The sequence below is a fragment of the Zootoca vivipara genome, chromosome 14 (genome assembly GCF_965207765.1).
Source record: "Zootoca vivipara chromosome 14, rZooViv2.hap1.1, whole genome shotgun sequence".
Classification (NCBI taxonomy): domain Eukaryota; kingdom Metazoa; phylum Chordata; class Lepidosauria; order Squamata; family Lacertidae; genus Zootoca; species Zootoca vivipara.
Genome location: NC_142597.1, coordinates 24,775,851 through 24,920,029, shown reverse-complemented (window position 1 = coordinate 24,920,029; position 144,179 = coordinate 24,775,851). Strand labels below are relative to the sequence as shown.

The 144,179-nt window shown below is 43.8% G+C and overlaps 1 protein-coding gene across 1 annotated transcript; it reads right to left on the bottom strand.

Annotated features, from left to right (window-relative positions):
- Nucleotides 1–36,063: 36,063 nt before the first annotated feature.
- LOC148683536 (non-histone chromosomal protein HMG-14A-like) lies at nt 36,064–36,387 on the bottom strand. Its single transcript, XM_088658134.1, has one exon. The coding sequence runs from the start codon at nt 36,385–36,387 to the stop codon at nt 36,064–36,066; it is 324 nt and encodes a 107-aa protein (XP_088514260.1).
- Between the last annotated feature and the right edge of the window lie 107,792 nt (nt 36,388–144,179).

The following is a 144,179-nucleotide window of genomic DNA, read 5'->3' as shown; positions in this document are numbered from 1 at the left end:
TGTGTGTCACACACAAAACCTTCCTCCCTGAACTTTGGCATTCTGAACATATAGTCCCACTTAGTAATTGTTCCTTTCTATTTAATTAGCTAGCTTGCTGGTTTCTTTTATGATTATGCCAATGTTGCACATGTAACTTGTGGCCACTTTTGATTCTTGCTTGGGAAAAATCAATACCAGCAATACATGGTGGCAGTTAGTATAATATGAGTTGCAAGTGAGGTGAAAAGGTAAAGCTAATACTCCCCCCCCCACATATATGCAGAATATCTAACCAGCTGGACATCAAATCCAGTGTTGAAAAGATAATTCATTTCTCTAACGATAGAGGGGCAGAGTTACTCAGTTTGTAAAATTAAAAACAACAACACAGAGAATAGAGAGGGAATTTCATTATAGATTAAACTGAAATCTGTTGCGTGTAAAAAAGGTAAAGGGACCCCTGACCATTAGGTCCAGTCATGACCGACTCTGGGGTTGCATGCTCATCTCGCATTATTGGCCGAGGGAGCCGGCGTATAGCTTCCAGGTCATGTGGCCAGCATGACAAAGCCGCTTCTGGCAAACCAGAGCAGCACATGGAAACGCCGTTTACCTTCCCGCTGTAGTGGTTCCTATTTATCTACTTGCATTTTTGACGTGCTTTCAAACTGCTAGGTTGGCAGGAGCTGGGACCGAGCAACGGGAGCTCACCCCGTCACAGGGATTCGAACTGCCGACCTTCTGATTAGCAAGTGGTTTAACCACAGCGCCACCTGGGTCTGTTGCGTGTAGAGGTCCCCAAAACACGCCCCCCCCCAATAATTCACACTTCACACAGAAATTTAAGTTTAAGGTTTTTGGCATAATTTTGGCCACAACTTTATTTAAAATACAAAATGTGAGTGGTTGCTTAGGCATTGGTTATGACTATCTGACTTCCACCCGCCTGCGGAAGTCACGGTGAGGAAAACAAATTGAGGAGAGAATGGAGACGGGAGTCTGAGACTCTACTCTCCTCAACTGCTCCCAGGGGCTCTTCCGTGGCCCTAGACCCTTCTAGGGGGTACGGACGAAAGCATGGCGAGCCCCTGAATTCCTTTAATGGAATTCCCCACAGCAGCAGCATTGTACGGTCAGGTACGGCCAACCATTTCCCTTACAGCAACCATTGGAGGGTCAGGCACAGCCAATCCTGACCCCTCCACCAACCAATTTATTTAACCAATGCCTAACCGCAACCTTACAAGTTGTGACGAATTGCTACGCAGTAGGCGAAAACCAAGTGGCACCAGCCAATCAGCCAAGTGGAAAAATTCCTACCAGGCCCCTGCCCCAAAAGCAGATGACCCCATGACAGGCATAGCAAGGTCAAACACAACAGCCTAAATAAAGGCTAAATAAAGGGAGGGTGATCCGAAGCTCGCAGTGAAAGAAAAAGCCCACTCTGCGAGCCTTTTATATAAAGCCAGTAGGCTGTCAATCAAAACTTGCAACATAGAAATCTCCCCAACAACCCAAATTCTCCAATCACAGTTGTGGCCAACCAAACGATCCCGCCCAACAGCAAGAGGAGGGTGTTTTGTCAGCCCCCCACCACAACACATGGCTCTCCATGAGGGAGAACACGCTTTGTACATTTACTTGAAAGTCCAAGTGAATACAAAGTGTTTCCTTCTGAGTAAATGTAGAGAGGCTCAGGCTGCATGCAAGCCAGTATTTGGACTTTAGGACAGGGGTGGAGAACTTCATGCCCAGGAACTGAATGTGGCCCCATACCTCTTTATTTGCCCTCAGGACGCTCCCCAAGTAATGCCCCTTACCAGTCCTGCTCAGCACACTTCTTGAGTGCTTTTGCCTGACTGGAATAGGCCCTTGTTTTGTGATAATGGCTCTCGCTTGTGTGAGTAGAAACCTCTGGCTTTCTGCATGTGTGGAATGTAGCCTACTGTACAGAAGTAAGACTCCTCTCTTCTGCTCCAGTCACATTTTCTTCTTGCCCTGCCCACCACTGGCCTGTGGCCATAGAAGGCAGCCTAAGGTGGAAGGCAGCCCTTGGACTGGAAAAGTTCCCCCAATCCTGCTTAACATGCGGGAACTACAACAAAACGTTGCAGTGCAGGGTGGCTCAAGTTCAAGGTGTGGCTGGTCATGTTCTCTTCAAGGCTATTCCATTCCATTCATCCCTGTGTTTTTCTGCTCGCACCCACAAAGAGGTACTCAGCATTCTGTGGTGAATCCACTCATTTCTCATTAATTTGTTCTGGTTGTACTTCATTCCTGGGGATCCCCACACCCCCGCAAATATTTGTTGCTTGTTATTTTATTAACACTTATTTATAATGCCCCGTCAATGCGTATGGCACCCTGCAAATCAAAATAAGAATTCTATCCCAAAGGGCGTACAATCTAAAACAACAGAAATAAACAATGCAATAAAAATCAATAGTTAAAAACGCACAATTACATCAGGTAAACAAAAACATATATATATATATATATATATATATATATATATATATCTGCAAAGGTTGGGTTTGTTGAGCCTGCCAACACATCCCACTTTCTCCACAGTGATCCAATTTTGGCTACATTCCTCTCATCCATCATCAGCTGACTCCGCTATTAGAGGAAGTGATCACTATTCAAACTCCTGGTACAAGCAAACACCATATTTACCGTTAAGAATTTATAGTGTATTGGACAGGTAAGACCTTCCCTCTGTCTCCTTGGTTAACATATTGTTCAGCTATTGCATTTAAAAGGTAGAATACCTGTTTGGGTCAACTCTGGCATATGTTCATGGTGTGACATGCAATATTGGGGCATGTACATGAACTGTGACAATTTGACAGGTAGAATCCCAATTTCTTTCTTTCATTTTTTTTAAACCTGATCATCCATATTTGTTCATTCATTTTCACCTTTGAAATGATGGCATTGCATTTGGGAGCTAGATTTAGGGGAGCAGTGGGGAGCAGGGAAATGACACCCCTAAGGCCACTTCATGCAGCTGCCATGGAGGAAAAGATTGGGAAAGAGGTAGGAGGAGGAGAGAGAGAAAAGGGCAAAGTTAAGTTTCATACCACTAGAAGACATCCACTGATGCTGAACGTTGGAAGATTTCGGAGAGATAAAAGAAAGTCTTTCTTCACACAGCACACAGTTAAACTATGGCACTTGCTCTTACCATAGCTGCCAAGTCTCCCGCTGAAAAATGTGGGATCAGCAGCAGCGCGGCACCGGAAGTCGCTTCTACGCATGTCTGGACATGCGTAGAAGCAACTTCCAGTGCCGCTCTGCCTGATTTCCGGTGCCCAGACATGGGCAGAGCGGCACCCGAAATGGAGCCTCCCTGGCAGGTAGGAAATCCAGGGGATTTCCAGGTTTTTTTTCCATTTGGGATAACAGCGGGAAACGGATTAAAAATCCAGGGTTTCCCGCGAAAAACGGGAGACTTGGCAGCTATGGCTCTTACAGGAGGCAGTGATAGCCACCAACTTGGATGACTTTAAAATAGGATAAAGTGGGACAGACAGAGACCCTGTTTTGTAGTGATTCATCATGGATTTCTGCTAGTGAATCCCCCCCTTCCCCTTCCTTCAAAATCTGTTTCTGACAAGCTCCCAAGCTGGGTGGTCTTTGTTAATTTATTTGCTGTACAGCATGTAGCAAATGGGACGCGGGTGGCACTGTGGTCTATACCACTGAGCCTAGTGCTTGCAGATCTGAAGGTCGGTGGTTTGAATCCCTGTGATGGGGTGAGCTCTCGTTGCTCAGTCCCAGCTCCTGCCAACTTAGCAGTTCAAAAGCACGTCAAAGTGCAAGTAGATAAATAGGTACCACTCCAGCGGGAAGGTAAACAGCGTTTCCATGCGCTGCTCTGGTTTCGCCAGAAGTGGCTTAGTCATGTGGACAAACGTCAGCTCCCTCAGCCAGTAAAACGAGATGAGTGCCGCAACCCCAGAGTGGTTCATGACTGGACTTGACTGTTGGGGTCCTTTACCTTTATCTTTATGTAGCAAAGTGAAGTGTGTCGATGGTGTACTGTTCTTTTAAGGAGAAATATTGTGATTGACTGCTAACACAGGTGAAAGTATTTAATGCTTGGAAGTCCTGTTCTTATAGTTCAGGTCGAGGAGCCCTTTGATTCAGCTCAAATTTAAAGGTAAACATCCCTCATTTGTGATACACATAAACCAAAACAAAGCCATCTTTCAAAATTTGCTTATCTGAGTTTTGTGATGTAGCTCTCTGGCAAATTAATGTACATATAAATGCATATGTTGGTGTCACATAAATATATCTAATGTTACATCCCACCTCAATCTCTGAGTAGTGAGAGACTCAAGGGGTTCCAAACACTTACCCAGGGTTCATTTTGCTTGGAATGAAGGTCAAAAGAGATTGTGGGATATAAAGTTTTATTTACACATATATTTAACATGAGCATAGGATGGAGGGGCTCACAGCATAAGCACCCCTATAGATCTTGTTTTCCCATTAGGATTCCAAGAAAGCCCCAAAGTTCAGCACAGAGCAAGACATGTCCCTGTGTCTCCAGCTTGCAGCCTGTCCCCCCCCCCAAACTCACTCATCCACAACTCTGGCTACTGTTCTTCAGCCAGTCAAAGTCATCGCCTAAATAAAGGAAATAGTTTAGCTGATTTCTCTCCTATAGAGTCTAACCCTCACCCATCCAGGATCATAGGTTTGGGTATCATCCAGATTGGTGCCCCCCCCCCAGCTCATAACACAGAGGTTTTCAACCTTTTTGAGTCCATGGCTCCCTTAACCATCTACATTCTTTCTGCGGCACCTTTGTGGTGCCCAGTAGTCCAGTTATGTCACCCCTTGCCCGCAGAGCTGGCAACCTCCCGTCCTTTGACGAACACCCTCCCTTGTGGGGTGTTCCCTCAGCCTCCTCTCCTCTCCCCTCTCCTAGGGAGTCCTCTGGGCAGCTGCTGCTGCCGTCCTGGGTCTCTGAGTTGCCCCTTTGCCCCAAAGAGAGGTCCCTCCCAGAGGCACCATTCGCCTGTGGAGCTTGTAGCCAGGACTGCTGCAAAAAAACAGCTGTGCAAGCCTTGGGGAGGCAGAAACATGAGAGGGCATCAGAGGAGGGAGGGAAGAAGAGCAGAGGCCAGTGTTGCCTGTGGCACCCCTGGCCATTCAAGGCACCTCAGGGTGCCAAGGCACACTGGTTGAAAGCCACTGTCATAAGAATATATTAGTGAAAAGAAAATACAAAAAGGCTTTATTTTAGGGAGAACCGCTTTGCAAATACGAGTGTGCAAAGTGTAGGCAAAATGTGTGTTTTTTTTTCTGCCCTAGAACCTTTTTGTAACATGTAGGAGGAAGTGAAGATTCAGACAGCAGCCACCAGTTGTAGAAGGGCTGGAGATGTATGGGTTGCACAAAGCTTTGGGCAGGAGCAGTCTACCTGAGCAGCCAGATCTAGGAATTTCAGCACCAATGTCCTTACATGGCCATCATAATTCTTAACTTAGCCCACTGCTTATGGAGGGAGAGGTATAAAATTGAGAGCTAGGTTTTGGCACTGTGGCTTCAAGCAAAGAGACTCAGACATGCTTAATTCTGTGCAGGATTGCAGCCTTCCATTCCTGTTCAGACAGAGGCCAGGGAGGGCAGCCTGCTGCTCCTTTTAAGAGGGTAGCAGAGATGCTCTGACAACTTTTTATTACAAGCTCCACAATTTTAGCATTCACAAAGCTCCTAAGATCAAGGCCTTGCAATAAAAACCAATCATTGCAGCTACCCCAGCATACAGTTCTTCAGTTACAGAGTATGTTTGGTCTGTTATTTCACCAGTCAAGATAACAGAGTTTTAGGGCAGAGCTGAAGTTTGGAGATGGGAGCAGAAGTTAGTTCAAGATGAGATTATGACCTCACATAATTTATCTCCTGCCAGCACCAGTCAGACATCTTTTATTAAAGAGATCATAACTTTACATATCTAGAGCCTTATCTGCTTCATTCAGACGGGAGCAAGATTGCTTTCAACTTTTTTAGACACCTTGAGTCAATAAAGGTGAAAAAAGTTCCTCCTTTCAGAAAGAACAGAGGCTCCTGGGGAAGATCCGAAATCTCATGAAAATCACTGCAAAGAATGTCATGAATGTTTAGGTCAGATCCCTGGTTTCCTCACTGGAGAACCAGATCTTGTCTCTTAGTTCTTTCTGGGACAGTCAATTCACAAGAGTTAAGAAGTCATATTCTAGATCAGCATACCTTCCAAAAATCCACAGATGTAAATACTTAGGGTTAAGTTTGTGATCAGGATTAAAAGAAGAAGACTAGTCCACTTACATTCTGTAAACAGTCTCTTAATTAGCAGAACACTGTTGAAACTTTTAATGGTATGGGATGAGTATTTAAAAAAAGGTAAAGGACCCCTGACAGTCAAGTCCAGTCACGAACGACTCTGGGGTTGCGCCGCTCATCTCACTTTAATGGCCGAGGGAGCCGACGTTTGTCCGCAGACAGTTTTTCCGGGTCATGTGGCCAGCATGACTAAGCCACTTCTGGCAAAACCAGAGCAGTGCACGGAAACACCGTTTATCTTCCCGCCGGAGAGGTACCTATTAATCTACTTGCACTTTTTGGGGTGCTTTCGAACTGCTAGGTTGGCTGGAGTTGGGACCGAGAACGGGAGCTCACCCCATCGTGGGGATTTGAACTGCCAACCTTCCGACCGGCAAGCCCTAGGCTCAGTGGTTTAGACCACAGCACCACCCGTGTCCCCTATGGGATGAGTATTAGCTAGGCTTTTATTGACAAAACAAAAACTGACAAATCACCAGTTTGGACGACATCCTCCTGAGGGATCCCAAAGGCCTCAGCTGTGAAATTGCTGATCTTCTAACAAATGTATGTACTTGTTCCTAAGATCAGCCTCTGTAATTGATGGAAAACTGATGGAAAGTATTGTTAAAGGTAAAATAGCCAAGCATTTAGAAGAACAAGGCTTGCTGAAGTAGAATCAGCATGTTCTTATGGAAAGGTAAGATCTGTCTTACAAACCCATTAGAGCCCCTTGACCACAAGAATCTTGATGTAGGTGATCCAGATGACATAACGGACTTTCAAAAAATATTTTGACAAAGTACCTCACGAAAGTGAACTTAGCAGTCATGGAATAAAAGGGCCGCTTATGGATGAGGAATTGGTTAAGTAACAGTAAGTGGAGAGCAGGAATAAATGGACAGTTCTTCCGATAGAAGGGTATAGAAAGTAGAGTCCCCCAAGGATTGATACTGTTGTACATCAGAACCAGCACCTCAATTAAAAATGATGCCAGCTATGTAAGCTTCATTTAAACAGGTTTCTTTTTCATGGCTAGGGTGACATTTGCAGCATTTAAAATGTGGTGAGTCACTCTGTAAAAATATTGGGCCAGGTGGATCAATAGTGTGACTAATATGCTCCTAACAAGGTAACTTTGACATACTGAAAGTTGCACAGCCTATCCAAATAGTGCCAGCGTTTTCTCTTTAGTTTTTAAAGTGGAGCTACCGACTCCTGTTACTTCCTGGGATGGGGAGAGAGGTGGACAGAGAGTCAACATCTTGTCAGGCTTCCAGACATGAACATATTTCTCAACGAGTTGCAGAAGATTTGCCCTTTGGTTATATTAAAGATTAAACTGGGAAAAGGCTGCATATTTTACAAGCATTTCTTGGTTATATTTTTATACTTCATAGCAATTTTATCACAGGCAAAACAGCTACTTAGTTTTAAGCACAGAGATTGTATATCCCTTTGCCACAGGAGCACAAGCAATCTGTCCTTATAGATATTTCCTCAGAATTAAGTACCTTGAAGTTCTGTGCATTCTGGGCATAAGGCCCAGGAGGCTGCAGCCATAATGGTTTAAAGTAGTGCTGTTCCAAAACCTGTCATCCACTTTCTTAAAACTTTCTTCCCTTCTAAAAAAAGGGGGCATCTGTCTTTCTGCTACATTCACAGTGTGCTTTAGAGCTACTTTATAAATTGGTGGGTGTAAGGCAAGGATGGGGCGCAAACTTCATTCTGTTAGCATTTAATTGGCACTTTTTATTGAGAATATTTCAACTAAACAAAATAAAAGAGAAGGAAAAAACAAACAAGAAATATGTAAATTGAAATACTGTCAGCCTTCAAAATCCGCACACCCGAATTTTGCAAGCCAAGTCATGTGTCCAAAAATGCATATGATTCACAGTAAGTCTGGCATGGGCTATACTTGACGCAACCAAACCTCATTTGCCACTGGTGCTGTTTCACTGTTTATAGAAACCTGATCCTGGACAGACTTATAAACATGATACTGCAACACACACACACACACACACACACACACACACACACACACACACACACCATAGCACAACAATAATATCTGTTTTAGAGTCTGTTTCCCCTATTCCATTTTTTTTAAGCAATTCTGCAAAATTTAACGTTAAGGGCAGGGGGGAGTATTTAGGGGCACCTTGTAACCTGAGGTCCTGGAACAGGGGTCGGCAACCTAAGGCCCATGGACCACAAGCGGCCCATGGGGGTTGTTTAACCAGCCCACGAGCCGCCCCCTCGGCGAGCCCCCATGCACTGCGCTAAACCAGTGCAGCGCAGAGCAGAGACTTGCTTCTGTGTCACCGAAAATCACATCTGCGCAGACGCAGACACCGGAAATCATGGGTGTGCGCTCTCACTCCGCTGGAGTGAACTGGCCCAGGCAAGGTAAACCTTGCCAACCCCTGTCCTAGAATGTAGCCCACTTAGCTTGTGCATAAATAAATCCATTGTGAATTTATATAGTGAAGCTGTTAAAGACACGCAAATCTTCCCAGAAAAATACTGCTAGTTCTAGATTCACAAGATGCTTCCCTGCCCCCAGCACTGGCTGTGTATACACTATACCTTTAAACAACACACATCCCCCCCCACCACAAAGATTTCTGGGCACTATAGTTTATTAAGGGTTGCTGGGAATTGTAAATCTGTGATGAATAAACGACAGTGCCCAAAATTCTTTGAGGGAAAGAATATGCTTCAGCCATATAGTGTGTACACAACTTACGTTCATGACCATCCATTATCTTCTTTCATCCAATGAAGCTGGGTGAAATTATTTAGGACAGATTATTTAGGGCAGATAAAACAAACTCTTCCTTTACACAGCACATAGTTAAACTACGGAACTTGCTCCTGTGTCCGTGTTTTACTCTTAAAATAAGATGTCAACTGGTGCATAGGTTAACTGTATAAAGGTCTAGGCGCTTAAACGGAAACATGTTCCCACAATAAGTCCAGGACAGCAATTCCACTGAAGGAACATTTCATCGCTGGGCAAATCAGTTCTTCAGCTTAATGGAGAAGCATTGCCTCCTTCACATTTTGTTTTAGAAACACTTCACTGACACCATTGCTATTAAATAGTCACTGCTGCGTTCATGCTTTGAGGAAATGTAAATAAATGATCAAGTTGCCATCTGTCACTGCTTTTTATATAGTCCAATGTCACACTGTGTTGTTTGCTGATTTGCCTTTTCAATGTATGGGACATATGCAGCGAGATGCTCTGCAGGCTTCATCAAACATGTTCTCTTTTGTTAAAAACAAAATCCCTTGAGAATTGTACCATGCTTGGGTACACCAGATGGCAGGATGTGACCCAGTTAGTTTGGCATGCTTCCATTTTTCACACCTATTTTGTGAGGTAGTCAACTGGCAGCCCAACAGAGGTGAGTGAAGCATTTCATGGGATTAACGTCTAAGTAAGGGATGAAATACACTTTATACGAGATGTGCAGGAGCAGCTCTACATCTTTTAAATATTTTGTTCCAGGGTTGCCAACTTTTCTTCAGGCGAGGCTCCTGCACCTTTAGCTGCTCATTGGCAAGCAGAAGCAGGAATAGGAGGAAGGCAGGGCCACTTCATTGAGAGATGGGCTCGGTACCAGCAATTGGCCAGGTTAGGCACCAGCTGAGGGTCCCATTTACAACCCTCCCTGCTGAGCCCTCAGATGCTTTTCAGTGGTGAGTGACAGCAGTGGTTCTTTTGAATGGCCAAGCTCAGCTTCCACCTATGGTGGCTGGTTGCATTTTACGTTACCTAAACTGCAATGCCCCAGATTGTAGAACTATGAAATGAACTGATGGCAAATACCCATAGTCCAGGTAGGACTATACCTGCCACGGTTGGTTGTGTGCTTGGGCACCAAGGGCCCCCTGAAATCTGGTGCAAATCCTGCTGAGTGACCAGCAACTTTTGGCTCCTTCTCTCCTTGTAAATCTCCACCCAACCTGCTTATTAAAAAGAACTCTTACCCAAGTTTGCTCCCTAAGTCCCTTTCAACCCCTTTTCTTTTTGTGCTGGGACTGTTTAGCTTGTAGGCCTTGGACAGGGATTGTCTTGTTTGTAGTTATCTGGGAGCCCTTTAAGGCTAAAAGGCATATTTCTCTTCCCCTCTCTCATGAATAAATGAACACAGGGCTTCTTTTCCTAGCCAGAACTCGGCACCTCTCAGGTGGGCGCCATTGCCATTCTAAGAGAATGAGGGAGGTGTTAATGGTGCGTTATGGCCCCTCTTTTTCCAGAAGAATAGCACTGAGGAAACACAGGCACTGTAGCTTTTCCCATCCTCCTGCTGGAAAGCCAGTTTGGTACAATGTTCTTTATCCACCTTTTCTTTCTTTCAAATGCACGGCATACAGCTGAATACATTTCTTCCCCTATTTCAGTTTGCCTCCATCTTCCACTTATCCCCTCTCTCTAATGTCTCTTAGGGCTTATACATGCTTACCTTTCGTTCCACTCTTTCCAGGCACTGGTCTATGCTTTAAAGCTCTGTGTCAGAGTACCCATTTTTTAACTCTGAACCTTTCCCAATGAAAACCCACTCTTTAGCACTCAATAGGAACAAACATCAATTAGGGCTGGAAAACTGGACAGAAGCACTAGCATTAGAAGAAGGGAAACTAACACAATATTCCCCATGCTTAAATACACACCTAGGCCTACTCTTTCCAAAATATAAAATTTATTTTAATAGAAATCATGGTTCAGAAGTTGGAAAAGAATTAAGAAGTGGGGGCAGTGGGGGGGAACTTAGCTGATCAGCTGATGATTGATCTCGCCATTCTATTGATCTGCTTCCCCATCTCTGTTTGATAAAAAGTGGCAGCAGACCTTCCCAGAGGTCTGTTTTTCATGTACTCTGCTAATGGCAGAAGCGGGTCCTATGCACAGATCTGTCAAGCATTTGTCTATTTGCAGCAACCATAAAAATATATTTATTGGCAGGTTCCCACCATTAAAGCCTAGCACACTTAAATTCAAATTGCAGTACACAGGCTTTGATAAACCCCAGAGCCCCATTAGCCTGGGCGGGTCCATTGGTCTTGCCAGAGACACCCTGCTGGCTTGTATGGTGCTTATCTTTGCCGTTAAATTAATGCCCTTGCAAATCTATCCTCAGTTAACCAGGGAACTAGCTGGTGCCTTAGAAGGGGGGGGGGAAGAGGGCCTAGAATTAATAATAGCAGAGGGAGGCCTTGAACAACAGATCAAAAGCAAAGTATAGCTATGCATTCAATCGAACAAGTGAGGAGCAGCAGGTAATTTACATGACTCCTCAGATAGCAAAAAAAACAGGGATACAATTTGGTGTAACTGTCACCCCCTTGCTACACATCGATCTCTCATTTTTAAATTATTACCTACCTTTTTGCAAGGCTCGCTCAAAAGTGCCTAGGAAGGCCACACACACACACACTGCAATTGGATGTATCTTACTGGAAATTCAGGTGCTATACGTGGGCCATCAGAGAACCAATATGGATATGGGGATAGATAGATAGAGAGTTTGCAAGCCTCTGGCATCAATGGCGTTTTCTCAAAATTGCAAATGTGTCCACTGGCTTCAACGGTTGCTGACACTTGTTCTACTGTAACTAAGAGGTGGAACACACATTGGGGATGATGAAGAGGTGGATTTGTGTTGATGAAGGTTGGCAAAAAGCGAGTTAGCTACAGTCTGGGAAATTCTGACAGTCCCTGAGCTTACCACACCCCATCCTCAATGCTGAGGTCACCAGGAAAAGATAATCTCCAGCCCCCCAATGGGCATGATGCAGCCAGAAAAACTGGAATATAATTTATAGGGACCCAAACAGAGCCCAAATAATACAGATCATAGCCAACTGATGTCTACTCAGAGTAGACCCACTGAAATTAATGGATGGTAAGAGCTGTTTGGCAGTAGAATGGACTACCTCAGAAGGTGGTGGATTCACCTTTACTGGAAGTTTTTGAACACAGGTTGGACTTCAGGGGTTCTTTAGCTGTGATTCCTGCATTGCCGGGGGTTAGATTAGATGCACTTGAAGTCCCTTTCAACCCTACAATTTTATGATTCTAAGTAAGCCAGGTCTGTTAATTTTAATGAGTCTACTCTGAGCAGGACTAGCATTGGATACAACCCATACAGTTCACATGTGTCAGCCCCATCTCCAATTAAACCCATTTTAGAGGAATGCTGGACATGGGCTAGCAGTGCTGCATGAATTTGCACACCCAGTTAACTGTGTCCATTTCAATATGTTTACATGCTCAAGAAGATTCATCTGAGGTTGAAGAAAATTGAAAGGCAGAGAATCTGATTAAGGGCTCTTGGCTTGCTTCAGTTGCAAGTCAATGGCCATGACTCAACAGCTGTCGTTATTTTAGAAGCAAGACCAGAATTCAACACTAAACACTTTTAATTCAAGTGAATAAACCGGTCTTCCCTTAGGACTCACTACTTGTCTAAATTATGGGTTACTGATTTACGAAAGTAACCAACAGCAAGAGAGAAATCTGGTACCAGCCGCTTTGTAGCAATGGCCAAAATTCAGTATTTGGTTTGTTACTGCCCAGATTTATGCTTAAAGTTTCTAGTCCTGTGCAGCAAAACACAACTCATCCATTCCGTTGCTCAAAATGTAGTCCAGCTACTAAAACCACTGTACTAAAACCTGCTCTTATAGCCTCTTTGCACCCAACGCTAAAGCAGCGCACATTCCCCAAAGGTAAACAGATTTAAACACCATATAAACTGCTAGTACAGTAACAACAGCAACCTCCACCCCTCACCTAGTAAAAGCTACCAGACCACACTAGCTGGTCACACCTTGGAATGATGTTATATACACCCAGGTGGTTACAGACTTCCTCAGAGATTTCTGAATATTAGTGCCTCTGCATAGGTTTTCTGTTACAACAGCCCTCTCTAACCAGGTGCACTCCAGGTGCTATGGAGTACAACTCCCAGAATTCCTGACCATGTCATACACGCCAACATTTCTCTGATGAAAATAGTGACATCTTTAATAATAATAATTATTATTATTTATTTGTATCCCGCCCATCTGGCTGAGTCTCCCTAGCCACTTTGGGCAGCTCCCAATAGAATATTAAAACAATACAGCATTAAATATTAAAAACTTCCCTAAACAGGGCCGCCTTCAGATATCTTTTAAAAATAGGATAGCTGCTTATTTCCTTGACATCTGTTGGAAGGGCGTTCCACAGGGCAGGTGCCACTACCGAGAAGGCCCTCTGTCTGGTTCGATGTAACCTCACTTCTTGCAATGAGGGAACCGCCAGAAGGCCCTCGGCACTGGATCTCTAATAACAGCAGCAGCAGCAGCAGCAGCAGCAGCAACAACAACAACAACAACAACAACAACAACAACAACAACAACTCTGGGCAGCTTCCAACATATATAAAAACATAACAAAACATTAAACATTAAAAAAAACCCTTCCCTATACAGGGCTGCCTTCAGATGGTTCAGGGGTCAGATAATTCCATACTCTCCCACATTTCTTTGATGAAAAGAGGTACGTCCTAGGGGAAAGCGGGACATTCCGGGATCAAATCAGAAACTGGGACAGCTTCTGTAAATTTGGGACTGTCCACGGAAAATAGGGACCTTGGGAGGTCTGTCATGCTGGCTAGGACTGCTGGGAATTGTAGTATAAAACATCTGGTAGGCATGAGGTTGGGGGAGTTTGATTTACAGCTTTGTTTCCTCTTGCACTGACTGAAAGGGATCCACTGTTGCATCCGGTTCCCTTTGGGGGTAAGCTTGATCTTGGATTTTCTCTAGCAGTCAGGTTGCAGGGAGCCTTAGGAATGATTTGAGGCGTGTGATGCAGTTGTACTGCTAGAGCTTAGCAGATCCAGGCCTCTGAAGCTGCCTGGCTAGAAAAATGCCAGGGAACCATATTTAAGCTGCTCTGAGCATCTCAGAGGAGAATGAGGACTCCCAACTGCTAAAGCAGGCATGTCAAACTTGCGGCCCTCCAGATGTTTTGGACTACAATTCCCATCTTCCCCAACCACTGGTCCTGCTAGCTAGGGATCATGGGAGTTGTAGGCCAAAACATCTGGAGGGCCGCAGGTTTGACATGCCTGTGCTAAAGAATGTTTCAGTGAAATGTGGAGATATATCTCCATGGCAGGGAACAGATAGGTTTATGGAAAGGTGGGCAGGTGAATAGCAGAGAACGCTTTCCCTGGAGGAAGTCCCAGGCACAATGCTGGCATCTTCAGCACTGGCGGATGAAGGGGTGCAGTGGGTGCGGATCGCCCCGTGTGCCATCAACGAGGGGGGTGACAAAGCAGGGTTGAGTTGCATCCTGACGCGTTTCCTTCCCAGAGATCCGCCAGGCTCTCCCTGCCCGTCCCATCCATGTCCCGTCCTTGGGGTGACCCGGCCTTGCCTCGTGAGCAGCAGCACAGCTTTGAGCGCGGCCACATGGACACACACACTGGGGGTGTGTGACATTTGGTGCGCCGCCCACCCGCGACTCCCAAGCCTACCCCGAGCTGTCGGGAGAAGGCGGGGAGCTGTGTCGCTTTGCCAGCGGCATTTCCCCCCTTCCCCCTTCATTTTGACTGCTCGGGGGAGGCTTGGGAGTTGCAGACGGGCTCACACAGTTGCCCCCCATGCTCCCGGGCTGCTGGAGGAGAGCAGGGCACGGCTTTCTTTGACGGGGAGAGGGAGGAAGGGGGAGAAGGCGGGATCTACATCAGATAGCTGCCTGTGCGGCTTTCTTTGATGGGGGTGGAGGGAGGGAGGGGGAATTTCAATGTGTTTCAAGGAGTTAAATAGGGATTTGGGGAGGACACTTTCAATTGGACCTAGATTCTTCTATTTCGCCGACTTCATTCAGCTGGGAGGCTTTGTTTAGAGTGGTGTTGTTTATTTGAGGCAGAGTGGGGTGGAGGGCACTCTTTGTCAGGCTTTGGTCTGCAGCAGTCTTTGGAGGTGCCTTTATTCTTAACATGCACCCAGGGGTGAATGCTGAACTGGCAGTGCCACAGTGTACATGCCAAGACTTAAGTTTTGTTATATTTCGATAAATATAACCTTTCTCCAGGAAGAACTTTCTGACAGTAAGAGCTGTTCCACAGTGGAACGGACTCCCTTGGGAGGTTGTGGACTGTCCCTCCGGTTTTTTTAAGCAGAGATTGGATGGACACCTGTCATGGATGCTTTTGTTGAGATTCCTGCATTGCAGGGCATTGGACTAGATGACCCTCAGGGTCTCTATGATTCTCCAAATTGCTGGTGTATGAGTCTTTTTCTAGGTGTGTTGGCAACAGGCCCAGCTCTAGGGGTAGTCCTGGTGGCGCGGGGTGCCAGGGCGCCGGGACCGACAGGGGGGCGCTGCGCACTGCGCCCGCCCACCAGGGCGGGGGCGTCGAAGCGATCTCCGCGCCATGGCGCCCGGGCGCCTGACCTGCTTGAGACAGCCCTGGTTGGTAATGAGGGACACGGTTTTCATCATTTGTGGTGGGAATGTTCATTAGCTTGAAATTAACAGAGGAAGGATTGCTATTTAAATTATTTTATGACACTTGGATCCATTACTATTTCCTTTGACATATATTGATAATAAAATACATGATTGAGATAAGGCATTTTTCTTCTATATGGTCACCAATGTAATAATCTCATACACTAAATATTGGAGACAAATGAAAATATCAATGGGTAATGAATGATTAGATAAAACATGGGACGGTGCCTTAATGATGAAGATAACTAATTATGTTCATATTAAAGGGGGGAGGGAAATTGGATGGATTTCTTAATAATGGAACGGCTTTTATTAATTTCTGCAGTGCCAAACATCTACAGAAAGTTCTACAGGCTTGTTTCAAAATGTTGTGATTTAATATGTATCAACCTCAATATGTCATGCTATAAATATTAATTAAAAAGAAAGAAGAACAAGGTACAAGTGAAATAAACAGTTTTGTTGAGTGCTGCTTTCACTTGTTCTGCATTTCTCCTATTGGGCTGTCATGCTCAGGTTCTGCTTTTGAGGTTCCCACATAGTGTGGCCACTATGATAATATTCAGGCTTCTGGCCTGATTGAGCTGGGCTCTTCTTTTTTTATGAAAATCTTTATTGGTTTCAAAAGAGGAACAATAACGTACAAATGATTAAAAAATATACAACAATAATACAGATGTCCTGTGATTATTCTTCCCCCCCCCAGCCCTCCCAACTTTCCCCCCTCCTATCCCTCCCTACCCCTCGTCCCTCGAGACTTCCCATCCTGTACTGGGCTTCTCCCTAATTTCCATATAAAAGATCACACACACTACCATTCATGTTACACAAACTATCGATGACATATAGATGAAAATCGTTTACAGTTATAGTTACCGGTATGATAGAACCTTTAGATATCCAAGATCAGGTTTGGGTTTTCCATTTTGTCTTTTATGTAATTAATAAATGGTTTCCAAATTTTTATTGTTGTTTCTGAATCTGTTCCTTTGAGTTCTTCATATCTCGTCGCTAATCTATAATATTGTAGTACCTTGATTTGCCATTCCTCTCTACTGGGAATTTCTGAGGTTTTCCAATTTTTTGCAACTAGCAGCCTAGCGGCTGCAACTGCATAACTTATTATGCACCTATCATTCGGTTTAACATCCTCCAGTAACATTCCCAAAAGAAACATTTCCGGACTTTTATTAATGGAGTATTTCAATATTTTTTTAAATTCTTTATATAACATTTCCCAAAACCCCTTGATTATGCTGCAGTTCCACCACATATGGATAAATGAACCAATTTCCTTGTTGCACCTCCAGCATAGATTACTAACCCCTGGATAGATTTTTGACAGTTTTAATGGCGTCAAGTGCCATCTGTTTAGCATTTTTAGGATATTTTCTTTCAGGTCGTAGTTAGCTGTGAAATTTGAGTCACGTTTCCATAAGTTCTCCCATTTTTGTATTGGGATTGATTTTCCCAAATCTTGGCCCCACTTAATCATATAATCTTTGGTCATCTCCTCTTCTGTCTTCCATTTTAGCATAATTTGATACAAATTTTTTATATATTTATCTTTATTTACCAATAAAATCTCTTCCAATTTTGATATTTTATTTTCAAATCCTATTTTTTTATCTAATTGCAATCTTTGATTTATTTGAAAATATTGTAACCAAGAGGTCAAATAATTTTTTAATTCCGAATAGTCCTTTAACTTTATTGTTCCTTCTTTTTCTTCCAATATTATTTTGTAAGTGGGCCAGATATTTTCCATATTTGTTCTTCTAACTGCGTAGGCTCAAAATATCTAGGTATAGGGATTTCCTAATTAGATTGAACATGAAAATATTCCTATTGCTTATCTTGTCTTTCATTAAGTAAAAATGCCACCCAAATGGCAACCCTTGGCCTTCCAAATCCAAGAGGTCCGAGTTCTTAAGCTCTATCCAGTCTTTGATCCAGGTGATGGCCGCAGCGTCATGATAGGTTTCGAGGTCCGGTAAACCGAAACCTCCCCTGTTTCTATGGTCAATCATAATTGTATATTTCACCCTCGGTCTTTTCCCATTCCAGATGAACCTTACCACATCTTTTCTCCATTCTTTGAAAAAAAATTCTTTTCCTAAAATCGGAAGATTTTGAAATAAATAGTTCATTTTAGAGATCACACACATTTTGATCAGTGAAATTCGTCCCATAATTGATAATTTCAATTTACTCCATACTTCAAAAATTTTCTTTATTTTTTTCCAAGTTTCTTTATAATTTTCTTGCACCAAATCTATCCCTTTAATTGTTGTGTGGATGCCTAGAAATTTTAATCTTTTATCAATTTTTAGGCCTGTTTTTTCTTGGAGTTCCTGCATCTCTTTATTTTCCAAATTTTTCACCAACATTTTGGTTTTCTCATAATTTATTTTCAAACCTACTAGCTTCCCATATTCCTTAATTTTTTCTATTGCCACAGGGATACTTTGAATTGGATCTTCAGTGGTTATTTATTTATTTATTATTACGGTCGAGGACCAGTTCATAGAAAAATATAAAATACAGATAAAAATATAAATAAAATACCGTGAGTCCCATTTAAAAGAACAGTTTCAGGGAGCATAACATATATATGACGCTTTGTGGAACATTTAAAATACATTGTTAATTATATATACAATGCTGAAGGTTTAACCCTTAAAATAGAAGCTGCAGAAAACTGAGCCTAACTCGCTCGGGTACCATATGTTGGGAAATTCAGACGGACTCGGGAGAAAGTCTGTGTCTGCATAGTTGGGCACAGAATCTGGTGACCGCCCTGGTTATCTCCTGGTCTTTGCCTAGCAGGAGCATGTTGTATAATTGCTTTTCCGGGAGGCTTGCTAGCCTCACCAGTATGGGATCCAGGATCTCCCTTCGAGCTTCTTCATAGAGGGGGCATCTGAAGAGGAAGTGCTCTGGGCTTCCTATTTCCCCTAGAGGGCATACGCAGAGTCTTTGGACGTATGGGATTTTTTTGTAAAGCCCCTCCAGCACAGGCGTGGGCAATGCCGCACTTCTGGCAAGTGTAAAAGCCCTTCTTGCGTTTTTTGACAGGAGAAAGGAGAAATAAGGTGCTGGGGCGGCTATGTATCTCTCAATTTCTCCAGATCTATATTCAGGACAACTTGGGCAGTCCTGTTGTCTTTCAATATCAATGAGTCGTTGTCTGACCATTGCTTTGGCTTGTCTTAGATCCAATCTTAGGAGGGCTTGGGGGGCAAGGCCCATATTCTGGAGAGAGTTCAGAACCGCTAGCTGCCAAACGGACTGGAACTGGTCGCATAGGATCAAATGTGCAATTCCTCGGGGTTTCAGATTTAGAGCCAGCCATTTATAGATTGATGATAGGCAGATTAAGGCCTCCACTCTCATTGTTCCCGTTTCAAGTCTAACCCATGCGTTAGATACGCATCTGGGGACTTGTAGGAGGGCTCTGAGGAATTTGGATTGTACGCGCTCCAAGGCAGTGGTTATTATAATATCTGCGAAAGCCTTTACTTTAAACTTTTTTCCCCAATTACTATTCCTTTAATATTTTCTTCCTCTCTCAATTTTTAAAATAAGATTTCCAGTGTTAATATAAAAGGAATAGGCGACATAGGGCAACCTTGTCTAGTGCCTCTCTCTATATTTATTTTCTTAGTTGGTCTTCCATTTATTAAAATACTGGCTTTCTGAGTCTTATATATTGCTTTTATTGCACCTTCTAGATATTCTCCCAATTTTAGTTTTTCTACTGTTTTTATCATAAATATCCAGGAAACTCTATCAAAAGCCTTCTCCGCATCAATGGCCAAGAGGGCTGCTCCTTTGTCTCTCCGATTTTCAAGGCATTCCAAAATGTTCACTATGTTCCTAATGTTGTCTTTGGCAAATCTTCCTTTTACAAATCCGGCCTGATCTTTGTGTATTAATTCTTCCAATATAATATTTAATCTATTAGCTATAATTTTGGTAAAGATTTTATAATCACTATTTAATAGTGAGATTGGTCTATAATTATCTGGCAAATCCATATCTTTTTTTGATTTGGGTATTAATATGATTTGAGCTTCTGTCCATGTTTTGGGGGTAATTCCTTTTATTAATATATTATTCATTAGGTCTTTAAGTGGGGCGAGTAAGGTTTCTTGAAATATTTTGTAATATTCTATTGGGAATCCGTCCGGTCCCAGGGCTTTTCCTTTTTTCATAGATTTTATTACCTCTCCTATTTCGAGGGGGGTTATTTCTCTGTTCAAAGTTCTTATTTTTTCTGGTGGGATTTGCGGCAGTTGGTATTTTTTTACAAAACTCATCAATTTCTTGATGATTTATCTCTTCTTTTTGATATAATGATTCGTAAAATTTGTGAAATACTTTCATGATTTCTTCTGTTTTATTAAAAAAATTGTCTCCTGATTTGATCCGAGCTGGGCTCTTCTTAATGTTCTCAAATCTGCTTCCACTCACCCATCCAGTTTACAAGACAAAAGCATGGGGCAAGTTGGCATTCCATTGTTTGAGGATAGTGATGCATATGTGTCAAAAAGTAATCCCTGATCAAACACCATGGGCAGAGCTTTGACATCACACAGCAATGTTATCTCTGACACAATGTTTTGCAGCAGTGGGGGCAAGTTTCATTAGGGATGGGGAACCTATGGTCCTCCAGATTTTTGTTGGACTCCACATTCCATCAGTCCCAGCCAGCATGGTTATTGGTCAAGGAAGATAGGAGTTGAAGTCTAACACAGCTGTAGGACCACATGTTTGTTTGATTCTATTTCTATGCTGCTTGTTATTCAAATAAATCCCAAAGCAGCTTACAAACAAAAGATAAAAATACGGTATACACAATGGAACACCATGAATGCAGCATAGATCGTGTAGAATACTTAGCAAATAATCAGTAAACCAATCAGAAATCAGAAATGAAGCAATTACCACCTATGTAACACTGTTACCAAAACATCTAAAAAATAAGCTAAACATAAAAACTGTTCCCCATCCCCAGTTTACACTCAGCTTTCCTTAAGCTGGTGCGACTCCATATGTCGCTGGACTCCAACACTCATCATTCTTGACCATTGGCCATGGTGACTGTGGTTGCTAGGGAGGGCACCAGCAGGTTAGCAAAGGCTGGTTTACACAGGAATCCCAATTCTAGGCATGTCTACTCAGAAGCAAATCCTACTGGGTTCTACTGGAATTACTCTCAGGTAAGTGTGTATAGGATGCACTCGTCTGCACACTTACCTGGGAGAAATCCCATTTAAGATATGGGACTCACTTTTGAGTAACAATACATAAGACTATACTGTCGGGTGCCAAGTATGTCGCTTAATGGGCTATTAATGTATTGATTACTGAAATCAATGGAATTGTACTTGGCGTAGGGACTGGATTTAAGATTCCCTGTATTTCTCATTTTTCTGATCTTCAGTTCTTCACATTTCCACATCAGTTTACATTATTATTATTATTTTTTAAAAAAGTCATCTAGAAAATTTGACAGAAGTTACAGTATGGTAAGTGCCACAAAAAAAAGAGAGGTGCCAGTACTGCGCACCCTTGGATAGAAGGTTGGCCTATCCTGACGGCTAAATAGAACTTCCGGATTGCAGAGGCAATATAACTTTAAAGACCAGGCACTGGGGAATAAACAGTGGGCGAAGACTGTGGCTGTCATGTCCTGATTGTAGTCTTTCCAGGGGCAGCTGAGAAGCCAAAGGGGCCTGCAGGTGCTGAATTATTATTGGGTGGTATCTGACTAAGTCATACTCTGAATAGGGTCATTGAATTCCATGTTATTTATGGCTACGAATGGGGAAGAAATTTGATTCTGTTCAAATTCAAAGGCAGGATTCTGAACTAGATGTACCTTTTGGCTGACCCAACAGGGCATTTCTTACATTCACCTTCCTACCTATCAAGGGCCCTCAACATAATATTTCCAATAAGTCTGATAACACATTTGGTCTAGAAATTCTTCTCCTTGGACCTGTGGATCCCCAGGCTTTGACCTGAAAGTAAAATGAAAGGTCAGTCTTGAGAACACAGGGTAGAGGCTTGCTTTCTCTATCGGATGTTTTTGACATTCCAGGCACCAGTGACAAAGTGGGTTGATTTCAAGGGTATTCCTTTCCTGTCTGCCTGGCTGCTTGCTATTTACAACATAATTGCAGGCTCAGGACTTCTCCTGTGTAACCCATCCTGAAGAAATAATTTTAGTTCATCTGAGAAATGTAAATGAGCAATTGGAAATGGCAATCGGAGATAGGCCTTGAGATATTTTGTTGACTGTGCTCCCAATGATACTTAATTTGCTTCTTGATTTGATTATGTGTGAAATACTCCACGGATTTGGGAGTGTGGAGAATTCAGCGGAGAGGAAGTGATATCATCTCAACAAAAAAACATTGCTTACATCTCTTAACCGGAGAAGAGCTTGAGGGAGACTTTGTGGCCTCCCTCAAAATAACTGTAGCGTCAAGTAATTGGCAATTGAAGAATTGACAAGTCTTTAGCTGGTCTGTGTCATATGCGGCCGCATTCTAAAATAACTAGAGATGGTCTTGTAATTGCTTGGGAAACGGTGCTCTAGAGAGCAATTGCAAACGTTTTTCACGATATTCCTAACATGTTTGCAGTGATATGAAGCATTACTTACTTGCACAGGTTTTAATCTGATAGGGGAATATAACTCTTCCTGCTGCACTGATTATAAATGAGCCCCTTTTGACTAATTAAGAACAGTTTATTTCTCGCACACCCCTCCCCCATCCATCACAAATTATGGCATTATTTGAGAAGGGATGTATCTCAGTGGAAGAGCACAAGATTTGATATGTTTGCCGAAGAGCCATGGTTCAGTCCCTAGATAGGACTGGGGAAGACCCCTGAGGATCCTTGGTGTAAGCAATGACATTTAGACAGATCCAGTGAGTGCTTTATTTCTAATAAAATGTTTAGGGGTACTCTCATTTTCCTACTCATATTGAAATACTGCTCCTCAATGAGGTCAAAGTTAGATTCACAAAATGTTTAGCGGTATGCACCCCCCTGAGCCCCCCAACCCAGAAAAAAAGCACTGGATAGATCCATGTTCTGACTGGGTATAAAGGAGTCGGCAGACCATCCAAGTGTCCCTATTTTCCTGGGAGGGTCCCAGATTTACAGAAGTCATCCCTGTTTCCGATTTAATCCTGGAATGTTCCGCGTTTCCTTAGGACATCCCTCTTTTCATTGCTAGAAATGTTGGAAGGTATGTGTTTGATGTTCCGTCCAGTCCTATACATCTTTACTCACAAGAACGTCACATCAAGTTCTATGGCACAAACACCCAATGTGGGCTAGTCATACTGTTGTAGCCTTAATTTCACAGGCATCTGTCTTGTAGCTCATGACAGAATGACTCCCCATTACAGCCAAGATCTCAAGTCCTAGGTCTTAAGATACATATTAGCCTTCAAGACACTCACAAAACCACGGTCTATAAATAGTTGTTATTTAAACAATTTATATATCGGTTAGAATAATACTAAAATAAAAATCCATTCAAACTACAGTCATATCTCATATTACGTCTGCTTCAGGATGTGTCTTTTCGGGATACGGACGCGCCAAACCGGGAAGTCCCGGAATGGGTTACTTCCGGGTTCGGTGCTTCTGTGACCTGCACACATGCTCACGCTTTGCACATGCGCAGAAGCGACGAATTATGTCATGCGTCATGCAGTCGCGGCGCTCAGGAAGAGACCTTTTCAGGTTGCGGGCGGGTCTCCAGAACGGATCCCATTTGAAACCAGAGGTACCACTGAATAAAGTTTTTATTCTGTGAACTGCCCTGAGATCATATGATGAATGGTGGTATATAAATCTAATAAATAGAATAAAATAAGTCAAACTTCAATTAAATTGCCTGCTGGAATATATAAAAAAATATTGTTCAATAGCCACTGGAAGTTCAGTAGAGGGGAGGGGGCAAAGACATTGCTCAGCAGCAGCTCTGCCCTGTAGCATTTGATGGGAGGGATTAGATGCATAGCCTGGACTTCTGCTGCTGACCCTGAAGGAAGCAGAGCAGGAAGAACTTCCCCATCTCTTTTCTTTTAGGTAAAGTGAGGCAGTTGCCTCAATGCTGAGAAGTATGGGAGCTCCTCCTATCTTTTCCATTTCTCCTGAGGCTCCCCAACATGGATAGATCAAGCTCCACAAATAATTCCTCACAGGTAAATGCAGCAAAAAGGGAGAGATAAATCATGCAAAAACCCATTGGGCATGCTGTGCTTTAAAGCAGCGCCGGTGCTAGGGCTTTTTGCGTCCAAGGCTAAATCACCTTCTGGCGCCTCCCCCAGCACATGCGTCATGACGCGTGTGTCGTGCGTCATGACATGTGCACAACGCCGCTGACGCTGCTGCATCCCCTCCATAGGCAGGAGGGCGCTGAGCTCTCATTTTGGCTTGCGTGCCTCCCACCTATGGAGGGGACGCTGTGAGCTTTTCAGCGGCGGCGGCAGCGAGCGGGCGGTGGCAGCAACAGTGCCCATAGCTGAAGGCTTCAGCTACGGGCGCTGCCGCCGCCACCGCTCTCTCGTTATTCCCGGCGCTGGCGGCAGCGCAGGCAGGTGGTGGGCAGGCTCGCCAGCGCCCCCTCCATTTCAGGGGCAGAGCCGAGGAGCCGAGCAGCCGCCCGCCAGGCTCCGGCAATGCGTGTGGAGGTGCGGGCAGGCGGCGGGCAGCGGGCAGGCTCGACAGCGCCCCCTACATTTCGGCGCCCTAGGCCATGGCCTAGTTTGCCTAAATGGAGGCGCCGGCCCCGCTTTAAAACAAGTATTGGGTTCTGGCCTTGCCTTTGGAGGATCATATCTTTGGCCATGTAAGAAGAGGCAGGCAGCATAGCAGCATATCTTATGTCTCGCTTACCTATGGATCTGAAGGAAAAGCTTATTTCAAGTCAATTCTGTGCATGCAGGCCCAGAGTACTAAACACCTTGACTGTGGATGGACTACCTCAGGCAGTAAATTGTTTTCTGCTGGCAAGATAAACAACTCAGAAATACAAAATTGCTATTCTGCTGCGGTAAAGGATGTTTGAGCCTATTATACTTAGAAACAAATGTATAGTATGCAAGTTTCTTTGTGCCATTGGGTATCAGTGAAATGTGCGAGTACACATGGCACCTGCAACAAAATGTTGCAGTATAAAGTGCTCTTGTTTTGGCTTTCTCACCCCATTCTATATTTTCTCCACTCCAATAGTGAGCAAGGCCACGTTGCTCATTGACCAGGAGCAGCATTCACTTATTTTCAAATAAATAAAATATTGTTCACAGTTCACACAATGTGCCAGCCTAAGGCTAACAGGAAAAAAGAATACTGGTGGGTTGCAATTATAAAATGCCATTTTATTGACAGTAAGTGTTAAAAAATTTGCCAGACAAAAATGAAATCATTCTGCCACACATTAGAAAGAAAGAAAGATCTTAATGGGGATCATTTTCCGTAGCCATTCATTAGAACAATATCCACTATCATATATTTTTATTGGATATTTATGATAAGACAGCTATGGATCGACTAAGCTTAAGAGCCCTATTATTATGCCAATCGTACATAGTCTCATTATTTAATAAAATAGGACCATCATAAATTTAAGAGGTTTCTGATGAATGGTAGGTTTTCTGGAACTCTCCAACGCCACTAGCATAGCAGGCCAAGCTTAGATGATATTTCAGTACTGTCCTAGAATATCAGTTGTGTGGCACTGGCTAAGTCATCAGTCCCTTTGAATTATGGAGATATTTAGAGGAATTCCCCATCAGTATGTCATCCTTTATTGTGCATGGAGGTCACTTCAAGTTTCTCTTTAGCAGATGACATGCCCCATACCTCAACACCTACAGAAGTGTAGCTGAGGAATCTTCTTCTGCAGTTCCTACTTCAGCCTGTTCAGGAACTTCACCAGTGACAGGTGGAAGGAGAAGTTGGTTTTCTTCTTCAGGGCTCACTTCTTGTTCTCCTGGTTCAGGTTCAGGAGGTGCTTCCATGTGAACTTCAAGCTGACCTGCTCTTTCACCTCTTTCTGGTGCAACAGATATCAGAGGGTCTGGATCTGAGTTTTCACCTGGAAGCTCTGTAGTAGGCTTCAGTTTTCCTTTGGTCTTGGGACCCTCTGCCCTGGCTTCAGGAAGTTCTTCAGCTTTCTGTAGAAGTGGTTTGTCCAAACTCACAGTATATTTTTGCTTGCTTCCCTTGCTTCCCATCTTGGCGTTGTTACAGCAGGAACTTAGCAGGACAAGGAACAAGTTCAATCCAAGGAACTGGTTTGAAAGAAGTAGTCTGTAAGAAAATGCTACAGTGAAATGCTAAACCTTTGAGATCACCCCAAGCAAAGGTGTGCTAAAAGACGTTCCTACTAAGTTGAAGTCTCAACACTTCCAAGTGAGGACCAAAGATTAAACAAAGCACATGATGGCGTGAACATGCTCAGTTAGAACTAATTGGAGTTAACTGCAGTAGAATGGTGATAGCTCAGTAGTAGAGCCTCTGCTTGCAGAAAGTCCCGGGTTCAATCCCCAGCATCTCCAGGTAGGCCTGGAAGAGAATCCTACCTGGAACCCTGGAGAGCCACTGCCAGTCATTGTAGACAATACAGAACTAGATGGGCCAATAGCCTGACTCAGTATAAGGCAACTTCCTATGAACCACCATGCTCAAGTTAGGTGCTAGAAGTTGTTGAACCTTTTGCGACCCCCTAACTTTCATGTAGTTACAGTGTTAACATTAACAAGTTGTTCGCAAGGTATAAAAAGAAAAGCCATAGAGTATATATATGCTTTGAAAGCTCAAGGTCAATCTTAGCACAATCCATATGTTGAATGTTAAGGTTCTTTGTTTCAGAAACGTGACTGCCAGGTAGTCAACCAATGGAGTTTTTCCTTCCCCTGGGTTTCCATTCCTCACTTGCCTCACTCAGAATGTCTTCCAATACCCATACTGCTAGTAGACCACACAGTTCCTACTACCTACTTCCTACTTGAAAGATCTACATTGGCTCCCAGTACGTTTCGGAGCACAATTCAAAGTGTTGGTGCTGACCTTTAAAGCCCTAAATGGCCTCAGTCCAGTATACCTGAAGGAGCGTCTCCACCTCCATCATTCTGCCCAGACACTGAGGTCCAGTACCGAGGGCCTTCTGGCGGTTCCCTCGTTGCAAGAAGCCAAGTTGCAGGGAACTAGGCAGAGGGCCTTCTCGGTGGTGGCGCCTGCCCTGTGGAACACCCTCCCAACAGATGTCAAAGAGGAAAACAACTACCAGACTTTTAGAAGACATCTGAAGGCAGCCCTGTTCAGGGAGGCTTTTAATGTTTCATAGATTACTGTGTTTATTTTTCTGTTGGAAGCCGCCCAGAGTGGCTGGGGAAACCCAGCCAGATGGGTGGGGTATAAATAATAAATTATTATTACCATGCATTGGGAAGAGAACAAGGGAAGATGGAGATATTCTACTTAAATGCCCTCCCCATTCTACAAGGAGGGAAAGATCAAGGTTCACATCCAACAGAGGTCCTACTGCCTTTGTCCTCTAACCTCAGCTGTGCCTGGGCTAGTTGGCCAAGAGCAAGAACAACCCCCTACTTTAAAGGTTCCAGAGTTGAGCTTTGGTCTAGTGAATCATGTTGAAACTTTGGTTAAGTCAACATCAGTTGGCAGCAAATGACTGCACTATAACTTGCATTACAGGACAGTCTAAACCCCCAATCCACTGTGATAAGGGGGACTGTTTAGATGGTGTCCTGCCTGCCTGCTTCTGCCAGCCTCCACTGGCAGGGAAGCTCTGCCTGGAGCCGGCATAAACCCCTCAAATGGGGCATGACAACAGGCCTGTTCCAGGCCTTTTTGCTGTGTCAGTCTACCTGATGGTTCAGCAAAGACACTTTATTTTCTTACTCCCCTCCCACTTTTCTCTCTGTACAGGGCTTTAAATCTGGCATTAGCTGTGCTAGAATGGAATCTTAATCTTGTTGCCAGCCACACCGTTTCAGATTTGGTGAGAAGGAAGGCAGTTTTTCAGCAAGCCTTAGAGCTTTGCTTTTGCATGTGCTTTAGACTATGCTGCAAATGCATGCATTCTAAGAGTTGCAATGACTTCCTACACTTTCCAGCAATGCAGGTGATGCTGTTGCTCCTTTTAAGCAAAAAAAATGCTTTGTGGCAAGGATGAATACCTGGAAACACTAGAGTTTTTGGAGATAAGAACCTCTAAGATCACAATCCTATGCAAGTCCCATAGAATTCCATTGGACTTACTCCCAAGTAGAAAAGCTTAGACTTGCACTGCCAGCAAGTGGGACAAAAATATGGATGCTCTCAAGGAATATCTACTGAAATGCAGAGGGAGGAAATGTTGATTCCAACCTCTCTTGACAGTGTGCCAGCTTGGGGTGTATCATCAGCGTTAATTACACCCTATTAACAGCAATTAAACCCAGGTGGCGCTGTGGTTAAACCACTAAGCCTAGGGCTTGCCGATCAGAAGGTCGGCGGTTCAAATCCCTGTGACGGGGTGAGCTCCCGTTGCTTGGTCCCAGCTCCTGCCAACCTAGCAGTTTGAAAGCACGTCAAAATGCAAGTAGATAAATAGGAACCGCTACAGCGGGAAGGTAAACGGCGTTTCCATGTGCCAGAAGCGGCTTTGTCATGCTGGCCACATGACCTGGAAGCTATACGCCGGCTCCCTCGGCCAATAATGCGAGATGAGCGCGCAACACCAGAGTCAGTCACGACTGGACCCAATGGTCAGGGGTCCCTTTACCCTTTACCTTTAACAGCAATAGCCTCATAGGCCAAGCCCAAACACAACAGCACCAAGTCAGGTCACAGCTGCTTTGGGGTGTCTACAAGCAGTATTATAAAACACTTACCACTGATTCACAAGTTAACAATATAATGTACATACCATAAAGCTATGAAGAGTCAAGTCTATTGATAGCTCTACACCAGCTGAAATCAATATATATTGAGAAGGCGATATAATCACCATCCCATCATATTAGGCTGCTTATCAGGTGTGCTGGCTCTCTCCTTTAATGCAGAACAGTAACAGTGCCGTTCCCACCCAATACAGCCCTTTAACAGACACGCAACCAGCACAAAAATTGCACCACATACTAATAGTTTCCCCCAAGAAGCAGCATTTCATTTCCCATCACTAGCTGGATCCTTATATAGTGTTGGAGGTTGGACTAGATGACCCTCAAGGACCTTCCAGTTCTACAATTATATGAATTAAGAAGTGGGTCCCAAACTGCATGTTTGGGTTCAATGTGGGTTTTGGTTCTGAACAAATTACTAGTGATCTTGAATCATAAGGCTGTTCTAATCCTTTGCTTACATTGCATACCCTATAAAGCCATAAGCACATGAAGAGCCCATAGCTGCCAAGTTTTCCCTTTTCTCGCGAGGAAGCCTATTCAGCATAAGGGAAAAACCCTTTAAAAAAGGGATAACTTGGCAGCTATGAGAGCCTAACTCTGTGTATGCTTCCTTGGACGCAAGTCCCTTTGTATTAAATAGCCCTTACTCACAGGTAAGACTACAGATATCTGCAACCTGACTACGGAGTAAGAATAATGTGTGTGGGTGTGAGTTTTGGATTGTACCACTTCAGACTGCAGGTGGGAGACAACATCCAATAAAGTAGTTCTGGTAGCGTAAGGATTTCTGCTTCTGTGATAGAACTTTCTCTCTCCCTGTTGTTTCAAGGAATAAACAGGTATAAAATGAGAATTCCAAGTTTGGGTGGGGCAATGCAGCAAAGTTAATCATGGAAATATAGACTGTTAGACCTTTAACATATGCTATTGTGAGTTCCAATATGTCTTTGTGAGATCCAAAGTTTCCCTCTTCCCCAGTATACAGAAAGGCCACACGTTTGGTAATTTAAAAATGGATTACTTACAAACTCCCCAAAGGTCAGATTCATGCACTTTTTCATACAGCATTCAAATAAAGTTGCACAGGAAGTAAAACCTGGCTAAGTTACAGTGGTGAAAGTTCCAAACTTATTGGTACAGGAACTCGAGAGAGGCTTAGTAAGAGCCACGCGGTCTGAACTGCAGCAACCAGCTCAAACTTCCTCACAAGTTGAACTTCTCAGGTAGATTGGAGGTTGAACAATCGCGTTTGTTACCTAGTTGTTCCCAAGGTGAGCTAAGCCTGGCAGGACAGCTTACTCTATGGTCTTAACTCCTTCATGCATTAATTAGTCTTAAACATGTTAGTTATAGGAGGCTACTTATTGCACAGACCCCACACCCCTCTGGCACCCTCTACAAATCTGCTCTGTACGGTTGGTGGAAACTCCAGCACAGACTAAGTGGTAGTGGGTCATGCAGGAAGAAGAGAGGGGTGGGAAGTTCTGTTTCACAGCGAAAAATCCTAGTGCTGATGGAATTACTTTGCTGGATATCACTCACTATTTCTGAACACCTCTCTCTCTCTCTCTCTCTCTCTCTCTCTCTCTCTCTCTCTCATGTGTGTGTGTGTGTGTGTGTGTGTGCTGAAACCTGAACAACAAAGCTCGCTGAAATGTAGCAAAAGGCAAGAACTAGCACTTTAAGGCAATAGCTGTGCTGGACTTTCTTCATTTTATCCTAGTTTACCACATGGATAAATTTAAACACACACACACACACAGAGAGAGAGAGAGAGAGAGAGAGAGAGAGAGAGAGAGAGAGAGAGAGAGAGAGAGAGATTTTAAAATGTTATTCCTCCATTTACCATTTCAAGTGGTGTAGTCGGTAAGTCTCCAATTTCGCTGTAAAACTGGCTCCTCTGATCAAATCAGAGGAGATAATTTTATGGAAGTTCCTTCCAGCTGAGGTCACACACACACCCTCCCTGCTGAACTCTAGGACTTACTTAACCCATCTTTCTTTCTTTCTTTTTTGGGGGGGGGGTCTGGCAGGCATTTTAATTGATGATTGATTTCATAGTGTCAACAAATGTTTATTCTTTGCATTGTTTCTTGTCAACAGTTCAGAGACTACAGCAGTTAAGCAGTATATAAATCATTCAAAGAAATAAAGCATGCATAGTATATATTTGGAATGTTGTTCTATCCACCACTCACTGAATAGCAGATTTAGGCTCTGTGGTGTGAATATATTTCAGTTTTATTCCACCTGGGCTCACACACCAAGGCTAGGGAAGTGTTAAATGCCAAAAAGAATTTCCCTGTAGACAGATGCTTCAAATATGTACAAAACTGCCTTGGTATATCTGCCTCAATTTTAGCATGTTGTTCAATCTCAGAGCCACGAGCAACCAATGAGCAGTGCAGACGCAGGGCGGTTGTTTTTGCTGGAAGCAATTATTTGCACTGAGCATCAAACCGGGTTTGCTCTTTTCAAGGAGGAATCAGGGAACAAGTCAACATGAAGGAGCCAGCAGAATACCTTGAACTTCAGACTGCCTTAAATCGGCTACTGGTCCCCACCTGCCCCCAGCCAGAGAATAGATATCACTGAGCAGCCAGCACCACAGCCAGTCTTTTTCCTACCTCCCAACAGACCCTTTTCAATTGCAGACTGTTTCTGTGGGATTTTTGGTGGACTCAGATAAGGAGCTGCCTATGCAAATTGCTTCTAACAATGCATGGTTACCTCAGTGACAGCAATGGGGTTTGCTTGCTGACTTTTTCCATGCTTTTGTTCCAAATTCCCCCTCCTCCACCTATTTGCACGCAAGGTTAAGTGCATTGGTAATGATACAAAGCACACTCTCATTGTACAGGAAAGATGTTGTTTTCGGCAGGAGAGATGAGTGGCAGGAGGGATTGCAGAATTTAAAATATTTTAAGGTGGGGTTGTTGTTGTTTTACAACTGCTGGGCATCTGGGAAAGCAGCTGCCCTATACTGAGCCAGCCAATGACATTGTTATTCCATCCACCCAGACCTCCTAACATCACACTGCCCCTTGGAATTAAGGCCATGGAAAAGTGGCAACAGCACCACTCCAGTAACACAAGTTGGTAGGTGATAGGAGCAGGATACTGAAAGGACTACAGTACCTCCTCCTGTGCAAACTGCCCATCTGCAAGTAAGTTTCCATTTCGCCTGTAAACAAGCAGAAGGTTCCTGATGTTTGGGTTATTCCTTCAGAGAAGCTGATACAGGGTCCTCTTATCTCTTTCATTCAAGGTCATACTGACTATAAGGACAGAACTGAAGGAGCCTGGCTTTCACTTTCTGTCTCTCTTTTCTTCTTCTTCTTTCTCTCTACTTAGTTCCTGTGTGGTATGTTTAAGTGCTAAGGTTTTAGTCTCATTGTAAGTTTAAGCCAAGTTTTTACTGGGTTTTTCCTAAGAGACTATGCCAATCCTGAAGAGTTGGATTTGTCACTGTTGTGCTCATTTGCCTTCAGTAAATAATTACTGCTTAAAGTTGATTGTTTCTGAGTTATTTTTTGGAACCTTGCATTGTGTTTATTCTGCTATGTGCTATGAATTGCTCTGGATCATTATGGTGCTAAACCACAACAGGTACAAACACCCAGGATGTGGATCCTGTTTTCTGCTAGTCTCCTCCTATGGGCTGGAGAAGTCCTTCACGTTTCAGTTTGACCTCAAAGTGGCTATTTTTGCACTGTGCTGTGTACAGTTTTGTCGATTCCTGCTGTTTTATTCTTTCGAGCTTTTCTATTATTGTTTTGACCTGATGAGAGCTGCCTTGAATGCTCCATGCCCAGAGTTAAGAGCTGAGATATAAATACTACAGAATCAACCTTCAGCTCCATGCAAAGGACTGGAGCTGTCCATTGAGGTTGCAGTTAATCCAGATCTGCAACTGTTTCTCAGAGTGTAAACCATTGCTGAATGTGTGCACCTGCAAGTTGACTGAAGTGCAGGTTTGCTAGTGGGTGTGGGAGTTGCATGGGTATTGAGTGTGTGGAATCCTATTTTATGAATTTTGAAGTTTATAAACTTTTATATGCTGCATTTCTTTTTGTTTGATTTCCTTGCAAACTTTTTGTGTGTGCACGTGTGTTTAGAGGGTGGGATAGATAGATAGATAGATAGATAGATAGATAGATAGATAGATAGATAGATATAGATACATGAGGGATAGGGTTTTTTTAAGAGAGATATTTGAAGAACTGCAACTCCCACCAGAATGATTGCCACTTCCTTCCTTCCCCTTTAACAGCAGCCAGTGATACTGACATTCTGTGGGATTACTTTTCTCTGCCACTTTTATCTATGACAGGGAGAGCTTTACCTGGAGAATGCCTGCCTCTGTGTCAGGCTTCAGTTCAAGAAACAGGGTGAGTAAAAATGGTGTAGCACACAACTGTCTCTGGAAGCAGACCTCCTATGTTCAGTAGGCTGAACAGGGATTGAGCTCCCTGCACTCGAGCTCATATTTCATCCATATATTCATTTCCTTTTGCCCTCGAGGCAACTTTCAGCAATGAAAATATCCATGAAAACAATGCCACCGTTAAAAACAGATAGAATAGCAGACCTGGTTTCAAATGTCCAAGAATGGTGATAATGCTGCTTGGCTTGTTCTGTACCTGCTTACCTGGAAGGAACTTATTCCTGAATAGGTGTGCATAGGACCAGGCTAAATATTTCTTAACATCTTAATTTTCAAGCAGCAAAGTTCTGAATAGTTTCTGTGGGAGCTTTTCTCATACAGTTCATTAATTCCAGGCAAATGTCTGGCTAGTGTTGCAGCAACTCTTTATTTGTTGGAGAAAAGCTGAGCTTGTTTGTCTGAATTGGTCCAAGTTCATGCCCAATGGACTGATGAACATTCTGGAACAGGGCAGAGATCCAAGCTCTGTTTTCAAGGGCCAGGATCTCTCAGTTTGCATGTCAGGACTGTCCAGGTCCAGGACTGTCAGTGGCTGTAGAGATGGCTTGCCATAGGACTCCACAATGGATGCAGTTGTGAAGACTGGGCAGGGATACAGACTCTGCCCCCCCCATCACATTCTTGTGACCAAATGGCCTGAATAAATGACTGTCTTTGTGAGCATAGGTCAACCAATAATAGCATCCCAGAACTGAGCAGTTGGAAAGGACATCAAGGGTCATCTAGGCCAACCTCATGCAATGCAGGAATATCAGCTAAAGCAGCCATGATACGTGGCCATCAACATTTCCAGGCAGCTCATTCCACTCTCAAACTGCTTTTATTGTCAGAAAGTTCTTCCTAATGTTTAGTTGGAATCTCCTGTCTTGTACTTTGAATCCATTGGTTTGGGTCCTGCACTGTGGAGCAGCAGAAAACAAACTCCCTCCGTCTTCCATGTGACACCCCTTCAGGTAGTTGAAGATGGCTGTCATATCACCTTTTCATTCTTATTTTCCCCAGACTAAACATACCCAGCTCCCTCAGCTGTTCCTCATAAGGCTTGGCTTCCAGACTGTTTATCATCTTGGTTGTCCTCCTCTGCACCAGCTTGTCAATATCCTTTCTAAACTATGGTGCCCAGAACTGGACACAATACTTCAGGTATGGTCTGACCAAGACAGAATAGAGTGGTACTATTACAGTCATACCTCCGTTTACGTAACCCTCTGATTACGTAAGCTTCAGGGTGCGTATGTGGCAAACCCGGAGGTTTTTTACCGGGTTTTGCCACACGTGCGTGCACAGAAGCGGTCCTCTGGGTTGAGAAAACCTTGGGATCTGGCCGCACCTCCAGAATGGATCCCGGCCGCAACCGGAGGTACCACTGTAATTCCATTAATCGGAACACTACACTTCTGTTGATGCAGTCGAGAATTGCTTTTTTCTGTTGCATCACAGCAGCCATATTAAACTGAGTCAGACACTGGTAAGTTTACTCCACATACAACCACCATACTTCTCTTGGGTGGAGTCATGGGGAAGCTGATGCTACTTCAGTGACATAAGGAAAGTGGAGGGGGAAATGACCTGGAAAGTGTTGTGTAACACTTGCACCATCATTTACCTTCCCTACAAAGAAATCGGACTGAATTGAATGCTCATTAAAACCATCAACATTGTTTAATATCCCTGCAAACAAATATGGATGGTGACTCAATAAACAGGACGTTTGGAAGCACCCTGGGAAGGAAGCCAGTGTTTTATGTGACAAAATCTAAACCTATGATGGATGGCAAAATAAAACCAAGTGCATGATGCAGTGCCCTTACTGGAAATAAGCAGCTGTGGTCAATGCTTGGAGGGAAGACCAGTTGGGAATCCCATGCATGTCCCCTTGTGCACCCTAATGGGCAAGCAGGACATACAAGTTATATGAATATGGAATAGGTAAAAAGTAAAGGTAGGGACCCAGGTGGCGCTGTGGTTAAACCACTGAGCCTAGGGCTTGCTGATCAGAAGGTCGGCGGTTCGAATCCCTGTGACGGGGTGAGCTCCCGTTGCTTGGTCCCAGCTTCTGCCAACCTAGCAGTCCGAAAGCACGTCAAAATGCAAGTAGATAAATAGGAACCGCTACAGCGGGAAGGTAAACGGCGTTTCCATGTGCTGCTCTGGTTTGCCAGAAGTGGCTTTGTCATGCTGGCCACATGACCTGGAAGCTATACGCCGGCTCCCTCGGCCAATAATGCGAGATGAGCGCGCAACCCCAGAGTCGGTCACGACTGGACCTAATGGTCAGGGGTCCCTTTACCTTTACCTAAAAAGTAAAGGTAAAGGACCCCTGGGCAGTTAAGTTCAGTCAAAAGGCGACTATGAGGTGTGGTGCTCATCTCGCTTCAGGCTGAGGGAGCCGACGTACTCTCATGTTGTATATAACAGAGTCTTGTTTATGGAAATTGACAAGAGGCTCATCTTTTGCCAGAGTGATGTGGTAGTGTGGCTACCCCTGACCCAGTAATATCTTGGCTGATGGTCAGATTAAACAAAAGGTCATGGCAGGGCAATAATTACAGCTAGCAAAACAAAACGGGTGATAGAATAAGAGGATCTTAATCACTGTCAAGTGCATGGTTGGCATCACAGCGTGGAGGGTTTTTTAATTAGAGACGAGAATGTAATTATCAAGATGCAGTTACCCTTTCTCAGCTGAAAATTGAGGGAAAAGTGGACCCCTTGCTGTTGGTCAGCCTACTTGGGTGATGTCCAATGAGCCTGAATGATAGAGGCAGGAGTGAGACTCTCTCCTGGGTTTCAAGCAAACCACACCCATGTACAGAATAACTGGGGATAACCATTTAAATTTGCTACTTCGACTTGGCTTTTTTGTCGTCGGACACTTCAGCATCTGGTGCCTCATTAGTATTAGTATCTCTCTTCTCAGGGTGGTTTTCTTCTTTAGCACCTTCTTGCTTGGTTCCACCTTTTCCTTTCAGTCCTTTCCATCCTTTTGCTACCTTTCTGTCCTCTTTCTTACCAATTGCTCCTTTTTCTTTCTTTGGTGCTGCTTTTAGGGGCTTTGGCTCTGGTTGAGGTTGGGCAGGGAGGGGGGCAGATTTAGCAGCTAATCTAGCCAATCGTCTCAGTGGCTCCTTTAACTCAACTTTGGTTGCAACCTTTCTTTTAGGCATAGTTGAATTATAATAGTGTGCACCACACCTCTCATGGTACATTGATGGCTAGGGCATGGATGGTCACACTTAACTTCTGGCTTACACTATCCTTTGACCCACGTGACCTTGCCCCCCCCCCAATTATAAAGGACGACTTTCAAATGACATGAAAACAAGCAGTGGTAGACAAAATGCTAACTCTAGGTCTTACCCCACAGTTTTTACTTGGCATGAACAGACCAAAGAAACAATAAAGCAGTGTATGATTGATATAGAATGTCAGTCAGATCTAGCCATGTCCCCAAAATTCATCATGAGTGAAATCAGTAGGTACATCACCTCCCCAATGGCATATTTAACTAATCTTGAAATATCAAAACATCAAAGAGCTTTTACTCTGGCTCATTGCCAGGCTCTCCTTTCAGCCATCCAGGAAGGCCATTTCAGGAAGACACCTTATGAGGAGAGAAAATGGCCCTGTGGCTCTGGAACAACTGAACATGTTTTTCTCCACTGCCGGTATTACACAAACATACGTGCTAGGTTTATGCTGCCAATAATACACAAATTTCCAGGACACGCAGGGCAAATTGTATATCACTTTACTGCTCCAAGATATAAATCCTGATATAACATATTCAGTTGCCAGTTATTGTGCTGCGATGATTGAGGATACGTTTGAGGGTGTTATGTGCCACACAGCAGGTCTAAAGCTGAAGGTTTGATTTACATGTTTTTATCTTATGCTGGTCTACTGTAATTGAGAGAATGAGTATGTGTACCCTCTACTTCTGCAGTTGCCTTATTGTCTATCTAACTTGTTTCATTTATAAGCTTTTAGCTTATACTGGTCTATGACCATAATAAAGATTTGGATTGGAATTATGAGTAGCACAAAGAGCATTATGAGTAGCACAAGGGGTCTGACTAATCCGTTCAAAAAGTCCTTATCTGACCATTAAACTGTCAGCTTCTAACTTAAGACTCTGCCTCTCTGTCTCCTGATTGGCTGATGGTCTCTCAATCTCTCACTGCTTGGTGGGTCACCAGGAGGCAGACCAAGAGCCTGTCTTTTGTAAGTAAGCCTTCTTTATGGAAGCTGGCAAAAGATATGTCCTAGCCAGAGTGAAAATAAAGAATAGGTATCAGGTGAGAAATGTAGATATCACTGGAGCAAAATCTCAGCTGATGACCAGATTAAAGAAAGGTCACTGAAAAGCAATCATTAAAATTGCCAAAATAAAAGATTACAGACTAAAGGTTTCTTAATCATTGCCAAGTGCTTTGCTGGCATTACAGAACGGAGGGGGTTTATAATTAGATGTGAGAATGCAATTATAAAGAAGTGGGCATCCCTTCCTAGTTGAGAACAGAAGGAAAAAAATAGATCCCATGCTGTTGGCCAACCTCCAAATGTGATATCTGATGTGTAGAATCTAAATTGAGAGAGGGTGGAATGGGACAATTGTCTGGTTTGCATGATACCACAGGTGTAGTTCTATAAATTTCAATGTATCTAGGATGACTATCATTTCCAACTTTTGCACACACATATCATTCACATGGCATGGAATCCTCCTTTCATTCATCAGCCTCTATTGATAAAGCAACATGAAATGTGAGGCTTATGCCATGGACTGGCTAGATGCAGAAGAGTGGTGGGAGCCACCAGCTGGGGAACCTCCAAGCAATGAATGTAATATTTTATACTTTTTACAGTAAGCTAATTTCTGCACACACACACACACACACACACACACACACACACACACACACACACAGACACCTCAGTATTCTCAACCCAGTCAAGCAAGAGACATTTCAAAACAGGGGAAACAAATCCCAAGGGGTGTGCGGCCTGGGAAGAATCCCTAAGGCCGGATAAGACGGGCCGGGAGGGTCACATGCAGCCCCAAGGCCTAAGGCTCCCCAGCATAGCTGCCAAGTCTCCAGTTTTGTTGCGGGAAGCCCCCGTATTTTAAACTGTTTCCTGCTGGCAGCCCTGATTGGAAAAAATCCCGTAAATCTCCCAGATTTCCTACCTGCCAGGGAAGCTCCATTTTGGGTCCTGGCACCCCCCGATTTCCAGTGCCCAGACATGGGTAGCGCAGTACCAGAAGTCGCTTCTACGCGTGACTTCCGGTGCTGCGCTACCCATGTATGGGCACCGGAAATTGGGCGGTGCCGGCACCGGAAGTTGCAGACATGCGTAGAAGTGACTTCCGGTGCCGCGCTGCTGCTGATCCCACATTTTTCAGCGGGAGACTTGGCAGCTATGCTCCCCAGCCATGCTGTAAATGAACCAATAATACAGAAAATGCTGTGAACTTCTACCATTCCTTTCCCATAAGCAAGGTGCAATGGTTTGTTTGTTTTTTAATTAAAAAAAACACACAACAACAACAGGCTGCCTTTGAAATGCCTTCCACTCAGGGAGGTGGGGAGTATGGAACAATACTTTTCTCTGCACTTTTTGTTCATTCAAAGTGGTGCACAGATGATCGAGGTGGCATTAATTCATTTGCATGCTGCACGCCATTCTTTCTAGGATATGTTGTGTGAAAGTAGAAGTAATTTCAAACATTTCCTTCCCCCGCCTGCTTTGTTGCCAGAGTGCGATATAAAATATGGCAATCTGACGACATCATAACCTTGAGATATTACCTCTTTCCCTCGCAAGGCAATTGGCAGTTGTTAGTGGAAGCCAATAAATTAGTACAGTTCCAGACCCAGGAACCAGCTCTCTTCTTGCATTTCTTTTTGCAAACATCTGGCTGTATTCAAGACGCAGGCCCACATGGTGGCACCTGTCCATGAGCTGTGATTAAGCTGACTATATGCCTTGGGTCTGAAAGGCTTCTAATAAGTATAATGCCACGAGCATCCTGAGTAGCTGACCCAAAACAAGAGATCCATATTGAGTGCTGATGTAATTTTGCAGATGAGAGCAGGCAGCTTCCTCAAAATTCACATTGCACAAAACTGGAAAATTTAGAAAATAGGGTGGATAATATCACTCAGTTCCAGTTTGGAATGTATCTGGCAGAAAAACATCAGAAGGACATTCTGTGTTTACACTCAACCCCACTCAGTGCATTCTAGATTTAGTTTAACCTCAAATATTCTGAGGCCTCTAGAACAGGCGTTGGCAACCTTTTCTGCCCGTGGGCCAGAGGATTCCCACGGACTATCGTCTGTGGGCCGGACATGGGCCACACAGGCGCAGAAGCGATTTCCGGTGGCGCTCCAGACATTTTGGAAATGGGCAGCCAGCACTGGAAATCGCTTATGCACAGCTGTGGACATGCGCAGAAGTGATTTCTGGTGCTGCAGACATTTGGGAAATGGGCAGCGCAGCACCAGAAATCACTTCTGTGCATGTCTGCGGCTGCGCAGAAGCTACTTCTGGTGCTGGCTGCCCATTTCCAAAATGTCCGCAGTGACAGAAATCGCTTCTGCGGCTGCGTAGACACAATTTCCGGTGCTGCCGATGCCTGCTCTAGAATCACAGGAGGAGGGGGGCAGGGCTGTTGGGCTCAGGTTCTGCTTGTGAACTTCCTGTGAGTATCTGGTGAGAGCAGGATGCAGGACTAGATGGGCCATTGACCTGATCCAGCAGAGGTGGTTTTTTAAATGAAAAACCAGACCCATTTTGACCCCATTTTGACCTATTTTAGACATATGGACATTTCATTCAGATGTAAAAAGGAGTTCCCAAAATGGATCTTCCATCAAATGTGCTATCTGAATTTCACCAGTTTATAGCTACAAGGATATACTGTAGCTTCCTTTGTTTGTGGTTGTATGTTGCTACTGTTTGTAGAGGTTGCATGGTCGTGCTTCTCAGAGTACGGGTTCTGAAAGGAGGGAGTGTGGAGTAAGGATGGGGGAGAACTGGGATTCAGTTCACATTGAAAGATGAATCTCCCTAATTTACACACGGCCATTCTTCAAAATGTGCACTTCTTCTAATTATGCAGGGCAGTTCTCCAGCCAAGTAATATGTACAAATATGCATGTACTAGGGGCAAGTGTGCATAAATGTGTATATTTAGTGAAAATAATAGACAAAAATGCAGCATACCACGGGAAATTGCTTGCAGAAATGTATATATATTAGACAAATTTGCATAAAAAATGCACTAGGAGGAGAAACACTAAACTGCTCATGAATTTTCATGACAACTTTTTTTAAAAAATACAAAGTGATGTGGTCATGTAGGAAATTGAACTTAAGGGTCTCCTTGCATGCTGGTTGCATATTTTCATGAACTGAGTATATGGATCTAGTGTGTCCATGCGGTGGATGAACGTCCCAATGTAACATTTACTTTTAGCTACATTTCAGTTAGTATTGTTTCAATGATTATAATTAGTTGTAGTTTTATTAATCTTTGATTATAATTTGTGCTTAGGAATGCAGGAGAAATTTGGTTCAGTTCACTTTTAAAGGAAAATCTGCACTTATGCAAACTATATGCAGAGAGAGCCATCCTTTAAAATTAACACTTTCCTGAATTTTTCAATGCAGTTCTTCAGCCAGCCAATGTGCAACTCCCCCATAAAGGTAAAGGGGAAAGGGACCCCTGACCATTAGGTCCAGTCGTGACCGACTCTGGGGTTGCGCGCTCATCTCGCATTATTGGCCGAGGGAGCCGGCGTATAGTTTCCAGGTCATGTGGCCAGCATGACAAAGCCGCTTCTGGCATACCAGAGCAGCACATGGAAACGCCGTTTACCTTCCCGCTGTAGCGGTTCCTATTTATCTACTTGCATTTTGACGTGCTTTCGAACTGCTAGGTTGGCAACTCCCCCATATATTAGTGAAAATAACATTAAAATGCATAATATGAGGTGAAGCTGATTAAAAAAATATATGTATTTCAGAAAACTGCACAGAGAAATGTGCTTGTTAGAAATTTGCACGAAAACACTAAAGAATGTTCATAAGGTATTTCTTTTGAAAAAAATCACAGATTGCTTCAGAGTGTGGAGTGAATTTAAGACTGGAAGAATTAGAAACTGAGAGAAATGAAAAAAAGATGGATTCATTCATCCCTACTTATGCTTTAACTGTGTTGTTAAATGCTTGAAAGCCATTTTACGATTCATTTGATTAGAAAGTGGCACAGAGATACAACTGATCAGCAGCAAACATGGAGGATATTGTGAAAAAAATGGTGCCATAGTCATGATTGTTCCTCATCTCATAGTTTCTAGGTTTGCATTTGGGGGGGGGCAGTTGTGGACTAGGGACTTCCAGTTGCTGTCTCCTAAAAGCGGAATGCAAGGGAAAGGGGTCATGGAAACTAAGCTCCTATAACGTTTGTAGTCCAATTTCTGTGAGGAAAAGGGATAATGTCATTTCGTTGAGGTGAACCACTATATAGAGCAAGGGTGGGTTGTACTGTGGCCCTCCAATTTTCCTAGAGTACAACTCCCTTCTGTCTCAGCCACCATGGGGAAATGGTTTGGGATGATAGGAATTGTAGTTTCTTAGCATATGGAGGACCACAACCTAGTCATTTCCACCCCCAAAGAACATAAAAGGGCAGCGGGTGATTGGAAGGCTGGAGGTCCTGTGCTACGTAAACTGTGAGGCTACGATTGCTAGGTCTACATTTAAGATCCTAGCAGAGCTGTTGTGGCTTGTACATTGGACCCAAGGGAAATTTTGCTAGTGGCATCCATTGTCACTGCAGCATTGTGACCTAGAATAATAATAATAATAATAATAATAATAATAATAATAATAATAATAAAATTTATTATTTATACCCCGCCCATCTGGCTGGGCTTCCCCTGCCACTCTGGGCGGCTTCCAACAAACATTAAAATACATCAAATATCACAGATTAAAAACTTCCCTAAACAGGGCTGCCTTTAGGTATTTTCCAAATGTCAGGTAGTTGTTTATCTGAATGTGGGCTGACTTGTACACATGTATTCGATCTAGCCAGATAAATTTTTGGCAATACCAGCCTCTTTTCCGCTTGCACAGTGACGTCACCTGCCCCAAATCTAAGCAATACAGAGGACTTAAATATAACTCATACAAGCAAACAGGGTCACCAGAATGCAGCTGGCTCAGGGATGTTACCTCCCTTGATGTAAGCTTTATGGCTCCCCTGAGGAGCTCCTGGTGTCTGTGTCCCAAATACTACCAACAGTCCAGCTGTGGACACCAACAACGTGACTTTGGCATCTGCGCTCAAGGGTTCCAAGTTAATCAACCCGAGCTCGGTGGAGAAAGAAAACAGTCAGCGAAGAGAGAGTTATTTTCTGATCTAATTTGGGGAACGGATGGGATGCAAACTGAGTTGAGCAGAGGATAAAAGCCCGCGGGCCACTTTACCGTGTCACAGCATATCAGGCTTCGCCGAGCAGCAGAAGCATTTGCTCCGTCATGCAGTGAGATTTGTGGCCCTGATGCTTCCATCTCCTGTAGCAATTAATGGCAATTACCACCAGAACCTCAAGGTAAAAGCTGTCACGACAGGCAACGGTTAAGAAAGTGTCATTTGACTCTTGGAATGCAATCAGCTGAACACGCAACCTCAAAGTCCTTAGTGTATCGGAAGTCGGGAAATAAATGAACGGCTCAGAGTGGTGGGAAGCGGCAATAAACTTGGCAGGCCAATCCACTGCATGCCTGCAAAGATCCTTTGCTGAGCCCAGACTTGCACTTGAGAAAGGTAGTCAGCAGCTTCTCCATAAAACTTGTGTGACAGGGACAGCCCTTCAGATGTTGTTGGTTCAGATCCTGTCAGCCTCATCCAGTGTAGCCAATGGTTATAAATGAGGGCGGGTTGCTTGTTTATATGCTCATCATTCTGCAGGAATCCTAGACAGTGAACAGAACAAAATTATCAAGCTTTAAACCCTATAAGCCAGTCCAGACTGAGTTGCTGTGCTTTTGCATGTATTTTCCTCAATGGGCAATTAATGGAATAATTGTGAATGAGTGGTAGATTTATTATACTGGACTGTCCACACAGTCATTCTGCTTTATTTGTTGTTCTGCAATGGTTCCCCAATGTTACTGCATTATTGCTATCTGGAGGGGCAATTCATATGCTGTAGTCAGTGCAACATAAACAGGACACACACAAACACAGAGAGATGACCATTGTGGTATGAAAAGTTACAGGATTCCGGCAATAAGCTATAGATCATGCACCGATTGGAAACATAGCAGTATGTCCATCCTGAATTTTTTGCAGGTGCAAGCAGTATTAAAAGTGAGAGCATGTGTAACCACCCTGATGAGGAGATCTTTGAACTGAGTGATTCTATAAGCTAGGGGTTGATCACTTTCTCTATGTCTGTGGACCAATCCATTCACAAGACAGAGGACAGGCCTTTGCATGAATTTCTTTCCTCGTGAACAGTCAGCCTTCCGATTAAAATAAATGCCAAAGCTCACATTTATAGAGCAATGTGTGTTCATTTATATAAGAAGTATAAAACTAAAAAAGAAATATAGAATTGAAATATGAAGTATTTACAGCTTTGACATATCTTCGCCATTTTCTTTACTAATGAAGCACAGTTAAAGGTATTTGCCTGAAATGCTCGATTTCTCCAAGGAATTTGAAGTTCTGAATTAGCTGATCTTCTTCAGTTCCACAATGGAACTGACAACAAGGATGTTTCATTTGTATTCACCCAGAAGTTCATGCTGTTATGTTTCTGCCTTAATCTATGATTTGGAAAACACACCAAAAGTTATATTTTATCTCATTGCAAACATTTCTAAATGTATTTTATCCTTAAAATATGCATTTTAACACATTTTTATATGTGTGGGATTTTTTTTTTAAAGATGAGAACTATTCTGCAATTTTTAGAGAAGTGAGAAATTTGACGGATAATTGCAGACAAAAAAACCCACAAGATTTTGTCAGCTTCCTTAAAAATGTGGACCAAATGAAATTCTCTTCCATTAGGAGACCTGTTTTCTTTATTATATTTCAGAATTTTGCACAGAGTGTTGCAAACGTGGATCTCACTCCCATAGCATATCAGACATGAGCTGTTTTTGTTTTATGTACACTTCTGATTAATATATGCATATATATTTTTACACATTGTTTGGTGAGAAAACTGCATTGTAAAATGCAAAGAAGTGCAAATTTCAAAGGATAGTTGTGTTTCAGTTCGTGCATTGGTTGAAGAAGTGCAAATTAGGTTGTTTCTTATTAAAATGCAAATTGAAATTCACCCCCACCCGCCACAGAGCACAGGACTGAGTGAACAAATGCAACAATAAAGGAATATAATGGAAGACATATACTCATCCCTAGTTGAAAATTGATAGAACTAGTGGGAGCAGCTAAAAATCCGATAGGGAGCAAGAACCACCCATTGGTGAATGCCGATGTAGACAATGGGCGAGTTGTCAGCTGTGGTGAAGTTAGATCTTTTTGGGCTCTGGGTTTAATGGTATTTATATTGGACGCGGATGGCACTGTGGGTTAAACCACAGAGCCTAGGGCTTACCGATCAGAAGGTCGGAGGTTCGAATCCCCGCGACGAGGTGAGCTCCTGTTGCTTGATCCCTGCTCCTGCCAACCTAGCAGTTCGAAAGCACATCAAAATACAAGTAGATAAATAGGTGCCACTGCAGCGGGAAGGTAAACGGCATTTCCGTGTGCTGCTCTGGTTCGCCAGAAGCGGCTTAGTCATGCTGGCAACATGACCTGGGAGCTGTATGCCGGCTCCCTCAGCCAATAAAGCAAGATGAGCACCGCAACCCCAGAGTTGTCTGCGACTGGACCTAATGGTCAGAGGTCCCTTTACCTTATGTGGGGAGGAGGTATCTTTAGATGGCAATATTATGTACAGTATTAACTTCCAAAGGTGATACGTCAGCCCTGCTGTATTGGCAGGGTGTGGGAGTGGGGCTTCTGCTCATCCTGCTGAACAGGGCCCTGGATTCATGCCCTAATGTCCTATCCTGATGGCACCACTCCTTGTCAGCTTCGGTGAGTGAAATACAGTGACCTATATGGGACGCAATAATGTCAGCCAGGCTGTGTTGCTTGATTTTCTTGTCTTAGGGGTAGAATCCCTGGATCTTGAAAAGCTCAAGTGTAGTGCAACCTAGTAGATTTTGCATCCATCTTTCAGAATCCTATAAGAAGCTTTTGTTTACAAATAAATATGTCCTACTTCTGCAGATTACACCACTCTGACAGGGTTGCCTGCTTCCGTGGCTGGATTTATGTCCAGCTTTTCAGTTGGCAGGGAGATCTATTGCTGCCAGAACAGCCAATCCCAAAAATGGATTTCTGGTGACAAAGCCAGCTCAACGCTGATGTTTGCAACAGTCTTGTGGCTCATATGACATATTGCTTTGAGCTGGCAACTTCCAAAGCAGGCCAATCGGCTCTCGAACGAACAGCAAGGTCATCAAATTACTTTCTTACTGATGTGCTTCGCAAATGGGATTGAAAAAACATTCCCTTGGCAATTTTGTTAAATCAGTTCCATTTCTCTTGGCTCAATCCGTGGCCCTGGATTTTAATATACCTCCCCCCCCCCCGATGCCATGCTTTTTAGGGGATGCCAAAAGGAAAAGATTCAGGAGGAGCAAATTATATTCCTGCTTGGAAAATGCACACACTAATTGCTGGTTCATGTATGCAGGTGCATCCCAAGATGTCAAATCAGGATTACTCAAGACTTGAGAGAATGAAAAGGTCCCTCAACACAAGTCCAGATTGTACAAATTTATCGTTGTATAGAATGGTTAAATAATGCATGAAAATGAGTTTGTGAAAATGGGTAGACATGCAATAAAAAAATAAGGCATTCAAAATGTGAACAATACTTTGACCACCTCATGAGAAGAGAAGACTCCCTGGAAAAGACCCTGGTGTTGGGAAAGATGGAGGGCACAAGGAGAAGGGGACGACAGAGGATGAGATGGTTGGACAGTGCTCTCGAAGCTACCAACCTGAGTCTGACCAAACTGCGGGAGGCAGTGGAAGACAGGAGTGCCTGGCATGCTCTGGTCCATGGGGTCACGAAGAGTCGGACACGACTAAACAACAACAACTGCTTGGTACATTGATGAACATTTATTATATATATATTTTTATTTCAGTACAAAGGTAATTTTTACATTCGTTGCTCTGGCTGCTTTTGCTTATTTCACGGCCTATCATGAGCCCAGAAGGAAATGGGATAATGTGATTATTATTGTACAAGCCATGTGTGAGTCCTAGGTTCTATTCCATGGCTGTAGCATTGAACACCTCTATAAATATGAGCCAGTATTTATCTCTAGAGAGATGCATGCATCACATGGCAAATGGAGGAATAACATTTTTAAATCTCTCTCTCTCTCTCTCTCTCTCTCTCTCTCTCTCTCTCTCTCTCTCTCTCTCTCTCACACACACACACACACACACACACCAAGGAATTGTTTAGCCCAAAGCACCCTCCAAAGCCAGTATTTGATTATCTTTGATTTACTGGTTCTGGCCTTTTGAAGCTCATTGCTAAGGAGATAAAACATCCCATGTCGTCTTTCTCTGGGCAAACCTGGAGGGTTGGAGCTTTTTTGTTTTGTTTTGAGCAATCTTTCTGACACAGTAAGGTCAAAGTGAAGAAAAAAGAAACAGAAGAAATGAAAGAAACTTTTGGGATTTACCATTTGGGGGGGAAAGTTTTTTTGTCTTTTTATTTGTTGCTTTAAAGTCTCTGCAGTCTAGTTCTCCCTGTGGGTGACAGGAGAAAAATCTCTAGCTAGCAAGACTAGACCCTATTAACTTCCTTGGGTGCAAGTGCAATTAGAGGGGGCCTCAGCAAAGCAGGCTTGCCACCTGCTGAGGATGTCTCCCCCCCTAGGTTGGGCTGGAGATCAAGAGCCTTGACTGTTCAGAGGCTTATTGGGCTATCAATTGTCAGCAATCCTATATCTCGTGATTGTCAAATTGGTTCAGAGAAAATAACCAGGCACAAACCCACACTCAGAGCACAAATTGAAGGTTTTTCGGGGATGCTCACAATTACATGGATAGTTATTTTGTTTTCATGGTCCTGCAAACACATGCCATTTCAGGCTCCGGAGCTGCACCTGGTTTGGAGTGTGCACATTGTGAGTGTCATAGAAAGGACATTGAATAAGACTAGAAGTAGGATGAATTAGACTGTCTTAAATGCCTTGTCCTCATACATAGGAAGCTGTGTTATACTGAAACAACATTCATATCATACATTCAAAGCACTAGATGTCACTTTAAACAGCCATGGCTACACCTAAAGAATTCTGGGAACTGCATTTTGTTAAAGCTGCTGAGATTTATCGGGAGACCTCTATTCCCCTCTCAGAGCTACAATTCCAAGAGTTCCCCATGAAGAGGGATTGGTGGTTAAACCACTCTGAAAACTATGGCTCTGTGCAGGGAATGGGCGTGTTCTAACTACTGCCCCAGTCCCCCGCAAGCTAGCTGGCTGCCTTCAGATCCATTGAAGGACATTTGCCAGTATTGATGTCCGTTTCAGCTGCCAGCCTGGTCACTTTCTGCAGGCCTGTCTTAGGCTAACCTTGGCCGGCCGCAGAGCCAGCAATGATTCTTCTGTTGCAAGTCACTAGGCAAACCCAGAGGTGGGGCTTCAGATCTCCTTATGTGCCTCATGAATGATCTTCTCGGGAGCAGAATGCAAAGGGGAGTCAGGAGAGACCATGCAACATAGCGAGAGCATTCACAGCCCACCTGGACCCCTAGAAATGGAGCTACATCACAACATTGCATTGTTTCCATGGGAGAAGTGTCCCTGGAATCAGAGGTGGATTTCGGGCAGCACGACCAGTTCAGTCACAGTAGGAGCCAAGTTTAGGGAGTACCATGGGACATCACAACTATGACATAATGAAATGGGCAGAATGGAAGGTGAGAGGTGGACCAATAATATTTTGGTCTCGCACAGGGTGCCATTGAAATTTGAAAGACCAAAGTATACCCCTGTTGGAATGGCCAAGCAGTTGCTTGAGCAGCGTGGAACCAGCCAGGCAAGTTTCTTTGTGGATGAAGATCAGAAGGCCACCCTAGTGCCCTGATGAGCAATTTAAAGGCATAAGGGGGTTTGCAATAGTGGCATCAAAGGGCAAAAAGGAGAAGTGGGCTGGAGAGTTGCTAAGTGAGAGTCCTGGAAGCTAGGGGAGATGCTGCAAAAACTGGGACCAGAAACGTGTCTTGCTTTGTGCTGGATGCAAAGCTGTGAGTAATGGAGAAGCAAGAACCTTTGAGGTGCTTGTGCTCCGAGACCCTCCATCCTATGCTCAGGTTGCATATGTGTGTGTAAATAAAACCATATATCTTAAAGACACCAGTCTCCACTGATTTTCTTTTTGAGGTAACTAAACCTTTGGTAAACACACAACCCCTGGAATCTCTCACCGTTCAGAGATTGGGGCAGTGTTTAACTTTCTCTCACTACCCCAATCTACTGTATATTTCTCTTTTCTTTCTCTTTCTTTTTCTCTGAAAGAATAACCTTTAGTCACCTCTAAGGATAGGCTAAACCAGGCATCCCCAAACTGCGGCCCTCCATATGTTTTGGCCTACAACTCCCATGATCCCTAGCTAACAGGATCAGTGGTCAGGGGTGATGGGAATTGTAGTCCAAAACATCTGGAGGGCCGAAGTTTGGGGATGCCTGGGCTAAACTCTCAACTTTGGTTCCTCTCAGTTTCTTATTTTTCTGCTCTTCAATTTTCCACATCAGTTTGAAACTTTAAGTACAGTTGTACCTCGGTTTATAAACACAATTGGCTCCGGAAGTCTGTTCATAAACTGAAGCAAACTTTCCCATTGAAAGTAATGGAAAGTAGATTAATCTGTTCCAGACGGTCCACAGAGTACTTAAACTGAAGCGTTCATAAACTGAAGCGAACTTTCCCATTGAAAGTAATGGAAAGTGGATTAATCCGTTCCAGACGGGTCCGCAGAGTACTCAACCTGAAGCGTACTTAATCCGAAGCATGGGTGTAATTGGTTCCGGAAGTCTGTTCATAAACTGAAGCGAACTTTCCCATTGAAAGTAATGGAAAGTGAATTAATCCGTTCCAGATGGGTCCGTGGCGTTCGTAAACCGAAAATTCGTAAACCGAGGTGTTCATAAACCGAGGTTCCACTGTAAAGTTATAGTGGTGCCCTTTCCCAGCACCTTAGTGTGAAATTATTCAAATAGACACATTTTTGTATGCAAGTTTGCTATTTTTTTAATAAAGCAGTTTCCCCTAAACAATGCATTTCCTATGTTGTTTTTCTTAATATATGCATTTCTGTGCACACTTTACCCAAATACACACATTTCTGTACATGTTATTTGGACCAGAGAACTGCTTTGCAAAAGGGCAGATTTTGAAGAATGACTGTATTCTGGTTTGCATTATTTTTAGAATTGCAACTTAGATAGGTTTGCCCTTAGATGTAAACTGAATCAAATTTCTCCCTCCCTAGACCCTTCATATTTAAAAGTATGATCCTCAGAATTTGCCTACCCTTCCCCCAGCTTTGCTTAAAACAAAATTTGCCCTCAATGTTTCAAAAACTCAACTTTAATGTTTCAAAATTTGTACTTTTTTTGTTTGTGTGTGCTGTAGAATGCATAGATAAAAACCCGTTATAGGCTCTAATGCAAACTGAAAAATAAATATTAATTTGATTTGGGGGCAAGTTTCAAATTAGATTTTAATTATTTTTTAATTGAATATTGTCAAGTAATCACAAGTTCCATTAAAATAAGTTACGTAACAGCGAACAAACAAACCCTAAGGATTAGGTTGTTAATTAGCTGTTTAATGTGAATGCGGGACTTTGAATTTTTTCTTATCTATAGAAGTATTACACATGGCAGCTGCAAAGTACTATACGTAATTGACAAGTTATTAGAGATCATGGTAATATAATGATTATGAAACATAGAATAAAGGGGAGGGATACAAACACACACACACACACACTGCAGTGGGGTAATTAATATGTGGCTTTGATAACTTTCAGAAACAGCACTACCAGAAACATACCTAGTGAATGGGACACCAGAAAAGGGGCAGTTAAACACAGTGGTGACTTGTGCCTGTTTCGACTGGTTGGGGCGGAAGGCAGGGAGCTCAACAGTAGGTGGTGCCAGAGCCAGAGACAGGCAGAGGCAACTGACTCTAGTTCTGTCCACATCTTCCTCCCTGTTGGGCAACACCCCAAGTGGAGGAAATTTTAGGTGCTATGCTACAAGCGGTGCCCAAACAATGCTGTAGAATGGAGTACGGGAGGTGTTGTTGTTTTGTTGTTTAGTTGTTTAGTTGTGTCCGACTCTTCGTGACCCCATGGACCAGAGCACGCCAGGCACTCCTGTCTTCCACTGCCTCCCACAGTTTGGTCAAACTCATGTTGGTACCGTAGCTTTGAGAACACTGTCCAGCCATTTCGTCCTCTGTCATCCCGTTCTCCTTGTGCCCTCAATCTTTCCCAGCATCAGGGTTTTTCCCAGGGAGTCTTCTCTTCTCATGAGGTGGCCAAAGTATTGGAGCCTCAGCTTCAGGATCTGTCCTTCCAGTGAGCACTGAGGGCTGATTTCCTTCAGAATGGATAGGTTTGATCTCCTTGCAGTCCATGGGACTCTCAAGAGTCTCCTCCAGCACCATAATTCAAAAACATCAATTCTTCGGCGATCAGCCTTCTTTATGGTCCAGCTCTCACTTCCATACATCACTACTGGGAAAACCATAGCTTTAACTATATGGACCTTTGTCGGCAAGGTGATGTCTCTGCTTTTTAAGATGCTGTCTAGGTTTGTCATTGTCAGTGCGGGAGGTGGGGAGTGCCAAATTTTAGTGTTGCACAGGGCACCACAAAAATTTGAGGGCCCAAAGTCCACCACTGCCCCTGGGCTGGCTATAAGGATGAAAATAGAAATCCCTTGATTCCGTACCATGAGCTCATCAGAGGCAAGGTGGGATAGAAATGTGATAAACGAACACGGTTGTGCTTTATCTAGGTAGGTCAAGTGCTGGCATGTAGTTTTTGGCCTCCCTGCAGATGTCCCACTGTCATTAATATTCACACAGGCCTGCTCTTCCGTCTGCTCAGCGTTTAATGGTCCAGTAAGCAGGACAGCAACATCCCAGAAAGCAAGTGCAGCCATCTCCATCTCCCATTCTTCACCCTCTATTGAAGTGTTTCTAATAATAGCTGGCACAGAGGCTCCTGTCCTAGCCTCTCATTAGCATGCCTGTAGTCCTCCCCCCCCCCAACTTTCTCTTTTCAGCCGAGTTGGCTGATGTGTTCATTGGACCTTGAAGGATTTTCGTTCTCCTCCATATCAGCATGTGGAAGAGGAAGATGTACATAAGGGCACGTACTGGAGAAGCAGAGCTATAGCATGGAGGGAATATGGGTGGGAGTACAGACAAAGGAAAAACATGCCACTTGGAGATTTTAGGGGAAAGGTGTCTACTGAACAATTAGCAGATAATGAGTCATGGTGTAGTTCATTGGGTACCATGTTGTAAGTAGATGAGGGTGATCACAGTTCACTTTCATTCTCTGCTACATACCTGCCCAGATGTCCTTGGGCATAGTAGCTATTATCTGTCGAAGTTCCCTGTTGATTAAAAAAAAGAAAATGTAGAAAATATTAGAGTTTTGAAAGGCTATTATAAACCATGGTTGCAGAATCTCAGTACCGAGGGCCAGAAGTGGCCCCCAGGGCTTATCTATGTGGCCCTTAGAACTCTCTATAGGCCATAACACCACCCATAAGAACACCAGAAGAGCCTACTGATCAGGCCAAAGGCCCACCCAGTCCAGCATCCTGTTCTCATGGTGGCCAATCAGATGCTTATGGGAAACCCTCAAGCAGGATTGCAACACAAGCACAGTCCCTCCTTGTGCAGTTTCCAGTATTGGTATTTAAAAGCATTACTTCTTCTGACCATGTGCTCATGCAAGTATCAGTGGAAAAGGAAGCCTGTGTTGGTTATCAATTAGCTAATATTTGGCATGATTACATTTAACTCATCAGAAGAGTTAACACAACAGGGTGTGTGTGAGAGAGAGCAGAAACAAGAGAGTAGGAGGAAAGCAAGTTGCCTGAAACTGTGATGTGTTAAAAACCAAAATTTGTTTGTTGACACACAAACTTTGTTAATTGGAAGATAAACTTAGCTTAGAGATCAGAAGGTTTCAATTAACTGTGAGCTGTGGAAAATTTCAGAACTGCTTCTCAAGGACAGTTGTGAGATCAAAGAACCTCACTAGTTTCATAATAGATGTGTGTGTGTGCGTGGGTGTAATTTCCAATGTTGTGGGCTTTTATAGCTCATATTGATTTCACTTTGAAGTCCAACCAAATGACCATGGGCTACATCCAACTAAGTCCTACTTTGAGTAGGCCCATTGGTGGTAATGGACCTTAGTTTGTCATTTCCATTAATTTCAATGGGTCTGCTCTAAATAGGAGTAATGTTGAGTGCAACCCCATGTTTTGAAAGGCACATGCGCCTCTTGTGGCATCACCTGCATGGTAAAATGCATGCATATGTAGCTGTCAATATAACCAACCCTGTGTACTCGAGATGATGAAGGGTTTTTTGTTTTTTAAAGAACATTTGCTGAGCTGTTCAGTCTTCTTAAAATGGAGCCATAACATCCTTTAAGAATGTTGACAGTTTCTGTTCTATTCTGAGGGTATAGTGCCCATGGACAGCCAAGGAGACAGAGAATCTGGAAAGCAGCCTGGGAAAGACAGTTCAGTATGATGTTCAGTGTCACAGACAGGCAGATCTGGTATTCAGGAGATGCAAGAGAAGGCACCCCCAAACTCAGCCCTCCAGATGTTTTGGGACTACAACTCCCATCATCCATAGCTAACAGGACCAGTGGTCAGGGATGATGGGAATTGTAGTTCCAAAACATCTGGAAGGCTGAGTTTGGGTGTGCCTGTGCAAGAGGGACACATACAAGGCTTTCAGTACCATGGACAGATCACCGGGTATTAGAACCTTACTCCAAAATAGGCTTTGCATCAAGGATGGGGAACCTGTAGCCTCCATACGTTGTTGGACTCTGGCGCCCATCACCCCTGACCACTGGCCATGCTGACTGGGACTGATGGGAGTTGGAGTCTAACAACTTATGGAGGGGTACATATCTCCCATCCCTGAATCACAGCCTTCTGGGCTCTGACTATCCTTTCCGGGCTTCCCACCTTTTGCCCCCATGAACGTGTAGAAGAGATCCTTAAAGGGACAATCCTTGGACCTGCAGCCTAGCACTATGGTGCAATCTCTGTGCTGGTGAGTAGGTGCTGGAGAGTGGGAGGTGTATGGTATGAAGGCTCATGATGAGTGTTAAGCTCAGGAGAAGCTTTTTTTGGTGGGGGTGCCCTAGTTCAGAGGTCTTAGGTCAGGCACCCCCAAACTCGCCCCCAGCTGTTTTGGGACTACACTTCCCACCATCCCTGACCACTGGTCCTGTGACGGGAGTTGCAGTCCCAAAACAGCTGGAGGGCCGAGTTTGGAGATGCCTGTCTTAGGTTCTAAGCTACCAGTCTTGAACTTGAAACCAGGGACTTGGTCTTGCTTCTTTGCTAGGGATGTGGATGAGATGGGAATGAACAGTTCCTCTTCTTCCTCTACCTCCATATCTTAGCCCTGACTTCTCCTTAGGACTGGGCTCATGACAGCTCCCATTTAAATAAACTAACCCAAGGTCACTGAGGCAATTGCAATCTTCCAGCCTCCTGTGTAGCCATGCTTCTTTTTTCCATGTGATGGGGTGATAACCATACACTATTCAGCTGTGGAATAATTAGACAAGGCATCAGGGCAAATGTCCCCATGGCAAATCTATCAGACTGTGGAGCAGTCACCCAGAGAATGTAATGGAGATTCCATCATGCAATGTATTTCAAAAAGAAATGCAGAAATTGGATAGAGGACTGTGGTGTAAGGGAGGATTTTGCACTGCCCTAAGCTCAGATCAGATATCCAAATACATCCATTCCATGGTCCTGGTTCATTTATTGAGGGCTGACAACCTTGTGAAGCTTCATTGAACTCATTGTCAGGAAGAATGCAGAAGTTAAAAGGTTACTGAGCATGCAAAAATAAAAATAGTGTTCAGATATTATGCTACAGGCTGGGCTCATCCATCCATAATACCCTTTAATAGATTGGGGAGGGGGGGCGGAAATGCAAGATAAATAGTATTTCTAACTGAATGAGATGCACTCTTTATTTCCACCTCTCTTACTGTAAGGATGGGGAACCTATGGTTCCAGGTAATGTTGGACTCCAACTCCCATCAGCCCCAGCTAGCATGCCTAATGGTCAGGGAAGATGGACGTTTGAGTCCATAAACCTTTGGAGGGACACATATTCCTCATTACTGCCTTAGACCACATCCCCACCATACATTTAAAGCACTGCTACAACTTTTTAAAAGTCCTCCCTTCCCCCAAAGAATTATTGGAGCTGTAGCTTGTTTAGAGTGCTGAGATTTTTTTAGGAGGCCCCTATTCTCCTCACAAAACTACAATTCTCTGAGTGGTTTTACAACCAATGCTTCCTTCCAGGGAAGCACCACCCTCTTGGTTGGCTGACTAACTGTCAGGAGAATTAACTCTTCAGTTACTAAGTGAATGATCCCTGATGTTGAATTTTTGACATAATCTACATCAAAGCCTGTGGAGAAGAAGGGTAGAAAACGATAAAACAAATATCATAAAAATGATCCTCATATTCTACATGGAAAGGAGTTAGGGCTTTGTTCCATCTTCTACCATTTAGAAGCACTCTCTTTCCTCCTTCCTAATCAAATCCCCTTTGCCGTGTATATCTTCGAATTACTGTGTTAAGTATGTAAACACATGTGCCTCCGCCACAGGGAAGCAAAAGCCTCGCTGGAGCCAAAATGTCGGTATAAAATGAATGTGGTACTTAAAAAATCACTGTCTTGAGCAGCGTTCAGAGCAATGTGACATAAATTACTTTAAGGGGTGTGCTTTTTTTGCCTCGACACCACCTCTATTAACTGGTTTAGGTTTTATGGGGAATAACAATTGTAACACGGCTTGATGGAGAACAGAACGCACTCCGGCTTCTGCACAGTGGGCCTTTTTTATATCGCTCTCTATATCTAAGTACTTAAAAGGTCCAAACGGTACTTTAAAGGAGACTTTTAGGATGCTGCAGATTATAAAGCCCCTTTTCTGTCAGCTGCAAATGACTGTAATTTTGCCCAAGCGTTTATTTCCAATTGACACTGCGGCAGAGAAGCAGAAAGTGAATGGTGACCCCCCCTCCCAACCCCCATCCCCATCCCCAGTGCATTTAGAATAATCATCTGGAAATGCTCCCAGGGCCATCCTGAATTGCGTGATTTTCAGTGCCTTTATTGCCCAGGTTGTTGCTCCATGGCAATGAACACAGATTAAGCAAGACAGAGCGGCATCAGGCGAATACCCATCTGCCAGGAAGCCATTTGCTTGTGATGGCCATGTGTTCCTCTGTCATGCCAAAAGGTAACTGTGTGTCTAGTTCCCATCTGCCTCCAGCAGGGATGGGCAATAAGGATTGAACTGCTGAGCATGATTTTTTGTGACCCCAGCAAAACTGTGATTCTTGATTCATCTTTCTTTTCTTTTTTTTGTCCTCCACCCTCTCCGCCTACAGTGAGCATATGAATTTCTTCTGTAGAATGGCCATAGCTCAGTGGCAGAGCATTCGCTTTGCAAGCAGAAGATCCCAGGCTTAACCCCCAGCATCTCCAGGTAGGGTGGGAATCCCCCTATCTGAAACCATGGAGAGCTGCTGTCAGTCAGTGAGGACAATACTGAGCTAGATGGAACAATGGTCTCAGTATGAAGCAGCTTCCTATGCTTGTACCTATGTGAGACTTGGAGAGAGCTTTTGTGATCCAGATAAAGATGGTCCTCAGGTTCTCATTTCCCCAGCCTGATCCACAGAACTGCAGCCTTTTGAAGGAGGGGGCCAAAATTCAATGCTAAAACATCTCCTTTGCAAGCAGAAGGTCCCAGTTTTAATCGTCTCCAATGGCAGCTCCAAGTAGGGCTGGGAATGTCCCATGCCTGAAACCATAGAGAGCCCCTTCCATCAATGTAGATCAGGCACCCCCAAACTTCAGCCCTCCAGATGTTTTGGACTACAATTCCCATCTTCCCCAACCACTGGTCCTGTTAGCTAGGGATCATGGGAGTTGTAGGCCAAAACGTCTGGAGGGCCGCAGTTTGGGGATGTCCCAAAGATCCGACTCAGTTTAAGGCATCTTCTTTGGGTCCATGTTCAGCTCTGGCTGTGATTGCTGCTGATCTACTACTGTGAACATGAAGAACACAGCAACATAAGGAGAGTCCTGATGGATCAGACTAAAGACCCATCTAGTCCATCATTCTAGTTCTCACTATGGTCAACCAGATGCCTACAGGAAGCACACAGGGAGGACATTAACTCAATAAGACCCTCCCCATTTCCCAAGCAGCAGGTGTTCAGAGGCATGTTCCTATGATACAAGAGATCATACAGCACTATTAGCCACTGATAGCCTTCTTCTCACTATTTGACCACTGACTCACTGTCTGAAAATGGAGAGGCCCCCCAGGAATACTAAACTTATCCACCCTTGGTTCATTCATTTATTTCAATTCATAGACCACTGAATCCTGTAGTTTCTAAGCAGTGTACATTGGGTTTACAAGTGGGACCCAGTTAAAATTAACCATGCAATCAGAAGAAACACAGAGGATCACTTATTACAGATATCTATCCTTTCTGCATCCACATAATATATTTTAAACACTATGATACTACTTTAAACAGTCATGGCTTCCCCCAAAGAATTACGAGAGCTTAAGTTTATTAAGGATGCTAGAGTTCTTAGGAGGCCCCCATTCCCTGTGCAGAGCTACAATGCCCATAGTTCCTTGGAAAGAGGGGTCTTACCAGTCTACTCAGACAGCCTAACTATTCACTACCCTGCACTGGCTCTCAGTATAAAGGAACATAGGCCAACCCCCACTCTCTTCCTCCTTGGATTCTAGGACAGGTGTTCCCCATTGGGAACATCCTAGTTATTATTACATATTCATTCATTTATTCTCGGCCTTTTTCCCTAACAGGGAATCAGGGAATTCAGTTCAGCTGCAGGGGGTTCCTGTCAATGTCCATCAGTTTACTGGTGCTGTTAATGAGCTCCTTTGACAGTGGGCTCCAAATATGTTGGCTGTGAAACCTGCTTTGTCCATTTTCAGACACTGCTTGCATTAAAACCTCACCTGCAAAGTGACATCAAAGGGGTGTACTGCAACCACAGTTCCAGTGCACCCATTTCAAGTTGGCATCTGATATCATAACAATGTCAGGCAATAGACAAATGGGCAGCCCAATCTGGGTTTTTTTTGGGGGGGGAGGTAAGGATCCAGCATGTTGGACAGATCCAGTTCCCGACCCCAACTCTATTGATTTCAATGTGTCTGTTCTGAGTTTGAGTTATATTGCGATCACCCAAATAATATTTGTGAATCAGAGCCAGGGGGAAGAGGGAGGGAGGGAGGGAGGGAGGGAGGGAGGGAGGGAGAGAGAGAGAGAGAGAGAGAGAGAGAGAGAGCATGCTGGAGCAACATATTGATAAAGGTCCTTTTATGCTCTTTGGGGGGAGGATGGGTAGCTATGAATTTTAAATAAATAAATGCATGTATGTCAAGCTAAATGTATTCTGGCTACTGGCCTCCAGCTGTTGGGTGATTTCTCTAGCTGAACCACTCTGGTTAAAACAGGACCATTTTTTTAGACTTCAGAATTCTTCTGAAACCTTTCACATTATCTTTAATGTCAGGAAGCTGCTGTCAAACGTTTAACTTTTAGCTGCCTTTTTTAAATTTTTGTTTTGTTTTGTCTCCAAGTTCCTGGTTGAAGAAACATAGCCTGGTGTTCTCAGCTCCCCAATGGAAAGCAGGTTTTTCCTGCCTCTTGAATCCCTGCCAGGTTCTTTTATCTTAGCCCCCCCCCTTTCTTCTTCTTCAAGGAATGGTACAACATCAGCCTGAGTTTTTATTGCTTTTGAAAGACAACTTCCCTCCCCACTAGTGCTTTAAGTCCTTGAAGCCAGGAGAAGAAAGGTGAGGAAACCAGTGGGATATGAAAGCAAGTAACAGTGCTTCTTCCCCATCCCCATCACACACACACACACTCCTTTTTAAATGCTCCTGAACAACTTCCAGACATAGCTCTCTGTGTGATTTTCTCCTTCTGCTGCAGCCTACTGGATGCATACTGTATTGGACCTTTTCCAACTCAAAAGCAGAGAATTAAGGGGATGGTGATCTGCAGAAAGGAAGACAATAAAAGCTAATAGAGTGCCCCCTGACTTCAGAAGAACCTTCGAGAACAGTGGTTCCCAATTAGCTAATTACTGAGGACCCCCTAATTTTCAAAAGCCAAGCCACGGACCCCCCCCCCCCAGAGCAGCAGTTGAGAATGGATGGGTGGGGAGAGGAGAGGAAATGAGTCACCTCCAGTGCATGCTTTGAGTGGGAGAGGATGGGGATGGGGTGTGTGCATCAAGCTGCCCTCAGTGGGGCAGCCAGCAATGGCAGCCAGCGAAGTTGCACGGCCCCCTTTTGTTATAACAATCTACAGTAGTTTCTGACTTATTTATAGCGTATTTTTCCTGTGTGTAGATCCACCCCAACAATAGGTGAAGCCAGAGCCAATGACAGACAGATGAGCAATCAGGAGGTGAATCAGAATGCAAAGCCAGAACTACAAAAAAAAATTAGCATTCGGAGAGAACTTGCAGCTTAAGGCAGGCCCCACTCCAACAGGACACCCTCATATACTTGTACTCCAGTCTTCTCTTGAGCAGCCAATGGCTAGCCAGGTGGGTGGAGCTAGTCTAGTCAAGATCCTGGAAGGGTATTTGTGGAGAGGTTGCAGCCGTTCGCTCCACCACAACTGTCAGTGGTCAGCAATTCCTGACACCCAGTATCAAATGCCCTCTGTGTAATGAATGAGATGGGAGAAGGAGGCTCTTGTGCATTAGGAAATGACAGTTCCATAGAAATGCATATAAGAACATACAGTATGGAGGGGAAGAACTTCATAAAGCCCATCCCTAATAAATTATAAGACTGACAGTTAACTTATGAGTGTACAATTATAGTGCAAATGGTAAATAAATATTGCCAACTTTTTTTTAAAGTGTCTGCACCTTTAATAGATGTGCAACTTCTAATGTGCTATGCACACATTTAGGAGATGAAGCTGTCACCATTATTGCATCCACATTCCTGGGGTTCACCTGCTGAATAACTGCTGCTTGTCTTTTAAAGATAGAGGAGCCCTGGTGGGGGGGGGCGGGGCAGAGTTGGCATCGCTTTGGAGATTTCACTTAGAAATCTGCCAACATAGGTTGCTAAACATAATAAATAAAATAAATAAATAAATAAAAACCAACAACCTCAGTTATGAGCTCCTGGGAGCAGGATATGTTTCCTCTTTCAGCTTCAGGCAAATCCCATAGCACTGAGTAACTCAGGGCTTTTTTTTTGACACGGGTCCCTGAACAATACCATCATAGAAAGGATGACTGGCATTTAGCAAACCATTTCCTAATGGTTCCTCAATTGCAAAGCAAATTGAAGAGTCAACAGCTCTTTTAAAGATTCCTCTTTATTCTTCATCTTCAGAGATAAAGGAAGGAGTCTCTGCAGATCTGGGGCTAGATTCTGCTGCGGTAACACTTCTGTAAATCCACAGCTGATCCACCTAAGCAAATTGGTATATCTCTGAGACTTTAAAAAGTGTAAAAAAGGGGGGGGGGGGGTAATTCAGCCTGCAGGGGACATGATTCTTTCCAGTTCCTCCCTTTTCCTTCCTCCCCCCCACTTCTCCAGTAAATTTGCAAACAAATCATGTTTTATTCCCTTTTAGTTTCTCTTTGCAGCAAAGCAGTTTGAATGATCTGCATTGCTGTGGCCTGAATTTCCTGTTACACTTGCAACCTTTATCAATGAATTGTGAAACCCCTGGCCAGGTTAGGATGTGCTGAAGTCCTAAGCTTTGACAAGCAGTATCCCCCCCACAAAAAAAATGTATAATTTTGACAGAAAAGGCAATGAAAATAGAAATAATCAACATTTATATTTGCACATTTATCAGTACATAGGTGAGGATGCAGCTAAAAACTAACAATCAAACTAAAACATCTATCTTGCAAAGCCTCTTTGCATATGAAACCCCTTTAAATGAAAATGCCTTCTGATTTCTTGCTTAGCAAATATGAAAACTTTAAATATTCAGCCAACACAGGAGCACTTACACACACGGTTTAGCACTTACTGAATGGAAGAGGCAAAGCAATGTATACTCTGTGTTTTCCATACATGACACAAAACTTTTAAAAAAACAAAACACTTTCACGTGTTTTTTAATAGCATAATCTGAGGTCCTAGTTTCCTTATGTGCATTAATGCACCACTAGTGAAACCATTCCGTAAATTGTGTTGCTTATTGGGTGACATGGAGCAAGTCACAAACTTTTAGCCTAAGCCTACCTCACAGGATTGTTGGGAGGATAAAATGTTGAGGGGAAGAACACCATGTTTGCCACTTTAAGCTCCTTGGAGGAAAGGTGGAATATAAATCAGAAAGAGAGAGAATGGGAGTGTCATGCATGGCATTTAGAGAGAGCCTCAGACATATTTTTTTAAAAAAATGCTGTTTAGAAATTCAGTAACCGAAACATCCACATTTAAGGTTAATTATTTTCTTCAGAATTCCAGTGCAAAATTTTGTTCTGTAGAGGTAATGATTATACTATATTTTAATGCTTTATTCAGTGGGGCGCATAGCTGCCAAGTTTTCCCTTTTCTCACGAGGAAGCCTTTTCAGCATAAGGGAATTTCCCTTAAAAAAGGGGAGAACTTGGCAGCTATGGTGGGGCTTCCTGCCAGATAGTTTTCACTGTGCACAGAATTTGGGGCACAGCACCTGGTTTAAATAAAACTGTTCTATTCTCATAGTGCTACACAGGGTACAGATGTTTGCTGACAGGAACGGTTTATTTCAGTGCTATGAAAACTCTGTGATAAAAAAAGAGAGACTTAAAGAGAGAGAATTAAAGGTGATCTAGGTTCTGCAATGAGAAAAGTGGGATTCTGCAATTTGCCTGTTATATGCAATAAGTGAATGGCCACATTTTCTCATGGTTTACACATGAGGGCAATCTGGATAGCCACAGGTTCTCTGTTCCTGATGGTAAAAAAGGTAAAGGACCTCTGGACCGTTAAGTCCAGTCAAAGGCAACTATGGAGTTGCGGCACTCATCTCGCTTTTAGGTCGAGGGAGCTGGCTTGGCGTTTGTCCACAGACAGCTTTCCTGGTCACGTGGCCAGCATGACTAAACTGCTTCTGGCGCAATGGGACACCTGACAGAAACCAGAGCGTACGGAAACGCCATTTACCTTCCCACCACAGCGGTACCTATTTATCTACTTGCACTGGCGTGCTTTAAAACTTCTAGTTGGCAGGAGCTGGGACAGAGCAACGGGATTGGTTGCCTGGATTTGAACCAATGACCTTCCGATCTGCAAGCCCAAGAGGCTCAGTGATTTAGACCACAGCGCCATCATCACTCCCAACTCTGAACAAAGGAGAGAACTGCAGAGGGCTCAGCCACCAAGCAACGAAGGCCATTTATGCCTATAGACTAGAGCAGGGCAGGAAATACTCCCTGATGCTGTGTGACATTTCTGGGTCAGGCTTACTTGCTGCTCTGAGCAAATTGCAGAGATGATCCCCCCCAGGCTATGGACTGCCCTTTTTACTAGATTGTCTTAAAGTTATCATTACTATTACTATTACTATTACTATTACTATTACTATTACTATTAATTAGGTTTGTATACCACCCTTCCTCTACAGATCCCAGGGCGGTTCACAGCATAAATATACAAGATAAGAACACAAAATGCATAATAAAAACAAGAACAAAACAAGCCAATAACCCCCCTCCCCTCACACAAACACATTAAAAATAATATAAGATGTTACATGGGCGCACCCAGCATGGGGTGGGGGGCAGCTACTCTCCCCTAGAAGCAGGGCAGATGGAGAGGACAGGCAGGGGCGCTGCCTGCTGTGCTCTGCCTCAGCCTGCTTGGCTGAAGCGAAACAGCAGCGGCAGTGAAGCTGCCTCCGTTGAAAAAAACCTGGACCTGGACCTGGGCTAACTTCAGCCCACACTCCTTCAAGTGCAAATGAAGTGCCGTGGAGCATTGTGGGGCAGCACTTTCTGTGCTGTGCTCGCTGTGACTTGAAAGAGTGTGGGCTGAAGTTAGCCCAGGTCCAGGTCCAGGTTTCCTTCAACGGAGGCAGCTTTGCTGCTGCTGCCTCTTTTTAGTCACTGCTGCCATTAAAGGAGCGGGCGAGGCAGGAGTGCAAGCGCGGGTGGCTCCGTGTGCTGCCTTGCAAACGGCCCCCTTTTCTCTGGGGGGCGTGCACGTTGACCATGCCTCCTGGGGAGATCCTGGCCACATCATTGCCAGCTAGCCAATCGGGTGGCTGGGGGGCGTGGCTGGTGTGCCCCCCCTAGCTTTGATCCTGGGTACGCCCATGAGATGTTAGAAGAAACCTGTCTGAGTACAGTAGTTGGGCATCACCCACTGCTTGAGATAATGTTGGTAGAAAGCTTAAGAACACCTCCCATCTGGCTTTTTTCTGCAGAGGTATTTTGCAACATGTTCTTGGGCATCAGTGGCGGATTTATACTGGGCCTGCCACACATCATTCTGCTTTATTAGTCGTTGTGTGATGCTTCCCCAGCATTATTGCATTATCACCATCTGGAGGGGCACTCTTGCACTTTAGCACAACAAAAGTGGATCTAAAAATAAACCACAACATTTGGGGTGAAAGAAAGCTGCAGGGTTTCAGCAGAAAGTCAAGGAACATGCGCTGATTGGAAATGAAGCAGTATGTCTGCCGCAAGAGCAATATTGAAAGTGGGATCTCATATAACTGTCCGGATACCCTCATGAGTGCAAATCATCATGAATGCACAATAAAAAGGACACCTGGAGGAGTCCAAACAGTAAGAGAGGTATGTAGGGGGGGGGAAAGGTGTATTGCTTGACTGGAGAAAGAACTTATATAGCACCAATTACTCAGATCATAGCTGCAATATAAAAGGAATAACTTTAGTTTAATAATAAAGAGAAAAATCCTTTATTCCAAGTGCCCAGACAGTTCCAGTTGAGGAGTTTAATTTAAAGTCCCCTTTTAAAGCAGAATGGTTCAATAAGGAGAGTTATTAGGAAGGTGGACAGGTCCTGGGGATTTGTTAACTAACTGGTTCTTTGGGTGGAGGGAAACCAGATGGATCGTTTTCAGGGGATAATCACTCCTCTCCCTGGAGGTGGTTTTGACCTGGGAAGGCCAAGAGAGAGGAAGCCTTATTGACCATGGTGTTTGTGTGTGCACACATTGTCTCCAATTAGTTTGAATTACTGCTGTGTAGGGGCACGTACGTAGCTGACTGCAAGCACTTCCAGATTTGCAGAAGCCCCACAGGAAAGTTTTCCTGATTTCAGGTGTAAGTTGAAAAAGCAGAGGATCCCAGAGATGAAGGCAGAGTCATACGTGTTATTTGTGGATGCAGCAATAGATGGGCTCAGTGTTTGGCATCATGAATCTAAGCATTAGTGCAGAGCTGTCTGTGGTATCCAGTGACCTCACCAGGAAGACATTCTTGGGGGCAGATGATGGATGAAGTATAGACCTAGCCCCCTCCTTAACCTATGCAGGCCTCTTTAAGAGAAGTTTTCCCAGTTGCCTCAACACTGCCTGAGATGTTCTTATTGCACTACGACTCTTCTTCAGATGCAATGGGAAGGCCAAACTCAGTGACAGAGCACGTGCTTTGCATGTTATACAGCTAAGCAAATGGGCTCTGAGTGAAGAATCTACAGCAGGGGTAGGTAATATTTTTTCATCCTGAAAGCCACATTCCCTCCTGAGCAATCTTTCAAAGGCACTACATGCCAGTGGTAGGTGGGAACAGAGGCAAAATGTAAACTATAGCTTTCTAGTTTCTACACACATTGTCTGTCCTACATCCACTAAACCAAAGGCATTACCAGAGTGCAATGATACATTCTGGTTGGATGCAAACAGTCAAGGAGGGTGCAAAGCAGGTCAGAGGAGGGGTGCAGCTTGGAGAGGGGGTGTGGCCAGGGGAAAGTCCCAAGGGGCAGTTGGATACGTCTGAATGTTGGGGCTGATGTTTTCCATTCCTGACTACATGATCCTTCTAAGAACAGTATCTGGTCAAGAGGATGGCGCAGTGCACTAAAATATTGGAGGTAGCCTTGCAGCTCTGAAGGTTGAAGGGTCAGTCTGAATGATATCCATGGATCCCTTCCATACATGTGATCATGTATCTGTAAGGTTAGAAACTGTAAGGGAAGACCTGCTGAACTATACAGACCAATTCCTTTGATAAGACAAGAGCCTCAGCAGCTAATTTGTTGTTGTTTAGTCGTTTAGTCGTGTCCGACTCTTCGTGACCCCATGGACCATAGCACGCCAGGCACTCCTGTCTTGCACTGCCTCCCGCAGTTTGGTCAAACTCATGTTCGTAGCTTCGAGAACACTGTCCAACCATCTTGTCCTCTGTCGTCCCCTTCTCCTAGTGCCCTCAATCTTTCCCAACATCAGGGTCTTTTCCAAGGATTCTTCTCTTCTCATGAGGTGGCCAAAGTATTGGAGCCTCAGCTTCACGATCTGTCCTTCCAGGGAGCACTCAGGGCTGATTTCCTTAAGAATGGATAGGTTTGATCTTCTTGCAGTCCATGGGACTCTCAAGAGTCTCCTCCAGCACCACAATTCAAAAGCATCAATTCTTCGGCGATCAGCCTTCTTTATGGTCCAGCTCTCACTTCCATACATCACTACTGGGAAAACCATAGCTTTAACTATACGGACCTTTGTAGGCAAGGTGATGTCTCTGCTTTTTAAGATGCTGTCTAGGTTTGTCATTGCTTTTCTCCCAAGAAGCAGGCGTCTTTTAATTTCGTGACTGCTGTCACCATCTGCAGTGATCAAGGAGCCCAAGAAAGTAAAATCTCTCACTGCCTCCATTTCTTCCCCTTCTATTTGCCAGGAGGTGATGGGACCAGTGGCCATGATCTTGGTTTTTTTGATGTTGAGCTTCAGACCATATTTTGCGCTCTCCTCTTTCACCCTCATTAAAAGGTTCTTTAATTCCTCCTCGCTTTCTGCCATCAAGGTTGTGTCATCTGCATATCTGAGGTTGTTGATATTTCTTCCGGCAATCTTAATTCCGGCTTGGGATTCATCTAGTCCAGCCTTTCGCATGATGAATTCTGCATATAAGTTAAATAAGCAGGGAGACAATATACAACCTTGTCGTACTCCTTTCCCAATTTTGAACCAATCAGTTGTTCCATATCCAGTTCTAACTGTAGCTTCTTGTCCCACATAGAGATTTCTCAGGAGACAGATGAGGTGATCAGGCACTCCCATTTCTTTAAGAACTTGCCATAGTTTGCTGTGGTCGACACAGTCAAAGGCTTTTGCATAGTCAATGAAGCAGAAGTAGACGTTTTTCTGGAACTCTCTAGCTTTCTCCATAATCCAGCGCATGTTTGCTATTTGGTCTCTGGTTCCTCTGCCCTTTCGAAATCCAGCTTGCACTTCTGGGAGTTCTCGGTCCACATACTGCCTAAGCCTGCCTTGTAGAATTTTGAGCATAACCTTGCTAGCGTGTGAAATGAGCGCAATTGTGCGGTAGTTGGAGCATTCTTTGGCACTGCCCTTCTTTGGAATTGGGATGTAGACTGATCTTCTCCAATCCTCTGGCCATTGCTGAGTTTTCCAAACTTGCTGGCATATTGGGTGTAGCACCTTAACAGCATCATCTTTTAAAATTTTAAATAGTTCAGCTGGAATATCATCACTTCCACTGGCCTTGTTATTAGCAGTGCTTTCTAAGGCCCATTTGACTTCACTCTCCAAGATGTCTGGCTCAAGGTCAGCAACCACACTACCTGGGGTGTACGAGACCTCCATATCTTTCTGGTATAATTCCTCTGTGTATTCTTGCCACCTCTTCTTGATGTCTTCTGCTTCTGTTAGGTCCTTACCACTTTTGTCCTTGATTATGGTAATCTTTGTACGAAATGTTCCTTTCATATCTCCAATTTTCTTGAACAGATCTCTGGTTTTCCCCATTCTATTGTTTTCCTCTATTTCTTTGCATTGATCATTTAAGAAGACCCTCTTGTCTCTCCTTGCTGTTTTTTGGAAATCTGCATTCAGTTTCCTGTATCTTTCCCTATCTCCCTTGCATTTTGCTTGCCTCCTCTCCTCCGCTATTTGTAAGGCCTCGTTGGACAGCCATTTTGCTTTCTTGCATTTCCTTTTCCTTGGGATGGTTTTCGTTGCTGCCTCCTGTATAATGTTACGAGCCTCCATCCATAGTTCTTCAGGCACTCTGTCCACCAAATCTAAATCCTTAAACCTGTTCCTCACTTCCACTGTGTATTCATAAGGGATTTGATTCAGATTATATCTTACTGGCCCAGTGGTTTTTCCTACTTTCTTCAGTTTAAGCTGGAATTTTGCTATAAGAAGCTGATGATCTGAGTTACAGTCAGCTCCAGGTCTTGTTTTTGCTGACTGTATAGAGCTTCTCCATCTTTGGCTGCAGAGAATATAATCAATCTGATTTCGATGCTGCCCATTTGGTGATATCCATGTGTAGAGACGTCTCTTGTGTTGTTGGAAGAGAGTGTTTGTGATGACCAGCTTGTTCTCTTGACAGAACTCTATTAGCCTTTGCCCTGCTTCATTTTGAACTCCAAGGCCAAACTTGCCAGTTATTCCTTTTATCTCTTGATTCCCTACTTTAGCATTCCAATCCCCTGTAATGAGAAGAACATCCTTCTTTGGTGTCATTTCTAGAAGGTGTTGTAGGTCTTCATAGAATTGGTCAATTTCACTTTCTTCAGCACCGGTAGTTGGTGCATAAACTTGGATTACTGTGATGTTAAAAGGTCTGCCTTGGATTCGTATCGAGATCATTCTGTCATTTTTGAGATTGCATCCCAATACAGCTTTTGCCACTCTTTTGTTGACTATGAGGGCCACTCCATTTCTTCTACAGGATTCTTGCCCACAGTAGTAGATATGATAGTCACCCGAACTGAATTCGCCCATTCCCTTCCATTTTAGTTCACTGATGCCCAGGATGTCGATATTTATTCTTGTCATCTCATTTTTGACCACATCCAGCTTACCTCCATCCATGGTTCTTACATTCCAGGTTCCTATGCAATATTTTTCTTTACAGCATCGGACTTTCCTTTCGCTTCCAGGCATATCCGCAACTGAGCGTCCTTTCGGCTTTGGCCCAGCCGCTTCATCAGCTCTGAATCTACTTGTACTTGTCCTCCGCTCTTCCTCAGTAGCATGTTGGACGCCTTCCGACCTGAGGGGCTCATCTTCCAGCGTCATAACTTTTATATGCCTGTTGTCTTTGTCCATGGAGTTTTCTTGGCAGGGATACTGGAGTGGCTTGCCAGTTCCTTCTCCAGGTGGATCACGTTTAGTCAAAACTCTCCACTATGACCTGTCCATCTTGGGTGGCCCTGCATGGCATAGCTCATAGCTTCTCCGAGTTATTCAAGCCCCTTCGCCACGACAAGGCATTGATCCATGAAGGGGAGCAGCTAATTAAATACTGCCAATTACTTATCCAAAAAGGTTGCCCTGTGGCCACAGAGACAAATGGCCTTTTTCTGACTCACCTGACTGACTCACCACATCATCCTAGGATGGAAAACAGTAGACCTGGCTGTGTGGTGTGTGAGTTCAGCCAAAACTCATGCTGGAAGCTGGAAGGTGGGGCTTGACTCTTGACTGTGCTGAACCCACAGTTATGACCTTGTGGGTGGGAGCAACTAGGAATCAGTGGGGGAGGCAGTATCTGTTAATGCTCTGAGCCCTTGCTCCTATGCTTAGGTTGTATATATGTGTAAATAGAACCATATACCCTAAAGAAATCACAGTATCCATTGACCTTCATTCCAAGGGAACTGAATGGTAGGAAAGCAGTAAAATTTCTGGAGTCTCTTGCTGCTCAGAGACTGGGGTGCACACAACAGTATTATCAAAGCTGCTCTGTTTAGTCTTTCCTCTGCATACCCTGTGTGAAAATCCATAGCTGACATGTTGCCCTTATGTTTTCTAAACTGGTATTGGTGCTACAGTACCAAATGTGTCATAAGTAACTGCTTAGGATCTCCTGCTATGCAATCCTCTGGGAACATGTGTGTAGGGGTCAAAAGTGTTGCTGGGATGGGACAGAGTCTAGCCCTGCACATGTAATTGAGTTTATCTGAAAACAAAACAAAACAGGGGGGTAAATTGAGTTGGGATCATGGACTGAGCAGGGGATATAATTTAGGACCTATCTAGGCCCATAGCTTCATGCTCCTTTGTGTACAAAATCATCTTTTCCCTACACTGCTCTAAGCATTAGAGCGCAGTGGGATTGCAATGCAGTGTCTGGCAAGGGAATATTTCTAGTTACGTTGGAAACGCAGGAATATTTGCATGAATTTATTGAGAGCTATTTCCAGATCTGTCTGTATAGCCTAGAAAGTGCAGGTGGGGCAGGGGAAGCAAGAGAGCGAGCAAGAGAGTGAGAAGTCTGCAGCAGTGTTGGCTTGCACAGCATTTCCAATCCATTAAAACAAAATAAATCCATTCAAATGCCACCCGAACATCTTTGCAGAAGAGCACATGGAGAAATGTAACGGGGCCTGGGGGACCAGTTTAATTATTTTGGCATCGACAAGGTGGCTTAGGGTGTTAGCTTCCTTTCCATCCCCCTGGCTCTCTGTCTAGAGAGATTAGCGCGGGTTAAAGGACCTGAAATGTGATCGAGGAAATGCTAAATAGGTTTGCCCCCTGGGCCTGGGTTGCACACATATATGCCGAAGAGGCATTCTGCTTTGCTTTTGTTCAGGTGGGTGGGATGGGGTGGTGGGTGGGAGAAGCTATAAAATCTAATTCTGTTTAAAGAAGGAGAAAGAAGCAGAATGAACATATTCCAGTACCTGATAACAGGGGAAACATCATTAAAAAGCCGTCAGCCTGCAATCTGTCACATTTGTTATGTGTGGTAATTAAGCCATCAAGGAGCTAAACAACAGGAAGATGTACTAAAGTTTTTTTTCTCCATTCTGGGTTGTAGGTACATTTGCAGCCAGGCCTCTGCAGTGAAAACATCCTACCTTGGAGTTTGCTAACAAGACGGAGAGATCCTTTGCTTTGCTGTTTTTAAGGCAGAAGCTTCAAAGCAGGGATGGGGAACCCAAAGAAAGTCTTCTGGAAGCTGCATGCCAGTGGTGGACAGGTCCAGAGGGGAAAGTGGGACTCTGACCCCTTTGGGTTAAGGTTGTTGTTAATGAGCATCAAGTGTTGTTGTTGCTGGGAGGTTATCTGGAGCTCTTGTGCAACAAACGCCACCCCCTCAAAAAAATCAAAAATCAAAATCAATGTCTTGTGCAATGGAAATTGACAGGAAGATGCACTGGAAAGGGTGCAATAACTTTAGTTTAACACATCTTCTAGTCCAATAAATAGCCGGCATCATCTAATCTCTCCACAAACAAATCAGGATGCTCAATAAACTGGATGTTTGGAAGCTCTCTCTATTTCACTTGGAAAATCCCTTCTTGCTCTTCTCACTTCAAAACCAAACTTAAATGTGCCTAGGACAAAAGCCTCTGGGCCTGTTTTCTGTACCCAGGGGACACCACTCTTATGCATGGAATTTTCAGACCAGTTGCCCACAACATGCTAGGGGAGATGAAGAAATGCCATGTTGGTTACCCTAAAACTATAATGGTTCCCCTTGCAGGGAAACCAGTGCAGCTATCATGCTGGGATTTGACTGGAAACCTTCAGAATGAATGATGTGGCCTACAAATTTTATCCACTTCTGTCAAATGGGTGGATAGTGATTAATGGAATGGGCAGGGGGCATAGCTGCCAAGTTATCCCTTTTTTAAAGGGATTTTCCCTTATGCTGAATAGGCTTCCTCGCGAGAAAAGGGAAAACTTGGCAGCCATGGCAGGGGGTGAGGGGAGACAAAGCAATCTCAGGCAAACTCTGAGTTGAATCAGGAGGGCTATACAGCACCTCTTACTGAAGCAGACTGATTTCCAAAGCAACCAAATTGAGGTCTGAAGCAAATGGCGTGGCTGGAGTGCACTTCTAGTCGTAAGAGCAGAAAGTCTACTCTCCTGGATCGAACCAGAGGGCTGTCTAGTCCAGCACCCTGTTTCCCAAGGTTGCAAACCAGATGCCACCGGGAGGTCCATAACAATGTTCTGATGCTGTTCTCCTCCAGTAAGAGGTACTATACAGCCATTATTAGCAGCCACTGACAGCCTTGTCCCCCATGAATTTATCTAACCCCCTTTCAATGCTGCCTATTTTGATGGACATCCACACAATTTGTGGATGAATTATAGGTGAAATCCTGGCTTTGACACAACCCTTGAGATCCTCTTCTCTCTTGCATCTGGTCACCATGTTAATAATGCAACATTCATCCCATTCCTCATGTTCAGCAAACATCACACCCCGAAGGGCCTAATCAAATGAGCATTACAGGCACCTTCTCCAGCTCTGCCACTGCTGACTTCAGTTCCCATTATTATCTTAATACATTATGGATTAGAATATGATTTAATTGGGTTCCATGTGGCAGCCTGGAGGGGGGAAAAACAAGGGAGAGAGGGAGGGGATGTCATATGGATAATGAAATGGAAGCATGTAAGGCACTTGTAACAAAAAATGTTCACAGCCTATAAACAGCTGTAATGAAAGCCACACTTTGTGCCGGTTCTTGCAACCAGCTTCTTGTATCTGGGTTGTTCCTAACAGAAAACAATAGTGAGTGTCATTGTTCAAGGTCCACTGCCAATACTGATGCCACTCCTTTTTATTCTGCTTAAATAGCACTGTCTGCCCCACATGCCACTGTGGCTGAGTGGCTGAGCACCTGCATTGCATGCAGAAAGTCCTAGCTCTCTCCAGGTAGTAACATAGTAGCTAACATAAGAAGAGCCCTGCTGGATCAGGCCAATGGCCCACCTAGTCCAGCATCCTGTTCTTAGAGTGGCCAGCCAGCTGCCTGTGGGAAACCTGCTAGCAAGACCCGAGCACAAGAGCATTCCCCCTTCATGTGGTTTCTAACAACTGGTATCCAGAAGCAACTATGGAGGCAGAGCAAAGCTGTCATGACTAGGAGCCAATGGTATCCTCATTCTCTGTGAATTTGTCTAATGCTCTTTTAAAGCCATCCAAGTTGGCAGCAATCAAAACCTCCTGGTCAAGGCTAGGAGAGACCCCTTGGAGATCTGTTGTGTTTTGGTGTACACAATACTGAGCTTGATGGTCTGACTCTGTATGAGGCAAATTCCAGACCAAATGTGATTAGAGTGGCCAGATGGAAAGGAGAATAGGTCTCCAACACCTTCAATAGTTGTGCAAATTGAACAAATTCATTGCAGATAAAGCACGTTCTCCGATCCGGGAGAGCGCGGGTTGCGGAAGGGTTAAAAGACATCTCCCGGGCTGGGGGTGGTGTTGGATGAGAGGGAGTGTGTGTGATAGGACCCTTCTGGGTTGCTGAGGTAAAAAGCATGTAGCAATTTTTGATTGACAGGAAGGGCCCCTTAAACAGATAATGTTTGATTGACAGGAAGGGCCCCTTAAACAGATTGACAGGAAGGGCCCCTTAAAACCTCAGCGTCCAGCAGTTAGTTTCACTTTTGCAAAGTGCTTCGGATCTCCCTCCCACCCACTGCCTTTTTCTAATGGTTTTAGCCTGACATTGCTTTGCCTCTCATGGAGTCGCTTGCTTTGCAAGGGAATTTTGTCATTTGGCTGATTGGCTGTTGCCATTGGTTTTTGCCTACTGCTTAGCAAATTGTCACAACTTGTTAGGTTGGCGGTTAGGCATTGGTTAATCATTCTGGTTGGTGGAGGGGTATGGCATGGAGGTGCCTACCCCTCATTAAAATGCTGCTCCACATAGAAGTATTCCATTAAAGGAATCCTGGGGCTCCGGGGCTCTAGTCCATACACCCCCGCAATGGGCAGGGCTGGGGCCATTACAGAGCATGAGCCTTGGGGAGCATTTCTGGTCGAGGGGAGAGTGCCTGGACACAGCTACCTCCTCTCCCATGGGGTGTTTACTTGACTTGCAAGGCTACCAATGACTACTAGACAAGATGAATCTGCTCTGCCTCCACTGTCAGAGGCAGTGATGCTTCTGAATGCAAAGTCCTGGGAACTCTAGAAGGGGTGAGTGCTCTTCTGATTGGGTCCTGCTTGCAGGTTTACCACAGGCACCTGGCTGGTCACTGTGAGAACAGGATGTTGGACTAGAAGAGCCATTGGCCTTATCCAGCCAGACTCTCCTTATGTTATGTTCTTATGTTAGCTTTAATTAAAGGATTGGAAGCTAGGAAGACTGCAGAGTGCAGCCCACTGTTGAGACAATTCTCAAGATGAAAGAGATGACACCCAGGAGCACACAGGGAAGGGGGGGGCAGGCCTGCACCCCATCCATGAGGATTTCACTAAAAAAAGTCACCCCCTTTTGGTGGTTTTTGACTGTGGTGCCTCTTCTAATTAATTGAAAGAGGCTGCTCAAAAATGCAGAATATTTTTTTCAGCATATCTGCAACTGGAGCTGACAGGCGTTGGAGTCCAAATCTGAGAGTCACTATTGTTGGTCATCCCTGAGAAACTAAGCATGGAAATACACATGGGAGAATTAGGACAAACAAATGTTGGAGTTCTTGGTAGCATATTAAATTTCCAGTGGTAGCTTGTGCCTTTGGGACTGGTGGGGCAAAAGGCTGGGAGGCCAACAGGAGGTGAGCCGGAGCCAAAGACAGGCAGAGATACCCCCTAACTGGCTGCAAGTAATACAGGAAGAAGGTGGGGTTTGGCAAAGGGCCCATTTGCTCTAATGCACGGGTGTCAAACACAAGGCCCTTCTTTCAATTCTTTTAAAATATCCACAATGTAGATGTTTGTACATTTGAATATCTACTTGCCATTATTCTGACTATGTTTCTGCTTTCAGAGCTAGTTATTACTTACATTATTACAAAAAAACAGTAATAATTGAATGCAGTGACAATAATTTATGATAATAAAGAGTGGACACATAGTCCTACAGATACAACCGGCCCTTTGAGGGTGACCAAACTGCTGATGCGGCCCCCGATGAATTTGAGTTTGACACCCCTGCTCTAATGGAATAGCCTCCACTGAAAATTGCTATTTGGAAAACAAGGGTGTTGCCATCTCCTACATGGTCCAAGTTCACCCGGAGGAAGCATAGCTTCTGAATACCTCTTCATTTAACAGAACCTCATTATCAGTTGTGGGCTTCCGACATTATATAACAATAGAGAGGGACATCATAGTGCTATCATTCATATTTGTGATCTGACATTTATAGCCTGTTCAGCTAAAAACGTCTGCTTTCCTACGAAATGCAATATGCCCCCCCTCCCAAGTCTCACCCACAGCTCATAATTAGAACAAATGGTCTTAGCCATGCCAGAAACTAAAAGTTATTATTTGGTGACAATTAGTCATTTGCAAGAAACAACAGATGCACTTGCAATGGATATCTATTTCATGGGGATTGTTTTTCTTTGTTTGGTTTACTTTTTTCCAAGTGTGTCTCTAACTGATGGGCTAATGCCTTGTAATGATCCCTCGGCTGGTTCAGAATGCAGTTTCAAGAATTTATACACCATTTCTCCCTTAGCAAAGTCTGAAAACTGCATTATTTAATTTGCAGCATAGCACCAAAATGAAAGAGAAGAGCCACATGTTTCGGGGGAAAAGGGTGTTTGCTGGCTTTCATTCCTACATGTGCACAATAAAAATGAAATGGGACATCCATCCAAAAGCCAAGAGGGATAAAACCTCTATGTATTTTGCTAAGACTGAATTTTTTTCCCCCTGTGGCAGGGGAAGGGATCTGCTTTATTAAAAATAAAAAACCTCACTTTTAAAACTACTGTAGGTCACATAGAGAATGAAGGACAAGTTACAATAAAATGCTCATGACCACCCAGTCTCTCCAGAACCAAGCAAGGATATGGATCGAAGTTTCCTAGGTCTAAACCCCCAACACTTTATCCACCGAGCCAACCTTTTTGTTGGTCAGCATCCCCTGCCATAGTGGACCATGCCATTTCCAGCTCTATACAGCCTTGAGTGTTCTCTCAGGTAGGAACTCGTTAATGGAAATCATTTGCTCAAAGTGCCTCATCAATTGCATGCTGACATAATTGGAAATTAACGGTGGAAACATGATTTGAGCCTCAATAATGGAGGAGTGATGAGACGATAATTCAAAGAACTTTTGACTGCACTCTACTTTTCTCAAGTGGGATTCTTGCTTTCATCATGAAACAGCTAGAATTGAAATTAAATCATTTCTTGTTCCATCTCTCTCTCTCTCTCTCTGGATCCAAAAAAGTATGCTTGACTGAGGAACTCAGGGTCTAAATCTCAGACCTAAACTAGTCAGGTCATTGATTGTACATGATGCTTTCTCTGGTTTCAGACCAGCATCAGATGCAGAAGAGATGAAAATATGGATATTGAGACTATGAAGTCTCTGCCTAGTTTGTTATTATATAACATATAATTGTATCATATTATATACAGATTAATGCAAAAAATAGGCTTTTAAGCAGCTTACAAAGTACAAAAACTAGTTACACAAACATTAAAATATAAACATCCACAATTAAAATGCACAAGAAAACAATCCCATTAAAATATTAAAGTGTAAACACCCACAATTAAAACACATAATATAATATAATAAAACACATAAAACAATTCAATTAAACTGACACATCGATCAAAACAGGTGGCTCAGGTCGAGAGAACAAGGGGATGCATGTAAAGGTATAACAAAAATTTGGGAAATAATATATAATAAACTGAAGAAAATGTTTAAAATAACCTTCGTTAAAAAACCAGAAGCCTTCCTATTAGGAATTATAGGAAGAAAAATACCAAAAGTATAAATCTTTTCATGTATGCGACTACGGCCACACGAATATTGATAGCCCAATGCTAGAAAGAGGAAAAAAATTCCCACAAAAAAGATTGACAAATTAAGTTAATGGAATATGCAGAGATGGCCAAACTAACTGGTAGACTTAGAAATCAGGATGATAACAAATTTAAAAATGAATGGGAAACTTTTCTTCCATATATGACAAAGCATTGTATACAAGTAAATACATCAGCAGGATTCTAAAAACACTTGCAATATTATCATAATAGATAAAAATAGATATGAATGGATGGAAATATGATTTGGACATGCGTGATTTAACAATGTAATAATGGAACCACAGAGGGGGTAGAGGGAAGTCGGGGATTGAAGAAATCCCATATTTCAGTACTGTATTGAATGTACAAACATTATGCAAAATGATACAGTTGCTCAAATTTTTATTTCTTATTTCTTAATGTATATTGTCATAAGATGTTTGTTATACTGAAAACCAATAAAAATATTATTAAAAGAGAGAGAGAACAAGGGGATGGCTGGGTAAGCAGGTGCATCTTATCTAAATGCAACAGAATGCCCATACAGATGGGGCTCTTTCTTATATCTAAACCTTGATCCTTTTGCCATTGAACTTGAACACCTGCTGTGCACTGAGCTTCCAGCTCAAATTAGCCCTAGGGACCCACAACTGGCCTCAAGGACACATAACTGGAGAACTGGCTGGTGCCCTTTGGCACTGGCTGAGCAGAAGACAGGAAGACCAACAGTAGGTGGTGCCTCAGAGAATGACACAGAGAACCAACTCACTCAGATTTGACCACCTCAGCCTCCCTACTTTGTTCTACAAGAGCAATACTGGGAATAGGGAGGAAACTGCTTGGCAGTGCCACCACCCCTGGCCTGGTTGTAAATCAAACAGGTGGGGGCTTGCTGAGATTGATGACAATCCTAAACCTCCCCAGTTCCTGAGCCATCTGCTCTGCTGACAACACTGAGTTCTTTTTACCCATAATGTAGTTGCTTCCAATAAGCCTGCTCTGTGGTGAAAGGGTGATCCTGGATTCAACACTGGCACTGGAGTCTCAGGTGGCCTCAATGGTTCAAGAGTTCCCCTTTCCAGTTGCATCTGGTTCACCAGCTATGACCCCAGTTGGACTCAGATGACTTGGCTGCTGTACTTCATGGTCTGGTAAATTCCAGACTGGATTATTGAAATAAGATCTATATCAGACTGCCCTTGAAGATTACAGTGGTACCTCGGTTTACAAATACAATTGGTTCCGGAAGTCTGTACTTAATCTGAAGCGTACTTGACCTGAAGCAAACTTTCCCATTGAAAGTAATGGAAAGTGGATTAATCTGTTCCAGACGGGTCCGTTGAGTACTCAACCTGAAGCGTACTTAACCCGAGGTATGAGTGTAATTGGTTCCGGAAGTCCGTACTTAACCTGAAGCGTACTTAACCTGAAGCGAACTTTTCCATTGAAATTAATGGAAAGTGGATTAATCCATTCCAGACAGGTCCGCGGAGTACTTAAACTGAAAATACTCAAACCGAGGTGTACTTAAACCGAGGTATGACTGTACTCGGAAACTTCAACAGGCCCCAAATGCACTAGCCCAGGCTTCCTCAAACTTGGCCCTCCAGATGTTTTGAGACTACAATTCCCATCATCCCTGACCACTGATCCTGCTAGCTAGGGATCATGGGAATTGTAGGCCAAAAACATCTGGAGGGCCAAGTTTGAGGGAGCCTGCACTAGCCAGATTACTAGTGTTCCTTTCACATCTCATATAACCCCTGTTTTAAAACAGCTGCCCTGGTTGCCAGTTTATTTTGAGACTCAATTCAAGGTGCTCAATTTAGTGTTTAAAAGAGGCAGGTCTCAGAAACCTAAAAGACTACCACCTTCCCTACAGACTATCTCTGGTACTAAGATCAATGGAGGGGGCCCTTTTAGTTGTCCCACTGCCCCCAGAGACTTGAGGGGTGGCAGCCCTGGAGTGGGCAATCTCTGTGGTGGCCCCTAAGTTGTGGAACTCCTTCCTCACAGAGGTGCTGAAGACATACCTCTTTACCCTGGCTTTTGATACTCGAGGTCTATATTTTTAGGACCCACCTTATTTCTGTAATTTTAATCTGTTTAAAATATTATGCTTTTATTGTTGGAATACACCTTGGGACACTGGGGTGAAGGGCAGGTGTATCATCATCATCATCATCATCATCATCATCATCATCTGGGGTTCTGCTCCAATGCCCTGGAGGAAATAATGGAGGAGGAATTGGAACTGAGGCTGGGTGAAGTTAATCCAGGCTCAGTGCTTTTTGTACTACCTGGAATCCTAGCTTGCAGTTTTGAGAGGTGACAAGGGGTATCAATCACCTATTTTAGGGGAAGTCCCAGATCATTTGCATCTTGTAATATGGGAGCTGGTGAGCAGATTGCCATGCTTCGGTTTGATGTGCATTTTTTGTTGATTGCTTGTTCCTTTCTCTCAACATCTGTTAGCTGTAAGGAAAACATACAAAAAAACCTTCTGTCAATATGAACTGGGGTATTTTTTTTTGCAAAAAGAAAGAAACTAAACTAATTACTAGACTTGCTGAATATATACCCCCCATGTGCTGTATTAATAGTTTTGATGCGTCAGACCCACAACAGAAATATAGATCTGCAAGAGCCACAATATCAATGGAGGTCCTTGCTCTCCCAGTAGCTTTGCTGTCCATGGTGTTCAACATTGTGCAGCTATCAGCAGGAGCCTGAAGAAAAACTGGATAAATTGTCACTTTCTACTAACAAACAACAGCAAAAACTGTCCAGTGGTAACAGAAAGGTAGGAATAAACTTTCTTTAAAAAGCAGGACGGGGGTGGGGGGAACAGCCTGTGCAGTAACATGGTATCTGGAAGTGATGGGGAGGCAAAGAGGAGGGCATAAATTCTTCTAAGAGATGAGGAGGAGGACAACTGTCACTCCAGTTTTTTGGAGTACTGAAACAAATGCTTGCAAGTGGTCGAAATGTAGTCAACTGCTGGATTCAGAGGTCTACTACAAAGTGCACAATTTGAATGATAAATTTTATTTCACAATTCAAAGCGAAGTCCTTTAGACTTGCTGGAATATATTTGATTCCTTTTATTTGGGCAGTTATCCAATATGGAATCTCATCAGTCATCACAAACCGTACAAATACAAAGTGTCATCCCTTGTCAATGAGTTGCTGAGCTAAAAAGGGGAAAGAGAGGTTTTGTAAAAGGGCTCATCAGAATTGAAAGGCATCACCCTTTTAGTGTTCTGTTTTGAATCACTCTGAACTGATTCGGGGGGGGGGGGAGATCATTAAGTGATCCCTGATTGGCTATGACTGCCTGTGTGACTATTATAGGAAGCATTGCCTTATCCCAAGTGGGTTTTATTTACCCTTGATGATACCAATTCAAGCTAAATCTGATGGGCTACCTACCAATGTGATGTAGCCAAATCCAGTATGTGGTTTCTGTTTGTCTGGGATCAGTTGAGAAGGATATATATATTTCCTTCTCTTAATATAAAAGGTAAAGGGGCCCCTGACCATTAGGTCCAGTCGTGTCCAACTCTGGGGTTGCGGCACTCATCTCGCTCTATTGGCCGAGGGAGCCGGCGTTTGTCCGCAGACAGCTTCCGGGTCATGTGGCCAGCATGACAAAGCTGCTTCTGGTGAACCAGAGCAGCGCACGGAAACGCCGTTTACCTTCCCGCCGGAGCGGTACCTATTTATCTACTTGCACTTTGACGTGCTTTCGAACTGCTAAGTGGGCAGGAGCTGGGACCGAGCAACGGGAGCTCACCCCATCGCAGGGATTCGAACCGCATAAAAACTCCCGGCAGCAATAGGGCGGGGAAGGAAACTGTTGACTATGAATAATCCTGGACAAAGCAATTCACACAGGCCTGCCAGCTGTTGGAAGCAAGGCTCTTCTTAAGTTCTTACATAACTAGCATGTGATTCCAGGTGACCCTAACCCCTCTTTCTGATCACTTTAACCTTGGGCAAAGAAGTGTGCCAAAGACAACCAAATGAGCTCTCTTTGCTATTTTCTTTGTATGCTCAGAAAGCTTGCATTGCCCCGATTAATGGAGATGTGTTATGTGGCAGGCTTGGGCAGCCTGTTCCCTGCATAAAACATTGCATTTTGATTTGCCTCTAAGGCCAGTTGAAATTGACAAGCTCCGAAAGCTTCCCACATACCTTCAAAAGGTTTTAAAGGTCAAGCTGTGTAATCTGCAATTTTTCTATGTCTATCTGTCAAAAAAAACACCCTCTCCCCACCTCATATTTTTCCCACCAGCTCATAAGCAAAGCTCCATGCTGTTCCCTCACATAGATAATGCTTTGAGCTATGTTCATTTCATGAGATGTTGGCTTGCAGAGTGGCGGCCAGGAGACTGACTCAATGAGAGAACACCTAGGGACCTTACCTTCCTAGAGGCTATCCCATGCAATAGCAGTTGTGGTTAGACTTTGAGCAACAAATGCAAGGAAGAACATGTTACAGGTAGGTAGCCGTGTTGGTCTGTCGTAGTCGAAACAAACAAACAAACAAAAAATTCCTCCCAGTAGCACCTTAGAGACCAACTAAGTTTGTCATGGGTACTGTATGAGCTTTCGTGTGCATGCACACTTCTTCAGATACACTGAAACAGAAGTCACCAGACCCTTATGTATAGTCAGAGGGTGGGGAGGGGTATTACTCAGAAGGGTGGTGGGAATGGGTGAACGTATTCTGAGCATACAAAGTGAAGGAAGAACATATCTGAGCACTCAAAGGCATGAAGGGGGGTTCTCAAGACTGGACTCCTATGACTATGGAAGCAGTTAACCAGGCACACACATTTACTACTTGCTGGAAAAGTTCCCAGGGCCTTTTCCAGTTCTGCTAGGGTATGCCAAATCCTAAGCCTGGACAGCTCCCAGTGGGCCCTATTTGCTGAGCTTTGGAAGATGTTGCCTCAGCCAAGGAGCAGACGTCACATGAGGGTAAAATGAAGAAGAAGCTTCTATTCCAGTGGCTCTGCCTCCTCACTCACCCCGACAGGAGAGCTGTTTTCTTTCCTGAAAGGGCTTGTAACTGGTTCTATACCGACATGACTTTGGAGAAAGAAAATCTACAGGGGACTCATCCCCAGAGTCTCAGAATCATGGGAGACCCACACCTTCAGGCCAGAAACATTTAAAAGGGAGGACTCCCCCATTCCCAGATTGGGTGACTTGTTCATCATCTGAGTTCTCCTTTATGGGACACTGGGTCTCAGATGCAAGAGACATGTCACTAGAACTGTAGTGTGGGGTAGACGTCTGGCTCTGACCCTATGCACCTAAAAAGGTGTAGCCAGATGAGGCGGTGGTAAACTAAATACTCTTCCCTACAAAAGGCCAGACAGGGGTTGTCCTAATCCCAAGCAAGGATTGCTATATGGGTAACTGCTGCTTTATTATGTTGCTCAACACAGTCATACGATATTTTGCAGATCTCTGTTATGCACATAACAGTTAATAAAGTTGTTGCATTCAACAACCCAATAATAATCGTCTCATTTCTTTATTCTGGGGTGTGAGCGCAATTGCCTCTGCACTACCACCCTGTGGCTAATCGGAGGAATTACTGTTTAATTATTCTGTGCTTGCTGAAGCTGCTTGTTTATAGGAAATCTCCACAAGTGGGGGAGTAGGGGGCAAACACATGGAACAACCCAAAATAAATTTCCATGCTTCATTGCCTGCAACAGAAAGACCTGCCCTAGATATTTATGGAAGATTTCAGGTAAGGACGTTTCTTGTAGGAAGATTCTACTTTCTGTTACAAAGGAAGGACATATTTGAGGGTGGTTTGTTTCTCATAGTGATCTCAGTAAACAAGGTATTTCTAGTAACTGAGGATGTCACAGTGTCCTTATAGGGAAATATCCATGTTCTATAGTCCCTTCCCTTTGACATTCCTGACATGTTTTACTTGAGATGTTTCACTTCCAGATTTGCTTTGAGGGTCACTCTGGGAATACAACTGAGAAACAACCTAGGGATGTGCCAAAGTCTCTCAGCTGTCACCTACACCAGCCATCTCCTCAAGATATAGCAGAGGAAAAATGGAGCTGCAAGACCTCTCCATCTCCTTAACCGAGAGACCAGCAACTTTTGGCTCCTCCTTTCCTTGAACACTTTCCATTCCAGCTGGTTCTGTAACTAAGAAATATCACCAGAGCGCGCCTGCTCTTCATTTTGTCTTATGTATTTTAGTTTGTGATTCTGAAAACAAGAACTGCCTTATTACGGGTGGCACTGTGGGTTAAACCACAGAGCCTAGGGCTTGCTGATCAGAAGGTTGGTGGTTCGAATCCCCGCGATGGGGTGAGTTTCCATTGCTCGGTCCCTGCTCCTGCCGACATAGCAGTTCAAAAGCACGCCAAAGGGCAAGTAGATAAATAGGTACCGCTCCGGCAGGAAGGTAAACGGCGTTTCCGTGCGCTGCTCTGGTTCGCCAGAAGCTGCTTTGTCATGCTGGCCACATGACCTGGAAGCTGTATGCTGGCTCCCTCAGCCAATAAAGCAAGATGAGCGCCGCAACCCCAGAGTTGGTCACGACTGGACCTAATGGTCAGGGGTCCCTTTATCTTTACCGTTATAAGCCACTCTGGGAGCCTTTTTATTTTTTATCCAAGAAGTGGGGGGGGCATGTTGAAAGTATGAATAAATAAATTTCTCTAGTCTACTGAACCACATTTGCTTTTTCCTGAAAACTCTTCAGATTTTTTCCTTGGAGAAGATCCTCCAAATTTGCCTTTAAAATAGAAATATCAGAGATAACATGGTCTACAACAAGAGTAGTCAACATGTTGTCCTCCATCTCCCATCATCACCAGCCAGTACATCCAGTGCTCAGGGATGATGGGACTTGTAGTGCAAAACATATTGAGGGCGCTGTGTTGGCTACTCCTGGTCTATAATATGTGCAATTTCCACAGTTTTTGCTTCTTTAGCAAATGTCCTGAGAAGCCAGAAAACGAACTCGGCAAAATCTTTCATGATCAGACATCCCTGTGAAAAATGGATTGATGCTTCAAAAGTCAAAGAAGCAGAAAGCTGCAGGCTTTCTACCGGGTGCCAAGCAGTCAAATCTCATGTTTAACCCTCTGGGCTAAGCAAGGGAGGATGCAGGAAGCAAATGCTTTCCAAGAGGAACCTCCTGCTGGAACCTTTGAGGCTGTGTGCATAATATAGGACATCAGATCTCACCTACGGCCTGTCTTTTCCAGTCTGCTAGTGGATGATACAACAGGGAACAGAACAGTGAGATGAAAACTTCCCTCCAGCTCACGAAGTTCATTTAAAACTGCAGCAGGAGACTCAACCGGGCCATGCTTGTTACCAGATGATAATTTTCTTTGTTGGCACGAGGCCTCAACAAGAAAAAAAGAATAAGAGGGGCTCGTGCCTCCTCTTTTGTAGGTCAGTTTCAAATGAATATTTTCATCAAAGTTTGCTTTCATCCAATTTATTTGGCTCTCAAGATCTCGACTTTACTTTCACACATGGGGCTGGATGTGAAGGAATAAAGCTCAGTGGTAGAGCAGAGCCACTGCAAACACAAGGTCCCAGGTTCACTCATCAATATTTTCAGATAAAAAGGATTTAATAGAGCAAGGTTAAGAAATGCCTTTACCCAAGACCATAGAGAGCGGCTGCCAGTTGGGGCACACAATATGAGGGTTGATGGTCTAATACTCCATTAAGACACTAGTTAGGAGCCTCCAGCCCATGGGTTCATTAAGGCCCACCAGGTCTCCCCATTTGGCCCATGAAGCCATTTTTGCAATAATGCACTCACCTAGGGTTAGGGTCACAATCAGGCTTATAACTAGTATGCAAACCCATAACGGGAGCCAAATGATATTGTTATGAGTTTTTTGGGGGGAGCAGTTCAGATTGCAACCCTGGTCCCCCCTCCAAACATGTGATCCTGTATCTGTGAGGGTAGACTGTACAAGAGGAAGTTTGCCAAACCAATTCCTTTGTCAAGGTAGTTGTTCTGTTGCCATAGAGACAAATGAGTTGGCATTTCCACCAACCCCCAGACCTAGCTGCTACTTAGGGGAACAATAGGGAAAGTTGTATATCAGTGAACTGGAAGCAGACTAGAAACTGGAGACACAGAGCCATGCCTTGTTCTTGGTTGGACTTTGGGGCTCCCCTGGAAACCTAACAGAGAACCAAAATCTGTCAGGGTGTTAATGCTGTGCACCCCTTCAGCTTTTGCTCAGGTTTCATGCATGTAAAAATAAAACCATAAATCCTAAAAACACCACAGGTCTCTACTGTCCTTCAATCTAGCTAAACAGGACCCTGAGTAAAGCCTTTGGAACCCCTGGAATATCTCAGCACTCAGAGATTGGGATAATATATGTGGTCGTTTTCTAAACTGATGTAAGAGATTTCTTCCAGCTCTTGAGATAGCAGCAACCCAGAAGGGTTCTACAAACAGTGTGTCTCATGCACGCATTACATAAAGTAAACTCACCAGGAGTCAGTTTGGGATCATTCTGGAGCCAGCTTTGGTCACGTGAAGATGTTTTCATTTGTTCACTCAGTTTCCATCTCTTCATTTTTACACTTTTGACTGTGCACCTCTGTTCTAAAGCATGAACCTTCCAAATGTTATTCTTCCCCCACCGTTCCCCCTGGGAAAGAAGCCGAGGGATGGAATTTATAGTGAGAACACAGAACACCTCCTGCCTAATCCAACCGATATATCAGCTGTGGCACCAGCAAAATGAATTCTGGGGAGGAGGAGGGGGGTGTTGCAGGCATAACTCATCAATGTAGACGGTTTGTTTTCCTTCCCTCTTATTAATAAATAGAGTTGGTTGTAGTGTCCTAGGGCCAAATATATCCCCTGTGTCAGTTGAGTGACTTCAGAAGAATTACTTTAGGAATCCATCTGAGAAGTGTGAATCATTGGAGAGAAGCTCTTTTCCTTTCTCCACAAAACTATTCTTAAGAGCCTGCAGCTCATGGGCTGCATTCAATGGAGTCTTACTCAGAGTAGAGCCACTGAGGTTAATGAAGCAAAGCTGGTTGTGCTTATTAACATCAATGGGTCTACTCTGAGTAGGCCTTCCAGATGCATGCAAGTCCCATCAGCTTCAACCAGCATGGCCAATTGTCAGGAATGATAGGAGTTGTATTTCAACAACATTTGAAAGGTTAAGGTTTCCCTATCCCTTACTCATGCTAGGCTTTCTACCAGCAGACCCTTCAGATCTTTTAAGGGAGCAAGGGAATAGGAAGTGTTCACAATTTAAATGCCAGTGTTCCATTTGTCTGAAGTGGTCCAGTTTTAGCTGATCAGATTTTTTGTAAAAAAAATAAATCACAGGGCTAAGTGGAGATTTCAGGACAAGGAGGTAAACTGGGGATCCTAGTGATGGGTGAATGGAAGCCACGTACTCTGACTGCAGCTGGTAATGTAAAGGCAGGGGAAGAAATTAGCCACTTTTCAAGACTAAGTGGATCATTGACCATAGCTGCCAAGTCTCCCGCTGAAAAATGCGGGATCAGCAGCGGCGCAGCACCGGAAGTCACGTCTACGCATGTCTGGACATGCGTAGAAGCAACTTCCGGTGCCGGCGCCACCCGATTTTCGGTGCCCAGGCATGGGCCGAGCGGCACCGGAAGTCGCTTCTACGCATGTCCAGACATGCATAGAAACCACTTCCGGTGCCAACGCTACCCATGTCTGGGCACCGAAAATCAGGCGGCGCCGGCATCCAAAATGGAGCCTCCCTGGCAGGTGGGAAATCTGGGGGATTTACGGGATTTTTTTTCCAATCCGGGCTGCCAGCAGGAAACGGTTTAAAATACTATGTCATTACAGTTTTACAGTTCCCAGGGAGGCAACATGTTCCAATAACTTCCAAGACTACTTTGGTCCTATATTGTGATACAGTCCCTGACTGCCCTCACACGTAACTTCTCTGGGACCAACGAAGGTCTTTTGACCCACATTTTTCATATCAATGTATGTATGGACATAGCACCTTCCTCCAACCTCTGGTTGGCTAATTGTGGGGCCATGGGAGAAAATACATTGAAGGAATGAGTGTGTCTGTAAGATGGGAACTTTTCTATTAACAAAGGTTCTTTAAATCAGTGTTTCTCAACCAGTGTGCCTCCAGATGTTTTGGGACTACAACTCCCATCATCCCTAGCTAGCAAGACCAGTGGTCAGGAATGATGGGAGTTGTAGTCCCAAAACATCTGGAGGCACACTGGTTGAGAAACACTGCTTTAAATAACAAAGGAGTCCAGATGAATTGTGGCCCTGAAACTACCACCATTGCCTCACAGTGGAAAAAGAACTGTGGATCTCAGACACTCAAGTTAGAATGCTGTTTTCCAAGTCCTCCTTTAACCATTATCTAAACACAAGCATTATCTAAACACAAGCCTGGAGAAACACTCAATTTTTGAAGGGTAGGGCCATATTGTTGGTTCAAAGATATATTTATAAGGAAGAAAATTGCTGGATGCCAAGATCCAAGTTTGAGGCAAGTACTCTTTGGTAAGAGAACCCAAGCAGAGATTTAAAATCACAAAATACGCAGCAAAGTAAAGCATGGAAATACAGGCCGTAAAACCTTTAAGATATGTCATTCCAAGTGAATTCTAAATTTGACTGCTTTAAAAGTTCCTTCCAAATTTTCTCTTTACCCCTTGCATAGGAAAAGACTACACATTTGGTAAGTATAAAAATGGTTTACTTACAAGCTCTCCAAAGGTCAGATTCATGCGCATTTCCATACAGCAGTCAGAGAAGTTGCACAGGCAGTAAAATGTAGCTTAGTTACAAGATGGATAAACATTCCTAAACTATTGGTATAGGAACACAAGAGAGGCTAGTGAGAGCCATGTGGCTGAGCTGGAGTAACCAACTCAGACCTCCTCATACACTGAGTTCACAGGTGGACTGGGTAGAAAACAAAGGCTTGATTACCTTTTTCCAGCTTACTCCATGGTTTTAACCCCTTCACACATTAATTAAACTTAAGCATATTTGTTACATGAGGCTGGTTCGCCCACTCATAGTGCAGTGATATAACATATCTTTGTTTGCAGAGGATCCTAAATTCAACCCCTGGCATCTCCAAGTAGGGCTGGGAATGTCCCCTATCTGAAGCTAATGACTTGAAACAGTACAAGGCTCCTATGTTCCTACTGAGGAAATACCCACGTTACCTCTCTTTGCTGTTTCAGTTGATGATGCCAGAGGCAGAGGCCAGCAGCTGCTCTTTGTATCAATTGTCTCCCCATTTGCCATCTCTGGACTTTTTTCTTTGCACTTGCAAGAGGAACAGCTGAGAGGAAACTGGCAGGAAGGCTTTTCCATCAGGTTTCTATGGAAACTGTTAGCTCTCCAGCAGGTTCTCCCAAGAACACAAGCTGTGGAGGCCTCCTAGTAAATTGCTACGCTTGCACACTTTCCAACAATGTCCCTGGACACCAGCAGATCCCAATAATGGTTTCCTAGGTGACCATTCACTCCACACAGCAGACAGCAGTGGGCATGTTAGCAATGCTAAGTTGCACATTCCATCCTCCTGGCTGACAGCAGTGGAATCCAGCCTTAACATCATGCTCACAATGATGTGCTTGGATTTCCAGCAGAAGTGCAGCTATGTAGCTCTGGATAAGGGGATCTTCAGCAATAACAATGTCGTGCCCATCATTGTGACTTTGCAGAGGTCCTGGGGACTTGAAGCAAAATATTTATCTAGTTATTTCAAAGCAATATGACAATCTCACCCTACCTCATACCAACTGAAGAAAGGAAGACAGCAATAGAAAAAGAGAATGGAAGAGATCTGCAGATGGTAATTTACATGGAGAGATGCAAATTTAGTAATAATTACTATAATACATAATTTTATCCTATATAATAAAGTGCAAGTGTCTCTGCGTCCAGTCCCTGTGTCCGCGCTATTGCGCATGTGCCCCATGGACACAGGGACTGGACGAAGAGACGGGATGCACACACACACACACTCCCCCCCAACCCTCTGCCTACCGTTTCCCTGCAGCCGCCAACCGCTAATATTTTTTTTGCCTCGCGCGCGCAGTGGGTCGCGTTCCTCTTCCCGCCGGACTCACATGGACGTAGAGCGCGGCAGCCGCCTCCGCTTCCAGATCGGGAGGCTGAGGGTGGAGCTGCACGGCGGAGGCACCTCTGAAGAGCCTCTCTGGCGGCCGAATTGCCTGCAGGCCAGCTGGGAGTGCCGCCCTGAGCTTGCCAAGGGCGCCCATGCCGCTCCGCGCTGCTCTCAGGTCCCGGAGATCTCTTCCGGCGCCTGACGGGCGGAGGCGACGAGGAGTCCGCCCCTAGCGATGGGGAGGGCAGGGGGCGGGAGAGGCTGGGCTCGGCTGGAGCTTCTCTGGCCCACATCGCTTTGCACACTAAAAATAAATTGGGGTGGTGGTGGGGGGAGGCCAAGGAGGAAACCTCCCCCCCAGAAAACAGATGTGGGGTGGGCAGAGGCCCAGATCCTGCCCCTTCTTCCTGCTGCTCAGGCTGCCCCTGATCCCTCCAGGCTGATATTTCCCCCCCTTCCTCCCCACACATCCTATGTAATAATATGCAAGTTCTAGCGCCCGTTTACTTAATGGGCTGAATGACACTAGTAATACTATGAAAATGCATCTCCCCACAGGAGGGAAGGCTGGGGCCAGGCAACCTGTTCCTGTTCATTTCAGGCTGGGAATGGGAAATGTTGGAAAGCACAGTAGAGGCAGGTGGGAAAGGACATTTTTGCACTTCCCTCTAAACCAGGGGTTCCCAGACTGTGGCCCAGGGACTCTCTGAGAGCCAGTGTGGTGTAGTGGTTAAGAGTGGTAGACTTGTAATCTGGGGAACCGGGTTCGCGTCTCTGCTCCTCCACATGCAGCTGCTGGGTGACCTTGGGCTAGTCACACTTATCTGAAGTCTCTCAGTCCCACTTACCTCACAGAGTGTTTGTTGTGGGGGAGGAAGGGAAAGGAGAATGTTAGCCACTTTGAGACTCCTTCGGGTAGTGATAAAGCGGGATATCAAATCCAAACTCTTCTTCTTCCTTATTCTTCAGCCCCCCAGATACTTCATCAACTTTTCTTCACATTCTCCTTTCCATCTCAAACTCTTCTATCTGGCCTTCTTTGCCACATTCCTCTAGATACCAGTGATGGATAATCAGATGCTTGCTCTCCAGATGTTGCAACTCGCATCATTCCTTACCATTGGCCACATTGGCTAGATCTGATGGAAATTGGAGTCCAGCAATGTAGGGATGCCATGTCTCCCCAAGGTTCCAGGAGGATTCAGACTATGCACAAGTCACCCCACTCAAGGAGAGTCCTTTGGCACCCTCTTCTACACCTCCCTGATACAAGAATGTAGTTCAATCATCGTCTTCAGAGCCTGAAGTTCAATCATCATCTTCAGAGCCTGAAGTTCAATCATCATCTTCAGAGCCTTGCAGCCTTTTCTGCTCCACACCCACAGAACAGCATGTGAATTCAGACAAGTCTATGGGTCTTTTAAAAAGTGCTTGAAGTGGATGGAGCCATGGGAAGGGGAGAGCCTTCTCAAGCTCTTAGATGACTCTGGCTCCTGGTTGAGATAATATCTTCCACCACTATGGTGAGCTGTCCAGGGTCCTGAATTGCCTGGCATGGCCAACACTGTGGTAACCATTGTTATTTCTCCAGCAAGTCTGAGTAGAACAGAAGAATGGAGGGGCATATTTTTTCTTGTCCCTCTTCTAGACAATTTCCTTTTCTAACCTTCCTTTTCTTGAGCCCATGATATTTTCTCCCCTCTCTCATGCTAACAGATACAGTAATCAGATTTTCAAGGAAACCTTTTCATAAGATGCAGCCAGTTCTTTTCTGTGAAGTATGTGTTCCATTTCTGCTAGACAATTCTGTTCACATCCCACTTTTTTTAAAAGTGCTTTTCACAGCTAGAGTTGGGCTAAGCATTTGCAGGAAATAATTTATTAGATGAACCTTGACCTCCTCTCCTTGCAGCTGAGCCACAGACAGATTTCTGATTTTTTTTTTAAGTTCTTGATTTGAAGTCACTCCAGGTGTTCTTTATTCATACTCAGTTCAACCTCTGGGTTGATCAAGGATTACCGCTTTTGAGTGTGCCTCCAACTGCTTTGTGTTCATTATTCATGATCAGTGATTGGTCCTCTAAGTCAAATGGTCTTTTTTCTCTTCCTCGTTTGATATCTCAGTATGATATATTAGGCATGCTAAAGGGCCCAGTTCAAGATAACCCAGTACTATATACCGTATTTTCCATGTATAAGAATAGAATAGAATAGAATAGAATAGAAGAATAATTTATTGGCCAAGTACTAATATACAGTACTTGGAATTTTGTTTCGGCTACATTGCAATGTAAAAGCACTTTATACAAAGTGTGCAGAACACTATTTCAAAATCACTCGCGGAGTGACTTCAGAACAGGTTGAGGTGGTTGTTGGTGCCTCTGGTGCCAACTGAATGGCACTAGTTGATAATGCTTGACTTTCGAACCTGTTATAAAACTGATTCAGGTCGTTTGCCAATTTTTTGACTCTCTGGAGCAGAAGACGATGTTTAAATATATAGTACTAAATATACCAGTGTTTTGAATATTTAATAAAATATCAAAGTTGTTCTGTTTGGTGTTTAAAATATTTATTTCTTAATTTTGGGCTCAGAAAATAGGGCTCATCTTATACATGGCGGCGTCTTATACACGGAAAAATACTGTATATAGTATATAGCGCAACACATGAGTAATACAGGAATCATATTAAGTCACAGTTGCTAGAGTGAGGTTCTGTGTTTCTTTTTAATGTGATTAATCAGCAATCTTGGGTAGCAGACATCTATGGCTTTCTTTTTAAAGGTGCATTAGATGGAGTGTTTTGTTTTGTGGGGGTGGGGGTGGAGCATGATATCTGAAGGATAATGATGCTGTGAAACATGGGTTAGCCTGAGAGAATAAGGTGGTGGATTAGGTAACTGTGCATAAAAATGTGGACTCACCTTGGGCCTGTCACTGCCTCTCAGCTAAACCTAACAGCACAGGGTTGCTGTTGTGTGGATTAAATGGGGAGGGGGGCAGAAGCATGTTCGCCACCTTGAGCTCCATGGAGAAAAAGGTGGAGTAGAAATGCAATGAATTAAATGACTATCAGGCACTGTTAATAATAATAATAATAATAATAATAATAATAATAATAATAATAATCAGCACCCTGCCCTGTTTCAGAGGACTGGGTTACTTGTCTGCTTGTTACACAGGTGTGTGGAGTTTATCAGGATGTTGAATGCAGATGCTCATGGTATGTGTATACAACAAGGCTGCAATCTTGATCTTCTTTTGACTGTACTTTTTATGCGGTGTGTTCCTCTGAAGCTGCTTCTTCTACATAGCCTATTGTGGAAATTAGGCAGAAGTTTTGAAGTGTAGAGTAGTTTCAGGCAAAATCCTTTCCTGTGAGAGAGTCAGCTGCCTTCCTGTTGTGCTTCTTACCTAAGCAGAGAGATACCTGCTGGAATGGCCTTCTTTTCTACATTTTTCTCATGCTATTTGAAACGATCTTTGAAAAACACACAGCTAGGCTTAACAAGAAAGTATCTGTCTCCAGGAGACTTCTGCCTCATTTCCTTTCCCCATACACCAACAGCAGGATGACTAAGGCCACATTCAGATATGGAGGATATCGTGCTACTTTTTCTGGTGATATTGCTAGCACTTTTCTCCCATTTGCTTAATGTTCCTTCTGCACTGCAGTACCTGTTTTGTTATGCAACTTCAGCTTTTTGACCAATATAATGGCATATTGTGCTAAATTACATTAGCAACAGTGGACATCTTCAACAATGTCACCCTTTCCACACATGCTTGTTTCTGTTCCCCTATGATTCCCACATTAAAACAGCAGGAAAGAATTGTAAGCTGGTATACCACCCTAAATTTAATCACTATACTCATTTTCCAGGTTAAGGGGACTGAAAACAAATTGTTTCTGGAATCAAATAACATGGAAAATGGGTGCCAAACATGTGCTATATTTCACTATAGAGTTCCAGAAGTGGCTTTTATGTTATGTGAAAGCTCAAATATAATGCAAAAATTAACAGAGAAATGTTGGGTAACTGGAAAAAGCTGCCTTGGGTGTGCAGCTGAAGTGACAGCAGAAGATCTCAGGTTCAAAGTTCTGTCATTTTCTCCCACTGGCTGCATTTGCCCTTCTACCTGCATAGCAGATGCTCTTAAGGTAAAGGTAAAGGGACCCCTGACCATTAGGTCCAGTCGTGACCGACTCTGGGGTTGCGCGCTCATCTCGCATTATTGGCCGAGGGAGCCAGCGTATAGCTTCCAGGTCATGTGGCCAGCATGACAAAGCCACTTCTGGCAAACCAGAGCAGCACACAGAAACGCCGTTTACCTTCCCGCTGTAGCGGTTCCTATTTATCTACTTGCACTTTGACGTGCTTTCGAACTGCTAGGTTGGCAGGAGCTGGGACCAAGCAACAGGAGCTCACCCCATCACAGGGATTCGAACCGCCAACCTTCTGATCAGCAAGCCCTAGGCTCAGTGGTTTAACCACAGCGCCACCTGGGTCCCTTGGCAGATGCTCTTACCACTGAGCTATGGCCCATAGCTTTGGATGTTGAAGAGGAAATAAAGAAGAACCAAAAACGTGAAACAGGCAGTGTCACAAATGTGCGCATGATCTCTAAATGCTGAAATCAAGACATGTAAACTAACAAAGCAACCCTTCCCCCAACATTTCCAGATATTGTAATGTGTGATTATTCTTATCTGACTATTGATTTGAATTCCATGTTATTTCACCACTCTATAAATGGCTAGTTTTCTTTGGGTGCATTGAGCATCAGTAAACATCTGTCTGTCTCCCCTCTCATTCCCTCATCCCTTTTCCCTGGCAAGGAGCTATCAGGAGAATATAGGGAGGCAGAATGCAGATGCCCCAAAGCTGGAAGCTGTCTTGAACACCTGAGATTTGAATGACTGCACAGATTTTGTTTCATGACTCATCTGTAAATGATGGGACCTTGCAGCTCCTACCAACCTCAAGCTGGGTTATTGATACTGCACTGATGCAGAAAAAAGAAAGCTGGCTCTTGAGCTGCCAAGGTCCAATTCCTGAAGCGTCTGGGGGGTCCTTAGAGGTTTTCCATCAAGCTATAATGACTCATGCCTGGAGTCTTATTCTGCTTAGCCCTAAATATCCCCTGGATAAAAGAGTCCCTCACTTGTGCTTGAGTGCCGAATCTGCAGCCTGTGGAGAAGTGAGAGCTGGAAATGTGTGATGTCCTGTCATTTTGGGAATGAAAATGCCCTTGCTCATGTGAAGGAAGACACATATGCTGACTAACAAAGGCCTGGTGTAATTCATTGGCTTAATTAGAAGACAGGTTTTGCATGATCAGAATTGCATTTCAAGGGTATAAGTAACACATAGCTGCCAAGTTTTCCCTTTTCTCACGAGGAAGCCTATTCAGCATAAGGGAATTTCCCTTAAAAAAAAGGGAGAACTTGGCAGCTATGAAGTAACATGACAAAGAGCACGGGGCCTTAACAGCATGTCCCATATCAATTGCCCCCCTTTCCCCCTTCATAATGACTAGTTTAGAGATGATTTCAAAATTCTCCTTATTTATTTTTATTATTCATTTATTGATTACCTTTATACACCACCTTCCCCCCAAGAAGTTCAAGGTGCTGTATATGGGGCTCTCTCCAATTCTGGTCCTACTCATTGTAGACCCATTGAAGTGACTGGGCATGGTGAACTTGGGATAGTTAACTTCAGTGGGTCTACTATAAGTAGAACTTAACTGGATACAGCTCATGGTTCTGTCTTCCACAACATATTCTCATATTTTGAGGGCCACTCAAAAAGCATTCACATTTGTTACCTATTTTTGCCACTGTGGTTAACAGTGTTCATATAGATTGCATTGCATTTATACACCACCTTTCTAGCGAGGCTCCCTGGGTCTTTTAACGCATTAACACAAATGATGGTGCAAAATATGTTCAGGCTGACTTCAGGAGCGCATAGTGTCCTTCTCTGCAATACTGACAGAATATTGAAGCAATGTTGAGTCCAACTGAGGCTTCAGTCTATTTGCATAAATATTTTACCATAGAGTGGCAGCCCCTTCAAAACCAGACAAAGGGCCTTCTCAGTAGTGGCACCCGCCCTGTGGAATGCCCTTTCATCAGATGTCAAAGAAATAAACAACTATCCAACTTTTAGAATTCATCTGAAGTCAGCCCTGTTTAGGTAAATTTTTAATGACGGATGTTTTAATGTATTTTTTTTATTCTTTTGTTGGAAACTGCCCAGAATGGCTGGGGAAACCTAGCCAGATGGGAGGGGAATAATAATAATAATAATAATAATAATAATAATAATAATAATAATAATAATAATACAGTTATACCTCGGTTTAAGTACGCTTCGGTTTGAGGCCTTTCAGTTTAAGTACTCCCTGGACCCATCTGGAACGGATTAATCCACTTTCCACTACTTTCAATGGGAAAGTTCGCTTCAGATTAAGTACACTTCAGGTTAAGTACAGACTTCCGGAACCAATTACACTCATACTTCGGGTTAAGTACACTTCAGGTTGAGTACTCTGCGGACCCATCTGGAACGGATTAATCCACTTTCCATTATTTTCAATGGGAAAGTTTGCTTCAGGTTAAGTACACTTCAGGTTAAGTACAGACTTCAGGAACCAATTGTGTACTTAAACCGAGGTACCACTGTAATAATAATAATAAAATCCTAGACTGGCCTGACTCACTATAAGGCAGCTTCCTACATTTCTGTATATTCAGAAATACGTATCTCTCTCTCCCCCCCCCCCCCCGCTTCTATTGCTCTGCTCAAATGGTGTGAATAGGAGGCAATTTTCACTTGGTCCTACTTGAAAGCTACCTCAGGTTTGTGAAAACAAGACTCCCCGAGGGCTAAAATGCAAAATTCATGCAAAGTTGACCGCTGCATGTATTTGCAACATAGAGAAGCGGTTAGCATGGGAGAAGGGCACTACTCCAAGAAGCAGCTGGGAGTTGTTTGCAGGCTACATCCTGCTCTGCCATGGAGGCCAGCTTCCTCTTTGCCCTTCTGTCTTTGCCTGGCGCTGCGATTGCCAGGCAGTGGCAGGGCCCATTAATTTTTAATTTAGCCCTCTCCACACTGTGCTGCCATTGTGTTTTATGGGCACATTATGCCGAAATGAAGGCTTGTAAAACAGGGGATTTTAAGGTTCAAAAAAGAGAGAGGGAATGCTCATTATGCCTAATATGCATGGCAAAGTGGAAACGAACACGTATTTATAGCATGGCTTGGTATTTATTAGCATTATTATTATTATTTATTATGGCATAACTTGTAACTTGGCTTAAGGCAGGGAAGATAACTTAGGTTCCAAATCCATATTTAAAAGAAAACAAAGGGGGGGGGAACCACCACCAACTCAGACACATACGGTAATCACCTTTCAACTGGAGGCCAGAATCAGGTTCAAAGATGGCTTGCAGCCTCTGCAAAAAATTAAGCCCCATTGCCACATCAAGGGAAATTCCTCTCCTCTTTTACACGCCCCCCTGCCTGCTTGCCCAAACTCATTTACCATATGCAATTGTGTCCCCATTCTGTCAGTCACACAGAATGCAGGTGCGGAGACTGAAAGCTGTCTCTATGTATCTTGCTCTACCCCTGCAAAGGAGAGTTGATCTCTCTCTCTCTCTCTCTCTCCCTCTCTCTCCCTCTCTCTCTCCCCCCTCCCACTCCGCCCAACTCTCTCCCCCTCTCCTCTCTCCTTCTTCCCCTCTCTCAGGAATGATGGGGATGATATTGAAATATATGCATATTCAGTTACAGATTACAAAGCCCCGCTGAGTTGATGTTCTGATGGCAAAACAAAATCACTGACGACATCAGGTGTTTGCCGTCCTGTTCATTGTTTGCCTGTTTGGATTCAGGCAACACAATGGAGAAGTGTCTTCTGGATTTCCATTAGCAGATGTGTTGCACAGAGGGTGCCCAAACACCCTTTCGTTGCTCAAAATTGCCTCTTTAATAAAGGGTATGCGGTGGAGAATTTCACCCCAAACCTGCATGGAAAATTGCTGCAGGAAAACAAAAAGAGTCAGGGAAAAAGAGAGAAGTCAACTCTCTGTGTCCGAAAGGAATTCAAGCCATCTATCAAAGGGGCCTCTTGCATAGAGCTGAAATAAATTCTGCTATCTAAGTTTGCTGCGGAAGAAGACAAGGAAGGAATTGAGAGACTTGCCCACCTGCCTGAATATTCTGGGCCCTTTCTTATGGTCATAGCTGCCAAGTTTTCCCTTTTCTCGCGAGGAAGCCTATTCAGCATAAGGGAAAATCCCTTAAAAAAAGGGATAACTTGGCAGCTATGCTTATGGTGTCCAGTTCTCATTAAAAATGGGGGAAATGTAATCCTATGCATTACTCAGAAGTAAGACACTAGGCCTGAATTTTTTAAAACATAATTTAAGTTTATTTTCTTCTTCTTCTTATATATTTTTTAAAATCAAGGCTGCAATCCAACACATCACGATGTAGGGAGTGAGTCCAGTGCAACTCATTGTCCAAGAACACGTGCATAGGATTTCAGATCACGTAACTTTAAACATGTTAGGTGACCTATACATATGCTCTAACTCAGAGGCAGGCCTTGAGATATCCTCAGATGTTGTGGGACTCCAACTCCCAGCAGTCCCAGCCAGCATGGCCAATTGTCAGGAATGATGGGATGCATCATCCAGCAGCATTTGGAGTGTTTGACATGGACTACTCCTGCTCTAGCAGTTCTGCAATGAGACTCTGGTCCCTTAAGTCCATTCACCACATCCTTTCTGACTAGAGAGTTGTACAGAGAACATAGCACCTTGCATTAGTGCGTATAGGGACTTATCCCTAATGCCTTGCTGTAGCAAGTACTGGACTGCTTTGGTTGTTTGGTTGGTTGCTTACATTGTTTATATGGCACCTGTTATGGGCCCCTTGGGTCCATCAGGATTTGGCATAGTTTGGCAACCCCAAACTATGGAGGAGGAGGAAAAGGAGGGAAAAGGAACAGATGGAGGGCTGGAAGACTGGAAGACTGGCACCCAGGGATAGGTCCTTCTCTTATTACTCTGTAAGTCAGTGAGAGGGAATCTCTCTCTTTCTTTCTTTCTCTCTCTCTCTCTCTCTCTCTCTGCCAGTTATCTCCACCAACTCTCTGATGGAAGACACAGCTTTTTTGGGAGGCAAGGGTTGACCAGCTAGAGGGAGGGGCTGAGCAGGATGAAGAGGTGGCACAGCTAGAGGCAGAAGTGAGGAGGTAATATTGTCACTGAGAACAAGGCACTGCCTTCATAGCTGGGATCAGATGCACCTATCCAGAAAGAGTAAGAAAATATGCATGCAGCAGACTCATAAGGTGAGAGATTTTGTGGGCGAGCTCACCCCACCTCATTTTCAAAAGCTTGGTGGGACGGATGTGTCACCTGTTGGGATATCTTCATATTTCCATTCAGTTATTAACATCTTGCCTTGCTCACATACCTTGGAACCATGACTTCTGGACCTTCTGAGCCTGTACCAAAATTAACCTGATTAAAGGTGCCGTACTTACTCATAAGTAAGAGCCACTATCACAGTGTTTTGGAATGGGGACCTGACACCAGTCCCTTTCAATATGTTGCCCAATATATCAGGCAAAGCCAAACTGAACATTTATAGCAAAAACATATAATCTAACTATAAGCGGTGATTTAAAAAAAAACTTTTGAGAAACATTATATCAAGAGAGAGAGAGGTTAACTAAGAGCCGCAATGAACATAAAGGTCTTAATTAAATGGCAAGAAATGATTAAGCCCAGTGGCCTCCTACAGGAAGTGAGGTGTAAGTGTGGGGGTGATTAGGGAGGCAGGAGAGGATATATTACTTAATAACATAGCTGCCAAGTTTTCCCTTTTCACGCGAGGAAGCCTATTCAGCATAATGGAAAATCCCTTAAAAAAAGGGATAACTTGGCAGCTATGCTCAATAATATCCTTCCAAACTTGCACTAGCAAGTTCTATATTCTAGCGGAGTTCCAAACATTCCCCTTTTTAGATTACGCAGAGATCAGCTTGTTGCCGACTCCTCTGAGCCTTACTATTAAAGATTCCTTCTTGGTAAAATCCCTTGCCTTTCCCTCTTAAAAAGAATAAACACAAGAATCTGATTAACGTTAATATAAAAATAGTTTGCTCACAGATTCATTCAGGTTCACAGACATTTCCCTGAAGGCAGGCTTAGGTTACTTAACAACTAGAACTATTCCATAAATAAGTTAGTCCCAAGTGACTGCAGTTAAGCAGTCACTTCTTCAAACACACAGCCACATCCAAAATGGAGAACACACACACTGATCAGAACATGGAGGCCGTGTGCTCCTCCATATGAATACAACAGACCACACCCTCTTCAAGTCACATGTCTACTGTAGGAATGTTGTACTTGACTGCAGTTTTACAACCCACAGTAAGTAGAAGAGATTCTGCTTATAGGACAAGAAGTAATGTCCAAGAAAAACGGATGACAGATTTGCATGGAAAAGGTCCATGGCTCAGTTTCTGAGATCTCTAGGTATGGCCGGGTAAGATCTCCACCTGAAACCCTGAAGAACTGCTATGAGCCAGAGTGGACCAAGGTGGATGAACTCTGGCCCTCCCAAATGTTGATGCAGCTCCCATCATCCCTGACCATTGGCCAAGTTGACTGAAAGTGGATGGAAGTTGGAGCTTGGAGGCCCATGGTGTTTCCCACCCCTGGTGTAGATGGCGCTTAGCAAGGTGGACCAATCATATGGACTTGGTAGGAGGCAGTCTCCTATGTCATACAATGAATCTTGGAAGACAGCAGCAGTGCAATGCAGTTGTGCCCCCACCATGCAGTGGCATTCTGTACTAGTTAAATTGTCCACTTCATCTGAAAAGGCAGGTCTCTTTAGAATGCATTGCAGTGACCCAACCTGGAGGTTACTAGATCGTTTATATTAGGTAGACCATGGTGAGCATTCCTCGGTAACAGTGCAATTGATTGATTGATTGATTGATTGAATTCCTATCTCACCCTCCCAAAGGGGCCCAGGGGTGCAAGCATCAAAATGTTGAAGCAATACAAATGCATGTGCCTATCTGCCACTCTAAGTCCATTATTGATTCCATCAGTCAGACAGTCATTTATGGTACTTTCAGAGCAGCATACATACAACCCCACAAAAGGAATGGATTATTAGCCAGAAACAGCAGCCTAAATAACCACCCTTAGTGGTATACAAAGTTCCTCCGAACACTTAGAGCACCTCACCACCTCCCTGTTCTCCAGCCACAAAAGCATAAGAAGAACTTGCTGGATCAGGGCAGTGGCCCATCTTGTCCTGCATCCTCCCCCCCAGTGGTCAATCAGCTGTCTACAGGAAGCATATAAACAGGACATGAGCACAACAGCCACACTCTTCCCACTTGCAGTTCCCACTTGTAACTGGTATTCATAAGCACAGCAGCGGAAGTAGAACATGGCCAACCTCTATGAATTTGTCCATTCCCCTTTTAAAACCATCCAAGTTGGTACCCATCACTGCCTTCTTTGGGAGTGAGTTCCATAGCTTAACTCTGCGCTGCATGAAGAAGCTCTTTCTTTCATCCACCTCAAAACTTCCAACAATAAGCTTAATTGAATGTCCCCGAGACCTAGAGTTATGAGAGAGGGAGAGCAACTTCTATCCACTTTCTCCACACCATGCTTAATTTTATAAACTTCGATCATATCATCTCTTACTCAACTTTTATCTAAAAAATCCCAAACTCTGCAATCTGTCCTCCTAGGAGAGATACTGCATCCCCTTAATCACGTGAGTTGCCCTTTCCAGAACCTTTTCCAGCTGAATGGTATCCATTTTGAGGTGAGGGGAGCAAAGAAGAAGTTGATAATGGCAGCCTATGAAGTTAGAGAGAGCCAATGCGAATAATACATTAGGATTATTGGGAAGGACAGCCCAGTTATGAGCCCCCAGGCCCAACAAGGAAGCTTGTTGGACAGCCTATCTGGGCTGTGCAATCCATTGAATGCAGCAGGAAACACCCCCCCCCCTTCTGTGCTGGTAAAGGCACTTTAGAGGGAAGGGGAAAGCTCTGCAGCCTGGAAATAAACCAGATCAGAGTGTTTTTCCACTCTCCCTGTTTGACACATTTTTCAATCTTCGATGCTGGCCCTCTTAAAACGCACAAACCAAGCTGATCCACTCTCACCAAAGCTGCTTGGCTTTGAGCACAATTTCTTAACAACAAAAACAGGCTGTCTGAAATGCTTTTTTCTCTTTTTCTTTTTTGGTCCTCTCTGAACTTCCCCTGCGGCCTGACATTAATCCTCAGATGTCTGCCTCTTTGACTCCAAGGTTTTCCAAGTCCATCTGCGGAGCCACTCTTTTGCCCCTGGATGCCAGATCTGTGATTGGCTTCTCGTGATAAAGTGGGAAACTCCCTTGGATCTAGAACAAGGATGTCCTGCCAGCTAGTTGGATTAAAATGAGGGCTATGCTATCAGAGACATCCAGCAAATCTATAATTATGTGCAGCTTGCACAGAATCAAGGCCCTGTGAGGCTGAGGGAGTTACAAGCTATTGGTATACATCCTAGCTGAAAGGATACTTTTGAAACATCCCCATGTACCACTCATTCACTCTCAGTCCAAAAGTATTGCAATGGCTAGGAGGTCTTACCCATCTCTCTCCAGGTAGAAAAACAATTTGCAATGTCACAGTGTTTTTCTGCCTAGAGACAGCAGCCTCACTGAGTAGCTGCCAATTTAATTTCCCACAATGCCCAGGGGCAACACTAGATTGGGGGCATTATGGGAAATTAAAATGGTGGCCAAACCATACTTGGTATTGCTTGAAATACTGCTGCTGCTGTCCACTGCTACTGTTGGGTAAACTCTCCAGGGCCCAATGGAGGAGGATGTCTGCTGATAGTGGAGAGGAAAGTACAGATGACATTTTGCCCTGGGCAATCTAAGATCTGGAACTGGCCCTGTCTAGACAGAAATATCTGGGGGTTTTGTGAGGGAGGGGTAAGCACATAGAGATGAAGAGTGGAGACAGGCAAATTGTGCCCCTTCTGAAATCTGCTGCCACAAGCAATTGGTTCCTGTTGCTTTATGATAATGCCAACCCTAGTATTTTGCAGGGGTGGGTGGTGGGTGGGGAGGCTTAGAATAAGGCTGATAAGATTTGCCCTTGTTTTCAACTCAGCAGGAACAAATTCCTCCAGAAGAGGAAATTTGTTGAGAGTGAGAGCACTTGCGTGTTTTGCAGCAAAACATGTCATTACTCCCAGCCATGTATATTTTATCGAGGTCATTCGCAATATCAGACGATTTCTCCTTCTGCTCTCCCACACTTGGCGTAATAGAATTTTATGAAACTGACATATTGTGACGCCTTGGCTTCTGGAGAAAAAAGAAGAAAGGGGTGGGGGAAACAAATTAGGTGAGAAAAGAGCCTGTGGCCAAATGTTTGTTTAGATTTTATTAAGTGTTGGGCAGATTGCTTGGTAAGAAGCCAATTGAACAAAGATAAGCATGATCAGCTACCCAGCCTCGCGCTAATCTTCATTCTTTCTTGCCACTGCACTTGTCTTTGCTTAGGAATGGCTATGGACCCATAAAGTCATAGACACCTTACACTGAGTCAGGCCATTGCTCCATCTAGCCAGTGATGCCTACTCTGACTGACAGCTGCTTTCCAAGGATTCAGCCAGAGATTTTTTCCCCCAGCAGAATTTATATACCCCCTTACTGGAACAAATGATATTTATCAATCTGTAGCCTTGTTATCTGAGGTCCATCAGCTGCTGCAGGAGTGGCCAACGTGGTGCCCCCCAGACATTGTTGGAAACAAGAATTTGGGCTGCTGCCTTCAAAAGCAACGTCAGCATTATGACTCACAAAACGGAGCACGGGCAGTCAGTCCATTCCTAACTGTCCATTATTTGCCACGTTAAGTCATGTCAGCCCAATATTTTGACCAAGATCAGATCAGCAGTTACTGCATTCTTTCTGTGGTATTTTCTGCAAAATACCATTTATGTAACAAGGCACTGTGGATATCAAGGTTTGCAGATTATTTGCCCAAGGAGGGCCTGAGACAGTAGCATCATAATTTTTGCACCAGCTGTTTCTCCATTATCTATCCATTCCTCGTAAACAGAACAATCCAATGAGTGAGTTGCATTGCTTGTCTGAGCGGAATCAACAGGCAGCAAATTAAAAGCAAAAGGCAGGGATTAATGGGAAACCTTGATGCAAACTTGGGCTATAAACTAATTGGCATCTGCGTTCTTGTCAAGTCCGACATTTGCAGATGGTTTGGTTCTAGGCTTCAAATTAAACGCAAGAGACAGCCGTGGCATATTATATTCCTTGAATGAATATGAACAGATAGGAAAGCCTGAGGTAGCTCATCCTAGGATGGAAGGGAAGTGGTGGAAATTGGTGATAATGGCGAAGGCTTTCTTTGTGATTTTCTCCACTAAGGCTCCTTTTTATTCTTGATCAGCCATTAAGCTAACATTGTTATGCTGCTCCCCATGACAGGCACGGACACCTCTCATTTACATTGTGTCAGTAGCTTCTTTCTTTGCTCCTCTGGTGCACCGCTAAGTGGCTCAGCAAAAAAAAAAAAGGGTAAAATGCATGGATTGGCTTGTTAAAATTCAAGAGGATATGGGCCAGTGAAAAGGCATCAGGTTGGCATCAAAGGATAAAGTTAAGACATCTTTCCATTACTGGTGTGTGGTGGGCCCAGCTACTTAAACTTATCCTGCCTTAGTGTTGTTGTTGTTTTATATAGGTCAGATGCTGATGATAAAACTGAGGCTGCAATCCTAGATACACAGTTAAAGGTAAAGGTGTGTCCAGTCGCGAACGACTCTGGGGTTGTGGTGCTCATCTCACTATATTGGCCGAGGGAGCCGGTATACAGCTTCCAGGTCATGTGTCCAGCATGACTAAGCCACTTCTGGCGAACCAGAGCAGCGGACAGAAATGCTGTTTACCTTCCCGCTGGAGCGGTACCTATTTATCTGCTCGCACTTTGATATGCTTTCGAACTGCTAGGTTGGCAGGAGCAGGGACCAAGCAACGGGAGCTCACCCCCTCGCGGGGATTCAAACCGCCGACCGTCTGATCGGCAAGCCCTAGGCTCTGTGGTTTAGACCAGTGGTCCTCAACCTTGGGTCTCCAGATGTTTTTGGCCTACAACTCCCATGATCCCTAGCTAGCAGGACCAGTGGTCAGGGATGATGGGAATTGTAGTCTCAAAACATCTGGAGGCCCAAGGTTGAGGACCACTGGTTTAGACCACAGTGCCACCTGCGTCCCTTCAGATACACTTACCTGAATGTAAAACCCATGGAAGTAAACAGGGCTTACTTCTGAGTAGACGTGTATAGGTTTTGCATAATGGGCCACCCTGGGGCTGCCCTGTTTCTCCCTGAAGGCAGAGCCAGGGGTGTATGGATCTGTTGACCTCAATTTCTCTCCGTTTCTCATTTTTCCAATCTTAAATTCACTTCACCACACCACCACATCAGTCTGCATTTTTTTTAAAAAAAAACCTGCGATTCTGCTGATCTCATCACGCTTCATTGGCCCAGTATCTCCTGGCAGGGTAGTTTCGTGTGTGTGCCTTTAAGGTGCCCAAGACTTTTGCGCCAGCAGCTAAGATGAAGAAATAACAGTTTATTTTCCTGAATAGCACTCTGGGACCATAAAGCTCATGTACTATAAATGGGCAAAGCACATATCAAAACAGCCGAGGGAGTCATTACCTTTCTCCCCCCGCCTCCCACAAAAAAAATCTCTCCTTTTCAATCAGTTTGTGATGGTTAGTCGTATGAAAAAAGCAGATTGCAGCGTTGCGTACAACTGAATGAAAAATACCCCTATGCACAGGAGAGAGCCCCTTAGTACATTCAGAGTATTTGAGACCTTAAATTTTTTAGAAATGCTAAAATAAAAACCTGGAATATTTGGGTTGGTTAGAGCTTTGCTGCATCAGAGTAAGTAGATCTGCAGTTTAGTTGTTTGCCATTCGGGGCTCCTTTGGGTGTAAGGGAGGGCATTTCTTTTCTTTTTTTGATTACACTTTATTAAATTTCCAAAAATAACAACAAAAGCATCATCAACAAATTTTTAAACCTTTAATTTTTACTCGACTTCCCTCCCCTCCCCTCCCCTCCCCTCCCCTCCTGGTTCCATTGTTTAATACTCAGTCACGCACCTCCTTAAAACCTTATACTTTATTTCAACTTTAAACCTTCTTCATCTTATTACAAGTGACTTTTAAAAGTTATTTCAGTGTAAAAATCTATACACAAAGCTTAAAAGATATGCATTAAACATTTGTCTCTCTTTAAAAAACTCAGAGTCATATTTCTTTCTTGAGTTTCTTGATTTGTCCTGCATAGTTCAATCGTTTTTTTTGCCAGTCTTCTTTATATTCTTTGGAGGAGGCTTCTTCCTTCTGTAGGAGCTGCCTGGGCTTGGCCTGGCATCCACTCTTAAGTACAGGAACAATGTCTTTCATTTAAGAAGTCCAACAAAACCTGTACGCCTCAATAGCGTAACTTCATTTTTAAGTGTTTTTTTAAAATTTTGTTTAAATAAGTACCGGTAGTACTAAAAAAAAAAAATAACAGCAAAAAAGAAAGAAAATTAGATTGAATACAATCCAAAAATATTGAAAGTAAATATTACATACTTATCATATAATACTCTCCCCACCACCATCTGCGGCTTCCTCCCACCACAATTCAACTTCTTTGAATCTGTATTTCCACCTTTATCTTTGCATTCTCCAAATGTATCAATTTATATATAATGTAGGCATTATGCGTGTAGAGGTCACAGCCTTTCTCTGTAACCGCTGAACCAAATTGCTTCAAATTAGGACAAAGCGTACCTTGCCCATCAGTGAGGGATCTGGCATAATTTTTTTTTTCCAAAAAAGCACAGCTTTCATACCTTAAATAGTGATTAAACGCAAAAAAAGTGGCACACAAATTAGACATCACCAGCAAAAGCTCTGAAGACTCCAGCAGCACCCAATAGAAAGGCAGATTGCATGCTGTCACCAGCAAAAGCTCTGAAGGGTGGCGCCAAATAATGACACCATCAACCAAGCAACTGAAACCACCAAGGCGGGCATTACCAGATCCCTAAGCCCCTGCAAGGCTGCCAGGCCCCCACTAGGCCCAGGGGGGAGGGCAAGCATGCCACAGCACGGCCTTTGTTTTATGTAGGCCCCTGCCAGGCCGCCAGACCCCCACTAGGCCCAGGGGGGGATAACCCACAGCAGCGCACTTGGGGGCACGGCAAGGGGTTTTTACTTTACAATTTAGCGGGCGTTGTGTCACATGCGAGGCTCCGGCGGCCATTTTAAGTAAGGGCAGTCGTGCCCCTTTTAACCTAGACTTTATACTTTGACTGATTGCAAGCCTCTGCGTCTTTAAAAACAACAACAACCATGCACTTTCTCTCCCCAGTTTAAACCCTCAGATATTTGCAGTGGCCAATCCCCCCCCCCCGAATTACAATCTCCTACCTTCCCCATGCCACTTCCTGGGTTTTTTATGGAACCAAACAGCTTGGGCGCTTTGGAACTCGCCTTCTGTTGCTACGGGGCTGTGGGTCTTCACTATTTTATTCCCCCCACCACCATCGGGATTATTAAAGTTGTTCTCTGGGTTCTCTGGGTTCTCTGGGTCACCTACTCCAAAATTAGAAAACCCAAATAACAAAAACACACACAAAAGACCCCCAAAACACACAACAATGCCCAAATCATACAATACCCACAAAAATAAATGACAACCCCAAAAATAAAATTAAACAAGAATAACTTCTGCTTCTCATGTTCTTATTTCAAAAATAATAATAATCTAACTATATAAAAATGTTCTTGATGTGTGCACAGAGGCCAATGTATGGAGATACAGGGGGTAGGGGACAACACTCCCTGGGGAAAACAGAGGGAAGGGTATCCTACCGAAACACAGGGATGAGCCACGGGGTCAGAGGGAGGAGGGGCGGGATATGTCATGGATTGGGACAGGATGGGGGGAATCACAGGGATGACCCACAGAAATGCGTGGCCGGGCCAGCTAGTCTTTATATGAAAAGGCCTTTCCAATCTCTCAGGCTTTTTTAAAATGAATTTTCATTGCCACCACATATAATAACCTTTTATTACCAGAAGGGAGGGCATTTCAACCATCACCATCAGCCTGGTCCCCTGGCATCCACAGCCTCCAAATTGATGCCTGTGGGTAATCCACAAGCAGTAAGCAAAGGCAACAGTCCTTTGCCATGGCTGCTCACCATCAGCTGGTACTCAGAAGAATACAGGAAGTGGAGGTTGCTTATATGACAGCCATTGTAGCTGGGGTGGATGGTTCATTTGATTTCTGGTCCATTTCAATTCCACATGGTTGTGGGGGTTGTTATGTTTAGCCTGGAGAAGAGAAGACTGAGAGGTGATGTGATAGTCATCTTCAAATATCTGAAGATAGAGCAAGCTTCTTTTCTGCTGCTCCAGAGGGAAAGACCCAAACCAATGGATTCACATGACAAGAAAGGAGAATCTGACCAAACATTAGGAATAACTTTCTGACAATAAGAGCTATGTGACAGTGGAACGGGCTCCCTCAAAAGGTAGTGGCCTCTCCTTCCTTGGAGGTTTCTAAACAAAGGTTGGATGGCCATCTGTCAGGAATTCTTGAGCTGTGATTTCTGCCTTGCATGGGGTTGGCAATGAGTTTCAGAGATTAATTACACAATGCCTAATTGTTAGTAGGGATGAGTGCACACTTTGAGATGGTTCAGACACACATGTTCCTCACTCCATAACTGCAGCATGAAATAATGATTGTTTGCATGTATGAATGGCTCATATAACCTGCAGTGTGTAGGCTACATAACATCACCGATAGGCATTTTTCTATCTCTTCATCTGCAGTGTTTCTCAGTGGAGTCAGTTCACACACATTCAGTTGCCCACCATCAGGTTCACACTTATGCATGATTTTGAAAAGTGCTGGCATGCAATGGTATTTTGGAAGTTGTATTTGTGACCTGGATTGGGCCATTCACACATGCAAGCCATCAACTGCCATTGCAGTCATCAAGTTATGAATGTGCATGTGGGAACCAGATCTCTCACAGTCACGCTTGGCATGTAGCTGCCCAGGAATATGAGCCATTTTTTGTATGAGTTTTATACCAGGCCTGCTGGTGTAGAACTAACTCTAATGTGATTTATCTGTTTCCATAAGAGAACGTGGCATCTTTGCCAGCTGGTAGCCCTAAAATTGATCGGCATTGAGCTTGTCAAAAGAGCACATCTTGGAGGAACAGCAGCAAGTAAGTCACCGATTTGCATACAAGAAGCAGAAGCCTTAACAAAGTGGAGATAATGCTCATTGTAAAACAGATACAATAACACTGACTGCAGTCACGAAAACAATTTTACAGCAGATTAAACACACTTAGACAGGAACAGAGAGGAGTGAGAAAGTCATACAAAGGCTATATTAGGCTTTAGCTGGCAGGAGACAAGGGAGCATGGGGCAAACAGATCCTGCTCTTAAGACACTCTTATTGCTCAGTTTCCCCATCCCAATAGAAGGCAAATGTTTCATGCCACATTAGAATGCCCTTATCTGAAACCCCAATACTTTACAGGCTTGGGGAATCTGTGGCACTCCGGAGGTTGGTGGGCTCCAGTCAGCATGGGCAATGGTCAAGGATGATGGGACTTGTAGTCCAGAAACATCTGGAGGGTCACAGTTTAGCCACCCCTGCTTTAGCTCCTAGGCAACTTTGAGGTATGCTGGAAAATGCCAGGCAACTGAGGTTAACTCATACAACCCGGGATAATATGGAGACTTCTGTATTTATGAATATATACAATTGCAGAACAGCCACATTAGCAAGAGACCTGATGCTGGCTCGCTCTATATTTCTAAAAGCCTAGTCTGTTTTTAACTTTTAAAAAAAGATATATGTGATGTACTATCATTGTATTCACTGAATTCATTTCTTACTCAGTTTTCTTCCACAGCTGAGATGCATCTGAGCAGTTTCAATGTACAGAGAAATTTATAGTATGGCAGCATTGTCTGTGTTGCTATTTTTACTAATCTTACATTGTACTTGAAAGATTTATAAATAAGTATCATGCTAGCTCAGAGTACTTAAAAAAATAAAAGAAAACTTCTTCCCGAAGTTAACATATTTCTGGATAAGGTCTAGTTTTAGTCGCTGAGAGAAAGATGCTAGCCTTCTCCTTGACATGTTAGCTTTCTGTGTGAATGGGGATACAAAGTATATAACATGTAGCCCCTCATATTGCAATTCCTCAGTGTGGCCTCACAACCATCACACCTCCAAGCAGAGTCAAGAGTGAACTGCAAAAAGCTGAAGTTGGACCAAAGTATCACCCAGAAGAGAATTGGGTGTAAAATGGAAGAACTTTTAGATGCGAAATCATAAATCTATATTCTGTCCCCTAACCAAAAGATATGGAACAACCAATGTTCTTAATGCAATTTTCAGTATTCTCCCAAATTCTATATTAGGAAAACTGTTGAGCACTGCTTCATAAGCAAGATGGCCCATAGTAGCACACACCCATAATCTTATAAATTATCTCTCTCGAAAATTTTTTGGCTCAGCTCTATGTCTCTTCTCCTAATTTCCACTTTATCCTGATGTGGAGAGGGAAATCCAATTAAACTAGTTAGAGGAAATCCTTCAGATGGATGGCTTAATGCTTGGGATGAAGAACTGCAAGGAACAATGGAGTTTTTCAACAGGGTGCAGCTAGGAGGTTATTCTGGGGAAGGGATTTGCTAAAGGCAACTCAATCAGTTCAAGTGTGGGTGCACATCAAAGGCTGTTGTAAAAGGTCACACAATATAAAAAGTAATTCTGGGTTGGTGATGGAGAATCACAGCAGAAAAGCAAATAGAGAATGATTTATAATTTTTTTCATTAGTGACATTACTGAGATTCATATCTCTAGACTCCAAAATAGAAAGCTCCTGGGTTTGTTGTAAGTAAGTACTTCTTCATACATTGCATAGTTAAGATATGGTACCCCGGGTTCTTTTGGGAGGAAAGGTGGGATATGAATTGAATAAAATAAATGAATGAATGATGAAATCCACCACCATTAGATGTAGTCGTGACCACCAACTTCTATGGCTTTAAAACAGGCTTAAATCTATTCATGGAGCATAAGACTATAAAGAGCTAGTAGCCATGATAACTATGCACCTCCTCCCCATGATTAGGAGTTGTGTGGCCCTGAATACCAATTGCTCGGAAAGCACAAATGTGGAGAGTGCTGTTGAACTCAGCTCTTGCTTTTGGACTTTGCATGGGCATCTGTATGGCCACTGTGAGAAGAGGTTCCTGGACTAGATGGGCCTTTGGCCTGATCCAACAGGGCTCTTTTCATGTTCTTACATCATTTTTGGCTTCAGCTACAAAGCAAGAATTATGACTCTTCTCCCACTCCCAGGTTTTAATCCCAGGCAGTGTAGAATTCACCTCCTATCCTGTCCTGCTCATCCAACCCTCCACACATACCAGCTGATCCCCCAAGCGCTCTTCCTCATTGACCCAATCCCTCTTGTATACTGCTATGGTTATGCCTATAGGGCATGTAACCTCCATATGGTTGGTAAGAAGGAATCTGTCCACCCAGGCCAAAAAATGATTCCTACCCCTGATCTGAATAGATCTCAGGTAGCAAGGTTGGTAAACCATTTCTAGTCAGTTCTCCAGTCCTTACTGGATTGGTGGACTAATTGTCTGAACCAGATTTTAAATAGGTAGGTGCATGTGTGCATCAATTCACAGAATATTGCTCATTTCATCTTCTTGGCGAGTTTTTCCTCCTGTTTACTTCTGACACCAAGCTGCTGTGTCTTCCAGTAACAAGGAGGTGAGCCTGACTATTTATAGGGATGGGAGAGACATGTTGGTTGTCAAAGCAGGATTATATCAACAGCAAACATTCTGTAACAACAAAATAAGTGCAGTGCTCTTGTTAGAAGGAGAGAGAGAGAGAGAGAGAGAGAGAGAGAGAGAGAGAGAGAGAGAGAGAGAGAGAGAGAGAGGAGTAGGCCCCATCTAATCGTTAAACATTGTGTGCTTACAACCCATCGTCAGCTTTGCTTAATTCAGCATGCCGGTCTGTGTCAGAGCTTATATTGATTCATTGGGATTGCAGGCCATTCTTGTATATATTAATCTGGTACATCTGACAGGCCACTAGCCTACTGCAGACAAAGCAAAGTCAATCATATAACACTGAAGATGACAGGGCAGGACTGACTTCCTCCTAGGATACAGAGTCAGACGGTTGGTCAATCTAGCTCAATCCTTTGTGCGCTGCCTGGCAACAATTCTCCAGAATTTCAGACAAGGGTTCTCCTAGCCCTGCCTGGCAGTGCCAGGTAATGAACCTTTCACATACATTCTTGCATTGCACAAGTTATGATGCAACAAGATAGTCGGGTTGATTATTTTCTGGTTGAAGGTGGCACTTTTCCAGTTGACACAAGAGGAGCTAGAGCAGAATGTATCATTAGAATTGGACCCATAAAAATGTGTTTCAGCATTCCCAACTCTTTGGGATTGTGATCTATTGCGATAGCAGCTTCCCATACAAAAGTCATCACTTGTTGCAGGCACCTGTTGTGGGATGTGGGTGCACAGGGGTATAACTTGCCCTGATTAGTTTGAGAGGAGCATGGCTGATGAACAGTAGGGAGCTGTTTTCAGAAAGGAGAGCAACAAAGCTGAAAGGCAAGGAAGAAAACACAAGGGAGAAATTGGGGGGGGGGCTAAAGGTTTGTATCTCTTCACATGTCCGCTTTGTTTTATGGGTGAACTATGTCCGACTCCCTCTTGCCCTTCACTCTGTTTTTTCTTATGTCAAGCTGTCAGGGGAAACTTCTGCTACATTCAGTGGTTCATTGGAGCCGCAGAGGCTTTGCTGGAGAGATTGAGCTTGCTGAGCAGATACACGGCAGCAAAGGTTGCCTTGCCGGTTTCATATTGAACATGAATGTCTGTTGGGGGGTCAGGCAGGCTACAAGGCAAATCCTTCTCCCTCATCGTCATTTAAATATTAACATCTATCATGAGACTTGACTGAATTGGTAAAGCAAGAACTAGAGTTTTTTTAAAAATTGGATGAAATTTTAAATTTAAAGAATGATGGATATTTGGATACAAATGTCTCCAGAAATGATGTTAAAGCCCCCACTCACTTTTATCAACACTACTGCTCACCTCATTACAATTCAAATTTGCACCACTGTTTTATGGTTCATAATTTAATACACCACATATGAAGCAGTTGTTTAGCAATAGATGAACAAGCATTTCTTGTCTGGTACTGGAAAGGTGTGGTGGGATTATTTGGGTTTCCCACTATCTTCATGAATGATCCACCCATTTCAAAGATTGGCCATGCTAGCTGGGGCTGATGGGAGTTGTAGTCCAAAGCATCTGGAGGGCCATTGGTTCTCCATTTCTTAACCCTTCATGTACCATGACATGATAAGTGCAGGTCAACATATATAAGCCATCCTCCTAACGGCTTAACTCTGAAGAAATTGAAGGCTAAATGACTTCATCCTTAGTGCTGGATTAAACCCTGTGGAGGCCTCTAGGCAGTCAAAATCTCAGGGCCCCCTCTCAGAAATTATCCCCTAATACGTTTTTGTAATTTTCTTTCAAGATCAAATGAATATTCTTTTGATCCGTTGTTGCAGTGCCCCTAAAAGACTGTGCAGCCCATTGGCCGATGCCTACTCTGCCTATATGGTAACCTGGAATTGCTTACAAAACATTGGAGTAATGTCCAGTTGAGTGGCTGGTGGGAAGTTTTATTATTCCCATTTTACAGATATAGGACCAGGAGCAGACTTTGGTAACCTTTCGTAATATGGCACCATGTGTGAGGCCAAAATTCGGCCCCTCCAAATAAAAGGTAAAGGGACCCCTGACCGTTAGGTCCAGTCGCGGCGCTCATCTCGCATTATTGGCCGAGGGAGCCGGTGTACAGCTTCCGGGTCATGTGGCCAGCATGACTCTGGTTCTGGCGAACCAGAGCAGCACACGGAAATGCTGTTTACCTTCCCGCTGTAGTGGTACCTATTTATTTACTTGCACTTTGACGTGCTTTCAAACTGCTAGGTTATCTTATTCAAGTTTGCTTGCCTACATGCATGAAAATGTTGTGCAGGAGTGGAAAATGTTTCCACTACCCCTTTATTTTATTTTAATGTTTTCACAGTCACTTGAAGTCCTGATCCTGTTGATTCAGAAGGAGGATGACTCCCTTAAACTACTCTCAACATACATTTTTGGAGTGCATTATATTAGAGCCAGTGTGGTGTAGTGGTTAAGAGCAGTAGACTCGTAATCTGGGGAACCGGGTTCGCGTCTCCGCTCCTCCACATGCAGCTGCTGGGTGACCTTGGGCTAGTCACACTTCTCTGAAGTCTCTCAGCCCCACTCACCTCACAGGGTGTCTGTTGTGGGGGAGGAGGGGAAAGGAGATTGTTAGCCGCTTTGAGACTCCTTTGGGTAGTGATAAAGTGGGATATCAAATCCAAATCCAAACTCTTCTTATATTCGTGAATGGCTCCCCAACAGGACAGGCATGTGAACTACATCATGCTAGAAGTAGCTGGGCAGTTAGTTGACAGGTATTTGAGAGAATCCATTGCATGCATTGGTCCACCATAAGAAGACAAGAAAAGCCTGGCTGCAGGATTAGGCCAGAGACTCATCTATCAAAGCATCTTATTCTCACAGTGACCAGCCAGGTGCTTCTGAGCCTTCCTCTGTTGCTACTCTCCAGCAACTGGTGTTCAGCAGCAGGTATATTGTACAAACTATATTATATTAGGTATACAGGTTTAATCCTGGCACTGAAAGCATATCTTTTGATCAAGTTCTCATGTGGTACATCTCAAAGCCAGAGGTGAATGCAACCAACTTACCCCACTTGAAAAATATTTGTGTATTCCCCCTATTCCTGATAATTATCCAATTGTGGTAACAGCAAGGTTGGCTTTTTCATTGCTGACACTAGGATTGTGGAATGCTCTCCTTACTGAAATGTGAGAGACCTCATCAGTATTGGCATTCTGCCAGCTCTGAAAGACGCACCTGTCTAGGCAAGCATTCCCCTGAACTCCTGACTTGAAACTCCTGCTTTAATTGTTCTTAATTGCTGCTTTTAACTCTTTTAATTATTGTGCTATTTTAATTGGCCTGTTTTATTGTACATTTTAATTGTGGGTGCTTATTTTTAATGTTTTGATGAAATTGGTTTATTGTCTAACTTATTTGTGTGTGTGTGTGTGTGTGTGTGTGTGTGTGTGTGTGTTTTGTATATTTGTAAACCACTCAGAAGCCAACTTGGCCACCAAGTGCTATATAAATTAATAAATAAAAATAATTCTTGGTGCCCATCTGTCACCATGTAACTGAGTGTTCCTTCTGCAGCACTGGCTCAATGTGAGATGTTTCAACACCTCAAAGATGTGGGAAGGTTAGATAAAAATCAAGAGAGGTTGATTTTTATCGAGACCTTGCGGGAATTTCCTGACTGGCAGATTCATTACTTTTCGAAATGATAACTGATTTTATCTGAAGGAGCAAGAGAGAGAGAGAGAGCGATTTAGATCATGTACATTACCTGTCAACAAATAATATTGCATGCAGCTTCAGGAAATGAAACAAACACATTGGCATTATACAGAGAGCTTCCTAGCTTTAAATCTCCTTACTGTCATTCGGGGCTATGTCCTCATTTGCAGGTGTAGGCTGGGACTGGGGAGAGGAACTGGATGGCATTCCACACCAGGAGCATCTTTTTTTAAGGCACATTTTCTCCCCACCATCAAAACCCCCTAACTTCTCTCTGCTGTTTACCTACCATTCTAGCCCTGGATGGAAATCAACAGGCATTTGAAGAGAAGGGACCCTGCTAATTGTGTAAATTTCTTTCTGAAATACGCCCAAGGGGAGAGGAGGCCTGATGGAACTGGCCACAGCAGAACTGATAGAGTGAGCTCTGCTTCCCAGCTCTCCTGCTGCTGGACTTGCTGCTTCCAGGTGACAGCTGAGGGCAAGGAGTCCTAATGTTCCCCAAAACTATACATGAACTGAAATGCACCCATCCTTTGAAATCCGCCCTCTCCCAATTTTTGCAATGCAGTTCTCTAGCCAAGTAATGTGTATGAAAATGCATAAAATAAAATAAGATTCTCCCATCCCTACCTGAAGGAAGGACTCCACAAAGAAACTTGGGGACCCCAAGACGTGTTCAGCTGGTGTCTCCCCTGTTCTACCATTCACACAAAAAAAATTGTTTCCTTGACAGGTAAAGCAGGTTGTTTCCTCCTGTGACCACCGTTATTTGCTGGCTCCCACTGTCTTTTCCATTTTTATGTTGAAAAATTGTTTTCTCTTTTATGTTTTATTGTTGCTACTTTATGGTAAGCTGCACTGAGGCTGTTTTGCAAAGGCATGGTTAAAAAGAAAATGGAACAAAGGATACCATAAACATAACATGGTGGAAATGAGAATTTTACTGTAAACAGGTATTCCTTTGCACAGAATACCCTACTGCTTTCAGCCAGCTGATGCCAGCTATCATTCAATACTCATCGTCAGATTTCTAATATTGATTCCATTATCTGGTGTTGGACTCTGATATTCTGTTTCACCAACAGATGTCAAACATCAGAAGACTGTGCTCTGGATTTGCCTTGTGAGTGGGCCAGCTCTGAGCACCCAGGATTAAATCCTCCCACTTGCTAGCTGATAATAGATGGGAACAGATCCAGGGTTGGGTGGGCGGGCCCTGGGGCACCACAGGGTAGATCAGCCTAATAGGGGGGCATGGATCAGGGCCCCTTGGTGGATCAGGGGAGCTGTGCAAAGCCCTAAATATAGCTGGAAAATATTGAGAGAGTATTCAAATGTAGCGAAAACATGCAGTAACACAGAAATTCATTTCAGCTCTATATGTCCCAATGAATGCAAGATTTCTGCTACAGAATTCTATGGCCAAGGACTGGTGTAGAATATTATATATTTCTTTATTTAGAGCAGTGGTTCTTCACTCTTCAGTTAAAAAAAAGGATTGCATCCCACAGCAACTTACTGTCAGAGATCAGACTGAGAATTACAGCTCTGATGAGGAATGGTGGGAACCTCCCCCTCTTCCTTCTCCTGACCAGGATCTGATGCTGCCCAGGAACAGTGGAGCAGCATAGATTTAGAGACTTGGTTTGCAGAGGGACATACTGTAGTTCGGAAAACAACAGCTGGGCAGAGCTGAGTGGGAAACAGCTAGGAGAAGCAGAACAGGAAGAGAGAAAGATAACTGACTCCGCTTTGCTGGAAAGTGTCCGGCCTATATAGATAACTGGGGGGGGGGAGTAGGAGGGAAGCTTAATTGGGAGCACCTTTACTCCAAAAATAGCTGTGTTGTTCTTTTGGTCAGATCATTAAACACTCTTAAACTGGTAAGGGACTCTAATTGCTTTGTTCTGCTGATGCATGGCCAAAGGGGGGGGGGAGAGGAAGCCATTTCTCCGAAGCCTGACACTTACATACAATCAGTTAAAACAAGACAAGCTAACAATCTGAAAGATGCAACATACAAAGAAAAAGGAACAGGTAGGGAAGAGGTGGGGGGAAGCAACCTCAGGCAAGAATGACAGTTCAGGGTGAGGAGGACCCCAATGGAGTTGATCTTTCAGCTGAGCAGATGTAATGAGCCCCAGTTCTCTTCTTTCCTGCTGGAATGGCCGCTACCAGGTGATGAGGGAGAGGATCAAATGACAAGAAAGGATGGTCTGACTAAACATTGGGAAGAGCTTTCTGATGTTAGGAGCTGTTCAGCAGTGAAATAGGCTGTCTCAATAGATGGTAGACTCTCCTTCCTTGGAGGTTTCTCAACACAGGTTGGATGGCCATCTGTTTATAAGACCCTTCCATTTTCTTCTAGTTGTGAGGGTGGGGCAACTTATGCATTGCAGGGGATTGGAGTACATGACATTTGGGGGTTCCTTCCAACCTTCCAAGTCTTATGATTCTGTGGAGACCTGATGGAGCCAGCCTTTCTGCTGAGCTGATGGAATATCAGGCTTCTGCTTTTAAAGAGGCTTGCAAGGTGCTGTGCAGCTTCCTTAGCTAAGATAAACAGCACTTCCTTGCCATTTTTATTCCTCCTTTTCCTTGTCTCCTTTTTTACCCGCTGGCCCAAAGCGTTGAAATTTCTGAAAGGATGCAGAGACACCAGACACAAAACATTCCCCCCACAAGCCCCTTTTATCTCTGTCTGTTTCAAGAGAAATGATGTATGCATGTCACATCGGCTGTATTTTGAGTAATGGAGTTAATTCATCTCTGTCTCAAGTGCCTATCAAGTGACTTCTGCAGCTGCTGGGTTGCCACGCTTTTCTCAGAGTGGTATGCTCTTTTCAAAAGATCCTTTTGGCTCTCTCTCTGGGATGGAGCCTTTTTTCTGATGTTGTCTGGGAGGAAAAGGATGCTTTAATCATCTGCCTTAAATGTGATGTGCGAATGACGATACTATGCTGGTCTGTTCTTTAAAGATTGCCAGATTTACACAAGGTAGAGATATCCTGATATGTTTCCTCTCGGACACACTCTGGCAAAAGGGACAATCTCTCTCTCTCTCTCTCTCTCTCTCTCTCTCTCTCTCTCTCTCTCTCTCTCTCTCTCTCTCTCTCTCCCTCCCTCCCTCCCTCCCTCCCTCCCCTCTCTCTCTTAGTGTGTGCAACACATGTCACACAATTACTTCAGCAATTCTTCCTTACAAGAACCCAGGGCTGGAGGGAGACCGTCCAGCTTGAGAAGGTCCTGATGTTGTCTTTGCATTCCTCCCTTTCTTCTCTCTTCTCACAGGGCAGATGAACTTCATGAGAACATAAGTAGAGCCCTGTGGGATCAGGCCAAAGGTCTATCCAGTCCAGCATCCTGGTCTCACAGTGGTCAACTATGGGTACCCCTCAAGCAGGACCTGAGGAAAAGAGGAACTCTTCCTTCCTGTAGTTCCTAGCAACTAGTATTCACAAGCATCCCTGCCTCTGACTCTGCAGCAAGTGCAATTCTTTCAGCAGCAGTGTGATACAATGGAGATGGACAAACAATGTCATATGTAACAACATTGGAAATATTGACAAATTGAGAGGAAATTCCTGGGGAGTTGTGTACATAGAGAGAGAATGAATGTTATCTGATGGAAAATGTTTGGGGAGGGATGAAGCGAGAAGAGAGAGGGGCAGGCATATCCAGACTTCCTTTTGTACTGTGCTTTTTCTAGGCACCATTTCTGAGTTCTCCCCCACCCCTCCTCACCTTCTCAGTCAAAACTCACTATTTAATAATAAATCAGAACAATGGGAAATCCATTGGGGTGGGGTGGGGGTTGAAGGAGCTGGACAAAGCAGTCTGGATGAGTCCACTGAAAGAGCAATCAACAGCTTGTTCCTTTACTCAAAACCTCTTGTATTTAACTAAGCAGAGGCATCACTCTGATGGGATTCTAGTGGTTACCAATATCCCTACAGGATAGGTCCCTACCTGTATAGTGTCATATTCCACATTTTTTTCAGGCCACTATTTAAATGCACAAACACTCCGCGACATGTCCATTTCTGTCTGATTGCGGAAAAGCCTAATGCCTGCAACCCTAGCTCTGAAGAGCCCCGGTGTGGAAGCAGTTGAAGATTTGCTGCATTGTACCCCTCTGTGGTCAGAATTGCCTCAGTGATGGTCAGCTGCTTTGACTGTGGCAATTACATAGCTGCCAAGTTATCCCTTTTTTTAAGGGATTTTCCCTTATGCTGAATAGGCTTCCTCGTGAGAAAAGGGAAAACTTGGCAGCTATGGGCAATTAACCCTTAAAGAGATTCATAGAACATCTACATCTTTGGATATCACTTTTCCTTTCAACCTCCAGTGATCTTCCTTACCCTCCTCATTACAAGAGGAATACTATTACCCCAGAGAGCATGTCATTTTGGGCAGGGAGGGGAAATTGCAGTGTTAAAAGAAAGATCTGTTTCATGCTGAAAGGTTAAGAGCTGGGCTTCGCTAAAATCCACAGAGGCATAATGGATGCATTCTGGGTCATCCAATGGATAAACTGCCCCTCCCTAGGGACTAAGGGGCAAAACAAAGGTTGCTCTTTGCATCAGATTCATATCAGATATATATGAAGGGTATAGGTGAAGACAATTTGCACTCTGTGTAGCATTGGGAAGTGAAAGGTGACCAAAGCAGGAATCTTAGAGTGCTTTCATACTTAAAGACTTAAACTGTTATCAAGCCTCTCTCTGCCATATACTATATGAATAATGCTATATGAATAATGGAGTGTTGTTAGCACAGAGAAGAAAGCAATAAGATCGTCTCTATGGTGTCAAGTTCCATTTCTCCCCTTTACCTGTCAGGTGCCCTGTTGGTGCACTCATTAAGGATCAAGGGCAGGGGTAGGCCATGGGCCAGATGCGGCCCAATTGCCTTCTCAATCCGGCCCACAAGCGGTCCGGGAATCAGTGTGCTTTTACATAAGTAGAATGTGTCCTTTTATTTAAAATGCATCTCTGGGTTATTTGTGGGGCATAGGAATTCATTAACCCCCCCCCAAAAAAAAATATAGTCCGGCCCACCACATGGTCTGAGGGACGGTGGACCGGCCCACAGTTGAAAAAGGTTGCTGACCCCAGATCTAGGGCATGGGTTGCTAATGTGATGCCTGTGTGCACAATAGCACCCTAGAGGTCTTCCCCTAGTGCCCAAGAAGTTTCCTAGTCTCCCCCACCTCCATCACTGCTCTATTGGTTATGAGGTGGTTACCTTTTCTTCCATTGAAAAGTACATAGAGCTGATGAAAGAAGATGAATGGGTGACATCCATCTCACTTCCTCTTTCAGTTCTATGGACTTTCCAAGGCTCAGATTAATTCCTACCGAAGTGTCCAGAAGGGTTGGCACCAACAGCACTCACTCAAAACCACAAATGTGAAGGAGCATCTCCACCCCCGTTGCTCAGTCAACCTGGGCACTGAGGACTTCCTCTGAGGATCTTCTGCTGGTTCCCTCACTGGGGGAAGTGAAGTTGCAGGGAACCAGGCAGAGGGCCTTCTTGGTAGTGGTGCCCTTCCCATTTGTGCACTTCCATCACGGGGATCTGTTGAAAATGGCTTCTCCATGCAAAGCAGGAAGTGACCTCTCCAGACAACGGAACGACTCTTCTTATCTCTGCAGCTGCAATCTCCTGGGTGATGCAAATGCCATTAGGCAGTTGAAAGTGCAAGTGTACTCCATCTGTTTCCCTCCCTCCCACCTATATTGCTCCGCATTTCCCCAGGCATTGGCAACCCATGCAACTCCATTTCAATGAAGCTCACTGGGTGAGCTTGGGGCAGTCACTGCCTCTTGGCCTTAACCTCACAGGGCTCCTGTGGGGATTAAATGAGAAATGGGAGAACCTGAACTGCTTGGAGAAAAGGGTAAGATATAAATGCAATCAAACAATAATAAATGAACACTGGGGAGAGAGGTGTTGATATGCATTCACAGGGCCTAGAAACTTGTTCTTTCATTTGGAAAACTTGCTCTTTCATTTCAGAAAGCTGAGATGGCTGAATTCTGCGATCTAGCATCATGTTCTGTGACTTTTCTCTTGTTCCGTAGGACTGGGGCAACTTATGCACAGCTCTGGGTAGGCATAAGTAAGTAAGTAAGTAAGTAAGTAAGTAAGTAAGTAAGTAAGTAAGTAAATGGCTCATTAGGTATTGTCAAAGAACACCTGGCTGCAGTGATCACTTTAGAAACTTTAGTGTGATGCCCTGTGTCAGTATGCTAATCACATTTACATATGGCATACCAGTTCCTAAGCACCATTTGAACTCTGCATCTCAAAGGAAATGCATATGTATGATTTGAAAATAGCTGACGGAATAATTGCACATTTAAGCAACTTCTGTTTCCTTGTTAACAAAGGGGGGAAAGTCATTATATTATTGTTGCTAATTAGTAACAGGAGAACAAACATCATTATTATTTATGGAGATCATTTATACTAATTCCAGTCCTCTCAGTGTATGTGCCTCACTGCTGATGACGATGGTGTGTGAAGAGCAATGATTGCTCTTAAAGGGCAACTGATTCACTCTCATTCGCCTTTGTTGTGAGCCCTCAGGTTATTGCCATTTGCAGTGTGAATTTGTATCTTGATTGAATATACTAGCCATGATGGTTGTATGCTTCCTCGGCAGTTGCAGGCAGTAATGTTTCTGAATACCAGTTGCTGGAAGCCACAGGAGGGGAGAGGGCTCTTGTGCTTGGTTCCTGCCATTGGCCTGATCCAGCAGGCTCTTCTTATGTTCTTAGGTGGCATCACAGTGCAGTATGACTATAACAAAAAGCCCTGTCTCTCAAAGACCCAGGTTCAAATCCCCACACAGCCATGAGGCTCATTGGGTGAACTTCAGCCAGTTGCTCTCTTTTGACCTAAGCCTATCTTGCAGAGCTGTTGTAAGCATAAAATATGGGTGGGAGCAGTGATTTCTTTCATTATTATTAAAAAATGTTTAGGGGATACTCTCATTTTCCTACTCATTGAAATACTGCCTCTCAATGAGCCAAACTTAGATTCACAAAATGTTTAGGGGGATGTGTACCCCTGCGCCCCCCCCCCCCAGAAAAAAGCACTGGGAGGGAGGGAGAGACGCTTGTACACTGCCATAGGAGCCAAATCGTAGGGGCAAAGGTCCCAATAAAATATTTGAGGGAACCAGGGGCCCCCAAAAGTTGATGGGCATTGCCATTCAAATGGTGTGTATGTGCCATATCATGTGATCAATTATGTGGGGTGGTGCTTACCTGCCCCCCCACCCTAATGTTTTATTCAAGTTGTATATATCCACACATTCCTTTGCCTCACTTTCTGCAAGCTTCTTATGGATGTGAAGCTACACTGATTAATAAGTAGATTTTGGAGTATTTTTTAAAAAAAATAATAAAACCACTATGTGAATAACTCTCAGCAATCAAGGGATAGGAGAATGAAGCTCCATTTCAGTTGATTTCCTTCTGAATAAAACTGCATAATGAACTGCATCATGGGATGCTTTATTTTGCAATACATTTTTGGGTGCATGCGTATGGCACCTGCGTGCAGGACCTGGAGTTTGTAGCATAGCCCATTGGATGCTTTCTATTTCCTAGTACATACTTTGCAAATATTGATGGAGAGATGGCATCTGGCATTGAAACAAATGTCAGGGAACCTCCATGGGTTTGATGCTGGCTGATTAATTTGTTGTCATGGCCAAGGCGGGCAAGGTTTAGATGGCTCTGGGGGCCAGCATCTCCTAAAATTGGTAGATTCTTGGCTTCGGAGATGGTAGCAGGTCCTGTACTGGCATTTTTTTTAATAAAAAAAAATGATAGCTATGGATTAGAAAATTAAATATGGGGAGATCACGCACAGCTCTTGGGTTATCACACATATGCTCATTTTTGATACACTTGTTCCCCGCAGTAGTAAGCATAACTTATGGAAGCTGAGCGATTTATCAGATGCTAACATTGCCAGTGAAGCTTATGTGAATATTTGCAGTGAAGCGAGGAATGGAGAAGGCTGATAAAAAGTTACATTTCACATCAGATTTTTTTAAATGTGTGGTTTCACTTAGGAGAGGACAGGGGAAGATTGTTCCTCTCTCACCTCCCTGTGTTTCCAACCACATACAATTCTCTCTCCTCCCCCCTTCAGGCACACCAGTATTATTGGACAGCATCCTGATTGGGTAACCTTTGATATGAAGCAGGACAGGGACAGTGGCAAAATGGAAAGGTGTCAACCCGACTCCGCCACCACCCCAGCTGCTGAAGCATTGCTTACTGGGGTCATGAGTTTGTGGCTGCAGTCATGGCCGGATTTAGATGAAGAGAGGCCCTAGGCTACTCCACTTGTTAGGAACCTCCCCACCCCCCCACCCTCACAACTAGAAGAAAATGGAAGACAGGACACATCCTCTTTTTCATGGTTATGTAAGATGTGAGTCGCCATAGTGATCCATAGTTAAAAGTAGAAGTCAGCAAATGGGTATTCTTTTTTGCTCTTAAATATATGGCGAATCTAAGGGGGCACCGTCCCATGGAATTCTGGTGCCCAAGGTGGCTGCCTCACTCCACTTCATGGGCTGGCTGGCTTTGAGCAAGGGTGTTTCTTTTTCGTTTCTTTTTAATGCTTTATTGGTTTTGAAAACTGTGTAACATAAGTAATCAACAGAAAATAAAAATAAAAAATAAACAAACATTCATTCCACAGTTGCTGCTTGTTGTATGTAACAATTTGTAGTTGGATTCAACGTGACCTCCGGTCCCCCCCATTGTGGTTCCCAGATTACATTCTTTAACTGCAGCACACTAAACTTTGTCTCCTCTAGGTTATTTCAATTACATTATTTTTATAAGATTCTCCTCTTACAAGCAGAAAGTCAATCCAGACCTGCCAATGGATTTATATTTTTGCAATGTTCTTTTAAATAAACTCTGTATACATCCCACTCACTACTGAATTTTTCATTGGTAACATCTCGGAACCTTGCTGATAATCTGGCTAGTTCTGCATATTCTCGCAATTTGTTTTGCTAGTCTAATTTGGATGGGAAAGCTTCTCCTTCCCAACCTTTTGCAATTAAAATTATGGCTGCTACTGTAGCATACATGAAAATTCTCCCGAATTTCTTTGAGATTTCATTACTCATTATTCCTAGCAGGAAGGCTTCGGGCTTCTTGGTGAAAGAGCATTTTTTAAGTTCGTTATAGATCACCACCCAAATTTCTCTGATCTTTTTACAGTTCCACCACATGTGGATCAATGTATTTAGGGAAACTTTTAATGTTTGATTTCTGTATTTTAATGCTGTGGCTGGGGGAACCCGGCCAGATGGGCGGGGTATAAATAATACATTATTATTATTATTATTATTATTATTATTATTATTATTATTATTCTAGGTGTTTCTGGACCACAACTCCCCTGATCCTTGACTGTTAGCCATGCTGCCTAGGTCTGATAGGAGATGGAGTCTAACAGCATCTGGAGGGCGAAGGGTTTCCCACTCCCTCACAACAACAACAACAACAACAACAACAACAACAATTTATTTTTTGTACCACGCCCATCTGGCTGGGTTTCCCCAGCCACTCTGGGTGGCTTCCAACAAAGATTAAAAATACATTAAAATAAACATGCCCACTCTTTTTATTTATTGAGTTTATATTCCATTTTTCCTCCAAGGAGTGGAGTGGAAAGAGCTCCTAGCAAGGCAAGGAACTAGAGTACATTAACTGGGCAAGCAAACAGGTGCAACTTTGTGTGGGTTGGGTTTGCGAGGTTTGTTTGCACCTGCATAGCATCCAATTTACTCTAAGTCATCTCCCCAGAAAGAGGAGGCCTCTCACCAACAGAATGAGGTGCCAGGGTGGCTCTACAGCAGAAGGTATCTAAATGGGGTGTCTGATGTAACAGGGGTGGAACATTCCTCTCCCAATCCTCTTGTTATCCACACTGTATCCAGCTCTCCATATCCTAGACTCCTGGCCTTATCCCTTGGCTCAGACACTTCTTGGGACCCCTATTTCACCACCCCTTTCCTACTAGGACCCCCCTCCTCAGGTTCACCCAGCTCCAACTTCCTGAGCTCCCCCTATTCCTGCTCAGGATCTAACCATCTTCTCCATGGCATCTCTGCAGGACACATAGCACTAGATACCTAGAGGTGCCTTAGAATTCTAGTGGGTTCTTCCAAGTTTCCAGAACTGTTAAGATTTCTTTTTCCCTTTTTCTGAGCAGGTCTCTCCAGGGTCATTATCTAGCAGGATCCTGACATTCAAAGCTGATGTAAACTATTTTCAAATTCAGAAAGATGCATTTCTGTAGCAAACTTCTCTGTTCTTCCTTTGTGACAAACATCTAGCTAATTAGCTAGTCTTCCCCCTGCTTCCCTATCCCATTTGCATATGGAAAGGGCCTTCTCAATCCATTGTTTCCATAATTCATTATCTTGGTAGAAGAGGTTAAAAAGCAAAAGAGAGAAAGGCATTAAAAGTGCAGAAGTGTCCATCTGCATGTGCATTTGTGTGAGAGAGCTCAGTTATCATCCTCTGCAGCTGGAAACTCCCTGGTGGAAATAAGCCATCATTTTACAAAGAAAGACTCTTTAGCATTTTTAAATAATATGGCATGGTTTTCTCTCTCATGACACTTCAGATCTTGAATTTCCTTGGACGGCTCAGGTAAAGCCTTGCATTCTTAGGGAGCTTGGTTCAGGAATTGTCTTTCTTGCCAGATTGCTGCCTATTTTGTGATGGGCAGGGAGTGGGTGGGAGGTGTCAGTTCACCCATTCTGCTGGCTCATCCTCCTGAATATAGATCCTCTCATCACCTTTGAGGTGCACTGGCCTCATTCCCAGGTTTTGTCTTGAGTGACTCAGCATACTAAAGATAACTTAATATTTAGCATCTCTTCACCTTCTTGTCCTTGGGGCAGCTTTTTGCAGAAGGCAGAGCTGATTTCCGTGAAGGATGGGTGCAAATACCAACTTTTGATTGATTGATTGATTGATTACATAGCAAACATAAGATAAGGCAACTGGATCAGGCCAGTGACCCATCTAGTCCAGCATCTTCTTCTCACAGTGGCCACCCAGATGCCTGTGAAAAAACCCCAAGCAGGACCTGAGCACAAGAGCACTCTTCTCTCCCGCATTTTCCAGCAACTGAAGCATGATTGCCTTTCACAGTAGAGGCAGAGCATAGCTATCATGTGTGAGCCTTGTCCTCCATGAATTAGGCTAATCCTCTTTTAAAGCCATCCAGGTTGATGGCCAACACTGCCTCCTGCAGGAGAAAGTTCCATTGTTTAAGCACTGCATGTGGAAGTCCTTTCTTTTATGCGTCCTGAATTTCCCCACATTCAGCTTCATTGGATGTCCATGAGTTCTCGTGTTTTTATTATTATTAAAGGTTTTCTTGGTTTACAAAATAAATAAAAAATCCTTCAGTAGCTCCTTAAAGACCAACTAAATTTTTATTTTGGTATGAGCTTTCGTGTGCATGCACACTTCTTCAGATACACTTGAAACAGAAGTGTCAGACCCTTATAATTACATAGGGTGGTAGGGGTGGGTGGGAATGGGTGATGGGCTGATGGGAGTGGTAAACCTGTAGATGGCTGTTAACGACTGCTGATGACTGCAATTAGTCCTGGGGACGAAAAGCAAGGGCTTAATGTTGTCCCCCCCCCACAGGACTAATTGCAGTCATCATCAATCATTAACAGCCATCTACAGGTTTACCACTCCCATCAGCCCATCACCCATTCCCACCCACCCCCACCACCCTCTGTATATATAAGGGTCTGACACTTCTGTTTCAAGTGTATCTGAAGAAGTGTGCATGCACACGAAAGCTCATACCAAAATAAATACTTAGTTGGTCTTTAAGGTGCTACTGAATGAATTTTTTTATTTTGCTTCGACTCAGACCAACACGGCTACCTACCTGTAACTTGGTTTACAAAGATACTGTATGTGCAATGTCTCTCATAACATTTTTTACAAATCAGTTTCATTTGTTGAGACATTGGGAAGAAAGGGGGAAAAGAGGTAGATGGGGGGAGGGTGAGTAGGGGGTGGGGTCGGGTGACAATGTTTCTATTTTGTTTAATATATGTGGGGGGTTTTGTCAGCGTCGATTGTGTAGGTTCTCTGCTGTTCGCTTGTGTTCCTTTGGTGGTGAGAGATGTTGGGTTTGGCCTGGGATATGGTTGTTCATTTGTGGTTGGCTGTGGTGGTCTTTGTTTTGTGTGTGAGTGGGGCGGGTGGGTGTTTTGGATCAGGTTAGCCATATTGATTTGTATGCTGTTGGTGGATTTTTGTCATGGTCTTGTTGGGCTGTGTATGTGATAAAGGGGAACCACACCAGGGTGAAGCCGTCTTCATGAGTTCTAGTGTTATGAAAGAGGGAGAAAAACTTTTCTATATCCACCGTGCTTAATGTTACAAAGTTCTATTGCGGTATGTCACCTCTTGCTTTTTCTCTAAACGAAAAAGTTCCAGATGCTGCAACCTTTCCTGAAATGACTGATTAATTATATTTATGTGACACCTTCCCCACAACTCCCCGTTTCCTCCTCTGAGCTATGTCCAAAGTAGTTTTCAAGAAATGTGGCATTTCCTTTTCCCACCCTCTGATGCTCTTCTTTGACCTCACTTTCCTCTGGGTGAAAAGGGTTGTTTGAATGACTCCAGTAAGAAAGAAACATGCTAGCAATGTGATGAGCATGAGACCCCTGCTTTGACTATAGGAAATTGAAATCATGGTGGTATTCCAAGGCAGGGGTCAGCAAACCTTTTCAGCAGGGGGCCGGTCCACTGTCCCTCAGACCTTGTGGGGGACCGGACTATATTTTGGAAGAAAAAAATGAATGAATTCCTATGCCCCACAAATAACCCAGAGATGCATTTTAAATAAAAGGACACATTCTACTCATGTAAAAACACCAGGCAGGCCCCACAAATAACCCAGAGATGCATTTTAAATAAAAGGACACATTCTAATGTAAAAACATGCTGATTCCCGGACCGTCCGCGGGCTGGATTTAGAAGGCTATTGGGCCACATCTGGCCCCCGGGTCTTCGTTTGGGGACCCCTGTTCTAAGGCAATTCTCTCAGAAGTCCAGCCAAGTTGACTTCTAAGTTGACCTGGTTTTTATGTCACATGCTATGTATAATAGCAGGCTTCCTCAACCTCGGCCCTCCAGTTGTTTTGAGACTACAATTCCCATCATCCCTGACCACTGGTCCTGCTAGCTAGAGATCATGGGAGTTGTAGGCCAAAACCATCTGGAGGGCCGAGGTTGAGGAAGCCTGTATAATAGTGTGTGTGTGTGTGTGTGTGTGTGTGTGTGTGTGTGTGTGTGTGTGTGTATACATTCACCCTTGTACATATACACACATTTTAAAACAATTGGAAAACTGCTCCAAGGTCTGGTGAGAGTTCTGCTGGTGATGGCATGGGTGCTAGCCAATCAGTACTTGCCACAGCCAGATTTTCCCCAGCTGAAACTGAACCACACTGAAAACCTGCAAAACTCATCTTTCCCATAGCAGTATTATCAAACTGCCATTCTCATTCTTAAAACATTATCCCTGTCTTTGCCACAAGTGGAGAGGAAAGCATTGTTGGAGAGCTGGTTTGGTTTTCATTGGAAGTGAACAGAAGCATCAGATCCTATTTCATTAATGTTCTGCGGGTTGGCAGACTGTTTTTTTTAATTTTAAAATGGTTTGATTTTGATTTTTTTAGTAAAATAAAATAAAAACAAATGGAAGAACTGCAGGCGGATAATGAATTGGGGCCTCTCAAAGAACACCATAACTTGGGGAGAAATCAAGACTGGAAGCATTTTGTCATAGTTTATGGTATTGGAGTTGCTGAGACCTTGGAATAATCAGCCTGCAGGAGAGGTATACGATACCTGTGGACCTCCAGATGTTGTTGGACTCCAGTACCCACCAGCCCCAGCCAGCCTGGCCAGTGGTTAGGGATGGCCAGAGTTAGAGTACTACAACATCAGGGAGGCCTATGGTACAAGTTCAATGGAGCTTCTGTAGGGTGACACGGGACCTGGCCATCTGCCTGTCCTTTCATATTTTTAATCAAAACTCATTGCCGCAACCTTCATTACTGTGTCATTAGGAAAAGATAGCCAGTAATTCATCCTTGAGGATAATTTGCCCCAAATCACAGACTTGCTTTTCAGGTTCCCCCTTTCAGTACAAAGAGCAGAAACATTCAAAGCAAGGGTTTTATTTTTCCCTGAGCACTTTTTTTTTCCTATTCCTTTTCCTTTGCAAACATAATTAATAACAAAACATTTGGGAGTTAGTGGCAAAGACACTTTACAGAAACATTTATTATGCAAATATCTAAACGAGTTGCATGCATTTGCATTTGATTAAAAGCGCTATGGCAAGGGGAGCCAGCAAGGCTGCAGCCAGTTTTGTAATCTGCTTACAACAGGGACCAAGTATTTTCTCTCGAGGACACAGGTTTGAAATGCAACCTAAGAACAAGCAGTCTATGTTCCTTTAATAGAATTTTGTTTGTTTGTTTCCATGGAGTTGCTCTATTAAAACCTAGATGCTGCTGTGCAATTAATCCCCAAGCCAATCTATCCACTGCTCTTCAGGTGAGGAGGAGAAAGTAGGACCCTTCCAGATACGAACCATTTATCTGGTTTGCTTATTTATTCAAAACAACATGGTGCAATCCTGTACTTGAGAGTCACCGACTGAGGGGGTATGACAGGGTGCGGCCCTCCAGACATCTCTGTCTGGCCCTCAAGACTCTTACCTGGCCATACCACCTTCTCTCCAGACCACACCCCTCAGAAGCCCTGCCTCAAAAAATTCTGAAGCATTTTGTCCTCAACAGGATGTACCTGTGAAACCTGATAATGTTTCTTTCTTGCCTGAATGGAGGGTAGAAAGAGAAGTGTGAGGGCAGAAGGCCACCCAGCACTAGCATGTGACCCCTTGAAGGTTGGTCAGGCCCTTGGGCTGAAAAAGGTTTGTTTGCTCATTTAGAGCATTTGCACCTTACTCTTCAGCCAAAAAGGTTCCCATCAATCCAAGGCTGGTTTGTGCATAATATATCCTATATACGGTATGCCATCAATCTATAGCTACGTCCCCATCAACAATGTCAGCCCCTCCCACTACTGTAGTTTCTTTAGTGCAGGGGTCAGCAAACTTTTTCAGCAGGGGGCCAATCCACTGTCCCTCAGACCTTGTGTGGGGCCGGACTATTTTTTTTGGGGGGGGGAGAACGAATTCCTATGCCCCACAAATAACCCAGAGATGCATTTTAAATAAAAGGACACATTCTACTCATGTAAAAACACCAGGCAGGCCCCACAAATAACCCAGAGATGCATTTTAAATAAAAGGACACATTCTACTCATGTAAAAACATGCTGATTCCCGGACCATCCGCGGGCCAGATTTAGAAGGTGATTGGGCCGCATTCATCCCCTGGGCCTTAGTTTGGGAACCCCTGCTTTAGAGCACTGGGAATTCTAGAGTGTGTACATAGCCTCCTCTACCTTTATGCTGTAGCAAGTTTGGTGATTCAGTCAGGCCACTGGTTTGTGTCTTCTATTCTTGGGCAGTTTTTGAACAGATTAGCTGTAGCTGCATATTGCTCCCGAAAGTCTGACTATGATGAATCATTTATATAGCTTCCCTCAAGTCTTTATCGCCATCTTCCTTGCAACATTCCTAAAGGGAAAGCCATGACTCAGAGTGCCCTTCTCTTGTAACAAATGGGGAGATTGTGAGCTTGTACTATAAGCTCTACCTCAACAGATGGGAGCTGTAAACAGTTGCCTCGGCCCTTTCCATCTGGGCAGATGGAGCTGGCCCAGAATCAATCACAAGCGAAATCCAGGGTTCATAAATTCTGAACTGGACCCACCCAAATAGGCACAAACAGTGCCCAAGATAAATGTGAACACTGCCACAAACTCTTCTTCACTCTGTTAAATCACTACTGAGGGGGTACACAAACTGATGCCTTCTAGATACTATCAGACACCAACTCTCATGAATCCCAGTTAGGGTTGCCAGACTCAATAGAGGACAGGACTTCTGTGCCTTTAATTGCCCTGCTCTCTTTTGAGTCTGGAAACCTTAAAGAGAAACCAGCAGACCCTTTGCTTGGAGATTAAACAAAGGGTCTGCTGGTTTCTCTTTAAGGTTTCCAGACTCAAAAGAGAGCAGGGCAATTAAAGGCACAGAAGTCCTGTCCTCTATTGAGTCTGGCAACCCTAATCCCAGTTGACACAGCCAATAGCCAGGGATGGTGGAAGCTGTAGTTTAGCAACAACTGAAGGTCTCCTGTGTTTTGTCCCTCTGCTTCATTCTGCTCTTTGCTCTGCCCTCCCTAATTCTGGTTTCAACTAGAATCAATTCTAAAATTAACTACAGGATTGTAGCATGCTTAGTTTGACCTAGGGGGAGTGGATTAATACAGGAGACAACAGCCCTGGGACTATTTATCAGAGCAGGAATGATGACATCACCAGCTGCTGCACCAGAGTAATGGATGACCCCTTGTCACTTTCAGGTCCTTTTCTTTGATAGGGTACCTACTTCATGTTAGTCAATTAAATGGTAGCACTTTGTTGCAACATTGGTTGCATTTGCAGCAAAAAGCTAAAAGGTTGCATTCGAACTGGTTGGAGATAATTTGTTAAAGCTCGCTTTAGCTTGCAAGTTTAACCTAAGCAGTCAGAGTAAGCACAAATGAGTTATTTAGAGTTTACCGCCAGAAGGCTACAGAGTCGAGCACAGCCATGCTACAGAATTAATGGCTACTAGTCAGAAGGCTTCCACAGAGGCAGTAAATAAAACTTCTGAATACTAGTTGCTGGAAACTGCAGGAGAGAGTGCTCCTGTGCTTGGATCCTGCTTGCAGGTTTCCCATAGGCATCTGGTTGGCCATTGTGAGAATAGGACGTTGGACTAGATGGGCCACTGGCCTGATCCAACAGACTCTTCTTATGTTCTGAAAAAAGTTTAGTCTATGGTGCCACAGGAATTCTTTTTGAAAGTCTAGTCATTCTTCCTTAATTCTTGCAGTAAAATTTCTTTATATAGCTGTCTGCATTTATTTGATTCTCCTTGGAGGCTTTGCTTTGGGTTCTGTCACAACGAGCTCCTGACTTCAAAATTTACACTGCACCACTAATTTTTAGCTTCTGTCTCCCTTCTTACCAACACACCTGTGTGTACTGATTATACAATGAGTGGAGAAGCAGCAGTATTTGAATATTTTATTGTAAACAATCACACACACACACCTAACATCACAACAAAGATTAAAGCCTTCCATGGGATTACAAATCAAAACATCAGTAACAATCATCTGTAAGGCTGGCAGAGTATAGCCAAAAGAGGGAATGATAATGAGGGAGAAAATGATAAAGATACAGGAAGGATCTGATCAGTCAGGAGAGAAAAAATGAGATAGATAGCTCCTCAAAATAGACTCTTATTTCGGTGGATTGGAATTAGCTGTTTGAGTGAGATCACATAATGTCACCAGCCAGCAATGAAGTCCTCAAGGTCTGCATTGCCCCTCATGACTCATTGTGTTAGCATGTCAGAAATGGCAATAAACAAGGCTTTTTTGAACCAATGTGATGGTGCCTTTAATTGCATCGAGATTCTTTTTGTGCAGTGTTTTATTGCTCTTGTGCATTAAGCACAACACAAAAAGGATCTTGATGTAATCGGAGACACGAATGCATCACAATTGCTGGGTATGTTGGTTTGCTTAAAAATAAATCTGAATTTTTTTATCAATGTACTTTGGTAACACGGGGAGAGGGGGGAGGACTATGCATGTGAAGTAGCTGACTGGAAGGTGTGGCCAATTGAACCTGACCAGTTTTTGCACAAAAGCTGGAAATTGAAATTCAGAGCAACAGAAAATTCCTATTGTGCTGGGTCCACCTTGGAAACAAAGACCAGGTGATTTAGAGCTCCGAAATCTGGGGAGAATTTTAGATGAGGAGAAAACTGGAAAACATCCCTAAAGTAATCTACTTGCCCCTTGATAACTACTATTAGTCCCAAGGCATCCCAGTCAGAGTCTGTGTTTGTAACCCAGGATTAGTTACTGGCCTAATTAGAATCCCTGCTTAGGAAGCTGGTTCCAGAGCAACCATCTACCTTTAGTCTTATTTAAGGCAGGCACATTGAACTAAATAGACTTAAGTAATGTGAGAGTCAGTGCACTGTACTGGCTGGGGTGTTGGCGAAAACCTAAAAAAAGCTCAACAACTTTGACCGGCCCTCACACATGTTCACTTCATCAAATCTGACCCTCTTTGAAAAAAGTTTGGACACCACTGTTCTACATGAATCTCACTAGGTAATATCGCCCAGTCTCCGCTCAGGGTTGTTGTGAGGTGGGAAAGCCATGTATGCCATCTTGAGCTCCTTGGAGGAAAGGGGGGATATATATGTATTTTCAAATTGCACCATATCATAATATGTGCAAGGGCTTCAACTTATTTTTAACTTCAAAGACAGGTATGCTCAGAATATGGCTTACATGTGTACCTTTTTAAAAATCTAAAACAGCCAAAGGAATCAGATTTATCTGAGCTTTAGTAAAGGCCATCCTATCTCTCAGTTTCTGAAAATAATAAGGTGATACAAAATGAATGCTAGGGAAATTCTTATACAATGGTGCTATTTTCGAAATGGATATAGTTGTTCTCTCCATCTAAAGGGGTGTGTCAAACAATTTCTGCTTCAAATGTCTTTTGTGAACTCCATTTTATGTATAGTTCAGAAAAGCCTTTTTCCATTACTATGGATGAAATCAGTAGAAGATGGTTCATTGTAGCTAATGGGGCACTAGCCACCAAGCTCATTTGGCCCCCTTCTGCCTGCCTTCTTGCTTACTGCCAATCAGGGGTTGGATCTGCCTGTCATTGTCATGACTCCACCTCTGGTTGGTCTCCCAGCCTTCTGCCCTCCCAGCCCCAATAGGCACCAGCTGCCAGTGTATAAAATAACCCCCTTCCAAAAGTGATTGCTCATGTCTTCAGAGGCAAAGTTAATTTCTAAGCAATAATTTAATATCCTCTTACATGCCGTTGTATTGTTCCTGTATGAAGTTCAGCTCTATGAAATCAAAAGGGACTGAAGGGGTACTGAGTGAACTGGAGTTTTCTTATATGCAAACCTTGTTCTCCTCCTGAATCTCTAGCAAAGGATTAGACAACGGGTGTATTTTGGACTCAGTCCCTCCCCACCCCTCATACCCTGTCATTGTCATTCCATGTAATGCAAGGCATAAATCAAAACAAATGTTATTTACAAGCTGCATTCAGTATGCTTTTGCTTATAATGGGTAGAATAATCACTGTTACTTTTTCACTTATTCCAACCTCTTTGCAATGCAACTTTTCAAAAAACAAGAAAAGGGGGGGGAAGATCATTATATCATCTACGATGTCTCTGGGCTGCTTATTATGTGCCTCAGACCCCAAACTGCTTTATATTTCATGGACAAAAATGTGTTTTATAAGATAAGATGCCAGGGCGTATTTCCCTCCGACCTATCAGAATAAATGAATGTAAATGGACAATCAAAATTGGAGGCGCTGTGTAGCACAGAAAGAAATTGTGTAGCCTTTGGAACGAACACCAGCCTTAGAGAAATGTCAGCAGCAGTGCCCTGATGTTCACGTTTGGGCTGGTATATTAATTCAATGGAAGCCATGCGGTACTCAAGCACTCTTGTGCTGGGTGGTCATGACATGCAAGAGATTTAGGATGCTGCTAATATAACCTGTGAGAAAAGCCAAGGGATAGCTTATGGAGATGCAAAATACCTGGGAGGGAGCAGGGAGGATGCAGGGTATGAAGAAATGTAGCACCTGGTGGGAAATAGCCTTGGCTAACCCCAAGTCTCACCCAAGGTGCTTTGCTGCTTGAGTTGAAGGACAAGATGCTCCTCCCCCATTCCATCCAGAGAAGCTGATTGGACGGACAGGCTTACTTCAACCGTGACAATGTTCAACAGTGGAATGAACCACCTTAGGAGGAGATTGACTTTGAGGACCAAAGACCCTGGTGAGACTGAAAGCAAAGGTTCAGCCACTTTCCAAGTATTGACTTGACTTAGCCATAAGACAGCCCAAAGTTGGGCATTAGCTGCCTCCTACCCTATTCAGAGTCCTGAAAGAGGGTTGTAGCAGCTATGAGGACGTGGCAGCTTGTCCTGCAAGCAAAACCAACTGAAATGCCATTTACTGCATGACTGAGCTGCAAGAGCCTTGCCATTTTCTGCATTTGTGGATGGGAAATATGCTTGGTTTATTATCCTGCCTCTTGTTAGTCCTGGCTCCACTTACCATTCGTTGCCCTGCCCTTTGCCTCAACATTCACCACTGGGAAGCTAAATCCATTTATTCTATTGATGCAAAATGTGACTTCAAATGTTTTGGGAGCACAATGAAAGAGAGAGAGTGAAGGAGAATATTTGGAGGTTTTGAGGAAAATCCTAGGAATTTTGCATTCAGTTTCAAACCACTGCAAACCCAGCTCCTAGGAATTTTCTTCTGGCCCTGCAAATATTGGCGCAGCTGGTGCCTTGGGTTCCAATATTTTTTCTCTCCAGACCTGATATTTGTATGTCATCTTCTATTATTTTCCTAACTTCTTCCCCCTGTTTTGACACTTTCTTGGCGATTTCCCTAAGTACTTAAAGAGCACATTAGCATGAGGGATGTGTTTTAAGCTGGTACAAATCTAAATTGGGGAAGGCTTATTTACTGTTTGACTTCTGGCTGTGCCGGCATTTAGTTCTCTAAATGATTTCTGCCAAATGAGTTATTTTCCCCTCAAAATGAGTGACTTCTTACACTTGCTGTTTTCCCCTCATTTGCATTTCTTCTTCTCTGCCTCCTGACAATGGTAGATTATGGGAGAAACAAAATCAAATGCCAGTTCAAAGACCCCAGAAGACATGGGAAGAAAGGTTAGGAAAGAAGTGATTGCTTTGCTTATGTCTACATCTGACAATTGGGGCAGGATTTGTACTTTGAAATAGTGCAAATGGCTCATGTAGTTCATCTCGAGATAGAAGCAGTCCATTTTTCACAGTGGGCCAACCTGATCCAATGCTTCCAAATGTACTTTTCTGGGTCACAAAGCCAGTCTCAGCTGGGTTGCACATTTATCTGTATTTTAGCAATGCTAAAAGACTTTGGCCACCTCATGAGAAGAGAAGACTCCCTGGAAAAGACCCTGATGTTGGGAAATATGGAGGGCACAAGGAGAAGGGGATGACAGAGGACGAGATGTCTGGACAGTGTTTTCGAAGCCACGAACATGAGTTTGACCAAACTGCGGGAGGCAGTGGAAGACAGGAGTGCCTGGCGTGCTCTGGTCCATGGGTCACGAAGAGTCGGACACGACTAAACGACTAAACAACAACTAGCAATGCATTTTTTGTGTGAAATAAGAGCACAGAATGCAATGCCTCTTACATAAATGATGCATACATCTTTCCATCTCCTCTAGACCTTTGCTAGGTCAACAGCTCCCTATTCAGCTCCTTGCTCAGCTCTAGCTGAAGTTCTAGTTACCACACTAGATGATGGTCATGGGGGTCTCTGTCCTCATCCTCATTTGCCCACACTGCTGCTTTATTTCTATTGCCTTTGGCAACCCATGTGGCTTTGTTGGTGGTGCAACACAACACTACACTGCACAAGATAACTGCATGAATATCGGTTGCCATAGCCCATAGGATGAAATGGCACAGAGGGCAAATGAAGCTGAGGAGAAGAAGAAGAAGAATGGTGCCAAGAAGCAGCATCAGCACCCAGAGGGCACAATAAGCTCCAGAACAGCATTAAAAGAACATGAATATTCAGTGAGATGATTGTTTGCCAGCAGTTTTGTTCTGCACTGTCACTACTTCTGATGTGACTATTGCAGTTATAATGCTTTGTGCACCCTAATCTCTGAGCAGCAAAGGGGTTCCAGCAGTTACCCATGGTTTGGTTCCCTTGGAATGAAGGTCAATGGAGACTGTGGTGTATTTACAATATATGGTTTTATTACACACACACATACACACACACACACACACACACACAACATGAGTATAGGATGGAAGGGCTCACAACATCAACACTCCAATAGATCTTGCCTCTCCATTAGGTTTCCATGGAAGCCACAGCTCTGGGTCACAGAGCAAGACAAACCTCTGTGTCTCCAGCTTCGAGCAACAGCCAAAATACACACCAAACCAAACTTGCCTAGTTTATGGTCCTTCTTCCTAAGATGACATGGCATCCAGTCAGGTGAAGTGGGAAAAGGCCCACACATTTGTCTCTACAGAAACAGGGTACTTAACTGACTATTAACAAAGGAATTGGTCTGACCACTTCAGCTGCCTCTTCTGAAAGATTCTAAGCCTCCTTGATACAGAATCACAGGTTTGGAAGGGACACATATAGCATATATAACCCCCCCATACCCAGCCTATAATGAGAGAGACACAAATATGTCTCCCTATCCATTTTCTCCATTTCAACAACTGGATCATCTTCTTCCTTTTCCCACGAGGAGACCCCTGTGGATAGAGCTTCCCATCAAGTTTGCTACCACCTTTGCTCTTGTGGGACAAAATGGGGAAACCAAGAAAGCTAGCACTTATATTCCCAGGAACCTCACCAAAATGCTGGAGAGGATGCACTTCTGCAGGTACATACCTTCACATGTGGTGGGAATGCCCCAAAATCCAATTATTCTGGGCAACAATCATACGATAAATATGTAAAATAACCGGACAAGTAATAGAAATTACCCCAGAATTGGCCCTACTAAACATCTTTCAAGATAATAATGCCCATTTAGACCACAAAGACCTCATAACCCACCTACTTTCAGCAACCAGGAATGTCATAACCAGACATTGGAGAGACCTGTCAGGAGTAGGCATGGACCAATGGTACCAAGTAGTATGGGAAACAGCCTTACTAGAAAAACTAACCAACAAGCTGAAACTGGCACGGGGACAAATAGAAGAGGATGCCTTCACCCCGGTATGGTTCCCCTTTATCACACACACAGCCCAACAAGATAATGACAAAAATTTACCACCAGCATACAAATCAGTATGGCTAACCTGACCCAAAAATACCCACCCACCCCACTCACACATGAAAACAAAGACCATCATAGTCAATCACAAATGAACAACTACACCCTTGGCCAACCCAAATCTCTCTCACCACCAAAAGAACACAAGCGAATAAAGGAGTACCAACACAAACAAAGCTGACATCAAGCCCTACATATATTAAGCAAAACAGAAACACCATCACCTACTCTCACCCCCATCCACCCTCCCACCCCTATCTACCTCGTTTCCCTTTTTCTTCTTAGTGTCTTAACAAATGAAACTGATTTGCAAAAATGATACATGTTAAAATATGAGTGATACTGCACACACCTTTGTAATTCAAGAAATCTTTAATAATTTTTTTTTAAAAAAATGGGGAAATGGGGGGGGGTTTCAAGGCACCACTTGGGATGTGGTTGGGGGAGCTATCAGGAAACCTTGGTGAGACATCCCTGAGATGGGGCACTTCAGACTGCCTCGGGACTTGCAGTTTCTCCAGGTCCTCAGTTGTACTGGGTTTCTTCAAGGGGTCCCACACCTCTTCTTCAGAAGAGGTTTCCTTGATCAGGAGGGGGGATCCTGGCAAGGGCAATGGAAAAGGAAAAGGATGCCAAGAAAAGGAGTTGGGGAAAAAAATCACTGATACAAGGATAGCAGGAAATCGCTGAAATTAGGAGGTACATTTTGACATATCACAGAGGCAAATGTAAGCAAAGTAAACCGTTTTGGTTCAACAGTCCCTGCGTGTGCTGCAGCGATCACATTCACTCAAAAAAAAAAAGTGCTTCTGATTAGAGTGATATAGCCACGTCTTAAGAAGCCAGCATTTGTTTTGTGATCGAATCCAAGATAATTTTGTGAAGCCCGTAGCTAACAAGCCTGCATTAGAGCCATCTCTGGCTGGCATTATCTGCTCTCACTTTCTTGAACACACAATTATTTTTGTTAAAGCCAAGAGCATTTAATAAGATAACAAGCATGACTAAATTGATTCATTAGCCCAGGGATTTCCTATTTGTGAACCAAGACTATTGAATGGAACATTAGGAGAAGAATTGTCAAGGGCCTTTAGAGAGCTTATAGATTCTGTCTATAGACTAAAGAGATTCAACGGCAAATAGTGTACATAGTTTATTTATGCAGATCTGTACAGGTCCCCCCATCTCCTCAAAAAAAAAAAAGATAATTGGCAAATTTGCTCTGAGCTATAAATGGCATCAATTGAAGTCTCTAATAACCATGATTCCTACTCTCACTTTGGATATCATAGCAACAGATAGGCAAAGTAGAGCTGATAAAGTAAATCCTCAGTTCATGCCTGCCTGCTATCATTTGATAGCTGCACTCTCAAGGGGTGACTTTTGAATGTGAATGAGCCATCACAGAATGGGCACTGCAGATGGAACATTCTTCATATCCCCACCAGGGCATGTTGAACACTTTTCATTGGGAGTGTTCAAAAGGAATCAGGAAAGGGTAGCTTATAGCCACGAGACCTGGCAAAGTACCCAAGGGGGATGCTGGAGAAAGGGACATTTTTAGAAGACATCTGAAGGCAGCCCTGTTTAGTGAAGTTTTTAATGACTGATATTTTAATGTATTTTAAATCTTTTGTTGGAAGCTGCCCAGAGTGGCTATTTCTGGTTTTCTCTCCATTGTCCTCTCTTGCAAATCACCGTATCTTTGGGAAATTTCAAAGCAACATATAACAATTAAAAATAGCAGCATACACTTCTGCAGTTCACATAAATGAGCAATATGCGTGGCTGGTACCAATCCTTTTACAAGACTTGTCTATTTATTTCTTATCTGAGTATTCAGCAGGCATAAAAATGCAGTGCTTAATGCCCGCAGAGAGGCAATTGCACAGGGCAGGTGCTGCAGGTTAGTATAGATTGTGTGGCACTGCCCTGCAGCTCCAATACTCTAGTCACCTAAATATGAGAAGTAGTTAGTCCATGATGAAGGATTGTGCTTTGTACATGCCCCGAGGCACTCTGTACCCTATTATTATTGCGGACATCACATATCCTGAAGCAGAGTTTCTGGTGTAGGGGACAGGTGATCTATGTAAGGACTTGCTAGAGGTGTGTAGCTGGCTGAGTTCATCACCGCTATCCTAAAGGATAGAGTACAGTGGTACCTCGGTTTACAAACACAATTGGTTCCGGAAGTCTGTACTTAACCTGAAGCGTACTTAACCTGAAGTGAACTTTCCCATTGAAAGTAATGGAAAGTGGATTAATCCGTTCCAGACAGGTTCATAGAGTACTTAAACTGAGGTATGACTGTATATGTGTTGGATAGGGTAGGAGTATAGGGGTTGTCACGGCTTTATATGGGACATACTTCATTTGGGCACTTCTTAAGCTAGGTGTGTGTGTGTGTGTGTGTGTGTGTGTGTGTGTGTGTGTGTGTGTGTGTGAGAGAGAGAGAGAGAGAGAGAGAGAGAGAGAGAGAGAGAGAGAGAGAAATACTCCAGCTGTCAAACACAGGCAGTGGCAAGTGTTCACTTTGCTGGTGAAATATATCACGAGTAATATAATAATATTGTCATAAGTCTCGGTATCAAATCAGGCCAAAAAATAAATAAATTGCAGAGTGGTTTCTTTTATGTTTCAGCACTGAGCATCATTGTAATTCTTCCTGGGACTTTTATGAACTCTGTCCTCAAAGGATGTTAATAGGAGGCTTAATGTTGTGTCAATGCGACATTAGCTGGCATTATTTATCTGTCCAGAAATGTGTCTCAAATATTCATAAATATGACTTGTCTTAGTTAAGATGGTAACAATTATTTTTATTGAGCATCATTAAAAGCTCATAAATAAACATTGTGCAGTTATTTCAAAACAGTTGTAGAATTTCTGTGTCAAAATGTGGGTGAGGGGAGGAAGGCACTAAAGGATAGGTTCATGAATCATAAGGACAATATGAACAGTCATGTTATGGTGCAGACTCTTGATTTCTGGTCTTCTGCAAGAGCTGGAGCTGTCTCTACTTGTATGGAAGCATCCCAATCCCCAGATAAGTGGCTATGGAAGGACGGCAGCTTATGCCAACTGGGTGCCTTGCAGGTGTTTTGGATTAGAACTTCAATCAGAACAGCTGCATTTGTTTGAGAAGTTGGAATTTATAACCCCAAACATCTGAAGAGCACCAAACTGGGGAAGGTTGTAGTACACCATGAAGTATATTCTCAGGAAATGGTTTCAGATTTCACTGGGGGAGCCAACAAGTGTATGAGTGCGAGGCCCCATCTGCACTATACACTGAAAGCAATATCGTGCCACTTTGAATAGCTATGGCTTCCCCCAAAGAATCTTAGGAAGTGTAGTTTGTTAAAGGTGCTGAGAGCCGCTAGGAGACCCCTATTCCCCACACAGACCTATAATTTCAGTGTGGACTTTGAGAACCTGTGGTTAGAGTGTCAGGCTAGGACCTGGGAGACCAGGTTTCAAATTCCATTTAGCTATGAGGCTTGAGCCAGCCACTGCCTCCCAGCCTAACCGACTTCACAGGGTTGCTGCTGCGTATATTAAATGAGGAGGGGGAGAACTATGTGAGCTCCATTGAGCCCACTGGAGAAAAATGTTGGGTAAAAATGCAGTGCAATCAATGATAAATTTCCAGAGTGGTTTAACAGCCATTCCTCTTCCTGGTGAATCCTGGTCATTATACCTCTGCCACAGGAATAGGGGATCTCGTAGCAACTCTCAACACCCTTAACAAACTACAGTTCCCAGGATTCCTTGGAGAAGCTGCGTCTGCTTAAAGCAGGGGTCAGCAACCTTTTTCAGCCATGGGCTGGTCCACCGTCCCTCAGACCATGTGGTGGGCCGGACTATTTTTTTTTGGGGGGGGGGGATGAACGAATTCCTATACCCCACACATAACCCAGAGATGGATTTTAAATAAAAGGACACATTCTACTCATGTAAAAACACGGTGATTCCCAGACTGTCCGTGGGCCGCATTGAGAAGGCGATTGGGCCGCATCCGGCCCAAGGGCCTTAGGTTGCCTACCCCTGGCTTAAAGTGATACTGCTTTAAATTTATGGCCCAAGTTGTCTGCTTTGAGCTATCCAAGGTCCTGCAGTCTGAGCAGGAGCCCATCAGTTCTTCTCTATGGACTCCCATTCACAGCCAGGACAGGATGCTGGCTGTCTTAAATAGGACCCCTGAGAACCAGTAGTCGTACATGCATGTTGTACAAGCACACCTACAAAGAGCCATATGTGGCGGTTTTGGGGGAGGAAGAGAGGGAGGGGTCAAGGATGAAGAGCCAGAGCAGATCCATCAGGGCCCTGCTGTTGCCAGCTGTGCTAGGACACAATCCAGGAATGAGAAAGGGGTGGCAGCATTCTATTTCAAGCAGAAATAACAGTGGTGTTTATTTTCTATGTGCAGAGAGCATTTATATGGCTGATTAGAGGAGCATTTGTGCATGCCATCCCCTCCCTGCAGCCTTAAGTGATGCAATCCAGGAAAAACAACACTGTGTGATTCTGGTTCATGCATATCATCTCTTAACTGGAACCCCAATGCAGCTGCATGCAACAAACCCTTAAATAAACCCTGGGGCTCACTTGTCGAGATATATATCTGCAGGCAATCCCCTAAGAATACAGGCTTGCATTTTACACAAGGTGTGTGTTTGGGCATGTGCATGAGAAAGTCTTGGGCCCAGTTGAAACACAGCATGTTGAGGAGAAAACTTTATGAAGGATTGTGATCCCAAACAGTAATCACACTCAACTCCCAGGAATGTGCCTTCTTCAAACCATAGAATTCTTATCTCAGAGGATCCACCTGCCAATCACTCAACCCCTTGTGCTGTTCCTTATTGATTGGTCAATCATCTGCTGATTGCTTTTCTGCATTACAGACTGAGCTTGTCTTGGGCTGATTCTGTGATTTGCAGAGGGACTCAGATATTTTAATGCATTTTCAGCAATCTGATCCCCCTGCTATATTTGAATGCTGAAGTCACCCAGCAGGCCACAATTTAGGGTTTTTATAAACCTCTAAAAGGGATGTTTCTTAAGCAGACGTATGGAGTTATGCATAATGCAGGAGAATCTGCTAGAGATGGCAGATATTAAGGAAAGTTTCCTTTAAAAGCTAATCTCCCCCAAAGCATCAATAACATGCTTTCCAACTTGCCATGATTACTGGGGATAGTTCCAGTTTTCTTCTCTCTGTCCCTGGTAAATCAGTCTTCAGTGTGGCTGTCATGGTCAGAGTGTTGGACTAGGACTTGGGAGACCTTGAATCGCTTCGGGGGTGGATCCAGGGAGGGACAGATGGTTGGTTGACCAGCCTGAATTGGAAGTCAGAAATTAGGACCATAAGGATAATGCATTTCAGGGCCATCCCATTCCTTAACATATCTTAAACCTTAAGAACCAGCTTTTAAAAGAAAATCAGCAAAGGACAGGCTGTTGCAGCGGGAATGAATGAGGGATGGGGAACCTTTTTAGTTCAAGGGCCACATTCTCATGTGGGCAACCTTCTAGGGGCCACATGCCAATGATGAATTGGAAAATGGGTGCAACTCTTAATCCTTGTGCCATAGGCTACAGTTTAGCCATGCAAAGGCTGGAGGTTTCTACACATACATCCGTCCACCCAGGCAAGCAAGAGGCATCATTCCAATTCAGGTATGAAGACAGGTAGAAGAACTGGAGGAGGGTGTGCACAGCAAGGCCAGTGGGGTGTGGTCAAGGAAGATGGGATGGTGGCATAGGGAGACCCTCAAGAGCCAGACAGAGAGGCTTGGAGGGCCACATTTGACTCCGAGATCCATGGAGGAAGTGAATGCAGGAGACTGAGGAAAGTCTTCTGCAAGATGTAACCGGGGCAAGGGGTGGGAAGCTTGGCTAGCGATCCTTGGAGCAACAATTGAGATGTTACAACTTCATCTGTGAAATTCTGCAGGATGCAAGAAGATTTTCTAGAAATGAAGTAGAATGTCAGGAGGCCCTTGGGGAGGCCATGCTCCTTCCCTTCCCTTCCATGGCATGCCGCTCCCCACCACTTTTGATGTAAGAGCCCACCACAACACACACTTCCTGCTTCAGGGGCTTCCTTTCCTGGAATTGAAAGAAGGGCTGCCTGCTGCATTCAGTAGATGCACATCATGTCTTCTGTACACTAACGCTGCTTCTCCATCTTGCAGCTTGATGGAAAACTGTCAGGAGCCACTGACTTGTCAGGATAGAAGCTGTCCATCTTCCTTTCAATATGCAACACAAGCAAAGTCACCTCTTCAGGTGGCTGGGTGGCTCTGGTGGGGGGGAGTGGTAAGAGAAGAGAAGAGAAGAGAAGAGAAGAGAAGAGAAGAGAAGAGAAGAGAAGAGAAAAGAAGACTTAGTTTTGTATGCAACAAAAAGGAATGAGACCTCTCCCTGCCCACCACTATGCAGAACTTTAGGCACCCATTCCTCCCATTTCGGTGGAAGGCTTTGTGCAGATGAAAGAGTAGAGGGGCATTTAAAAGCAAACAAAGTGATCACATTCTGATCAGCCACTGAGCCTTGATGCTTCTCCAATAATAATACATTATTATGTCCTCTGCATACCCACCCCTGCCAGGGAGTGTTATTCCTCCCCCCCCCCCCCAGCTATCTTCTCTTCCATTTCATTACCTGTAAATGTTATTAATGGCCAATTCTTTTTTCATGCTTCCATCAAGGCCACATGCAGGAAGAGGGAGCTGGATTGCAAGAAAATGGAAGGCCTTACATTTCTTGTTAATTCAAAGGTGCACAATACCAACTTTTAAAAAATGAGGCAGAGAGGGAGGCAGAAACAGGCAGCAGTTGCATTAGCCTTTTGCAAAAGTAGTTCATATCATCGGTGGCCTTGCAACCTGTGCAGGAGAGAGATCTGTAGCAAAGCAATTAGAAAATGTACCTTTGCCAACATGGGCTTCGAATGAAAAGAGACAAGCATTTCCCTTGCTAGTTTAGCTTGAGATGTGGATTAGCTAAGGGCATTAGCAGTTCATGAAACAACATTTCCAACTGAGCAAGTGCAGAGAAATCACATCTCCCTTTTTGGGGGGCTGCTTTGCGGGTGGGAAACTGGGTCCTCTCAGCAACCTGGTAGTGGGTGGAGGAACGCAGCCCACATCAGCTGCATCCTTGGCCGCGTCACACCCCGAGCCAGACAGCCAGGTTTTAATGGATCCCGTTAAAGGGATCCAGGTGTGTGGTTCCTGCTTGAAGCCTGGACATGGGCTAGGGCCTGGGTGGGGGCTCAATTGATGTACATCATAGGGCTCCCCGCTTTCCAGTGGTTGACCCTTATAGAGACTTCCTGCAGACAGGCAGGGTTCAGGTTATAGTCTAGCTTCTGGTGGCTAATACTCCAGAGGACAGAATCACACTTCAAAATGACCTTAACAGATTAGACAACTGGGCCAAAGCAAACAAGATTAATTTTAACAAGGAGAAATGTAAAGTACTACACTTGGGCAAAAATAAATAATAAAATAA

Bases quoted from the DNA above. Each gene is read 5' to 3' on its own strand.
- LOC148683536 (XM_088658134.1), bottom strand. From the start codon at position 36,387: ATGCCTAAAAGAAAGGTTGCAACCAAAGTTGAGTTAAAGGAGCCACTG.